This window comes from Anopheles marshallii, chromosome 2 (assembly GCF_943734725.1).
Source record: "Anopheles marshallii chromosome 2, idAnoMarsDA_429_01, whole genome shotgun sequence".
Classification (NCBI taxonomy): Eukaryota; Metazoa; Arthropoda; class Insecta; order Diptera; family Culicidae; genus Anopheles; species Anopheles marshallii.
This window is the reverse complement of record NC_071326.1, coordinates 35,229,780-35,360,204: the sequence shown is the minus strand read 5'-3', so window position 1 is coordinate 35,360,204 and position 130,425 is coordinate 35,229,780. Positions and strand designations below refer to the sequence as shown.

General features: G+C 43.8%; 9 protein-coding genes and 1 non-coding gene across 10 annotated transcripts; 6 read left to right on the top strand and 4 right to left on the bottom strand.

Annotated features, from left to right (window-relative positions):
- Positions 1–18,269: 18,269 nt before the first annotated feature.
- Positions 18,270–19,339, top strand: LOC128708239 (serine protease 27-like). The gene is made up of 2 exons (XM_053803198.1): positions 18,270–19,056; positions 19,134–19,339. The coding sequence occupies exons 1-2, from the start codon at positions 18,270–18,272 to the stop codon at positions 19,337–19,339; spliced, it is 993 nt and encodes a 330-aa protein (XP_053659173.1).
- A 20,141-nt stretch (positions 19,340–39,480) lies between these two features.
- Positions 39,481–39,552, top strand: Trnae-cuc (transfer RNA glutamic acid (anticodon CUC)). The gene has a single exon. It is a non-coding gene; the product is annotated as a tRNA-Glu (tRNA).
- A 2,399-nt stretch (positions 39,553–41,951) lies between these two features.
- LOC128719843 (elongator complex protein 1) lies at positions 41,952–46,045 on the bottom strand. The gene is made up of 3 exons (XM_053813481.1): positions 42,558–46,045; positions 42,087–42,487; positions 41,952–42,016 (listed from the first exon to the last, which is right to left on the bottom strand). Exons 1-3 carry the CDS (start codon positions 46,043–46,045, stop codon positions 41,952–41,954), a joined length of 3,954 nt encoding a protein of 1,317 aa, XP_053669456.1.
- Positions 46,046–46,685: 640 nt separating this feature from the next.
- On the top strand, positions 46,686–48,544 carry LOC128707917 (vacuolar protein sorting-associated protein 45). The gene is made up of 3 exons (XM_053802875.1): positions 46,686–46,778; positions 46,853–47,051; positions 47,112–48,544. Exons 1-3 carry the CDS (start codon positions 46,686–46,688, stop codon positions 48,542–48,544), a joined length of 1,725 nt encoding a protein of 574 aa, XP_053658850.1.
- An 806-nt stretch (positions 48,545–49,350) lies between these two features.
- Positions 49,351–50,652, bottom strand: LOC128707870 (metaxin-1 homolog). Its single transcript, XM_053802829.1, has 4 exons — positions 50,584–50,652; positions 50,050–50,493; positions 49,497–49,988; positions 49,351–49,425 (listed from the first exon to the last, which is right to left on the bottom strand). Exons 1-4 carry the CDS (start codon positions 50,650–50,652, stop codon positions 49,351–49,353), a joined length of 1,080 nt encoding a protein of 359 aa, XP_053658804.1.
- Positions 50,653–50,996: 344 nt separating this feature from the next.
- LOC128719547 (methyl-CpG-binding domain protein 3) lies at positions 50,997–52,616 on the top strand. The gene is made up of 4 exons (XM_053813174.1): positions 50,997–51,139; positions 51,533–51,829; positions 52,064–52,241; positions 52,305–52,616. The coding sequence occupies exons 1-4, from the start codon at positions 51,018–51,020 to the stop codon at positions 52,614–52,616; spliced, it is 909 nt and encodes a 302-aa protein (XP_053669149.1). The 5' UTR covers positions 50,997–51,017.
- A 1,153-nt stretch (positions 52,617–53,769) lies between these two features.
- Positions 53,770–58,820, top strand: LOC128707978 (nuclear pore complex protein DDB_G0274915). Its single transcript, XM_053802935.1, has 2 exons — positions 53,770–54,116; positions 54,200–58,820. Exons 1-2 carry the CDS (start codon positions 53,770–53,772, stop codon positions 58,818–58,820), a joined length of 4,968 nt encoding a protein of 1,655 aa, XP_053658910.1.
- A 1,082-nt stretch (positions 58,821–59,902) lies between these two features.
- On the bottom strand, positions 59,903–60,959 carry LOC128719727 (3-ketodihydrosphingosine reductase). The gene is made up of 2 exons (XM_053813356.1): positions 60,746–60,959; positions 59,903–60,672 (listed from the first exon to the last, which is right to left on the bottom strand). The coding sequence occupies exons 1-2, from the start codon at positions 60,957–60,959 to the stop codon at positions 59,903–59,905; spliced, it is 984 nt and encodes a 327-aa protein (XP_053669331.1).
- Positions 60,960–63,896: 2,937 nt separating this feature from the next.
- LOC128710482 (phosphofurin acidic cluster sorting protein 2) lies at positions 63,897–97,514 on the top strand. The gene is made up of 11 exons (XM_053805536.1): positions 63,897–64,006; positions 92,063–92,885; positions 92,975–93,287; positions 94,516–94,668; positions 95,399–95,927; positions 96,008–96,162; positions 96,233–96,492; positions 96,582–96,935; positions 97,014–97,101; positions 97,178–97,294; positions 97,384–97,514. The coding sequence occupies exons 1-11, from the start codon at positions 63,897–63,899 to the stop codon at positions 97,512–97,514; spliced, it is 3,033 nt and encodes a 1,010-aa protein (XP_053661511.1).
- Positions 97,515–102,680: 5,166 nt separating this feature from the next.
- LOC128707988 (UPF0692 protein CG33108) lies at positions 102,681–104,187 on the bottom strand. Its single transcript, XM_053802945.1, has 3 exons — positions 103,625–104,187; positions 102,975–103,071; positions 102,681–102,902 (listed from the first exon to the last, which is right to left on the bottom strand). Exons 1-3 carry the CDS (start codon positions 104,185–104,187, stop codon positions 102,681–102,683), a joined length of 882 nt encoding a protein of 293 aa, XP_053658920.1.
- Between the last annotated feature and the right edge of the window lie 26,238 nt (positions 104,188–130,425).

The following is a 130,425-nucleotide window of genomic DNA, read 5'->3' as shown; positions in this document are numbered from 1 at the left end:
GACGATTTCCCAATTTTCATCCAACGATTGGATCAACGCACCTGTCGATCAGTTTTCACCACACCACATCTTGCTAATGGAATTTCGAAAATTCTTACTTCTTTCTGTGATGTTCGCAACGCTGCCAGACACGGTGGAAAATGAAGTGGAAAACTAGCAGCAAAACCGCGGTGACCGAAAGTGGAAAACAAAAGTTGAAAATTGAATTCTCTACACTGGCGAACGCATTTTGGGCGCGAAATTCGACATTGAATTGTGATTTTCGTTCGATAGAAACAATAGAGTCTTAGCCGTTAAGGTCGCGTTGATGTGTTGCAAATGAACATCAAATTGGGGCCTGGCGAAACATGTGCCCAGTAAAAACCACAAGAGCTGATGATGGTTAAGAGGTGATAATGATTTAGCTCTATGTCTTAAGTTATATGATTGAAAAAATGTTTCATCATTTAAATTAAAAGAGTTTCAAGGATTTTCTTTTTAATTGGAGCTTTCAGTTTTTTATTTTGGAATTCAAAAACACCTTTTAAAAACCATAACTTGCTGCCCTTCTTATAAGCAATACTGTTTTGCTAACTGTTTTTCGTATCCGAAATCGAACGCCACGAACGCATCGAATCGTGTTGGGAAATGCAACATCTGGATCAAATAACGCACACCTGCACCTAATAGCATATTTATGACACACCAACGTAACGGACTGGCAATAATATCCCCGTTTCTGGCAGAATGCACCCAGCCACCGAGTAAGCTTGTGTCGCGCTTGAGCCTTACCGCCGTACCGTTTATTGCGTGTTGTTGGTGCAGAGATACCTGAGATACCACCATCCACCACCAAAACGCCACACAACAGTAAGCTTACACCCCGTTCGTTAATAATACCGTGCCGCTCCGGGTGTCAGGAACGATTAGAAGAGACCGGCCTTACCGGCCCCGGATGATGATGGGAAGGCGAGATTGTTTCGTTGAACAGCTTGCAGTGGCTTGCATGCAGCGGTGACACACTTTTATCGTTATTAATATTTTCGTTTCATGAAAACCTAAACCCCACCGTTTGTGTTGCTTTGTTCTCCGGCCGTTTCACTCGGACACAAAGAACGCAGAACAATGTTCTGGGGAGGGAAAAAAAATGCGGGATAAAGAATGTTAATGTAAACAACACACGGTGGGGTTAAGCCGTTGACTCAAATCCGCTCGAAATTTGAATGGTCTTTTTGTCAAGCAATAGACAAGCTCCCACGGTGCACGAACGCGACGCAACAGTACCGCTAATCACAGCAAGTCGTTCGGTAACGGCGCAAGGAATTCCTTTCGGCTGACGAACCAGCTCTAATAAAGAGGGTAAGTGATTGATTCATACACTGAGCATGTTTTGTGGAGTCTTTGTTCGAACACTGAGAACGTTTTTAAAATACTGCGATGAAATGTATTGTACGATTCGGTGCAAATAAAGCATGTTGACAAAGGATGATGAAGGAATCTTCATAACTTGATCATTATACTATAGAATTGTACAATATTGAACATTTAATCTCAAAATGAAACTTTATGGCAGAAAAATAAATTTACTTTCGATTAACGACTAAAACTTGCTCCAACTTAATAGAATTAACTAATGCTCATCATCTAATAATCTAATGTAATGGATTTTCGCCGTTTTTTCGACTGATCGCCCAAGAAAGCAGACCTATTGTAATGACTTTTTACATGTGTTGTATATGGTTGCTTAACAAATCCAAATTCTTGACAAGCTATATATTAGTGTAATAGACCAAACCGTGTAATTCTAAATAGAGCATTCACTCGAAAGCGACTATATAGTAACGGGAGAAAGCTAGTTCAAAATTGTATTAATTTAATAAATTAAAATACTTTGCTTTGATTAATCGATTTGATTCGATAAAAAAACAGTTCTAATAACTCTAATATACAGTACAATTGTCTACTCGGGTATCTTTCAAAATTAAAAACTCTATGGAAAGCAAGAATAACTCCTTCCCTGTGTACACCTTATCGATTGGCATTCGTATCGATTTTTGAAACGTCCAACTCCTCGTTTCATGATTGCGTGCATTATCGAAACACTATCAAAGCAAAACTTTCTACGCCCCATACATCATCATACGGTATTCGTATTACCGCCCGCAGGGTGGCTTTTGTACACAGCCATTTTTGTTGTAGTTTTGTTTCACGTTCCCTTTTACTGGAAAACTCACATCCCCCACAACCCCCAACCAGTGCTGCACATAAACACATGGCAACATGATGATTCAAATAGTTACCCTTGAACTTTCAACAGCACGATACGCGTCCTGAATAGCAACCACGAATAAACAGCTCATGCAAATGGAGCACAACGGACGCTCGATATCCATGCGGCAGTGTTTGTGTCAAAACTCGCGCAGCATAGGTCTTGCGGTGTTGCAAAACGAACGAAACTAAATGACACCTTCAATGCCAACCGGGTGAATAACGGACGAGCGGATGGGACCCTCTGTACCGTTTACTGCAGATCCGGAACCGCTTTGCCATCGACCCGATACCCGATCGGGCAGGTGATTGTGCAAAGCAAGAAAAACATTAAAACACATACAACCATATACCGGGTGCGACATCTTAAGAAGATAAGCGAGTTGCGTTGGCCCTTGCGGACCCGGAGCAGCTGATTGCCTCGAACGGGTCATTAGCAGAAGCCTGTTCCGCACGTTTCACCGGCTGTACACGGCGGTGCGCGCATTTTTACACCAATACTAACCCGAAACGTCAATGAACGGAAACGTCAACGAACGTCGGCATTGACATTGACAGTTAGTAGACAACGGAGTAGAAAACGAACACCCCAAAAAAAGGATGGTGTGAAGCAGAATCAATATTGTTGAATCGATTCAAACTTTCGGAGCAATAAATGTTTTTTTCAATGAACGTGTAGCTGACCGGGGGTAAGCGACAAAACCGCACGAAATGGTTTACAGTCCACGTACGGTGTTGAAACGGTGTCGAGCACGATCAAGCTCACCGTATCGCATTGTGCTACGTACGTCCCATCTGCTTTTACTCCTCCACGAGACACGGACGGCAGCGTGGCGAGTGAAAGTAGCCCAATTATTAATAATGCACCGTGGACATCCTCCACGGTGCAGGTACGGTGTGTCACAGGTAGCACGTTGTGGGGCACGTTCCATGGGGACTCATAAACGCGCCCTAAAGAGAAAGGACCACCAGCATGGGCAGTCACGTGAATCGATAGCACGTCCGGGCGTTTTAAGCACACACGAATGTCTTGAAGAAATGGCCCTGGTAGACACGTGTTGTGGGGGTGAGTCTATATTTACGAATTCCGTCACTTAAGGTTTGCCAACCACTATGCAACATTTATCGACCAGATTTTGAATGGAATGACCATACTCAAGCTGTACCAGTAACTTTGATTTTGTAGCATTGAAAAGTAGTCTTCCAGACCCTCGACTGGGTAAGTAAGTTCAAGGGGTAAGTCACTTAGATGAAGTCTTCCAGAAATTGTAGACTCGAAGTTGTGAATAAAAACCTCAAAAACGACTGTTTTGTCAATACCTTATCCTTTTGAAGCATGTTTCCTCCATGGCCGACCATGGTTGCCATGGTAACGACCTTCAACCATCAACGCCACCAAGCTACGATTCAAATTGAATTCTACCACGCTACGGGCACTGTTTAGTGACAAATTCTTTATATACGAGAAAAAAAAAACTCTACAAGATGTAGCGACCCATGTTAAGAATGGCTAAAATTTATACATTCTAACAAATTGTATACAAACAAACAATAAAGACGGTTACAGTATTTGTTTCCACAAATCATTCCGCGTGGAGATGTGTACAAACACCCAGAGATGGTCATAACGACACGTGTGAACTATTGCAAGGGAAATATGCATAATATCTTCCCGACTTAAAAAAAACCCCATCGTCTCGAAACAAAGCTACAGCAACGGACAAAGTGGTCGGCAAAAATGCACCCGCGCCTAAACGTGTCCGCTGCTCATGCAAATTAAAGCACAACTTCACACTCGCGCATTAGTCACAATCACACAATACGGACTGGCTGCGTTTGGTGATCGCCAATCCGGTTCGACCGTGTAGTGCAATGGTCAGCATGCGTTGTTTTGAATTAATAATCGATCAAAAAGCGCAACTCAACACGTAACATGTTCGAGCTGGCGTTAGGAAGCTCAGTAAATAGAACGATGTTGGAACTTGGAACGCTTTGTTGTAGATTAAATAGGGAATAACCAGATTTAGTTGTAACTAAAAGAAGCATACATTGTGCTTAACGATACTTAATCTCTTAACCTAGAACAGTATACCTTTAAGGGGTATTTTTGTCTCATTAGCGTTCCTATATAAGCTCAGATATTCACGATAAAGCGTAACGTTAATTCGATTTGATTCGCTCCATAAGTGGACAGAAACAAAAAGAGATCCATCATTAAAACTACCGGTCACTGTGCTTAACTCGGACGCAATCAGAGACCTGCCCCGTAATTAACACCGTCGGCATTTTGGTCGAGCAAAAAGCGCACGACGACGACCTCCAGCAACAAAACGGCCCAACACCTAACCCACCCTTGCCACGCGACGCACCGGCACCGGCCCAGCTGCATCGGAACCGCAAGCGCATCGGTACCGCATGCAATTGCACGCACAATTACACCCAATGACCCTGATTAGAAGCCGAAAGAAAGGATGAAAGAAGCAGGCATCGAGCGATCGCTGTTTGGCGATGTGCTGACGGTGGGGAAGAAATTGTTTACTTGGGTGGGAATTTTGTAGCGCAAAAAGCACTTTACCACCATGAGAAGTTGCCGTTGTTTTCTAGAATGCAACTGACCTTCAGATGCTTTTTTTATGTGCTAACTGCACACACACATATACAGCGAGATGCAACGCATCAAACGCAATTTGCAGTTGGCGCCATTCCTCGGCGATCACGTGACGCTCGTGTCGGCAGACGAGAGTCAGCGCACGCAACGCACCAATGGGAACTGTCTTTTTTCGGAGCTTTTGCGTTACCTCATTAACGCAATTGTTCACTGACTTTTGCTGACCGTGAACGACGAGAACATCTTCGACTCTGCGGTACGATCGCAGGTCATCGTTGTGCTAAAAGAGAGGCATCCACTGTGGTGGATGTACGATTAATTTGAATTGTTCGAGTGATGCGCCACATCTACGCAAAATGGGAAAGAATGTACGATGGAAAAAAAAACGGGGTGAGGCACTTTCCTGCGCTCTCGTTCATATTTCCACCCCTAACGAGCTGTAACCGTGTCGAAAGAGGTTAAGGTACGCTGGCTATACATACGCCGAACAGGTGAAAGGACGGTGGAACGGTGATGGAAGCAACATAAATGGCTGTTTAGTAAAGATTATGCGCACGGGTGGTAATGATGCCCGCAGTTCTATGGGCACAGGCTTTTTTTAGGGTAGTTACAGCGACTATCCATCTGCCGAACAAGACAAAACTCCGACCACGGGCTGGGTTCACTTAGTACCGGCACGAAAGCACCAACACAACCCATTACTACCAATAGCGCATTCGGCATGAATCGTCTTCGCCTTCGCCAGACCAGTTTGGAGGTCTGTGGGTCAATTTTTCAAATCGCTTAATTTTGAGGTCAGCGCACAAGCGGAGCACGGAATATCATTTCTTAATGCACATGCGGATGTGCGTATGACGCTGGATTTTCTTTTACGTCTTTCGTTTTTCTTTTGTTGCTCCGATCCGAGTGAAAAGAGAAGTTGAACACCTGGGATGCATATCATCGAAGAAAGTGGTCGCTAGGATGCCCGGTTGGACCGTAACCTGGTGTGCGTCACGGGGAATTAAAATGGTTTTATACCTCAAATTAGTGAGTGTGCCGGCACGTTACCGGCAGATGTGAGACGATCGTTTCCAACAGCAACACCACACGTCACAGCCGTTCGGCCGATAATGGCACTAACCTTTTCCGAGTGATTTATCATTCGCCTGTTATTCATCGACCGATTAAATGATGAGCCGCCGGCAATCGATCAGAACCGAATGGCCTGAAGCGCACGTTTGACGGTCAAATACAATCGACGATTTTTCTCCATTTGTCCGTACACCGTTGCTACGAAGGTAAACAAATAAATGTGACAAACCGTTCCGAAATAGATCACCATACGCAATTTGCTGGCGCGTATCGAATGGACAGGCACAATCGATGACATTGACGACTACGGTCGCATTCCAATCGTTCACAGGCGCGCTGCCTGCTAATGTGATTCGTCGCCCGGAAAGGTTCCGACACATTTCCCGCATATGAATCATCGCGTATTGCCACCGTTACAAACCGTCACCGAGACGGATGAACATGGCGGTGCATCGTTCGTCTTCTTTACGATCGTTTGCGCAATACGAGCGGTGGAATTAGAGTGCACTGAACGCTTCGATTGCATGTCGCCTAATTAGTTCTGCATGCAAACCGATCTCCATCGTTCGGCTTAGCTTGATTGGGTTGGATTGAAAGCTTCCGGTGTGTTCTATCAGGTGCTTTTCAATTACACAACTGTTCAACGATAAATAAACCATACCCCCCCCCCCCCCCCCCCCCACTGTAGCTTGTGATCACACCCCCAGAACCTTCTGATCACACTCGAGTTACCCGTCAGCGAAGCGTCAAATAACTCCACCATGCTGACTCAGTGTGCGATCAATCAATCGTTACGATCACTCGTTTCGTACGACACTTTTGCGCAACACTCAGCTCAATCGCGCTCATAATTGGGTTTGATATTTGCTCCGTAGTAGGGCTGCACCATTATGCATCGTTTACCTCAGCAAATCGTGTGGATTGAACGGTCGTTAGAGTGTTTTCTGCATGCTACGGTGTCTTTAAGTCGTAAGGAGATCGTCTTACCTGCAAAGAAATCAAAAGTGAAATTATGCATTAGAAACTCAATTGCAATGTGAATTGTAAAATGCGGCATGTTATAAAGTAATTTATTTTTAGATGATTCAAAAGTTTAATGTTTAAATTTAAGTGTTTGTTTGGTTGTTGACTAGTCAGTGTTATGAATAGCAATGAAGCAACTAATTTATTTCATATCTCGAATTTTAATTAATATAAGTATTTAATTGGCGCTCGAGTAGAGCCTTAAAAAATTGTTTATTTATGGATCGTTGATATGTTATTCTCTTAATTGTGGCTTGAAAACTTGACCTCAACCAGATCGGACACATGTCGCAAAAACATCTCCGTGTAAGATGAGACGGAATGGGTGATGACGTACTACACACATTTATACTCCAAACCTGTTTAGAGTGACATGTTGTCCTTACAAGTAGGATGAGAAAAAAATATGTCTCACTGATCTTCAAACTGTATTTTCGAAACATGAAATCTACGCAGAAAATCCCTTTCTAGCGCATAGATATAACGGTCCCGCTGACAGATTGACAACCCGGTATATCCGGTCAAATCCGGTCTCAATCAGCGGGACCAATCAAGCCTCAATCGGGCACAGTTTGACAAAACGACACGCAAATAGCGGCTCGATCGAAACGACCTTGCAGAACCAGATGTGCGAAGCATTCCTTCCCAGCCTTCCAAATGCATCATTACCGCTGAATTGCTGAATTAACCCACAAGCGCACGGTGGAGCTCGGCGTCGGTTCCTAAACCGGAAATAAAGGCCACTCTAAAAATAGTGCTTCAACTCCTTTATTCCTTTAGCCATGGCCGAGGGCTGCTACCACGAGGCAGACGTTATAGGAAAATTAAGAAGTTAACAAATTCGTACGAGGCGTGACACAAAGATACCAAACGTGGGACCGTCCGTTAGTGGAGATTGTGGTTTGATTAGGGAAAATTAGGTAACAAGCGTAATGGGAGTACGCATGACGATTGGGTCCGCTACCGCAACATGGGCAGAATGGTTCGCAAAGATCGTCTAGGCAGGATAAGTTGGAGGATACTCTTGTTTATTCAATTATTTAAAGTGTTTTGTACATATTGATATTATGTAAAAAAAAAAAAACATTGCATCATAAAAGTTCTCACACTGCTACCACGCTAATCGACACTTTCTATTAACTTTCGTTATGATCATTACGTTCACCATTGCACTCGGTACACATTTTTGTCTAAACATTCGCATTAGGTAACTTGAACGCTCTGCTTCCAAATCAACATTGTTTAATGCAATAAGGGAGGAATCTACCAAATCTGATCGGTGGAATAATAACACTGTCAGCGATAACGTCGGGGGCTGTACATGCCCGAATTGGAGAGCAACAAAAAAAACATGGAAGATAAATAAGACTAGACACAGTGTACGATCGCGTAGAGAGTTATGACGTGTTGGAGATGATTCTCACGCGATCACTACGCGCTTGATGGCTGAGCCTCGCTGAATAGCTTGCTGGTTATGAACATCTCTATTCATGATCGCATCCTAATCTGGTGCCTCTTCGCACTAATGGGAATATTTGCTTGAGGATGTCATCGCACTAAAATAGTGCAAATGAATCTTCCCACTAATATAAACTAATTCCAATAGAAACCTTGAGTTAAAGACAAAATTCTGATATTCCACATTTTAACGGATTATCTAACGCTAGAGAAAACGCCCCTTAACGGGAAGTTTCTGCACACTGTGCATACAGAACAAAATGTCTGACTCGCCTTTAATTAACTCACATGTGCTTTTCATTCTCCTTCACAGACGCACCATGGCCAGAATTTTCCACCAACTGTACCATAACGTAAACAAACCGTGTGGAGGAACTTCGGCTAGCGGATCACCTCTGCTTCAGACTTTCACTCACTGCTATTGATTCCGTTAGGCTTGCACCGAGAATGCACGTGGTAGACGAACGGGCCCACAGACTGCACAACAGCAGTTGAATCAACGGAAAGCAAACGATTGCTTCATCCACATACCGTCTCGCTATTCTGAGCTTTGTTTTCATATAAACACTGGCTAGCCCGAACCGCACAGACACCCGTCACTCACCGAAACCAGTGTGAGCACCACGCTCTAGCTTCGATTTCGCTGATTGCAGCTGTGCAACTGGCCAACACCACCGAACTGCATGCGTTCCGTCTGCCACCTCAAACACCTGTGTTACGAACGGTCGCGGTGGCTTCGTGCGGGGTGGGAAGTTCTTTCTGATCACGCTACCCAGCGCCACAGCCAAGGTGTGCAGATAAAACCACTCATGGATCGATAGAAAGATCGAAGCAACAGCACGGCGGTGCGCGCGTGTGCTTTGTCGGGCGTGGAAAATAAACAGGAAACAAACACGCGCGGTCTGCCCGGTTTGGTGGGCATCGGTAACCACTAAGCCCTCTCGAAACCCACTGCTGAAGGAAGGTGCTGGGTGCTCGCGCGACGGGCACCCTCCGGTTATGTGATGTGGCTGCGGTTCTTTTGCGCTGCTAGTGGCCGCGGTTCGTTGAACTGCCCTCCCCCCGAAACGTTGCTTAGTACAACGTGTAGTGTGCCTAATGTTTAGCACATTTTCCAGCCTTTTTGGTGAATGGCGGAAGAAATTCTTTTCAGCACTGACGTCGGTAACGAGACTGCCCGCTGGAGCCCTATTAGACACGGCGGTTTGCTTCTTTCTTGCGGTACACTAAACCAGTCACATGGATTTAATGAAGCGATCGAACCAATTTGGGAGAACCATAGGTAATGGTTTGGCTGTAAAAAAGTAATTTCCATTCCAATATGTCTGAAGTTGTTTGTTTTTAAAGGAAATGTTCTCCACCCTAAAGGCAGAGCGTTATTCAACAATTGAGAGCGCAATCATTATTTCGAACACTTTTACCTCACCTGCTAACTTTATAAAAATAAAACATTACTCAAGACGAGAATGGGACGAGACTGATCTGTATTTCAGTCACTTTTTGAAGTGTCCATAGTCAGGTAATATGGGACAAATATTCTTCATAAAAATATGATCTCCTTTTGGTGTAAAGAATGCACTGATCACCATCAAATGCCTTATCACTGTCCTGCTTCATTACATCCCTGAACGGTGAGAATCACGACACGTTATCACAAACGAATGGGGGAAACACTTTTCATGGTCACTATCAAAACTCCATAGCAGCCCGTTTTCTTCGGACGCATTCGAGAAGGTTATCCAGCAACCTTCCCATTTGACCACCATGATTTAACATTGACCAACTAAACGCTAATCTATCGACAGTACCTCACGATGAAACCATATCGGACTAATCACAGCATTAGCCCGTTTTGCACCAACTTCCAACGGCACACTCCAATCAATTGTCAACAAGAGCACACTGTAGGACATGCCTGTATGTCCACGACTGCAACGATGTAACACATTCCGTCTACACCTAGGTTCCCTAATCTTCTGCTGTGATGTTACTCATACACATCGCGTGCGCTTCTTATCACCCACATCCGCTCGGTCACCTCTCTGTCTGTTTGCCAGATGCGTTGTGCTGATACCGACACCGGCGCTCAATTGGACTTTTGGAGAACGCTACCTCACCGGGCAGCCTCACTGTAGCTAGTGTTCACCCTCACATACTGTACACCTTGCTTATCAGTGAGATAATTTTTGAAGTGCACCAACCCCCCAAACCACTCATCGCAGTTGAGAGCGAGATACGCGTATGACGCAATGAAACGATTGGTTCCACGCAGACGTTAGACTGTAAATAAAATCACGACAGATGACTTACAACCGATCATGTGGATGTCAGACAAATTCGCTATCGGTTCAAGTAACGTTACGAACTCACGGACCACCCAGCACTGGACGGCCTCCTGACCCGACTGTCAGGGTCTCAAAATTCGAACAGCCCAACGAATCCACCTTCGTTACGCATTCGACACCTTAACCTGCTTCTCGTGGGGAGGGAAGAATAGCGCCATGCACTGGCTACTGGAGAAAAAAACCCATCCAGAGGTCCCCAGGTATTTGGTAGCACCCCACAGCGACATGCAATCGTACTTGATTATACGGGAGATAGGCAGTCGTCCAACACATTCAATCGCCTGGCCATGCTTTTCCCAGGTTTTGTTTTGGGCCATCTGTCAGAAAATGCTTAATTCATTAACCCTACGGGAGAGGGTCTAGCCAGCGTGAGAACTGCTGGTGGCAGGGCAAATCAACACCTACTGCCAACGGAATCCAACCCACCTGACCAACGGAAGGTAATGCTTGTACAGTGAAATTTACGATATGATAAAAAAATCATGTTTTTAGGTACATCTGCATTACAAATTTTGTGTAATTATTCGTCTGTGCTACTGGAACTTCCCATACTGCAAGCGTACGATTGGTACGAACCATCTGTCATTCAACAGCAGCTTAATACTTCCTTATGATTTCCTTAGAGATGTTGAATTTACTGCACCACAGTTAATTCACATTGCATCCAAAGAGGTCAAGAACTAAAATAAAACTTTCAATTGAATAGTTCTCCGTAGCGAACAGACCATAAAACATTAATTTTAAAAATAATTCAAAAACACTTAACCATTATCTAAGTATTTTATCTCTCAGTCACAAATGATTCATCCTAAAAACGCTAGAATGGGATATAAATGAACGAATTTAATTAAACATTTCATAAGTCTTGTCTAATTCTCACACGTTTTTTGTCCAAACGGCTTAGACCTAACCAGTACGGAAACGTTCTCAACTTGATTGTTTGCTTTATAACACCAAAACACCAACAGCGCCAACCAGTGATCGTCCGTCTGTTGTCTACTGCATCTACTAGAAGTGCTCACTACCACCCTATGGTGAGAACATTTGACAGCGAGCAACGTGTGCGGGCGGAGTGAGAATTCTTACAGCGAGTAGGCTTTGTTCGGTACGGTTTTGCATCCACCAACAGTTTTCCCAACCATTCCCGGAGAACATCGAACGCAACAACAAGTGATATCCCCACACAAACGATTCGGAGCATGAAGAAACACCGAACCGAACCCCCGTGCCACTTCCGAACCACCAGTGACACAAAGACAATCCTCTCACGCCTTACCACGCGCCATTTGCAAACATTCCTGAGCCACGAATTGAGCGCGGTTTGGCGCTGGGAAAATGGCGCTGCGCAGTTCAAGGGTACAGGGCAAGCTAGCGACGCGCAGCTGAAGCTCGCCCGCAGCCCAGCAGCTTTGCGACACCGCTCGGCAGCGCAAATCGACGGTGTATCGATGGAATTATTATGATACGGGCGACGTGCCGTGCGCGCCCGTGCACTCGCTGGCGGTGTGATTACGAAACAAGCACGCGCAACGACTGGAAACGGTGGAGCTCCAAGCTAACCAGCTCCCATCGATTGTGCCGAATGCAGTGTGCGGAAAATCCAACGGGAAAACTGGCCATGTCCAGCGTTGCGTTGGGTTCCTTGGCAACATGGCATGGGGTTTGGTAAAAATGTGATGTGACCCGATTTGTCGCTCCAGTCTCGTGGAAACCGTTTACGTGTTGCGATGATCGTTGCGTCCCATGCGATAGCGGTTCCAGTTCCAGAGCGGGGAAAAAGTGGATCAGTTTTCCTGGTGGGCAAGTTCTGGGTTGTGCAAATGTTTCCAGGGAACCGGTTCCTAGCACCGCGGGCTATGATACTGAGGAATTTCTTGGTTCACGCTAGAGGATCAAACCGCGTTAAGCGGTTTAAATCGAACTAATTATTTTCTGTATCCATATCTTGCCACACTATTTTGAAAATGTTGTTTTATTACTCAATTTTTAGTAAATCTGTGATTATATGGAATATATGGTGTGATCTGCTTACATAACATTGATGTAGGTAAAGTTTTCCTGCCTTATCAATGAGATACTTCCAATTCCCAACCAAATTCTGCTTCTCCTCTAAGAAGTCACTGATCGGAAAATTTCGTACACTGCAGCTCCGACAGACAAAACAGACCGGAAATTGCAACTTTAATCGCCCCGGGATGACGCTATACTTTCCGGTCATGACGATCTTTAGCTAGCTCGTTGTGCATCCTACAGAGGATGACGTGAACCGCGAACGTTAGACGCAATCCAGCTGTGGAAAAATTATTACTCTACCTGCTTGACATTGGAACCATTTGCTGACGTTAGAAGGTAACTTCTTTCTGCCGCTTGCTAGCGGAGGAACGAATGACGCTTTCTTTCTCTCTTTCTCTTCCTTCTTACTAAATAGGTCAGTAAAGCTTTATGGTACAGCGCTGCAACTAGCAGTTGTTGCGACATATTTTCTTGGAGCTAATGGCCAGGTTTTTTTTGCAAAGAGTTAAAAAGCGAGGAAAGATATAAAAAAACATACTTATGGCTAAAAACCCTCAGAATTTTATGATGATAGCTTTTGCCCGGTGAAATAATTATGCAGCACAGTGTATAAAATAAGTGTTAAAAGAAATTAACGCTTGAACTACTAAGCTTTTTAAGCGTTTTTTTGTGGAAAAATTTACATTTTACACAAAATTTGAAAGACCAAAATTGTGGATTATGTTTTAAAACCTTTTTGAGTTCGTACTACAGAATAAAATGTGAAAATGAGCGTCCAAAAGTCCAGTAATTCTAGTGTTAAATAGTTCATATGTTCTTGGCTACGGTGTATGGTGTTTTTTTGAGGAATAATCATAGTTTGTGTCATATGCCCAAAATATTATAACATATCCAAATAAAAACGTATTTCACACTTTAAAAACACACACGCATTACTATGCTGTCAAATCGCTACTAAGGCGGAACAAGGTTGTTAACAACACGTCTTTTGTCATATTAAACGACGTCCCGAGTTGTTCACAGATCGTCCACAGCCTAGCTGCATTCGAATGATGCAACCGCGATGTTGCCTGATGACTTTGCTTTGCTGCGTCATGCAAAACTTTTCCTTACACATGTGGCACGTTACATGCCAGCCAATATCGGCGGCACAATAGTGTTTCTTCTTGCCAAGTTTTGCCTTGTCTTTTTTTCTTCTTCACATGTATTATCATCATCATCAACGAATGAATGCACTATCCTGTTCCACCAAAATTGAAGCTACCCAGCGTTAACGCTACCGGTACACGGGACAAAAATGACCATTCGACTACAAGGTGCATTTTCTTTTCGAGTTTTATACGTACGTAAGAGGGTAAAAGAAAAAACAATACGAGAAAACGGGAAACCCACAGTCGCAAAAAGGAAAACATTAATTACACAAAAATCGACACGAAAATAGCAGTTGATTAGTTGTATGGAGAGTGGCGGTGCCATTGTCACACATGAAAGGCGGAAGCGATCTCTATGGTAGAAGATGAATGTAAAAATGAAAGTCAATTTTTTTTGCCATTTTGAGCAAGCATATCAATCACTTTTGTATTAATTGTGACGTTATTATGTTTCGCGAACCGCTTAAAAATCTGCATCAATATTTAATCGGAAAACATCTAAAATAAGGGTTCGTCGCCACTGTTGGAGATTTCGTGTCAAGTCTCTTTCTTTTGTTTGACGTAAATGAACTCAATTTTGAAGTTTTGCTTTATATTTTCTATTTTTGGTTGTTGTTGTTGCAGAACAGTTGCAGAAAGGGGTTTGTAGGCAAAAATCTCTTAACGATTGGCAAGAAAATTTAAACAGCTTGTCCATTACTTCTTCCGTCTAGCTGCAGCCATCTGGCCATGCCATAACGAGCGTTGTTCTTCACGAGCTCCATATACATAAAATGAAGCAAGATTGTGCCACCGAGCACGGTTGTGTTCGGTTGACAGACAGACGCTCTTGGTAAATCCCTTGCTGGGGAGGGCACGCTGCCGGCACGCGTTTAATCGCAGCGAAACCAATTTGCTTACCCAATTCCCTCTTTCGTTGCTGCCGTGCCCAAACTGTTTGGGCGGCTATGTGAGGTAGCCCTTCTAAATTGAGCATACCAAAAAAAAAAAAAACATCACCCAACCGTTTATAACATTTCCATTACGATCAGAGGAGATCAACGTTTAAGCTTCGGGTAGTTAGACAATGCGCTCAATTTTTATTTAACCGTTTCTTGCATCTGGTAGAGTAGTGGGCATTTATTATGGAGTCGTTTGGCACAGCACACACCTCAATTGTCGATTTCTTCCATGCAAACATCTACCAGTTTCAGACATATCGGTCATTATGCGAACAAACAATGGCAATAGAAAACAAATCCCATTTAACTTAATAGCGAACAATTCGTTCCCTCCGAAACAATTACCATTTCTAAACTGCATTCATGAGTTAAAGTAAAAGTGATCGAACAGAGGACACACTTTCCGGACGTAACCCTCCTCAACAAGGCACACGTTGTATGTAGCACGGCGAGGGACTCCAAAAATTGGGACATTTCATACACCAAAGAAACACAACCGCCGCACACCTTCGTGCCGGAAGTATTAACACGAACGGAAGAAAAACCCCGTCCTGCATGACCCAGGAACCCCACAGCAAAGAAGGACACCCGCCACCGTTTGCTCTCAATTCGCATCCTTACAATCGATACTGGGCCGCACGGTAGGGAACGGGAAGGCCACGTGACAGTCATGATGGAATGGTAATTTCCACCCACCAGGCGAGTCCAAGACGCCCCCAAAAACAACAGAACGAAAAGCACATTCGAATGCAAACACGCAAACGCGATAAACGCGATGACATGACGCCTCCACCCCGTTGGGGGGGTGGAAACGTTTCGAACGCGGGACCGTATGCTTGTGCAAAACCACGCTGCACAGAAGGTTGATTATTTCATCATTTCGCTCAAGGCTATTGAAGGAGACAAGGTGGTGGAATGTAGAGTATTTTGACAAGTAAGAAGACGAAAAACTAGAAGGTGCATTTGACAGGGGAGGGTGCGTTTGACAGCCTGCATAATCCCTCAGAAAAGGTACACCGGCCATTTGAATTGCAACGGTGCTTCTCTGTTCGATTAAAATTAATCATTTCTATGTTTTTCTTATTGTACATTTACACAACATTTTGCGCTTGAATTGGAAGTAATGATAATAACTAATGAAGTATTAAAGAGAATGTCCGTTGGGGACGGTTTATATTGTTAAGGCTATTGGTGAATGCAAAGTTGCTACCAAGCAAAACTGTATCATTTACATCCAGAATAAATTGAGTAATGAAAAGGCATAAGTGAAACAGTTTTTGATGATGATTACATTTCATATCATTTTGTACAATCATTATCTATCGATATCGATTAGCCACAATCGTCCGTGAAATGTCCCTTTCCATTCGATCTTAAGAGAGCGGCATCTTAAGATAGTGGCACTCCCAAGGATGAACTCGTGCGCAGATTCAGTTATAACGAAATGAATACCTTCCGATTAATTGATGTTTTTTACACGAAAAGAACCACATGCACTTGGTACAGTAACATCCTTTCGTTCATATTTAGCACCGCCACAATTTGGTTTCAAGTCATACATTCGGCGAACCACACCAAAAATCTTGCTGACTACAATGCGTCTGGACATATAAATCAAGCATATACTGCAATATTCTTATTTTTTAATAGATAAGCTGATATCAATTACGTAGCAATGAAATGAGTGATATATTCTACAAATAATTATTAAATTTCCCCTTCTCAAATGATACACGTCCTATACGCTTGAACCGCTTTAACTGTAGTTATAAACGTATGACCCCACACCCACAAACGTCAAATTATTGGAAGAAGAATTTTGCGGAAAATCGTTAATATTCAACCTTGTCTCCTTCAATAGCCTTGATTTCGCTGAAAAATACACTTGACATGTGCGCGCGCTCTCTTGCTTCGGTGTATTAAACGTTCCCTCGCAAGAAGCGAAACAAAAACCGACTGCAAAACCCCGTTTATAGTACGACCCAGATCTAAAAGCTTTTATGTGCTGCGCCACGAGTTGCGTGTCTTGTTTCGGGGGGAGGATGTTACACAAAAACTGTGCTTGATTCTTTGTTTTTTTGTTGTGTCTATAACTCCACAAGAACTTCGCGGGTGTTACGGACGGTGTGTGCTTTCGGTGAAGGTCTAACCAAGAAAAAGGATTTCCTAATGCTCCCCCGAAAGTCCAATGAGTAATGGTGTCTTCGTTGGGAGGGGAGGAACTCAGTATCATGCGCCCACCCACCCACCAACTTGTGAGGAGATGCCCTTCGATCGCCATTGTACATTCACCAGTCAAATTCTCTAGCCAGCAAAAGACAACCCACTGTCAGATGCGATCAAAAAAGAGAAACCACACCATGCGCGAACAATGCCGAATCGAAACACAAGCAGTGAAGAAAATGTGGATGCACTTTATGATGAAAAACTGCAACTGACCAACCGCTTATGTCCATTTTGGTTCGCAAGGAAAAAAGAGCTCCATTCCATTCTACAGGACGTTCACAATTCACGTTCGCTCCCTTATCAGCAACCTGATTTTTAAGACCTGCCTTTACTACCTTTTAGAACCACAGGAAGGTGTTATCGAGTGGAACGTGTCTCGGCCAAAACTGCGCAAAACAGTACAGCATTAATCAAGGAAACACACGGCACTAATCACGGCCAGAAGATCTAGGCACGCACTTGCTGTGCGTAACACCGGGCCGGGCTGTGCGCTTTTCCATTCTAATCGCATTCTTTCGGCATGCTACCGATTCGGGGTAAAAACAACCCGATGAAGCCTATCGAGAAACCAACGTTTCGGTGTTTTATCAGAATCGTTTTGCGATACAACACGTGCCTGTTGCAAACGGCACACAATTCTACCGTTTACCAAATCAACTTACGCAACGCGTCAAAGGACAAAGCATGGAATGGGACCGAACGGCCGTGGGTTGGTTTGGTGTGGGCATATCGATATCAATGAGGAAAAACCATCCCAACCATCGTGCGGTAAGTGACGTGACACCAATCGCTGTAAGGGGCGTGCGCACTTACGCAATCGCAAATTTGTGCAAAAATGTCCGGTTCGCTTCCCGTTTGCGTGAAGCCGTGCTCGTTCAACCATTTTGCTCATCTCGGTCGTTCTGTGTCTGTGTCTCATGCCTAGCGTCGGCTAAACTTCAGTGGATGCAAGTGGAAAGCGAGCGAAGATATCTCTCGGGACACACCGAGACACAGTTGCCCGAGCACCGCCAATCCAACCGGAGACAACCGTAACGACCTTCGGTTCCTTGCAGCCCGGGTGACAATGATCGTTCTAAATTGGACCGAATTATCCTCAATCGAGCGATCGCGGCGGACCGCGTTCCAGTGTCCAGTATAAAACCTGTACTGATAGCGATCGGGCGCGGTTACTTGCGGCAAGATGTCCATCCGCACCGGACGGATACGCGTGTGTCTCTTACCGTCATCGGTAGCCCTGCTGTTGGCACTGGTACTACTCCTACCGGCGTCACCGACCGTGGCCTACCAGTGCTTGTGTGGTGAGCGGCGTGCACAGAACGAAACCATCTACCCGGACGTACCGATCGAACCGGGCGAATGGCCCTGGCACACACTCATCTACTACTGGGCCGGTTCGCGGCTTGATCCGCCGGCCAAGATCTGCGAGGGTGCGCTCATCGACGAGCGCTTTGTGCTGGCCGCCGCCCACTGCTTGACCGTGCGGGGCAGTACCGACGGTGAGCTGCTGCCGGCCGACCAGCTCGTAGTGCACGTCGGTGTCGTCTCGGTGCAGCAGGACAACGAGCGATCGCGACGGTTCCAGGTGCGCAACGTTACCGTGGAGGATGAGTCGGATCTGGCGCTGATCGAGCTGCAGCTGAGTGAACCTCGCACCGTCCCGAAGCTGTTGCCCGATGTGAGTCTCTCCAGCGAGGAAGGGAGTGGTGGTGGCGAGGAGCTGCCGCAAGATCCGGTGCCGACGGTCGACAGTGGCTGGAAGCCCATCCCGGTCTGTTTGGTGGATGCGCTCGATCTGACCTCACTGTACGGGACGGAAATGTACATACTCAACCAAAGCCAACGGAACCGGCTGGGAGGTTACGAACCGGTGCGCCTAGTACTGGACGAGTTCCTGCTATGCTCCGGATCGACGCTCGCCATGAAGTCACGGTCCATCAATGGAACGACCGTTTCCTTCACTATTAAAGGTACGGTGCGCTACCCGTCACAAAACATTGCTCCCCGGGCTCATATTGTGCACACTCTCCCTCTATATATATTTTAGATCTCAACCTACCCAGCAACGATCGGGGGACGGCACTCTACTTCAAGCATCAGGGCACGTGGAGTCTGCTCGGATTTACCGTGTCACGGGCCACCCGTCAATGGACGCCCGGTTCCGTCTGTCTGCCGAACGACATCATTTCCTTCGATTGTCTCTATCCGGCACTGGACTGGGTGATGGAAAACTTTGCCGACACCAACAGCTAGACCAACTGGACGCGCTCTATTGTGTCTGCGCTGGGAGGGGAACACCAACTCCGTCACACCGTACATTTCACAACCACCCAGTGAGACAATAAATAGCGATTGTGTCCGTACACCGTCTGGCCAAGGCATTTTCGATCGCCCAAAGATCTGCGCGCACTTCCGATCCGGGCACTAGCTATTTAGGTTGGAATTTCCCAACAGGGAACTTCTCCAACGCAAAGGGCAACGGGCCTTTCGACTCGTGACAGGGTTCGGTACGGTTGAAACCACTCGACGAGTACGAGTTTTCGCATTTTGGTTTTGTTCCGTTTCCGAATTGTGCTTCTCCAAAACGGAAATGCAAATTTCTCTTTCAATTATTTGACCGTCCATTGGTTCCCTTTTTCGTTATTCGAGCGCTCCGTCGGACGTCACAGTGAGGCATTTGGTGTGGCATGCTAGCTGTTTGGCAGCGTGTGCGTCAAGACTGGGCGAGATTTTAAAGCTGCCTTCTATTGGCACACCGTAGACGAACTGTTATTTTCATTGAAGGGACATTAAGAGGTGCCCCGGTGCGAGAAAGTAAAGATTGCAAACGTCTTAGTGCAGTTCGCACGATCAAGTAGGAAAGATATTTTTCGGAAAATGTTTGGAGATGAGTAAAGTAAACAACTCCACGAAGTTATCAGCAGTAAAGCTACTTAAAACGTTATCAACGTTAATGCTTTTGTTTAACTAAAAAAAATATATCTCTTTTGCGCGGTTAAGTCTGTAAAAGAATTCCAATCTTCGTAAACTCGCAGCCATCACAGCAACACCCGGAAGACAAACAAAAACGCCCCTGCTGTTAATGTGGGGCCATAAACCATCGATAATGGCAAAGGCAGACGACCCTTCAAGCCATCGGTTTCATTTCCGCAGTTTGTGCGTGTGTGTGTTTTTCCGGCTGTCCACATCATCAGAACCCAGCAGAAACAAAGCGCAAACATACCGGATTCCACCGGATGTAGTAAAGCTACCGAAAGTTGGCCTACGCACGGTGCGAGGCATTTGTTTTATTTTGTTTTAGCAAATTTTGCCACCCTGCCACGAAGCACGAAACGGTATGCGATATGATAACGCACGAACGTTTTGCGGTACGGGCGCACAAGAATAACGCACTTGTTGGACTTCTTATCGATAAGTGAGAACGTTCGCAAAACGGACAGAAAGTGGTTGGTGTTCTGTGTGTATTTTTGTCTGGGTGCTTCCGTGCAGTTTTATCTTCACACCGCACAAGACTGTATCGGTTCAGTCGGATGTTATGATCGAGGTTTTTTTTTGTTGTTATTGTTCTTATCGCCACGTTATCGTACGATATGCACTTTGCGTCGTGTGCGCAGGTTTTTTTTTACCCTCTTAATGCGTTTCCTGATGGATTTCCCACCGGGGGCATTAATAAATCAACCACGTAAAAACAGAACACATGAAGAAGCATTCGGAGTTTTTGGTTCGATGTCTTCCTCGCTGGTGGTGGTATTTTTTTGTTTGTTTGTTGCAATTCATTCATCCACTACCCATCTTCTTCACTTCCTGACAGACCTTTATTCGTCCAACCGTTACGTCGTTGAGGTTGTGACTCACCCAAAACGGCCTCATACCGTCTATCTTGCTATCTACGGCCTGTGTTAACCTTCCGCGTTTTGTATCAAACCCTCGCCTCAAAATGCTTTCGCTCTCTTTGATGCGTCTTGCTGAATTTTGCACACCCATTCATCATCTCGCAACCCGCACTTTAAAGGCTCGACCAAACAAAACCAAATAAGAAAAGCTCGCAAATATGCCTCGCTGCAATGTATGGTTTTGATGAGTGCTATGCGCCCGGAACGATCTGGCGCAAATAAAACAAGTGGCGTGCTACGCTTCGATGCATCAAGCGCCTTCCCATAAACGGCAGAAGGCTATTAAAAAGGTGCTGGAAAGAAACATTCTCACTTGTTCTCATCGAGTGACAAAGTAATAATGCGAATGCAAGGTGATTCCAGATTCTTTGAGGAGAAGTTTTGAATGTTTTAAAAATAATAACAGATTTATTTAACTTATCTGACTAATCAAATATGATCATGGTTTTTTTTTATTCATCGCAAACTTGTTGACTCATCGGACCAGAATTCCTAGAAGGTTTTGAAACGTTATATACATAATTCAACACACATGCCGGAAACAACGAAACAAAGCCGTGATTTAAATCATTTCAAATTAATGATTGGAGATTATAACCCAGAAATGAGGGTAGAATTAGATAAAAATCAATCCCATCCTTCTTGGAAGAGAGAACGCAGAGAGAAGAAACCTCCAAATTACTGACCCTGATTCCCTCGTTATTAATGACGACGATCAGTTCGCAAAGTTAAAATGTGTATAAAATCAAATAAAATGTTATAATTTATTTTATATACAACCAGATAGATACTTTACATTTACCGTGCTGACCAGAAAAGGTTCCGTACAATACAATTCAATATTGATAGGCAATTTTCACTCAGCAATAAAGCATCATTTATGGTACGCCACAATCAACACAGTGCGGGCTTTGCAAATATTACCCTAAAAGGAATGAAAATTGCCTTTTGGGCTTATGGCCTTCCAAACTGGAAACCAACCGCTGCTCGAGGACAAGTATAGTGTAAGTTCTAGAAGATTGATTTTAATCATGCACCATCCAAAGTAGCTGAAAATGTCCTTCAAATTTGTTCCGATCACAAGACCCCAAAATAATTCAATACCAAAAAGCGCATTATAACTGTGCGGTTTAAGTCTTTAAAAACTTAAGACAAATAACAAATGTTACATCTGCTTACAAACTTACCGAAATCTTTAGTTCTTCGACACCGTCGTCACAATTTGTTGGAGCAATAGCGCAGGTTCGTCACTTGTCGGTCCTCCGCTCGATGAAGTCTATTGATCGAATTATTGCTAGCGAATAATTCTTGAAATCTATACACCCTACAGACACTTTGATTTGTTACACACTGAACACACCTAACCTTTTGAAAAACTTTCAAAAAGCCTTCCTTTCTGTCTTAGATTTGGATTGTACCTAAACACCTAATGCTACCCTAAAAAAAATCAAATATTATTAATTTTAAATCGTTAAGCAAATCTTCTCTACAAACACTTGAAGTTTCACTCATTCACGCACGGTTGGAACTTTTCGTAGCTGTCGATCAAAACAACACGCTGTTGGGGGTTGTAAATGTCACCACTACCATCGTACGGCAACCGCAACAAACACCTAGGGTTTTTTTCCAGTTGTTTTACGATCATTCATGACGGTTCTGTCACCAGCCACATAACCTCGTACAGCCTCTGTCGCGTGATGTTTCTTTTATTTCTACGCTACCTTCCCGCAACAGAACAAGAGAGCTGAGCGTGTGAGCAAACGATAAAAAAAACAGATCGTACAAAAGGGAACGTCATAAAACAGGGTTGCTGGATTAAGAAAAATGCTAGCGGCTCTCACTCAAACACCGATCGCAGGATAATCGGGGAAACACACAACTGCACACGCACACAAACACGACACCGTACAAACATCCGTGTAACGCACCGTTTAGCATAAGGGTAGCTTTGAAGTGTGCACATACACCATCAGAACACTCGCGTTCGCGATCTTGCACCAGATCGATTGATCGCATCGATTCAACTCTTAGTTTCTTTCTCAACACAGCGTCCTGCATGGTACAACCACATGCTTCCAACTACAATGACGGTACAGCATATCTTGTGTAGGCACAGCAACCAACCAGAGCCAAAGGGGTGATGATTCACGAACGAGTTTGTTTGTGTTGACAGAGAGTCACAAAACCATCGACGCAATGTGCATGAGGTTTCATTAGTTTTTTCTCCATTCGCGTCCAGATCACTTTCGAAATACGACGATCGTACGTACTGTTGCTGTTATTGTCGTCCGTCGTCATCGTCCAAAAAACGTCATCGAAATGTCATCAATGGGCAAGCATGGGGTGGGCATAAACAGATTCCCCAGTGTCGCAGTTGCCATTGTCGTGGTGGTGGTGGTCCGTGGTCGTCATAGCCACCGTTTTGGGGTGAAACACACTGGAAAACGCACATTACTACCGCGTTTGTGCCGAGACACACGCAACAACACAACACTTCTTACACACCTCACCCGATGGGGAATACCGTTTGGCGCATTGGATTATTCGAGTGGGATGCGAGATTGCACTGCGAATACGCGTGTAATGTTTGTCAACGAATCGTTTGCTTAATCACTTCCTTCTTTCACCAATTTTAACTCTGTTCAATGTCAAACGGCTCGGGGAATTGTTTTGTATTCTATAGCATTTTTATACACCGCGTTTAATTGTTTTGAAGTTTCGAAAAGTTCATGAAAAATTGTTCAGATATCGATGAGTTTCGCGTAGTTTTTGTACACACCAAAAATAACCTTCACCACGACCGTAACACGTTCCGAGCATTGGTTCGTTTTGGCAGCGAATATGTCCAACTTTGCTAGGCAACGCGGTTACAAATCTCTCGCTGGTACAACACAACAAACACACGACATACGAACCCGTAGCACTACTAAACTAGCTCAGACGCGACCACTACCGACGTACGTCCGTCTCACAAGGTGGCAAAGTATCGAATGAATCCGCACTGAATGAATTGAAACAAGTGCAGCAAATGCGTGAGCCGCCCGTACGGAATGGGAGAGGTTCCGATTGTTTTCCTCTTGTGTGCAGGCCTGTCAAACTCACTTTCAAATCGAAAGAAAGCTCACTTATGTTTGTAAATTATTTACTTTACGGTTCGCTACTTTTTATCAAAATGCGTGTTAATAATAAAATATTATTTTAATCCATTCTTGTTCTATACAGAAATAGAATTAATCAAACAAATTAAGAGAAAAAAGTAACTACTTTACCACCATAATTAAGACAAGTAAGCAATAAATTAATTGGTTAGTAAGTATGAGCCAAAGACACTAAGATATGTTTTGAATGTACTGTATATTTTCAATTATTGCTAATTAAAATGTTGTTTAAACATATCACTTACTTGTAAAATACAGCCAAGCCGGCATATTGTATTGATAATAATTCCTTTCTTATGCGAATTCTGAATTGGTTGGAAGTAAACAAAACAAATAGTTACCATTTCCATGATCATCACCAAGAAGGAGTGATATTATTCGATTTTTCATTTTCATTTGTATAATATTTGGAAAAGTTATGAATTAGTAACATTTCATTCTTTTAATACCAGACTTCCAGATCCGAAAAAACAATCGGAAATATAATGGATTCGTTGGATTATTTATTATTAGTACTTCCGTTTATTTTTGGTTCAAGTTGTAACGGAAAATTACATAACTACCTGCACGCAGTGATCAATATAATCACTATCTAATACTTCAGCCAGCTGTTCTCAAAATAAACTAAATTGTTGGGAATTAGATTTTATTCTAAAAAACAAGTTATAATATCAGAGAATCAAAATACAGACTACAGAATATAACCCGGCTCGGTGCCATCGTATATGCAAATAGCTTAAATTAAAGTTAGTGATGCAGTCAACTGAGAACACACAACTAATGTAAATTAACGTTTTGCAATATAACTTGTTATTAGACATCAAAACCGATAACTAAAACACCACATGAACAAACTATAATTAGCCAAGTATAATGCCATTTTACACACAAAACAAAATTAAGAAAGGCACAGCCCAGTGGTGTATTGAACCGACACGACAGGACCGAGGAAAAATCCCATCCGGATCGTTTCCCCCGTAGCTAGGACTGATTAACGGTCTACGAGCTCAAGTAAGTCGATACGAGATCAAATATGCATTAAACAAAATAATACTACGTTTACCACGACTATTGCATATACTACTACTCCTACTGAAACATGTCTAAATTCTTTTGTAACGGTGTAAATCGTAAAATAACTTTCAGGGATCTAGCCACACGACAAATTAATCCGACAGGCCGTTAAAAGACTGCCAAGTTTGACATACCTGTTATAAGCGCATTTAGCAAAAGGAGATAAATAGTGAGAGAGAAGAGAGAAGTAGGAACCTTCCAAGCTTCAGCTAATGGAAAAACGTCGCCGATTTTATGTTGGTGAGCTTTATGGAGAGCGCAATTATGCATCGCGGACCATCAACATAGAATAACCGGCGGGAGCTCCTACGGAACGAATCAAAATTTACACGAAATCAATAACTTAGTCGCTACTTCTAGGGAAGCAAAGAACAATGATTTAAACCGGATCACAAATGTAAAACGTGAACCAAAATATGGAAAACGTTAGATTCAAATGATAATTTTAAACATATTTTCAATTACAGTTAAACTATATCCAATTATACTAAAACATGTGCTCTGCTTAACGCATTGTTGGACTAGACATAATACTACCTAAAGAACCTACTTGCTAAGTTTCGTGTCCTTGTATACGATTAAAACCAATTTTTGTTAATATTCCAGCGTCAAACATACAAACTTATTCGTGAGCCGAAATATATCATAGGGATTTGAAACAAAAACATACCAAATACCATTTTCTAGCAACAATTTCGCGTATTTCTTCCTGGACGATCTTCACCAGCTTGTGTAAAACCATTCCTCTTATTAGTTCACTCATTATCCACTTTCGATCGAATGGGGTAGAAGAAGGAGCAGATTATTTTTGCTTGTTTACTCAAACCACCACCTTTGCCAAAACGAATTGGTGCTTCTCTCGCAGATCATCCCTCCGCCGGGGCGAGTTTTGGGCTTGGAAGAGCATCAGCAGCAACATTACTATGTTTTCCCTCCGAATTCGTTTCACTTTTTCCCGCTACATTGCCTCCCACCAGAGAGAGTTAGATTGGTGTGGAGCTACAGCCACAGTGATTCGGAGATGCGGTGCATCGTCTTCAAGCCGATCGGGCACAACTGACCCGATTAAACTACGCGCGGTCAACTCGTTAAATGAATGCGCAAGCATTAAACGCCTAAAACCCTGGTGTGCGAGTGTTGGACGAAGGCACCGACCAGAAACTGAGCCGAATTCCTTGCAGAAGCACAGTGCACAGTGACAGAGAAAGAGTGCGACAGGGAAGAAGATATGAAGAGGGTCAACGATTAAGATGCAACCACACGGCTTGCAGCTACCGGTCGGGAAAACCTGCGAGGAAACGGTGGAAACAGGAAGGAACAAATGTATCATTCATGACGTAAGTAAAAGTACGAATTTTCACCAACAAACTCAACCAGGAAGCGCTGGCTGTGGACATTCGAAATTCGGATGCTCGCCCCAATAAGCAGGAACCTGGGGCTGCTCGAGTGCTCATGCGCATGTGGTTGGAACTTGTAAAGTTGTAAACATTAATTGTCCTCTGCCGTTGGGCGTGTATGCATCTTCGTCTGGTTTTGGGCGATTTCGATATTTGAGACCGCCAGTGCCACACTAGGAGAAGATGAGCCAATAAAATTGATCTGCCTCAGTGAGCCCATGTGGTTGATGCTCACTCTCGATTCCCGAATGTTGTATTATATTACTCCACAGATACACGCACACAGCCACACGTGTAGTTCACGTGGTGAAGTTGAGCTACATTTTTTTCTTCAGCAACCTTTCGTCACATCTTATCGTAGCGTCGGCATATGGTGAAACAGTTTTAACCGGCTGTGGTCGAATTTAAATTGATTACTTTCCCCGTTTATTGGTACTAGATTGGTAGTGTAACGTGTTTTAAACTTCCCTTCGTCGCTGTAGTCTGGTTGCGGTTTCCAAAACATTAATTTGTACCATCCTGTGCCATAAGTTCGAATTAGTATCATAAAAATGGATCAGGTTGTGCGATTAGAAAACTCTACACTTTAATGGACTGCCAGACTGTAGCGCGATCATTTGCCCCAAAAATATGGCGCCACTGCCGCTGCCGTAATTCGACACTTGTTATTTTATATTCAAATATTTTATATTCCTATACGATCGTACAGTGTTAGTAAGGGATATACACTCATATTAATTTTAGATAGTGTGTAGTTTTAAAATTTCAAATTGATAAACGGCTTCTTAGCCCGTTATATAAGGTTAAGCTTATGTAGATCACATCAAGGGGTTTCTAAAGGTTTTTTAATGTAATATAAATTATTATCTTTAAACATTCAAAAATTTCAAGATCGTTGGAATATCTGATAAAACAATAACGAATTAAAGGCAAATATGTAGGATTTTTTCCTCAAAATAATGTATTGCAAAATCCAGCAATTCACATAATTTATACAAAAGTTTTTAATGGCATAAACATGACGTTACTTTAGAAAACTTCGTTTAGAAAACAATAAAGAGTAAGGAAATTCTCCGCCGCGAAGGATTAACATCCTTTTTGCAGAAGTTCATCTATATTGTCGCATGATCACAAAACGACACAACGACACCTTCTCAATTACTTGCATAACACATTCTGCTGCGATTTCATTAACGCACCCAAAAATAACAATAACAGCTTGCAAAAATTTCTTTTATTTGCGAAAATGGCGTGTAAATTTCGTCGCAATTTTCCAACGCACGATAGCCGGTAGCGTCAATTTACACGACCATTTAGAAAGGAAGGGAAACCACCATTCGCCAAAACGCACCGCCTAAATGTGTCCGATTAAAGTCACCGCACCGAAGGACACGCGGCGGCCAGTACCACGCTTTCGAAGTGAAAAATTGAAAGCGTCGCCGGATGGAAGGAAGAAAAGTGTAAGGAAACTAACACTTGTTTCCATTGCTGCCACCCCGTTCGCTATGTCCGGTTTGACGATCGATTCCTTAACGCTCTATTTCCCACCGTGCCGGAGCAGCTCGGCATGGCACGGTGATCTCGTGTTGTCCAGGCGTTGGCCATTTACAGGGCGAGAGGCAAGGTTTAGGATTTTCCTTTCCGTGTTTTGCTCTCTCTTGCTCTTTCCTTTCTTCGCACTCTGGACAATGTTTGGTGATCGCGCCTTACTATCAAACTGATTTCATATGATTAGAAACTGTGAACTGCGAACGTAGCTGGCGGTTTAAATGGATTGAAACATTTTTTTTTTGTCGAGCATGTCGCTGCTTAAGGGAAAAGAAATGCCAAAGAGTGTACAAAAAATAGTGAATGTTTTGAAGCACCTTCATTCACATTGTAAACATCTTTGGACGGGATTTGTTTAGCAGAAAGGTATGCAGAAGTATTATTGTATGGAATGAAAATGGATAGAATTATTAAGCTTAAAAAATGTGAGGCAAACGGCGGAGCTTATATATTATTTATTATTTAGAATGTTTTACGTGCTTCCAAAAAAATTAAAGTATGTTTTGAACATAAAATAACTCTTACTGTAAAACAAATGAAGTTCAAATGAGTTTTAAGCTATTTACTTGGTGTTTCTAGTTTTCCTGTATCAATTTTGTTTGCATTTTGTACTTCTGTTCTGTTTTATCTTCAGTTTTTGGAATTTATTTTATATTTGTATTAATTTATTTGAAACATCATTAAGAAACGTAATCACACTAGAAATAAGGACTTTTAACAAAACCACGAATAAACTTCAAGCTATGATCTAGAAAGATCACTATACACCAGTGAAAGCTGACCAATTCACACATACCGAACGAAACGGGCAAAAGGAAAGCCATGGGGAGTAGATAAGCAAGCGCGAGATTCGAGCGATAGATAATGCACGACGGTAAAGGAGATCGCGAAATGATTTAAAGCTGCAAGTCGTTCACCAATAAAGCAAACATTGCTAGGTGACCATGGAAACCGCGGATCGTCCTCCATCTATCTCGCCCAACGCACATCTGTACATACTTTGATAGTCATGCAAGCATGCCATGCTCATGCGCTTCTGCATGAGGTGAAAACTGTTGGAGAAAATGGTTGAAAATTTGAAACGTGTGGATGCTGCGCGTTTGCAAAATATCAACAAAGATTAAAGAAACCTAGTTCAATTAAATAGAATATACTAAGCATCGAAAGAATTTCTCTACAACATGTCACAAACATCTAAGCTTAATAAAGAAAATAGTTTCATTACATAATAAGCAACAAGATGATGTTATTGTAAATGTGAAAAGGTATGTTTGAACTTTCGAAATTTCACGAGCTATGATCAAATGAATATAAAAACTTCAGCCAACGCGAATAAACCTCCTCTAAACTAGAGGTGATCGTCTCCGAACCGGTGAACCATGCAATAATGTTTTATGGAATATGTAAATGCTGATTAGAGCAATTTGTTCGACAAATTGGTTTCCGCGTAGGGCGAGTGTAGGATGAATTCCGAAAACCAAACATCGGCAATTTAAATGCGGCTACATGGTTAAAAATAACCGGTCCGTTTGTTACAGTCGATTAGTGCGTATGTATTTTTCTTTAATTTAACAACACATTTAATAGCTACGGCTAGAGGGAAATTAGGGAAAACTATATTTGTGTAGTGGATTGTTTCACCATGAAGCTAAAATAAACACAAACCCGATACATGTGTATTTTCATTAACGAATTATGCATTTTCTCGACGTATGCACTACTTTATTCTTGCACAATTCAATTACGTGGGGCAGTGATCGTGATGAATTCCCACACCTCGACAAAACTCACTGTCGAAGAAAAATTCCATTTCCATAATATTGGAAACACCACCTTAAAAGCAACGGAGCGCACAACCCGGGGGGGGGGGGGGGGGGGGGGGGAAAGGATTTGGCTAGAGCATTTGCTGCTTCTTTGCCACTTCATGATGAAACGACCCATTGGCGCCATCGGTACCCAAATTTGTTCCCACTTACACTTACGGCATCGCCGGGCAGTGTAGTGTGGCTTTTCGATCGATCGATCCACTTTTTCGTTCGCGTTGTTTTGTGGCCGGTGTGAACCACATTGCCCAGCGCTCGGTGCAATAATTTAATAACCTTCTTTCCACAAATAATGTGTCTGCGCATGCGTATGAGGGAAAAAAAAGTTGGACAAGAGAGAAATACATCGAATAGAATACAGTTATGCGTGGTGAAGTAACTAGAAGGTGTGGTGGGAGAATTAGTTTTTCATGGAAGTTTATGTACATAAAAAAAAATATAATATTGTACCTGTACCAAAAGAAGCTGTAGCATAGTTTCATCATTTAAATTAAGTACTGTTAGGTCTATTTCATATTTGCACATTTTATTCCCGCTGGAACACTAAGAGATTTTAATTTAATTTTAAAATAAATTTTAACTTTTTAGTACACATGCAGCTTGGACGTTGGAATCCTTAAATTTGATGGGAGAAATACGGAATGGTGTATTATGAGCTTAGAAAACATAACTTAACTTGCATAAGGTTTTTAATTGAATAATATAAATAAGATACATTTCAATACAATTTTTTTTCGGTTTAGATTAGTTTAATAAAATTCAATATGAGTTATTAACTGGAGTGACAGAACGTGGTGAAGTAGGAGAATATATTGTTGTATTTTTAAAATATGTCTACTATTGTGTTATTATTTTTAACCAACGAATTTAAAACGTAAATCTTGAATTGTTAGTGGCAAAAATGTATATTTGATATTTATTGTAGTTTAACTTTAAATGTAGTTTATCGAACGGCCATATTAGAAGTAATATTGGAAAAAACAAAATGATTTGTTTCAAGGTAATTAAAGTTTGTCCTCGATTTTGAAAGAATTCTATTTTAATATGCTTTGCCTCGTTCGGGTAAGTTTTATGCTCTCGTTTATAATAAAATAGATTTTATAAAATTAGTATAACAGTACGGAGCAAAAGCTTTATTTATCGATATTTCAATTGAATTTTTAAAACTCCTTGAAGGTAATTCATCTCTATCCCATTAAATCCTCTTAAAATGTGCCAAAGCACTTCTTCACCGGTGCCAATTCCATCAGTCTATAAACACACAAACACGCAACAGGTTTGAACTGCTCATCAATAAGTTTCTGACGCCGGAAGATCAGCTTTGACCATATACTTCCCCCCTGGCTTCATCTAAGCCTGGCCGTTGGAGAGGCGGGGGGCCTTATTTAAAGGAGGGCAAACCCACAGCGGACGCCGTGGGAAGCACCACAAGACACATTCGGGCTGCAGAGGGTTCAAATTTTTTAATGATAGGTCCTCCGCATGGATTGTATGTATGCGTGGTACAGGTTCACCATGGGGAAGGCGATTTTTGTGTGCATAATTAAGGAGAGAAATTGGCTAAACGACCTCTGCATTGCTTCCTCGCGGAAGGCAATGAGCACCCGAATGAGGAAAATGAAATCTCCAATCTGCAATTCTTGTTCCACGTCCCGCAATACCTTGACCTAACAGGCACACCGGCTCGAGAGATCATGCTGCGATCATGTATGTTTTCACCGTCAAATGGGGAAAAAAAATCCCTCCAAACGGCACATATGGTGTATCAAATGTGAAGAAGCTCGACTGGGTATTTAAAGGTTTTTTTTTCTATTTTGCTTTTTGCTGCTATCATTACCATCTTCACGGTGAAAGAATTTGCGAAAATTTGCCTACCCAAAAGGGTGCATAAAGACGCACCGGAACACTTTCCGTTAGGGTGATTAGCACCTCATAGTCTTTGGAGAGATGGCCATCGTTGAACCATTATTGTTTTATTGAATTTACTTAAAAAGAATACATTTGGAATGGAAGTTGCGATTGTTTGATGCTGAAAGCTGACAGGTAATTAAGAAGTGCCTTTTTGGGCGTTTGAAATTTGAAGGCTCCACTCCACTTATCTTTTATAATTACAAATTGAACAAATAAATGCGCCAAGGGAGAAATGAATAAAACCCACCATTCGTCACTATCCTTTCTGCCGATGCTGATGCCAGCTTTATTTCACCCTCTGCATGATAACGCATACAATTTCACACTTTTCCCGCTTTTCCTTTCCTCGGTGCTTGTGCATCGTTGCACAGGAATGCGAGCAAAAGGAAATCAAAAAACCAAACGCAACTGAATTAATCTATGCCACCCACCCGTCACGCCTCATTCACGCGGTCAAACGGTCGCGTATTGAAGCGCATCGAGTGAAACGCACGCAGCGGCAGCGCAACATAATTTTGGGCTCGGTACGCATCGGGAAACTGCATCCTGAGCGTGGACCCGGTGGACAGTGAGGGCGTTCCGCGTCGCTTTCTGTCGATGTAACGTCAATTAAAACACTTTAATCCAATCGATGCAGGCGGCTCGTGTGGTGAAAATGGGATGAAAAATGTTTGCTCTAATGTGTGGCGGTGTCGTCCGCCAGCTGCATCTTCGGCAAACACGGATGCATGGGCGGTATGGGAGAAAGTTTGAAGAATGGACGGTGGATGCTACCCTTTCCGGAGGGTTGCTGTGAAAATGCGATGAAATTTAGAAACCTTTGATTTGATAAGTGCATCGCTAATCGCAAGTCGGCTTGACATGTGGTAGAAAAATGTATTTTCTATTTCGTATTATAGAGCGTAAGGTTTATGGCAAGGAAACCCTTGAAGAGGACGTTTAAAGCATGTCAGTCGCTTTCAACTGCAAAAGATGAAAGTTCCTTTTCCTATTCAGACACTATTCAGGATAATAAATATGGATTACGTTATATGTGTGCTAAATCAATACTTTGGCGGTAGACGATCTTTACAATGATGAGGCTTACGAGCTATACGATGAACTCAGTATAGCACAGCGTATTAGGTTCGCCAGGTTCCGGTGGGTTGGCCATGTCATTTGAATGACACCGGACGACCCAGCTCGTAAGGTTCAAAGGTCGCTCACATGGATAGAGGAGGTGTGGCAGGAACAGACCGTGAACAAGTATGAGGAGATAATTCGTTAGTAAGTAAGATCTTTTCATCATCCTGAAGACAGTACGCATTATCGTCCTCTTCATTATTTTGTTTTGTTTTGTGATTTTGTTTCTACATAAGTAGTTAACGCTACTGTTGCGCGTTATTGGCGACATTACGATACGTTGACTGTTACATTTCCGACGTGAAGATTAGTAGGACAATACCTACAATACTACATATAGGACCAACCTTAATACTACTAACTCTGAGTCTGCAAGCCTAGGCGACAGACCGTTGGGATTAGAAATGACGCTACAACTGCTTCGAGGCCTTGGGCTACTGTAGGAGTCCGCTAAACCACTCATGGCCGAGTTTCCTCGCCTGGCACAACATCATCCCAACATTTCTTGCTGTACAAGTGTGTACAAGTGCATTCGTAGGTTAAGGGAAGGAAATGTCCCCCACCCTCATAGCTATAAGTTGTTTTGTCGTTAAAATTTAAGATAATAAGAATAGTTTATAACATGCCTGTAACATCCTAAAGTGACCATCGAGCAACGATAGATAAGCTAAAAACGACAAAATAAAGAAGAAATTGAATTGAAGAAATTGAACGCAACAAAAAATGAAGACAAAATATGATGAGACAAAAACAAAATATGAGATGACAAAATATGAGTCTTGAGATGAGATCGAAATGCAATATTTTTAGTGATGGAATTCAAATCAATCAACAGCCACATGGGTGATATCAGAAACATCACAAAACCTTCACAGTAGGCACACTACAGCTTTAACATACGCCCACATGGAATAACCCATCGGCTCAATGTCCGGTCGGCTAGAGGGCCACAAATCGCTCAATCCAAAGGTTAGTATTCGGTGCGTTTTGACTCTTTAAAATGACGCTCCATCCTGCTGTAGTTGATTGTAATTACGATATTATTTTTTTTGATTCCCAGAAAAGTTGTCCTTCATACAGGGAAGCACAGGCATAATATAGATATACACTTCGGTATTCATTTTGACAAAAATCATGAATCACTTGCCGTATTTTCGTTCCGTTGAACGGCACCATGCCACACATAATGATACTGGCCGGACATTTAAATTGATATTTAAAGTTGGTTTCTTCGAAATGCCTTTCTTTTGCGCACAAATGGTGACCGATGACATCGCAATCGTTCCATATTATCTTTTAGTGTCGAGGAAAACAGTGAGCAATCTCAAAAGTGAATAAAAAAGTGGGCGAGCCGCAATCTCAAAACCATGTTTTTTAGTATACATTGGGAAGTAATAATTATGTTTAACTATGAATATAAATAAATTTCGATCAGAATTAGACATTTTCGCCACAGGTTTACCTAATCTTTCTTTGACTTAGTTTACCCTTAGCTAGATACAGGTACTCCTGCGTAAAGAGGGGATTGGTCCGGATGGGGTTTTGGATCGGTCCTGTCGTGTGAAGACCGGCGCCGCTACCAATACACCATCGGCCCCTCCCTTAGATGCCGCGGTTTATCTCATATGAGGGTTTATTACTTCTTGCCTATGGATACTATGGAATGTAAATATCTCTATAATATCTATCTATCTTGTTTATGCAATGAATGATGTAAAAAAAAAAATAAGAAATACATATTAAATCATCTTCAAAATAATATCAATCTTGTTTTATACCACATAGCTAAAGCTAAATCAAAATCTAAACCCTAATTCTAAATTAATACAATTCTCCTTGCATCCGGAATGTTCTGTATCTGAAATATCCGCATCTTGCCTCCTCTATCAGTTATTATTGATCAATTCACGCACACCTTCTTACAAAAAGCATAATGATTATAACTAACTTTTCAATTTAAGAAATAGCAAAAACCATTTACCGTACTTCCGCCCTTGGCCACACCATGCCAAGGCACGAATAAAATCAACTTAACCAATTTTCTCCTGGATGAGACCTCCAAAAAAAATAAAATAAATAAACAAACCCCCTCGAATTTCTATTTACTTTGACCCGTCCGTCAAAAGCACGCGCGCACACCACCTTCGGAACCGCACTCAACAGGTGCATGCAAAATGGTGTCTCACAAAAGGGTTGAGCTTCGATCGAGCTCCGACCGGCCGTGTTTCCTTTTCTGGCCTCCATTGGGCAGCACAATTAAACCATGGCCGTGTCGGGCAGTGTCTTGGATGGTTTTTTTTTTCCATCTCTTACGACCTTTCCATGTGCTGCCAGAAGGGAAGGGAAAGTTTTCCATCCTTGTGGCGGACGATGATGTGGATGAGCTGGCCCCAAAAAGGAAAAAAAAAACCCCAACCATCAACACCATCCAGCAGCATCCTCATCATAATCGCTGAACTTTGCACTCAACCTGCTCAAGTACAATCGATACGAATCTATTCGCGGAGCTGCTCAATTCGGCCACATAGGGCGTGGAGTTGAGAAAAGAAGCGATGGGGGGGAAGAAGGGTAGCCAAAAAAAAAATAGAAGGAAGGAAGTAGATATAAAAATCTACCACCGATCGAGGCCATGGGAATTGATGGGCCAGAAGAAGCGTTTGTGTGTTTGTGTGGTCCATATATTGCGGCGCAATACAGTTTGGTGGAAAATTCCTCGCTCACACCTTGGAATTGGGTTACACGTGATTTTGGTTCGTTTTGAGCAACTATTTTGCCTTGGATAGCTGAGCGAAATTGTGCATCTTCCGTTCACGATCACCATACTGAGATGTTTTGATGTGGCTCATCTCCACAACCAAGTGATCGTTATGAGTAAGCTGGTGACAGTGAGCTAAGTAGAGGCTAAAAAGGGATCTTTTCGCATCTTTTGAACCAATCAACACCGTCATAACAGTAATGCAGAAAGTCTTACAAATGACTCATAATCGTTATGGCAAAATAAATTTTAAAGTATGCAATATTTTCCCTGAATAATAGAAAGAAAAGAAGTCCAAAGAAGTTAAAAATCGCTCAAAAAAACACTTTAACTATTCATTGGTAATGTACGTTCGATGTATTGTCTTCTGCAAAATACCAAAAATAAAACATTAATTTCAATCAACTCGGCAGCTTCACTGCCTCTCTCTGCTCAGTTGTGATTTCTTACCCATTGCTCCACCGCACAAAAGAATACAACTCAAAAATGACTTACGCGCTCCTATCACCACTCTCCACAACTTCACCAACCAAGAAGTTTGATTTCGTTCGATCGCAAAGCCATGAGAAGATTAGCGAAAGACTTCACCTAAATACCGCACACAACCGGCCTGGCTGACGCCGCCACCGGCGTGGTAATAACAGTGGAAGCGTTACCGAGCAATTATAACTGTACTATCGTGTGTACCAAACGCCACGGACTGGCCCGGGCCTAACCATTTTCGGCACAAATTCCGGCCCCCTCATGGGACCGGGGGGGCCCGGCAGGGCGTGCTGGGTGCTTCGATAATAAAATAATAAAGAAACACTATGCATGGGCCGAGGTACGCGCGTGAGGTACCCGTGAAGCCCAAAAGATAAAACTAACAATAAACACACGCGTTACCACTCGATTGGCAAACGATCACGATCGGTGGCGTTTGAAGGAGCGTGAAATTTTATCAATAGAAAACCAGCAGAGCAGTAGCAGAAGCAGCAAACAAACAATAGCAAACTCCACTCCGGAATGGATTGTTTTAGAGGAAATTTCACATTTTGGTGCTTTAGCTGAGTTCTGGAAAATAAAAACAGAAAAGAAACGCTGCAAAGTAAAGACAACGTGTAACCTAATCATTAGAAATTGCGATCTTCAGGCAATCTTTGAGATGGAGTCGGGTTTTCTCACGGAAGGACCTTTATCAAATCCCATCCATATTGTTTCCCTATAAGCCTGCCGCGGACAAATGGAAGTCAAGGTAATTAACAAATAGCTGACCCAAGACCTTAGAAAGGTTGTAGTGTTCGCACAAGGACGAAGATTGAAAATTTCCACTAGCTTAGTTATTAGAGGAAGCTGGTGTAACTTTAAATTATTTCACGAAACAATTAGTTATCTTAATGTTTCAACTGTTGAGAAACGATTTATAACATGTCCCCAGTCGAGGAATTAGTTAAATTGATATTCAATCATTCTTCTAATTCTCCTTCTGTTAACTGTTCGCTGTGTGAGCACATCGTGCAGCAATGCACAAGATTTCCAAGCAGTTTGACCCATGATAACAGTCCTTCGTCCGTGGCTAGACACACTTTACGATTGTGAAGTCTCTTTAAGGAAAAATTATTTAATAAAACAGTTCTGTCCATTTTTGGTGGGACATGGTACATGGTGACATTTAACCCAGACTGAAATTATTTGGATAATTCAATTCGTAGACTAGTTCCACCATTAGCTAAGGCACTGGCAGCATTTTTAGAAGAAGACGGTGATGCCGTTGTTTTCGCACGTAACCGAAGCTGTCGATCAGCAGATCAGCAGATTTTCTTGATCTGCCGCTGGAGCTTTTTAGTCTAGATGTATCTTCTCCTTCCCCACGGTCATTGGTGTAACGCATAGTATTTTCGCTTTTCTCCATCTAGAAACACGGGGTCAAACATCCTTTCACTTCCCGAACTCTACAAAACAATATTTGAACCAGCATTGGAGAAAGTGCCCAAAGTTCCTAGTGTCCCAGAGACTGTAAAATTTAACAATTGTGCTTCTCAACGCTAACTAAAAAGTATACGCCAGCTTCCGACTGATTTCATGTCACGGGGTCTGTGAATGTTCTCCAATAATTCCAGCTACGATCTTCACGACGAATTTGTCCTTATGGAGCAGTTTCCTCATGATATAGATATTTTATGGAGGATAAAACAAAGATCGTAGACCTAATTTATGCAACAAACTATGTTCTACAAACTATGCTTGACATTATGGCACATCAAGTAATGCCCGAATGTATGTTCGTAAAGCTAAGAAAAAGCTTACTAGGTCATGCCCAAGATGCTTTACCTTCATACAATCGGCCACAGTTTTAACATATTGACCGACTGCTTCATTAATCTAGACGTTCTAAAACACTATGGCCATCCAATTAGTTTCGCTAGGCCTGATAGCACAGCTGTTGGGCATTAGTAAAATCCCACCCTAGGGTACGTACACAATGCTGCTGCTGCTGTTAATGGTTGCTAGAGTTAATCTTTATGTTTTCTTTATTAAATTAACGGCCTTTTCCTCTTGAAATTTGCAAACGCAAATCGGTGTGCGGCCGATAGCGCAGATGTGCGAATTATGTTGCACGGGTAAACGGTTAAAACTTTTCGACCAACATCGGACCGAACCTTATCGCTGGCTATCCGTTCTGTTCCCGGCCCCGCACTGCAGCGTTGGTGTTTTGGGAAGTTTTAGCATCATTAGAAAACAAATGATTTCCCCGTTACATGTGGGCACAATCGGTCGCTCACAAACCTCCCCGCCGCATTTACGCATCGTATTAAGGGCGCATTATCATAATCCGTTGAGTTAAATCATTTCTCAATATTCTCATTACTGTGTTGGGAACGTTCCCCTCCCGTGTTCGTGTGCCGGTTAGCATGTGTAAACGGTTCACGTTTGTGGTATGCCAATACGCAAATTGTTACAAATTGTAATCAATTATAGGGTTAGCTCCATCTTTAAAGCGTTGCAATAATTACAACCTAGCAAGAGGATAACGCTTGATGATTTAGTTTACCAAAAATCGTACGTTTTGCAACACACATCGATCGAAATATTACCTTCCTATTCCATGCGCAAACTCGATGAAATTATTGATCTTCGTCTTTCGCAAAACAACTCGTTATTAGCTCAGCGAGTGGAAAAGCCTCACACGGCTCCGACGGCAGCCAGGACAAATTAATCTTCGCTCATTCCAAACATTCCAACCGATTTCACATAAGTGCAATTAATGATAATTTTGAGCACACCGTCCAGCAGCAGAACAACGTCCATTTGCTTTACTGTTCGACGTACGAAAGAGAACAAAGCGAAAAAAAAAATAGCCGACTTTGCACAATCACATAATCAAAACCATCGCCTACGCATACGATCGCTCGCAGCTGGGGTGTTGCCAAAATTAGAGGTATCAAACAGCACACAACCGAAAATGCATTCGCAGCGCAGTAAGTAAACCCCCCGCACGAACATGATGTGGAGGCGATGCAACATGAGTCGTTTGTCGTTTTGTGTTGTGTACAATGGAAAGAATAATTTGCTTTTGGAAATTTGCCGCTCATCGTTTTGCTTGCAATCCACTGAAACTGCAATCCGTGTGTGGTTTGTTATGTGCGTGGAAAGTGGCATTTTCTTTTAATTTTCCACTAAAAATAGCATGCAGCTCATGATGGGCTGGTCATGCCGAGGCCCACTCTCGACCATCCCATATTGTCTAGTGGTTAGGATATCCGGCTCTCACCCGGAAGGCCCGGGTTCGATTCCCGGTATGGGAACAAAAATGCCTTTTTTATGCTCCCACATGGCCATCAGAAATGTGTACAGATTAATGCTTTGAGATCACATTTAAATTCAAACGGCTATTTACTCATCGTTTTTATCATTAAAACCTGTTGCAGGACCTTGCATTAATATTTTCCACCTTCCTTCTTAACTCCACAATGGGTACCATAATCCTGCGCTCCATCGCTAACGAACAGATCAATTAACAATCTAATTGCAAGCTTTGAATAATACCCACGTGCCCACCTCAATCAAACGGCACAATCAACCGGAGCGCAGCTGCAGTTTTATTGGCCTCTTTGCGAGTTTTGCAACAGGCACACAGGCGATCTTCCCGAAATGGTAACCACCTGCAAGGGCTGTAAAGCAAATCTAGCGATCTAAAACAATTCAATGTCAAATATGACGAACCTTGCACAAAACGGCGGAAGAGTTTCTTGCTGTGGTGATTTTAGGTTTGAAAGGTTGGCTACAGCGCACAATAAGATGGATGGTCACGGTACGGCGACGACGACCAAGCTGTGCGCGTAGAACACAACAATTCGAAACGATTAATTTAACTCGATGATGTTTCTGCTGCATCAATACCCCAGACTGCGTGTTTTGTTAATGGTGGTTTGGTGGTTTATCTATTCAACTTAAACAGTAGCTACAGAAACAATGGAGAGTAATAATTGTTTTGGAATGTTAGTAGCTAGGTTGTTTAGAGTTCAAATTGCAAATTGCAACTCATTGTCAGCATAAGACGGGTTACGATTTTGGCAACGAGGTAAGGATACTGGTTGCGTACTATTTTCTATCCACCTTCAAGGGGTTGAAGATGTCATGACCTTGTTCCAGGAAAACACAAAAAAAATATCCATTGATAAAGGCACCAACATTGACAATATTTTTTTTTAATGCGCAATTCTATTCTATTTACTATAACTATTAATGCGAAAGAAATAGGCTCGTAAGTCACAGATTTGAGTGGACATTAAGTGAAAGTAATGGAGATTATCAGTTACAAATACCTCGTGCCACGTGCAAATACCTAGTGTGAAAATGGTGGAGAGTTGAATCTAAAACTGGGATCAGATTTGGGAACTCAAAAGTGTTGGGAGATGCGAATGAGATTAATGCCTCTGAAAGGATGTTTAAACCGAATAAAATTAATGCATCCATGAAGAATCGTGCTTTTAAAGATTCATAAATCTCTTAAATGGGGCGAGCCGGTTGTGTATTGGTAGTGGCGCCGGTCTTTACTCAAACAGGACCGGTAAAACATCCCATTCAGGAAAGACTAACCCAACTACCAGCAGTTAATTGTAAATCTGGGAACTACGCCCGAGTGAGAGTCATCCGTGTTTGCATTAAAATAAAAAAAATCTAAACTCTAATAACAAATGATGTGGAAAAATGGGAAATATAATTTTCCGGGAATGTGAATTATACACATGTACCATGAACTTAATAGCAGCGATTTGAAGAAATAAAGTTATAACGGGTATACTCCCACTTTTTGATAAACTTACCATGCGCATGCACATCTGCAATCGCTTAACAGGCAACACTTTACGCACGAATAGATAAACGAAATACCCTGACTATATCACTTGAATTAGTAACTTCTAGCCCAGTATATTTAAATTGATTAAAATGTGCTCATCTCCATTACTTATGCGCATACAATCAGATCAAAGAGATTCAATAAAAACGTGAAAGATCACCCATGTGAACGAAACATTCGCATTCGTCCGAACACCCAAAGCAAACGCAACCGCAACGGGATTTTTTTTCCTCGTCTGCCTCCAATTAGCTTCAAGCTGGGTTGAGTGAATTTCGGCGCAGTATGGATGAATTTCGCTCTTCTTACGTCGTTCGGTAGCATCGAATGTGCTCCAGTTTTGAGTACCAATTTTGTCCCACTCCTCTACTTTTTGGCCTGCAGATCAAAATGCACCTCCCTTTCCTTTTCTACCCTCAAAACACGGTTTGATACCCGTACGCGCCGTAAGAAACGTCTCGTATTGTGTATAAACGATGCACAAATTGAAATGAAAACATCATGTCTTACCATGGCCTCACGTACAGGGGCCCGCAGATTTACATTCCTCTTGTACACTCACCTGATCACCAGTGTGCCGTAATGCAAACGTACGAAACAATCGATCGATTTGGATGAATTGAAATGCCGCATCGATTCGTAACTTGGATAACTGTTATCATGTTTTCTGCTGCACAACGCTTCAATTGCAACATCACGTCATTTCGGTTGTGTTTTCATGCTGCTTGCCTATATTCTCATAGTTTTTAACATTTGATTCTTTTAAGTTTATTTAGTTTGAAACTAACTTCCTTATGTTTCGGCACCGCCATTACCGTGCATAAATCAACAGAAACGCAATTGCTTCTATTTTAAGATATCCCATTGCCAGGCAATGGACTGTACTTCTGGTTTGTAGCGCTGATGAGGTTCTGAAAAAAGAAAATTTAGAAAACATAAATCAAAACGGTTATTTTAAACGTCGATTAAGCAGTAGCATACTTATCAAAGCATAACGTTGGGCATCCTGAGCACGCACAAGATCCGATGGTGTTAGGATCGGTGCAGACATATCCCCAACCATGGCCGTTTCAGCTCCACTGCTCGGCGGCAATCCGGGTACGATCATTTCTGGCACCCAAACAGTATCCAGTGAATAGCGAATCAATTGAAACAGCGCACCATAATCGCGCTGAAGTTTCTGTGCTTCGTCATCGTAGGAAAGTTCCAGTGCAACCTGACAAATGGACCGAACGTGTCGTTGCCGTTCGACACCGCAAACACGAACGACCAGCGTGTGCAACGCGTCGATCAAAGCGATATCCTCAAACGGGTTGCCTTCCTTTAGGTTGAGCAGTTTCCGTTCATGTTTGCGTCGGTTTTTACTCGAACGGTGGGATTTACTAAAATAACGAAAGAGGATTGTTAAAAAATCCCTTGTACTAAAAGTGTACTAAAGACATCATTACTTACCCCGAACGACCAGAAGTTCCGGTATGACGTGAAGAAGCAATAGTGGAGCTATCCGAGTACAGATCGCAGTCACCGCAGTCCACATCAGCATCGCCATGATCCTCACCAGCTGCGGCAGATGTTAGCTTCCGGGAACGTTCTTCCCGCACCGTCACCAATCGCTCTTTCTGGCGCAAGAACTGTTCATTTTCAGCGCAAAGTGTCTCATCCAGTGTGGCCAAATATTCGCCCAAACAACTCCGAACTTTCGCCTGCAGGTCGGGTTCGTTTGCCAACAAGAGTGCTCTTTCGTACCGATGATCCTTCACCAGGCAATCGATCGCTAGTCGTGTATCCTTTAAATGATCGTAAGCGATCGTAGCTGCCGCATCGTACTCTCCAGCTTCCAATAATGCCGGGACGAGCGATCGCAAAACCGCTTCCGCCGGCATGGAACCGGCAGTGGAAAGACGTACCACACGACACCAATCCAGGGCATGGCGCGCGGAAGAGATCGCCTGCTGTAGATCACCGGCCCGTTCGTACATTAAACTAGCGTCCGCGTGTTTACTTCCTTTGCGGAGGAAATCGCCGTAAAGAGCACACACTCGACGATAATATTCCTTGTTGGTACTATTTTTGTAACATCGTAGTGCGACCGAATATAGCTGATGGGTAGCCGTCAATTCCAACGCCTCCTGGAACCGTTCCTCTTCCGACTCGTAGCGAGCAATATGTTCCAACGCACGATCGTAACGCTTCAGGTGGCAATCGATGCGATACTTGCGATAATACTCATCCATACGCTTCAGTTCGTTCAGGAAGGGAAGATACTCTTTCGGATCCTTCTGTGACTTGGTGGCCACGAACAGGACGAGCCCAAAATCGTACATTCCAAGCGCCTCATCGTACAGCACGTTTACCTCGACCAAGTAAAGCAGATAGCGTAACGCTTCTTCGGCCGGTTCGGACGTGGGTTGGTGTTGCTTCAGTGTCCAGATCAGTGCAAGCGCTTTTTCCAGCTGTCCTTGTTTCACGTGGCAGGTAATTTTCGGCAGCGTTAACACTGTCGGATCCGCATTCATGGCCGCTAGCAGACGTTCACAGCAAAAACGCACCTTTTCTTGCGTTGAATAATCGACCGGCAGGGTCGATCCCAAACCATTCCTCTCGCGATAGTTACTTTCGTACTTTTGACATGCGTCCTGATTGGCTAGATCCGATATGAACAGATTCAACCAGTTAACATTTGTTATCTGCAACAAAAAGTGGCTCGTGAGATGTTCCAAAAAGCGTGAAGGATCGTGATCAACGAGCAGATTCAAATCGATCCGCTCTTTGCGCATAATATCGAACGCTTCGTAGTACTCGAGCGCATCGAGATGTTTCGCGATCAGGCATAGGGACAGTACTCGAGGATTGATCACTTCCAAGTTACCGCGAGGCAGTTGAAACACGGTTCGTGAAGCTTTTGGCACAACGGTTACCAGCTTGGAGCCACGCTCAACTCGTCGCTCACCGATGATCGGATCGCGATCATTCGCTGCAACGACGGCACTACCATGAGCGATGAATTTTAGCTCGGCAATAGTCGTGCAAAGCAGATAGTTTTCCGTAAGCAGAGCTGAGGTTATATCGGAAGCCAGCAAGGTACCATCGCGGTACAGATGCCGTCTGTTTTGTGCCAGTGCATAAACTGTTCGCTCTGGATTGTAGCGGTCAACATACAGCTGTTCGCAAAATACTGGCAGAACGCTATGGAACCGGTTTTGTGTATCTTGTGTTTTAGTTAATACGTCCAATTGTAGCACACGACCGGATAGCAGCTCTACGAGTATATTGTCCTTCCCGCATGCTTCTATGCAACCGATTGCGTCATCGTTTTCTATCTCTTTCGGCCATATTTGCCTTAAGTTTGGCTCATCTGTAGCCGGCATCATACTATAAACACAGCAGCGCATTTCACTGTGATCCATGACCAGATAATTCGGGTTTAACCACAGATTATGTAGTGTTCTAGATTTGCCTTCATCGGACACCTTCAGTTTAGTGGCGGCGATCTTCAGCAAAACGGTAACTCCGGACAAAACGAACCTTCCCGTATCCTTCGTGTGAATCGTGTCGTACAAAGTGATTTCGCCTACTGCATCGATGGTAAAGAATGCATTTGGACTTACGTCCTGTCCTATCGCGTCCGACCGTCCCGATGTACGAATAAATCCGACCGCATTAATAGAATGCTCTTGTTCCAGTGTGTAGCCACACATCGGTGGCGGTATGATGGCATTTCGGAACGAAGTAAGCAGCAATCGTTTTCCATCGATAACCGCCACCATCGCTTGATCATCTTCCGAAAGGCCCACGGAACGGTCAACGCGAAATTCGAACCGAATACTCTCGTACCGACCCGATGATAACACGTGCAATGTTTTGCCGGCAGAATGTCGCGGGTCCCACTGAATGCTGGAAATAAAAGCACCTGCCGTGTATGACAAGTCTTGCTTCAGATACCAGTGATAGTTCCCGATCACGTACAGGAACACGTTGCTGGTTCCTTTTTCCTTATCTTCCCAGTGCACAGCTAACACGTCCGAATCTGGACTCCAGTGAAGGGAACGCACTTTCTCTCCGGCTCGAGGATCTAATGTGAGTGGTATTTCCCGATGGCGCAAACCATTCTTTTCGAACAGTGCTATAACGTACCCCGTCCTCAGATCTTGCGGGATCGCAATCCATTGGCCTGAAGGACGCCAGGCTAGCGAGCCCTGCAATCCGTAGCACTTCTCCGACGTGAACTGTAAGGCACCTTCCTTATTGAACACCTTGAATGCTCGCTGACCGAACGGTGCTAAATAGCTGACGGCAAAGTATTCTCCATCCGCTCGCCAGCTTATATTCACCGAATCATCCAGCTGCTCGTTCTCCTGGCCAGTGGTCGCATCGTTTTTGGGTATGGATTTATTAGCAGTAGCAGCAGCTTTTCCTTCCGAACCATGGAATTGAGTTTCCTTCTTACCCCAACCCACACTCATAAACTGTCGATCGCCGAACGTATCATCCTTTAGCTGTACTTCATTGATCGGTTCGTACTCACTACCGATCATGGTGACCACGTTTAGCTCACCGTCTACAAACACCACCAACTCTTGATCCGGACTCCATTGCATCGCTTTAATGCCATGCTTGCAGTGGGTCACTTCCTCCACCTGTCCACTCGACAACTTGTACGACCAGACATTCCCGCGGGATGATGCACAGCAAAGCTCATCCGTCAGGGCGAGATGTTCAATCGCTATAATGACGTCGTGTCCATCAATTTGGGAAAGTAATGGTTCGCAGAAGGGACGTTCCGTGTCCAAATGCAGCGGACAACAGTACACACCACTGTCCCGGACGAAGTAAAACTTTTGTTCCGTATTCTGATCGACGGTAAAACCGGCCTGGACAGCAAGTGGCTCATTTTCCGATAGGTCGTAACTTTTATGCGATACACGATAAAGATTCCTCATTGTGCGACCGTTTTCACGATTATATGCTCATCGAAATGTTAACACTATTCTGCAAAGAAAGGAAACTGTTTTAGTAATGTTTTCCAAGAGCACGTTTCCATTTGGTACCTTGTGTTTACAAATAGTTTCAGTACGTTGCGGCAAATTGACAGGACCGAATTGCCTTCAGGAACGGTTTGTTACGGTAGTTTACAGTGATGGATGAATGATTAAGCAACTCCGAGATACAATTGCAATTTAATTCTAAACAGCAGGAGCAGGTTTTTAATTACTGCAATTTATCAACAATTATCACGATATTACTATGTAATAATAGCTTATTTGATCTGTTCAGCATCGCTAAGGTATACCGACATCGACATGTAAGATTTAAATCAAACCCCTCCGGAAACGTCTCATCAGTCTGGTATGGGGCGATCAGTCAACGTCAAAACAGAGCTGTATCACCAGCAAAATTAGGACTGATAATGGAAGCAGGAAAATTAAACGAGAAAAAGTCAATAATAGCACTGGTGTAAGGAAGGTACCAGCTGGAAGCGAAACATTTACCGTTTGCGTGCGTGGATAAATTCAAGATCCACGCTTGAGTACAGTTTCTGCCTGTTGCAAGGCTCCAAAGAAAGAAAACTGTGTTAAAAAGATGAACGTAATTCGTGCGATACAGATGTACATTGACAAAATGATCTCGGATGCCGGACCAGGCATGAAAATACTCATGATGGACCGGGAGACGGTAAGCAGCACTAGAAGTAGCACTAATAGACAATTGACTAATTTGCATCGTAACCTTACCCCCGTACCAACCAGATAAGTATCGTGTCAATGGCCTTTGCCCAGTCGGAGATGTTGCAAAAGGAAGTGTTCCTGTTCGAACGACTCGATTCGATGCGTTCCAATGAAAAGCTGAAGTATCTGAAATGCATCGTATTTGTACGCCCCACGAAGGATAACATCTTCTTGCTGCAGCAGGAACTTCAAAGTCCAAAGTTTGGCTCCTATTACATATGTATGCGTGTTGTAACTTTCCCCCCCATACGTACGTTATTCATACATGTTTTCGGAACAGATTTCAGCAACATTATCCCACGGACGGACATAAAAACTCTTGCCGAAAGTGACGAAGGAGAATCCGTGCAAGATTTTAAGGAGATTTACGCCGATTATCTGCCGGCCAATCCGAACCTCTTCTCGCTGCACATCCCAACATGTCTGCAGGCGCTAAACTGGAACCCAGAAGCACTAGAGCGCTCCACGCAGGGTTTGGTCAGCGTCCTACTATCGTTCAAGTTTCGTCCGGCTATTCGCTATCGGTCCGGCTCAACCGCAGCCCAAACGCTCGCTAAAAAGGTGCACGAAACGATCAATAAGGAGACGGCACTCTTTAGCTTTCGGCCACCGGAAGACGGTGCTGCACCACCGCTCCTGCTCATACTGGATCGACGAGATGACCCGATCACGCCTCTACTTAACCAGTGGACGTATCAGGCAATGGTCCACGAGTTACTCACAATCAATAAGCAGCGAGTGGACCTGTCGAGAGTTGCAGGTGTACCGAAGGACCTGAAGGAGGTGGTCCTCTCGACGGAGCAGGATGAATTCTACGCTAACAACTTGTATGCAAATTTTGGCGAGATTGCCACCACGATCAAAGTGCTGATGGACGAGTTCCAGAAGAAGGCTAACGATCAGCGCAAGATCGAAAGCATTGCCGATATGAAGAACTTTGTCGAAACGTACCCTCAGTTCCGGAAGATGTCCGGCACGGTTACGAAGCACCTCGTGCTAATCAGCGAACTATCGGTACAGGTCGGCCAGCAGCAGCTGTTCGAGGTTTCCGAACTGGAGCAGGAAATAGCCTGCCGGGCTGATCATTCGACCCAGCTGCAACGGGTAAAGCGGCTCGTATCGGAAGGCAAGATCAGTACCGCCAACGCACTGCGTCTCGTGTTACTGTACGCGATGCGTTACGAACGGCACGCAAACTGTGACACGTCCGGTTTGCTCAAGTTACTGCAGGATCGTGGCGGCCGGCCACACATTGCGCCCCGGATGCTCGAATACATTAGTACCGTGGCACGGCAGGAGCTGTTCAACACGGTCAAGATAACCGATGCAGTGAAGCTGACACGTAATCTAATTAAGGAGCTGAAGGGTGTCGAAAACGTGTACGCCCAGCACGAGTGTGTGCTGAAGGGAACGCTCGAGGAGATCATCAAGGGACGTCCGCTCGATGCGCAGTATCCAATAATGGGCAACGAGGTACCGTTCCGGAGACCACCTGCGGAAGTGATCGTATTCATCGTCGGTGGTGCAACGTACGAGGAAGCACTCGCAGTTCACCGATACAATCAGGAAGGCTACCGGATCGTGCTCGGTGGCACAACGATCCATAACTCGGAATCGTTCATCGAGGAAGTGCTTGCCGCTACGGTTGGAGTGCCATTTAAACATTCGCGCTCGCTGCAACAATTCCACCATGCACCGGCTGGGACGGCTTAGAGGTAAATGGGTGCTGCTTCCTTTTAATACTAGCAAACAAGATTACATAGATCGTATTTAACCTATCATCGTTGACGCTAGTGCTTAGTGAATCTGTTGAGATGAGTCATTCATATGAATTTTCAGTGAGGAGTCATACAAATCACGGGTCGATTCTCCAAACTTCAAGAAACTATGAGGATTCACGAATCTTTCTGGATGTTTAAATTTTGGGAACATATGGATCCTGGAGGATTGTTAACTGTTTGAGAACACACGAATCTTTGAGGATTCATGCATCTTCACAATAGAGATTCAGATTCATTCATTTAGTTAAAAGAGTCTTTCAGATTCCTGAATCTGAATCAGATTCACCCAACACTAGTTAACACCATTCCTTACACATCATTCTGATTGTTGGTATGTATACTACTTCCCGGCAGGCTTTGGTGTGTGCGCGTGCGTAAGATGTGTATGTATAAGTAGTATCTTGGCTCGCTTATTTATTCGTCCGAGGAAAGCCGTATCTAGATAAAGTGAAATAACATAACTGTGACATAAGGTTTAAAACAAATAAATTCTACACCGCATTTAAGTGTAACGAACATGCTCTTTATGGTGATTTTTCTTCACACTTTCAGCAAACCGCTCTCAATTTGGTAATTGTTTCAAACTACTGCTGCTATAAGTCGTTGAAAACGATCTAAGTAACCCGGGGTAAAATGCTACTTAGACCGTTGTAAGCATTCGGTTGAAGCGATTCTATCCCGAAGCCGTAGCAACGAGCACATAACAATGGCAGTGGGAACCATAATGGACACTACTACCTAATTATCATCATCGTCATAGTCGCCCGGATCATCGTAATGTATGAAATTACCATGATTTCCTTCACTAGGGAGCTAGAGACGAAAAGAAGCATTTCGAATTAAAAAATGTAAATACACCATAACTAACAGTCCATTTTACGTACCGTCAAAATACCATTCAGCACGGCAAATCCTACCATTGCAACTGCCGCAACCAAACCGGATAAAATGTAGCGTTTCCGCCTTTCCTTCGGCCCATCGTCCGGATCTTGCTGCTGACCGGTATGAAACTTGGTATCGTTCTCACTCTTCTTCTCCGATCGTTCACCAGAGGATGATGAAGAACTGCCATCATTTGGCGTTTCCGTGCCGGAACCTTTCTGTTGACTACCATTGCTGCTTTTCGATGCAGTAAAACTGTTGTATCCTTCCTTTGCAAAGTACGTTGTCGTTATTCGTTCCACGTATTGCATCAGCTTCGGACACTGTCGGATGTGGTTCTGGAGCACGTTGTTTGGTAGGGTGAGCTTTAGTAAAACCGATAGATAACCATAAATTATGGCATCCACTTCCGTGGGGCTGTCACCGACAAACCAGCGGTTATCATCGAGCTTTGTTGCAATCCAGTTTAGGCAGGTTTTAGCATTATGTTGGAACTACAATGGCCCACAAGATTTATAAGTGGCGAATAGAATTGATAAACTTGCATCATCTTACCTCAGACACGTCGTGAAATTCGATCGAATCTTCTAACGAAAATCCTGCCAACGATTGCGTGATATCGTTCGTCCGCTGCACATACTTTCTGGGGCAATAAAAATTGAATGGAATTGGAATGCGTTTCGCATACACCGTGCGGGTGGTGTCCACGTTCTTTGGATCTCCCCACAGCATGTACATAAAGCAGGGATGCAAATGATCCTGGACATACTGCATATGACCGTTAATACGGGTAGCATGCTGGGTTACATCTCCCTCGCCGGCGGTCTTGTTTGCCATCGGTGGCCCTATACCGGTAGCGGACAGATGTTCCACTATTCGTCCATATCCGGCAACCTTCTTCCCGTCCGCTATCATGTACGGTAGCATACCATTCGGTGAGCTGAATGGATTCCCATTGAAGTTGACCGTTATTTTCGCACCGCAAAATTTCAGATATGCCTGCAAAGAGAAAACCACGACATACCGACGCAAGTGTTCGATTATGTTTCGTAAGCAACTTTCGGTTGGAATGAGTACGGTAGTGCTTACCAACAGCCGGTTACATTCGTAATCGATCGATGGAAGTCCCCATTCGCCGCGATAAACAAATATTTCCATCCTGAGGATAAAATCCCGCTCGAACCACAATATGCTTTTCGGTTGCCAGTCTTGATTTTATGTACTCACGTTTTTTTAACATGCAGAAATGTGTGTTTACGCGTTGTGCAACTCTCATCCTCCGGTGAACCGTTCCCAGAGGGCGATCGGTTCTTTGCTGTCAAACAGCTGTCAAACGAAACGAAACGAAGCGAAGCAGCGCGAAGAGAAAGAAGAAAGTTCTGCTCCGAGCCAAACAAACAAACAACGCTAGCTGTGTTCCGCTGGTGGTATTTTGTACAGAAAATACAGTACTTCGTTCACAATCCGTGATAATCTAAGACGTGTTTCGGAGGTTTGAAAACCATTCACCATTCAAAAGAACCATGAACGTGTCCATCGAACGGAAGCGAAACGATTGCGTTGCCCTACCGAAGGGATGGCAACGGGAAGAGGTACTTCGCAAGACAGGCCTTTCGGCTGGAAAAGTGGATGTGTATTACTACAGGTAAGACAATGTGCCGTACCGTTCAAACCGTTTGAATCGCGTGCAGTTACGGGTTAGTTTGCATTGGTTGTTCAAAATTAAGTTGCTTAATTGGCACTCGCGGTGTATCGTCGCTGATTGAAGGTGGATTTAAAGTGCTGGTTCACTCGAAGTAATCGGTTTGGAATTGGGCTCTTCCTCGAGAAAACATTCCTAACTACCGACACACTGGCTTGCTTTCAACCTATTTCTACCAAATTATAAACGAATTGGCAAGAACCAAAATTTCAAGTTAGCAAAAGGGAACTCACCATTGGAATCGCGCTCCCGTGCTATCTATTTATGCTACAACTTTCGTCCAAACTCCCCCGTTCCCCTTAACAACCTCCCACTGCATACATTCCGCACTGGAAGTCCATCTGGGAAGAGAATCGAAAGTAAACCACAACTTGCCCGCGCACTCGGCGATACGATCGATCTGTCCACGTTCGATTATCAGGCTGGACGTATTATTGCACCGCCCTCGGTGGCCGCAGCACAGCTACTGAACACACACCAGGTTCCGGGGTATCATCTGCTACAGCATCCAAATAGCAGCGCCCTGCGCAGGAAGTTGCCCCCATCAGTACCAATCGGTGGAAGCAATTCACTTAATGCAACACCGATCAGCCCCGGTTGTGGTGTGAAACCACCATCTCAGTACGATTACAGGTAGTTGCCATTAGTAGGAGTTCGCGGAAAAAAGACCATGGCCATTGGGGAACTTAGTCCTTAAACTTCGCATTCTAAATGATGAATTTTGGTTTGAATGTTTTCTTTCTTGTAGGATTAGCGTTGTTACTACGCATGCTTTTTATCTGTTGTGAGCGGGATTAAATGGTTTTTGGCGGTTTGGATTCTTTTGGAGATACTAATTATTTGCTTTTCTTTGCACGTATTGTCCAGTCGAGCGATGCGAGCGGACACCTCGCTTATTCCACCGATCAGACAGACGGCTTCGATCTTCAAGCAACCGGTAACGGTCGTAAGATCACAGGAACCCGACAATACCAAAGTGAAACGCGAACTCCAGCACGGCAATCAGGTGAAACCGAAGCAGCTGTTCTGGGAAAAACGTTTAGAGGTATGCTTACAACCTTGTGCGTTCCACACATTTGACCATTGAAATGTATGTATTTCTCGACAGAATCTTGGATCAAGCAATACACACAATGAAGAAATCGGTTCAATCGAACTGCCGAAACGATTGCGACCAATAGGGCCGGGTATACGTGAAACGACGGTTCTGCAGTCTTTAGCCACCGCCCTACACCACAACTCGCTCCCCGTAACTGGCCAGACGGCATCTAAAACGTCCCTGAACACGAATGCCGGCGTGTTCATTAATCCGCATCAACCGCTCATGACGAACGTGACCATCACCGAGGAGGATGTTAAGCGACAGGAAGAGCGCGTACAGTACGCCCGATTACGGCTACAGGAAGCGCTGCGTGCCTAAGCTTTTCCGCACACAGCCTTAGGAGAGAGCGAGTACTGACATCCTCGATCGGAACAGCGGCAACCCTAAACAACATCAACCGGTCGCTTACTACCTACACACTATTTTAACTGCTAGACGTGATTCTTACCTTTTACTTATTCGTACAACGCCCGCATGATGGAAATACACAAACACTTGAAACTTTTCAAACAAAGATATCCACCGGGGTTTTCCTTTGCGGTCTCTCGATTCCATCCCTTCAGGAACGTTATAATCGGGCGTTTGCTACCTCGGGAGGGAATTCTTGGCATGGACTGTTGGTTTTAGTATATTACATTAGTTAAGTAAGGCTCTGTACCATCTGATAATTCAACACAATCGATATATATGCGAATAAGCTAGTTTTCAGATGGCCTGCTCAACCGCTTCCTTCTACAGCCAATTCTAGCCTTGGAGAATAAGTTTTGTATGTTGGTTAATGATATAATTTTAGTTTGCATAATATCATTCAACGTGATTTATATCCTAATCTACATTAAAATATAAAAAACTTACATTTTTCCATAATTTCGTTCGCTTTTCATCACTTTGAATTTTCCGCACTATGGGCTTTGGTCGAAAAACCCGTACGCATACGAAGTAAGCTGACAGCTGTCACAGCACAGCGTGTCAAAAGTGAGGGCCAAGTGTCAATAGCGAGTCATAACTTTTGCGATTTTCTACCAAAATAGTTAGAGCAGCCACCACTTGCAAGCATAATTTCCAGTGGCGGGGACAAGTTACGACCAGTGCCAGGATTAATCAAAGCGACAAAGTGAAAAGGACACGGTCGGTCATTATCGAAACTATTCTGTGCGTATCTGTGCCCTTCTCATACGCATCGATTGGAGGGAAGCATCCAAGCTACGGACCTCCCGCCGTAAAACGTCAAGCAAGTTTGCGCAAAAGGTGTGTGTACGTGCGTGTGTGTTTGCGTGCGTATGTGCGTTCCGTTTGTGATCCGTTTTTGGAACAAGGAAGCATGTACCGCGCGGTAGTCTAGTGCATCAACAAAAGTGCATTTCCTTTTGTCAAGTAAGCCCCCAGCGGTTTGCAGCACCACAAACGCGATAGGTCGTTTGTGTCGTGTGCGTGTTTTGAAGGTTAAGACGCGAGCGTGTGCGGCGGGACGATGTTCGATCGATCGATGGAGCGAGAAAGATCGGGTACGCGTCAGGCGGAAGCACGCAGCAGCACGATGAAATCCGTCCCACCGTCATCGTCATCCGCGAGCAGGAATCAAAGTACACCGTCAAGGTTGAGTTCCTTTGCGGGCAGTGCGATGGGTTTGGATCGGACGCTCAGTACACCACCGGTCGCTGAATCGACGCACATCGGCAGCACCAGCTTCAGTTCTGCCTGGAACGGTACCAGCATCGGTGGACAGTCCAAACGGAGGCCCACCTCACCTTTACTGAACAACCGCACACTGTTCAAAAGCAGTGGGAATCTGACGGGAATTGGCCGTGTTAACTCACGGTAAGTAAAGGGCGAATGTTTTTGGCGGAGCTTGACAAATTGAACGTTTTGAATGCATTTGTTTGTTGCCTCCTTTCTTTTAGCGTTCTGACTGATGCGCAAAGTCCCGGTTTGGTGAATCGATTGGTGCGCTATTACGATCGGAGCCAGTCACAAACGATGAATCGTTCCCAGTCTCTATCGAGCGTGTACAACAAACCGGGACAGTTTCCTTTGGTGCAGTTGCGCAAGCAGGAGCTGCGGTACGCGAACAGCAGTTCGTCCCGGCGGAATGGAAACTTCAGTATGGTCCGCATAGCGCCACCGGAACGTTCCCTCTTTCACACGAACAAGCGCAGCAGCATTTTTCGCAGCGGTTCGTTGCTCCTACCGAGCACAAACGAGTCAGCCAGCGAAACGTCTTTGTTCAGCGGTTTGGGGTCTGCCCGGAATGGACCCACCGGGGGAGGTGGCGGTGAAGAGGCGGACGTTGAAAATCGCGTAATCACACCGTGTGCCGAGCTGGAAGCGACACCGACCCGAAGCGTACTCGATGCGTTGAAGGAAATATCGCGGAAGCGCATTAACAGCGAGGAACTGGACGCGGATCGTATCAAGAAGCAGTGCCAGGAGCTGTCGGAGCTTGATGCGGCCGGCAGTGGGCCTCCATCGTCGACGGCAGCCGTTGCCATTGGAACGCACGGGATGGCAACGAAGCGAACCCGCGAACAGGCGACGGAAAGTAGCCCTTCGTCACCGTCAGAACTGGGACCCGGACTGGGTGGTGTGGCCCGTCTACCAAGCTCAGGTGGCGAACAACAGTCGCAAAAGAAGCGGCTTTGCATAAAAAACAATGACATTCTCAGTTCGCTCAGCTCCAGTTTGGTGACGATGAACACACCGAAGCGAATCATGGTACCACGGGCGGAGCGACGCTTTATCGCGAATCATGCCACTTCGATGAGCATGTCCAGCCCGACAATGGGAACAATGCCAACATCCTCTTCCACCATGGTCGGGCCTGCCACACCAGAGAAGTTCTCCAACTTGGCACTAAACACACCGGAATCGCTAAGGCGAAGCGAAAGTCCAAGGGCACCCAATGGTCACCCAAGCCGGACCAGCTCGAATCTTGACCATTGGAAGCAACCGGTTCGCGGTGCAAGCAACGAACCGATGGAGCAGGCACCTACGCAGCACCGTGCCCCACCAAAGATAACACTCTTTAACCGACCGTACGAAACAGCGATATCAACCTCGTCGGCGGATAAATCTGGCTCACCTTCTGCTAGAGGCAACAGCCGTATAATAGCTAGCGATGGCGAGGAGGATGAACACGGTGAAGGCAGCGGAAAGGTGCAGTTTGTGAAGCCGAAGGAAAAATCACCCAACGATATAACCCTGTCCGGATTGGGTACGAGCGGGTTTAGTTCTTCGCGCGATCCGCTCAAGAAACCGGCCCCATCGAAGCTAACCGTGATGTTGAAGTGTTTAAGCGGCGATCTGGACGACTATGAAGAGGAAGAGGAACAGCAACAACCACCGCAACCACGCTTATCGCAAGCACTTACACAATCGCGCACCGGGTTCAGTATAGGTCGGCCTACTTCCGCCAAGGATACCGTAGATGCGATGCCCAAGGAACTTCCAACGATCGTTGCCCCGAAGCCCGCAAACGTGACTGTAGCGGATACGGTGGTCACTCCCGTTAGTTCACCGTCGCCTCCTTCGTCACGAACAGTCACAAACGGATTATCGGCTTTGATAAACAATCCCATCAAAGATACCGGGCTTGGTAAGATAGCTTCACCTGCATCCAAGGAGCCCAGCACTGAAACGACTGCTGCGAAACCAAGCGAAAAGAAAACTCCCGAAATAAATGTCGCTCAACAATCGGAAGCTGCAAAATCGTCAACGTTTACGTTCGGGTCTGGCGGTGCGACATTGGCTACCATTCCTTCAACGCCACCCAAAACGATCGCAAGTACTGGATTTACCTTACCGATTAAACCCACCACAACTACTGCCGCCGAACAGAGCAGTACTGTTGCCACGGCAACCACATTTACGTTTGGAACATCGGTACAATCGTCTGCCGCTCCATCAAGCAGCAGTCCATTCGCTGCTTTAAGCACCTCGAATTTGATTTCCTTCTCACCGGCTACGGCTGGAAAGCTTCCCACACCCGTACTTCAGTTTGGTGGCAGTCCGGTAACATCATCCACGGTCACCACCACAGCGACGCCAACCAGTACGCCAACATTCTCCTTCACGGGTGGAGCATCTAAAACAGCGACCCCAGCCTCAATAACAACAACAACCACATCTCCACAGATAGCCTCGAGTGCCAGTTTGCCCACCTTCGGAGCTGGTTCCACGTTCGGTGGCTTTAAACTTCCCGTTTCTCCCACGGTAGCGTCCTCATCATCTGGTCAGCCTCAAACCAATACCAACAGCACCACAACAGCGACGATGTCAGCAGCAACAGCCGTGCCTCCTGTGTTGAACTTCGGTTTCAGCGGTGCTGCCAGCAACAAACCCGCAACAACATCGGCAACAATCCCAACGTTCGGTGCCGGATCCTTGCTTACCAGCACGGCGGTCAGTACGGTGGGCTCTGCGATCACGATCACATCTGTTGTTCCGGTTGCTGGAAGTGGGGCATTCACGTTTGGAAGTGGCAATACCGCAACAAATGCTGCCCCTATCAGTGCGTTTACGTTTGGCACAGCAGCAGCAGCAACAGCAGCGAAGGCCAGCCCTACGGCGACCGGTACAAAAAGTGCTGTTTCTTCCTCCTTGGCGCCTGCAACAACATTCCCAACGTTCGGTTCACTGGCCGGAACTACAGGACAGGCACCAGCGACAACAACATCAAATACCAGCGGAACTATTACAAACCAGACGCCATCGCAACCATTCATGTTCGGTGGCGTGAAACCGACGCCCGCAACAACAGCAAACATATTTGGGGCTGCCACAACCACCACCAGCAGCGCACCATCCGATGGCAGTAATAGCGGTGGTAAGACAAACCTATTCGCTTCCGCAGCTTCACAACCACAACCGAACGCCACACCGTCCATGTTCGGGGCGGTTGTTGCTGGACAAGCGTCCACTGCTGGAAACACAGCGACGGGAACTTCCATTTTCGGTGGTGCTATTGGTACAACAGGAACTGGAACCGCTGGAGGTGCACCATCTCCGTTCACGTTCGGTGCCAACAAAGCGGTCACCGGAACACCTGCACCGACGAATGGTGCTCCCAACAATGCTCTCGCCGCTACTGGCTCCATCTTTGGCAATGCTGCTTCAATAAGTTCTCCAGCAGGCATACCAGCTCCCACAGGTGGAATTTTCACATTTGGTTCGACGAAACCAACGGCAGCACCAGGCACGACGCAACAAAGTATAGCTACACCACCCCAACAACAACAACAACAACATCAACAGCAGCCGAATGCGCCTGCAACACTACCAAATTCCCAAGTTATACCCACGTTCGGTGCTGGTTCTGGTACGGCCACGAACGCAACACCATTCACTTTTGGTGCGGTAGCAAATAAGACGCCTGCGGGTACTACGCCCGGATCCGGAATGTTTGGCACCATGTCAAACAACACCGCTGGAACGGTCGGTGGTAACACCTCTACTTCTGCCGTGCCCACATTTGGTGCGGGCGCTATGAACGGTACTGGCCCAGTTCCGACGTTCGGTGGTGGTTCCATCTTTGGCAATACACAGCGCCCGGGTACTGCTACTCCAAGCGCCCAAAATCAAGTGGCCGGTTCCATCTTTGGAGCAACACAACCGAACGGACCTCAGAGTGTATCGAACAATGCAGCGGCAGCTCCGGCACCAACGGCTTCATCCGGAGGTTTGTTTACCTTTGGTGCGACCAACAGCGCTGCATCCAGTAATAACAACACCTCATCCGGCACGTTTGGTGCAACCGGTGTAACCGGCAGTACCTTCGGTGGCTTTAATGCTACCGGTGGAGGTCTTGCGAATGGTATCGGCACCACCAATCAGACGACGACACCCAACAAACCGTTCACGTTCGGTGCGACCAACACCAATGCCGGTGGTACGATGCAACAAAACAATCTAAACCCGCAACAACAGGCAACACCCAGTGCACCGGGCGGTTTCAACTTTAACCTTGGTTCGAATGCGGCCAAACCGTTTAACTTCACCGGTGGGATCGGTAGCGTCAACACGAACGGAAATGTATCGTCTCCACCAATGTTCGGGTCACCGGTAGCAACGGGTGGCAACACGAACCCAGCCGGCAATGCGTCACCCTTCACATTCGGCGCAATGGTAAATGGGGGGAATTCATCCACCGGCAACAATACGTCGGCCACCCCGGGACCATTCACGTTCGGTGCATCGGTAGGACAGCAGGGCCCGGGTGCAGGTGGTGGTGTAACGTCACCGTTCAATTTCTCTGCCGGTAATGTAGCGGCCGTTGCACCGCAACCACAGCAACAACCGGGCGCAGCGTTTAACTTTGGCGGTCAGCAGCAGCAGCAGCAGCAGCAGCCGTTCGGGATGGTGGGCGGTGTTACGCCAGCATTTGGTGCACCACCTGCCTTTGGTGGTCCGGGTGTGGTGCCCGGTGGTGGAGTTATGCCAACGTTCAGCATCGGTACGAACTCGACACCTAATGGACCGACGGTTGGCCAGCGGCGAATAAAGGTGGCGACGAGGCGCGTTAAGTGACCGTAACAAGGGTACGTTGTTGAGCACACGTTGTTAAGGGTTTACCGTGGGTAAGTAAAGAGCAAGGGCGAACCCCCGAGGGGAGGCTAGTTAGTTTTTTTTTACCGTGTAACGTTTCGGAATGCCTCGCTGTGCCTGCCTGCCTTAATCCAGAACCACGCACTCTGTTTACTAACTTCTCACACTATTAAGTTCCGGCATATCGCGGTGACGTTCTTTGAGCAAAAACCAACAAATAGTCCCTTTCTTGTTGGTGTATGGTTTGCATTGCTTTAGTACTCACGATACTTGAATTACCAAATAAATCCACGGTTGGCCGTCGTTTCAAGTCGTTTATTCGATGATACGAACAAAGGTTGCTAAAGCTCGTCCCCATTCAATTGGTCAAAAATTGCAGGGTGGTAGGAAACGTGCGTGTGTGTATATGGAACAGGAAACGACTTTGTATAAAAAGGAAGGAAAATTTAATAAAATTACAACCACAACCTCCAGTTACGGACCGGAATTAACAAACCTATACAGTAAAGTGAAATGTATATGCGTTTTGTATTTTTCTGTATCTTCTTTAGATTTAAATATCTATTAAACCATTAAGAAGACGGGTTACGATTGTTGAGACGCAACGGGGGGAAATAACGGAAGGTTAATAGGAATGAAAGTGTAATAAAACAGATGGTGTAATTATATAAGAAAACCAGAACAAAAGAAATTAAATAACCTTTTTTGCGGTAATAGTAAATTTTGAATTTTTAACATCACGCAATACTGTTTATGGTTTTATTACGATGAATTTAGTAAGAACTCGTTTACATAAATCAATCCTTTTAGAGCTTTACTTTCCTAAACTGCTGTGAATGTTGTGCATGCAGTTTTAAACAGTCTCTTTCTAAATTTGTGTTATCAAAATTTAAGATTAATGCACAACGATTTTGTGTTTTGGACATTACACACATTACAGTCCCTAAAGGATGTGCAATATAGTAGCTAACTGTTTTGTTTTATCGGGTTTTTGGTGGATTCAGTTGCATTTAATTTGATCGCCATCGCATTTTCACTCGCCGCCATTCATTGCCTTTGGTCATTCATGTACGTTGTCGCTGTTTGGCACAGTTCTTTATAATCCGCTGGAAGTTCCACTGCAGTGCCAGCCCGATTAGCCGCAGCGGTCCCAACAGGTAAAACTGCACAAAGCACAACAATGGTCCACGCCACGGTGCCATTCCGACGCACAGAATGCTCAGCACCCAGCTTTCCAGTCCCATAATGGAGAAAAACGAACCCTTCAGTGCGTCTTGCACGATCCGCTTGCCGACGTGCTCCGGTTTTGCTAGTCCGCCCGATCCGGAAATAATTTTCGTTTCCTCCGGCTTGGAACGATTTTCTGCCTCAAACCCGGGTGTATCGGTATCGGCCGGAAGGGCAAGCGTCACACTAACACCACGATGCCGTGCTTCCATTGCGATCGTTTCGGCTAATCCACGAAGGGCAAACTTGGAGGCAGCGTACGCGCCGTAACCATAAATTCCCATCAGCGCTGCCTGGGACGCAGTAATCACGATGATTCCGTCCCCGGCTTCTTTCATTTTTGGCAAAACGTAGCGGGTCGGGAAGTAGGTAGCGAAATAGTTCACATCCATCAGTTTCCGGGCGTCCTCGATCGAGGTGTCCTCGACTGTACCGCAAATGGCCATACCGGCACAGTTGATAAGCATGTAGATCGGTCCGACCGCTCGCTCCAACTCTTCCAGTGTGTTCTTCACCGCATCGTAACTCTTGGAAAGATCCACCGAACGGAATTGTATCAGTTGCGTGTCACGGATGCGTCTCTTTTCGAGCTCTTCTTTCGCTTTTTCTGAAAATAACAAACAAGGCAATGCTTATTCAATTATTTCCGCTGCGGGGAGATACAATTAGACGTTGCTTACCCAAAAGGGACACGTTGCGTGCGATGATAGTAACATGCGCCCCTAATCGTACGCACTCGATCGCTGCCCACAGCCCGATCCCACTGGAACCGCCCGTAACGACCACATGTTTGCCCTTAATCAGTCGGGACTTTCGTGTGAGAAAGTAGAAAATTAACCCGTGTACCAGCACAATGCCGGCAATGGTCAGAATGATTTCGGTGGAATGGTTCATTCCGTGCTCAAATCGACTGCTGGAACGCCGGAGTCTACAAAAACAGAAAGAAATAGTTGAAATGGGTTTATAAAATAGAAAAGATATGATATCAGGGACCACTCCTTACCTCAACCGTATTCGATTGATGTTTATTTGGACCAGTAAGTCGATTGACAGAAGATTGGTTAAAAATGCCGATAAGAGATAAAGCGCTGACCGTACTTAACAGAATCCACGTAGAAGTGAATTGTAAGAACGAAAGATAGACACGATAGTTAAAATTTGTTTGTGTGAAGGAATTATGCTTTAATTATTGAATTCTTTTTTTCGAGCGATGCCGGAATTGTAAAGTAAACAAAACATCGTTACTACACTGTAATCTTGACCGAACTACACCGTTGTAATGCCAAGGTTCGTACACTGTTTCTAAAATTGAAACTTTTATTTTAATTTAACCTTAATTAGCAAATTAAATCGCGTGAAACTGATCATTAAAATACATATCATCACTTCACTTTTATCAAGTACTGCAATTATGGTGTTTTCTTTTGATTTAAATCATCTTGTGCGAGCAAAGGACAAGATCACATAGCAAAGGTGGGGAGTATGTCACATTGGACTGGCTATCTGTCAAATCGTTACGGGGCGAAAATATTCGTGCTTCTCGCTTTTGATCGTGTAGTGTTCTCGCTCTCTCTTTGCGCAACTATGGGCATATGAAATATATTTGGATTTTATTCCACAGTTTTTTAACAGCACAATACAATTCTTACACCTGATAAAAGTGCATTTTTCATAGATTATAATCAATTTAAAAAATAAAGGATATATTGTACGAGCTTTATACCTCATATATGCAGAATTTTCATTAATAACCAGGTGCAAAAAGTAACAGTACAAAATTGAGGGCGAAAAGCGTGCAACACGCGCTCACCGTGCGATTGGTTGCCTTTTTGTTCGCCTCGAATGAACGCTGTATTGTGTCGATTGTGTTCCCGTTTTCTTCCTCCCGTGAAGAAGTGCAAATCGACTTGCGGTGTGCGTGTGTATCGTGTGTGCCGTTTGTCCTGTACAATTGTGCTATGTAAGTGCAATTCTGCAAAACGAAGCTAATGGCGTAGGAGAACCTGTCTGTCTATTGCGGGTAGTTGCAAACAGTCGAGCGTCGTGCGTGCAGAAGCATTCAAGACCGCGCACACAGAATCCGCGAAAAACCACCGGGAGCGCCCCGAAGGCAAAACTCACGAGACACGGGAGTCAGTTTTGGGCGTTGGACATCCGGCCAGATCTTTGTCCGCCGGGAGGTGTGTGTGTGCTGGTTGTTGGTTGGAAAAGTGTTTGCTGTAAGAAAAATCATTCTGGCTCGGGTGACTTCAGTATATCTGGGGTCTTTGACAGTAATTTTGGCCGCGTTGTTACCTTCGGAGCAGAGCCAGGTGTGAGTCTTCTCGATTAAAAGGCGCGTGTGTATGTGTGTTTATCTCGCAGATTCCGACCTGCGGTATATTATTTTTTATTCGTTGCCTCCAATTCCCACCGGCAAGAACAGACAGATGAGGCACAACAAAGAGGAACAGGCGTTGTTTAGCGTGCTGACCGAGAGTGTGGCCCTGTTGCATATCCCGATGTGATAAGTTGCACCACATGAAAACCCCCCCGTGAAAGTACGCCAAGTGTATAAGGGGAGGATTTTAGTCAGTGTGATAAGCGTATTGGAAAGATAAAAAAGGGTCTGAGAACGCACACAATTATGCCCCAAAACAGCATTGTGGCTGGTTGTTTAATCTCTTCTGCTTACTTTTTCCGCAAATCCTCACACTTCTCTCTGCTGTTGCGCTTGTGTGTGATGGCCATTGACGGGTGAAATTGAAAACAATTCCTTTCGGTGTACGGCCTACTGTGACGTGACGGTAGAGAGATGTTGCTTCTTCTCTCATCCATCTTCCATTCATTGATCATCAATTGGGCGTGTTTGTTTGTGTGTGTTTGTGTGGATATGTTCGAATGCTTCCCGCGAGCATAGTTTATGCGCGCGCTTGTGTACGTGTGTGTGTGAGTTTCTTTGTTGTGTTGTTGTTGTCGTTGCGCGAGAAGCGGCTTTGCTGTCGCTGCTCCTCCCAAATTCCACCCCCTGAGCCTCAGTGTGTGTGTGGGTGTGCCGTAATACGTGTGCTATAGGAAAGGGTTTTTGCATAAAGATAAAGCGGAAGAAAATATAAACAAAAATAAAAAGGCAACCGGAAAGTGAAAGCGAAACCGGAAGTAGCCGTGTCTGCAAAAGTGTTTTTTTTTTTTTGCTTGAAAGTGACAGTGTGCGCGGGAAAGAGAAAGGGAAACCGACTTGACGATGATTGATAAAGATGTTAAAAAATCCTAATCATAGGATGTGAGGATTTCTTTGTTGTTATTGGTGATTGTGTCTCGTTCGCTCTGCCTTCGATCAAGCAAAGAAACAGGAATCCATGTCCTTAGTGTGTGGCGTGTATGTGTCCCCGTTCGTGCCCGACCGAGAATGTGCGAGCGAACGAGAGGCCTTTTTTCCCAGATTTTCCCCCAAACCACTTCAAACTTCCGGCAGGTGGTGAGCGATTCCGAGCGAGTGACCGATTGAGAGCCGGTTGCCATAGTTCCCGCGCGCCATGCTGTTCGCGCCGAACCTTCCTGGTGAGCCGACAATCACCGTCCGGCATCCTAGTGCGATGGTGCAGTCCTGAAAGGATTGCCTTGGGTTTTAGTGCAAAAATTTCAGCTCTGTTTTGTGGGTCGTCTAATCATCTCCCCAATTGTGTAATTATCAGAAAACGTCCCGAAGGTGAAAAATTTTCCCCGTCATACAAAACGCCCCTCTATTGAGGGGGGGCTAATGTTCTAAGTGTATGTATGTGTGTGCTGAGAAGAATTAAAGGGTGAATTGGAAAACGTGACGTATCATCGCACAGAAAACAATCGCACGCGATGGCCGACAAAGTAACGAAATTCGAACGGATGGCCATGACCAAACCCGTCCCGATGAAATTGTTCGCTGCCTGGGAAGTGGACCGGACACCATCGAACTGCATTCCAAGGTAAGGGAAAGTGCCGTAGTATCGGGGGTGGGATGCAATACGCATCTGGGCAAGGCAGGCTCGCAAATCGCATACCAAATGGCGTCTTCGGATGGAAAATGCACGCGCGGAACATGTCTACACGAAAGCGTTTTCGCCTCTTTAGAACCAACGGAAGTTCGCTCTCTCTCTCTCTTCCTATCACTTGCGCTGGCTCTCTTTCCTTCCCTGAAGCAAAGCAGAACTGCAGCGACTCAAAACTGCAAGTGTTTGGGTGTGTATGCAATTGCGCCACCCTCCATGACCAGCAGCTTTCTATCGACACTGTTTTATTGTAATGTTACTAATCTTTCTCTCAAGAAACCGGGTTGCATCTTGGTATGGTCAGTTTATGCTCTCATTCGTGCTCCCTCTCTCTCTTTCTATGCTCCAGAGGTGAGATTGCTCTCTAGGGGGGAACATTTTCCCGGTTTGAAGATGGAGTGCAAAAAAAAAAGAACGAGGAAATCAGTTTCCATCTCAACCTGAACCGCTTCTCCATGGTTTGCTTGGTCCGGGGGGGGGGCTAGTAATAATGCGCTGTAATTATATTGCGTAGCAGCAGCACCCTGAACATGAAAGTTGTTTGATGAGTAAGAGGATTAACAGTGTAGCCCAAAGATGCTAATTTCATCTGAAAGTCCTTGCCTGAGGTAATGTGTGGTATGCATTGTTCCATTTGCTCTCTTTCTATCTCTCTCTCTTCATCTCCCTCTCTAAAGTATAAGAATAATTGTGAATGATTTAGAATTAGCTTTTCACTTTGATACTGCTGGTTTGCCGGTGGAAAATCCCGGAAAAAGTTGGTATGATCGAACGGGAGTGTTGCTGCTTTCCCGTAAGCTTGGCATTTCATCGCACACGGTGAGATCACTTCCACATCACGCAGAATGTGCGATGGTTCCCAGTCGAATAGCAGTAATAATAACAATGACCATAACCACTACCCCCTTTCGATCCGTTCTGTTCTATTCTGGTTCATTATGAGTACGGCGTTCGTGCAACTGCCCCCATAATCATCACATGGGGCATTGTCGTTGTCGGCAATATGTCGTTGACCCAGATACGGCGATTTTCACTTTTGATATTCTGTGCCGCAACAAGCAACGAAAGTCAAGCCAAGCGTACTAAATAATGTTCTGAGCAAGAATAGAACGGAACGGGATGAATGTCTCTAGTGTTCTTCAAGCAAAAAAAAAGGACACCCATAACACACGCTCCCTCCATTCATTCCCCCTCACTCCCTCATTCATCGTGACGATGATTATTACACACAATCTCTGCCGTGCTCTCGAGGGCCGGGGCCAGTAAAGAAGCGACGAGACGTGTGCATGGTTTTCCACTCTTAATCTTCATTTCTTTCTGAAGGCGCTCTACTGTCCGCCACCCTTACACTGATGGTTCATAGTTCAACAGTGAGGAATGGGGTTTTCCACGAATTGGTGAATTTTCTTTTTCATTAGGAGGAAAATGAGTTTCCTGGAAAATGGGGAATGACAGCCCTTTCAAAAAGGTTGCCTGACTTTCGCAAACCGGCGGATTACCCGGTGACTAGTGTGCCTTTGTTTCCCGGTTCCGATGCTGTTGACCTCAATCAACAAGACTGCTAACCGACGAATGCCGGGGAAAATATTTAGGTCCTGGCTTGGTCAACGTTGAAACTGCCGTGGCACTTTTGGAAGTTTAGCCCAACAGAACAAGTGTCATAAATTGGGTTTGGTACTCTTCCATGAAACATTATCGCTGTGTTGCTGTCTTGTCATTTTTTTTTGGGTTTTAAAACTGTGTGGCAAAGGTGAGCTAAAGTTATATTTTAATAGTTTTTACCTTCTATTTTGAATCCATAGCGTTTTTATAAGTAGCAAACCTATTCGTTTGAATGGTAATATGTGCAATTTAAGTAAAGGAAATGAATTAAAGTATCGAACACTGTGGCATTTATTCTAACGAACTGAAACTAACTGACATTTCAGACAAACAAGGTCATATGGAACTATATTTGGATTTGTTTTTCTTATTTAGACTTAACCTTGATGGAATTATTCTTTTTTTGGGAGATACGCAGTTCGGCCAGGTCCGTTCTTTATCGGTATTCAACGCTAATAGTGTTTTTAGCATGCAGCTGGGTATGATTGTCTTGATTTATTTGACACATTGAGCCGAAAACCGTTCAAAGATTAATAATGTTCAAGAATCGTCACATGATGCAAGTGGCACTTCTCAAGATCTTTTAGGCATTAAGTTTAGAGTCAGAACGATCAGAAAAAATCATGCGGCAAAGTGAAACCATGCCTCAGCATAAAAATTTCCTGAAGAATATTCTTCCATAAGAAGAATTTCTTGAAGAAGAATATAAAAAAAATATCACGCAATATTCCAATATTTTTCAAATTTTTGATTCGATTATCACAGTGCGGATTGCATGAGTTAATCTTTTGTCAAACAATAAATCTACAACACAATTAAACATCCTAAAATCCTGCCGTTTAATCATCCTACGATTAAACCATGTGTAGTGCAGCTAATGGCCATATATCCTAGACGATCCTTTCCGTCATGCTCAATGTCGCGATTGCCTGCAATGTTTTCCCCGACCAAGACCTCCTACCATAAAGCTGTATGCGGTTATTCTTGTCGCATGTCTTGTTCTGGGGGTATATAAAGCTCTCCCTAAAGGATTATTACTCCCTAACGGAAGGTACTTAAGACATAATTTCCAAGGAATTAGAAGAAAAAAAGAACTCCGCACGATCCATACGATCCATTCGATGTTCGGTACGATTAAGCCAAACATCGGACGGCGGTGCACGAATCCTAAAATATTTTATTGCAGAGAAGAAAACACACTATTTATAAAAATCTGCCAATGGTCGTGGACCAGCGTGGTTGCGTTTCGTGCCATTTGGAACGACGGCGCTATTCGTCGCCCTTTCTCGTTGCGATGTTTTATAGCCGTTTCATGACGTTTGTCAGCAAATTAATGTGTTGCTTTCCTGTGGAAAGTGTTATTTAATTTTTAATTCTAATTCGTTCGCTTGCTTGCGTGTTTTGTTGGAAAGGTTGCTGGATGATAGCGGGCTGGGCCTTGCCAGTGAGCAGGCGGTGAATTGGGGCTAAAATCTACAGATTTCTGCCCATTGTACCAACGACTTGGCTGTGTCGCTTTCATCTTTTCATCAAAAGCCCGGTAATAGAACGCAGCCATAACGATGAGGAGATTATATGGCATTGCGGAAAGATGTGATAAAAATACTGTATAAACAAGCCCCAAATTCCCGAACCACGCTCGCGTGCGTGGAGATGCGTACCGTGGTAATTTATTATAATTTTAATTGCATCATTCTCTGCCGTTGCGTTCCTGCGTAGTTGAGTTTGATGGTGTGTTTATAGTTGTACGAGCTGCTGCTGCTGCCAGTTCTTTCTCGTAGAGTTCTTTTTGTGTTTCCAATCCCTACTCCGGTTTGCTCACCGGTACGGTAGTGAACTGGGAGTTAAAACCGTTGGACCCTTTTTTTTTTCGTTGGACCTCTAGAAGACGGCCAGCAGACGGAAAAGCATAAAGCAACGTAAAATATAAACACCATGAAGATTATGCTCGGGACGGGAAAAGTTCAAGTTCGTGTTGCACCCACGTATTCGACCGCCATCAGAGTGGGGGCAATAAACCACGTCTATGACACGTCACGGGTTGTAGACGCTAAAAGTTCGTCCGACCAACTACAACAATCCGCACCAGATGAGTATCGCCCCGGTTTTTCGGTTTCGAGGGGAGAACATCGAGCATTAATCTCGGCGAGAAAAAGACCAGGGTCCCGGTCGCTCCGGTCCGCGATTGGCTTCCGTGTGGGATGCGCTGAAGGTGAAGATTATTGCTTTGTTTGCTTTCGATACAGTTTCGTGAGGTTCGGTTCCCTTTCTGCTTCTCACGCTCCGTAGGGTTTTTCGGCTAATCGACCAGCCTGCAACATAAATCGTACCTTAAAAAAAAACTACCCATCGCATACCGTGGGTTGGTTCTTACCGTCTGAAGAATGGGCGAACAAGAAATGTGTTTAAAATTAAGGATGATGAATCGTTCCCCGTTCGGTTGATGTGTGTCGCATGGCGGTGTTGATGCTGATATGCTACCGCGCAACGAAGTTCTTGTGCCGGCAGCGAATGAAAATTTTTATTAGAATAAGTCCAGGAAATTCCAAGCCCTTTGGCTTGGCGTTCTGTTCGTCATCCGTAGCCCGAAACCGAACGAACCGCCGAAGCGGACAGCAAATGTGTTTGATTAATGCGTTATGCTGAGATTGACAAAGGGTTAATACAGTTCATTTCCACCCCCCCCCCCCCGGAGGGGCGACACTCTGATAATGGAAGATGCATGTTCACGAAGACAGTTTGGCTTAGTTGTTTGCGTAATTAAACGTTAATTATAGCAACATTTCTGAACGCGTCCATCGCCACACGGTCACGAACGGTTGGTTGTTTGCTTTCGGAAACAAATTGTGCCGCTTATTAGGTAGCGTAACTTTTGCGAACTTCAACTCATTTGAATTAACCCACAAAGGAGACGGTTTTGACAGTGCAGGGTGGCGTTTTTTTCGCCCGCTCGGTCAATGTTAGATCGATGTCAATGTAAAACTCCAACGGCCATCCAGTGGCGTGCCAGCAAGAAAACCTTTGCGGGGTTCGTTCATGTAATGCGGCACCGTTGGACAGCACGACGACAGCATGGTGCAGGAAGGTGAATGGTCGAGCATGACCCTTACCCTCCATTCTCGAATGCCCGGTTCCAGCTTGTTATGATCAATATTGGAAGCATAATTGGACATCACGGGCGGTCTGTCGTAAGGAGCGAAAGCTGTGTGGGGATGTGCAATGGATAAAATTAATAATATCGGATAGTTCGCCTGCAAGTTCTGGTGGTGTTCCAATTACTTTGCCTTCTGCACTTCATTTGCTGTTCTACAGTCGGTCGCTGTGCTGAAATGCAGCGTAAAGGGCTCTTTAAAGCTATAACAATTAACTTGGATAGACACTGCAGTAACTGATAATAGTCAAGTACTTACGAACTATTCAGGCTATTCTGGCAAGAAAAAATCCCCACGAAATGTATTTGCAGCGAGTGCCTCATTTTTACAGTTGTGCCATCGTAAAATGTTTTGTTACGAACGTTAATATGTAATGACCTCAGTTTAAGCCTCTTTAAGGTGTAGTACACTCAGCAAGATTCAATAATTAGTTGTTTTTGTTTTTAGAAAAAAAGTAGCTGCAGTGTTTACTTACTCGTAAACCTTATCTTAATAATAATGTCAAGCTATTTCCGCCGGAAGTGCATCTGGCGTAATGGCCGTAGGAGTTGCCCAATATATTAATTTGTGTTTCCTGAAAAATTAATCATATATTTCATGTTTTTCGAATCTCAAATCGTATTCAAACTGTCAAGCTGTCAGAATATACTACTCTCTTAAGGTTAGGTCTCTTGCGCTTTAAATGTTTTTATGTAAAAATAATTTTGGAACAAAAAAAACATCTCTCAAGATGATCTTCCTGGAACATTGGAATCTTCTTGGAGCATAAAAAACGCGATCATTAAATTATGGTAAGTTTCTCGAATTTATCGAAAAACCTTCAAATACTAATACGCGAACAGCCCAAACAAGGTGCGATCCTAACGATGCCTGGCGAGTCTTGAAAAGGTCACTAGTTCCGCACCGTTCGTAACGATCTGCGAACAACCGGCGGCCATGCCGTTGGCACGGCACATTTTATTGCGTTACCGTGTGGATTTTGGCATTTAGCTCTGCCACCGGGACACGATGTGCAGCGTGCGAGGCCTGCGAGATGAATCTGACGTGGCCGCAGATGTGAGGAAGAGACACACACACACACACACATGCACCCCGCACGGTTGACATTATTTGGCGCTAATAAAGCAAGGTGATGATATGCCGGTGGCGACCATGACCACCGCACGGTCATCATGTTTGGATTGGTTCCATCACGAAGCATCACGGTTAGTTGCAAATGCTTAAACTATCCTTTCGGAGGGTTTCATACTCTCTGCACATCTCTCTGCCAGAACCGAATCAGGTTTAGAAACAACCTCACGGTTGGCGCTCTTGTTTTGTGTCCCACCCCCCGGGGGGGGGGGGGGGGGGGGGGGGGGGGGGGGGAGGACGTAATTTCAACATTCGCTGCAATTGTTGTGCCGCTTGCATTGCGCGGGGAGACTAAAAACGCGACAACGCAAACCGTTACACAACCCGTGCCAATGCTCGTGCAAAATTTTCGTCCTAGCAGAAAATAAACACCAATGTGCTTTACAAAACCGGCACACGCTGTGCCAGCCCGAGGGTTGGGGTGCTCCAACATTGCACAAAGCTCCAAAGGAAAGGAAGCCGGAAAATCAGAATATTAAAGTCGTTTTTCTTGGCACTGCGCTAATGTGCCGGGGGTAGGTCTTGTAACCCGGGCCCCGGCGTTGGCCCAATGTTGGAGCGAATGGTGGTGGTGTTGGTGCCCCGGTGATAGAATGGGATATCCGCAAGGAAGCGAAACCGGAAGCACCCGGTTTCCTTACGACATTCGTCGCGTTTGCGTTTTTTTTTTTGGTTTTGTTTTGTTTTGCCCCTCTCCCTTCGTGTCGCTGGCGGTGCAATCTCTGGCCTGCGATAGTGGAAAAGTGTAACCGGGCCTCTCCCAGTTCTGTTGACAGGTCTGTTTTTTATTATGCTTCTTCGACCTTAACCGGTCGTACGCCGCTGAACCGAACCGCTGCAGGCCGCTTTTAACGGGGGCACGCGACTCGAAGCGACGTGTAGCTTGTGTCGCACCCAAGTCCTGGTTTGGGGGTAGCAGGTGCAGGAGACTACCAAACAAGTCCAGTAGTTTGATTTTATGCAAAAAAAAAAAAATGGCGACAGAATAGTTGGAAAAGGAATTCGTTCGGTGTTAGACAAGAAAGAGAGAAAGAGAAAGAGCACATGTGGGACAAGGTGTGTTAGGGTTTTGGTGAGGAGAAATCGATTTTCTACCTTGTTGTGTCAAAAAATTAGAATCCAGAAGCTTGGTGAAATTTTGGCCAGGGACAAAATCCTTTGCTTTGTATTGAAGTAAAGTTCATCACACATCCTCTAACGCTTTATTTGTCCAGCAGGTGACCAACTTCTAGTAGTGGTCCACTAACGTCTAATAAGCGTGTGTATTCTGTTTACCATCTTAGAGACACTCTCCGTTGAGCAAGAATAAGCGCTACGGGTCAATAATTGGTCACCTTGGCCTTCCGTGTCAATCACCGATCTCAAGCTCTCCCGCTGATTGAAAGGAACACAAACAACTATGCGATGAAGCGGCCAAGCACGCGACTGCACCCTGCTGGCGATCTTCCTTGATCTTGTTTTGTTTTTGTGTGTGTGTGTTTTATTTTTTTTTTGCTTATTAATAGCACCAACTCCACTCCCATGTGCATCTGACGCTGGGTCTGTGAATCGTCACTCATCGAAAAACATGCTGCCCTCTGTTACAAATGTTCACGATTCCGACCCTCACAGTGACTCACCAAAATTGGAACAATGATCTCGCTCAATGCTGAAGGTGCGTTCGACCTTCCCGACCTACTGTAAGCCCCAAATACACCGCGTGTGCCTGTGCGGAACCGGTTTTGGCATGGACGTACGGTCGGCTGCTGTTTCGGCTTCACGGAAGCTTCCGTCTCAGCTTCCGCCGTTGTTTGCAGAACATGAGGAGGATGTCGAGTTGGTGCAATTCATTATGCAATAACATGCGGCAAATCATGAGATCCATATTTCTGATGTATGAATCTTTACGAGTCGACGGTTCTTCTCACCTTTGTGCCTCGGTTTCGGTCGCCAGCACATTGGACCCGATGGCATGGAGTGGTTTTTTTTTTCCCACACAAACGTTAATTCCATTTCCCTTGTTGTTGGGCGACCTTGCTCCTACTGAATGTGTGCGGCTGGAGAGAAATAATGGCGAAAGAAAGATGACCGATCTGCAATCTTATCATCTAGGTTAGCTTTAGATAAGAGCTTTGCTGCTGATAAACAATCTACTTGTGGAGTTGGTTTGGCTTGGTTTTTGTTGTTGTTGTTTGCTGTTGACTTACGAGCGTTACGAGTGACAGGAATGTTTTACTTCAGGTGACCTATTATTTCACTTTATCTGTGAAGTGTTTGCCCCAGCGTACTGCAAGATACCTCCACGGTGGTGGCGTATCATCAACTGAGCGTATTGCAAATTGTTCCTGCTCCAGTGGTTTTCGATCGGATGCAGTGATCCGCGAATTTCCAATTTCGATCACTGGCTCCGCTGGTGCACAAGGAAATAAAGGTGCTTACGGCCACTCTCATGAAGGCATAGTTACTGTTTAGTCGCCAAACCAAGGGTTTTGTAGCGTTCGTGTCCCATCGAAGGGTAAGCGAAGGTAGTAGTGATTCGAAAGATGGGAAAGAATTCCAAAACTTGCTCACCTCACAAGTCAAGCAAGGCAGTGGAGGTGGTTTTGTATTTTCTTTTTCGCATCCATTACGGAAAATAGGCAACGGCGGACGGAGGACAAAACCAAACGCTCAATGTTGGGTGGGCTTTCCTCATTAAGGTATAACGGGGGGAACATTTTTCCCCGTCCCCGATGGGCTTCAAGGTTTGTGTTTGGACTTTGAATGAGAATGACTCCGGCGTCGGGTGATGCCCATCGGCACAAATTTCGGTGCGCGGGCGACCTGATCGTCCTGGCCGGAAACAACGAAGACGACGCGATACGGTGTGCTTTGTTCGACAAAGTGCCGTGCCCGTACACACTTTGCTGGATCGTCTTAAAATCCCTGAGCCGTTCGTTTACCGCTCGTTTACGGTTCGGTGCGTCCACGGGGTTCGGCTACATCTCGCCTGCTCCCCGGCTGGCTGCTTAGCGTTCTAAGTACGGAGGGGCAAGGTTTTTTTTTGCTTACATTGGACGATCGGTAAGACGATCTGCAGCTTGAAGGTAATGAATTGTTGTTTGTTTTAGTACGAACCGATACCGTGCAGGTCCCGCAAAAACCTCAAATTTCATAACACAAACACACCGCACCGCGGGCTGCTGTAAGCCGGCACCGGTGATCCTACTTGTTGTTGCCTGTTTGCGTTCGATTGTTTGGCAGTATTGACGGTGGAATTTATGGACGCGGCTCGTTTCGTTCGGCGAGGCGGTTCGAAGCATTCGCAACGGGTTACGGTGACGATGCCGGTCGTGTGTGTAGACCTTGGCGCGTTGAGTGCGCGTTGGTTCCTTCTCCAGCCGCGCACCGATCGCTTCGATGCGTTGCAGCGGAGGAATTGTAAACATGTAAACAAATATGCCCGTTACGTCGATGCCACTCTGGTGAGGCCATACTTGAACCGTGGCTGGAAGCACCTCCTAGGTGTGCGGTAAAGTGCCTGGCGACTCTTGTGGGCATGTGTACGGCAGGCGGTACGAAGCGTGAACCATAGCGATTAGAACTTTAGCATTCTATTCCGTCTCGGCCACAGTGGATGCGTGAAGCTTGAAGGACAACGTACGGCCAAAAGGTCTGTTGGATCGAATTGTAGCTGCTGGTGTATCCTTACCGGTTGATATCGTGCGCATTTAACAAAGCATTCGCCGACTAGCACCACCAACCAACGCTCCGGAGTGGTCTATTTCCGGGATTGCGAAGTTTGCACACGTCATACGTTGCCTTGGCGGTGGCACGGCGGTCCGTGCGTGCAGCTGGTGCTTCATTGTGCGAGCCCGTTCGCCACCACCGATCGCCCACCAAGATCTCGGCTTCCGCTTTGAAGACGCCAGAGAGAAGTGGAGTGCCCGCTGGTGGCGACAGGTGCCGGCGTATGTTCTAATTTTACTTAGACCAGCAATTTGCTTCTTCATCGATGGATGGACGTGCATTGGAGTATTGGAGCAGCTAGTGCACCAGGAGCAGGCCGGTGCGCGCGTTGAATTATTTACGGGCCCGCACTACATACATTGTGCCTTGGTGTTTGGATCTCGCTCTCTCGCTTGCTGCAAACCGAAACCACCGTTGGCGGTAAGGAAACCTCCGTACGCGGGGCTCTTGAACCACCACGAATACACACCAGATATTGCGCACCTTTTGCCACTACAGCTACAGGTTTCATTAACGCAAAGGGGAATATGTGGTGTGGTGCCGTTTTGCGATGGGTTTCATGTTGGCGTATTCTATTGCTCGGCCTCTAACTGGTCTAACCGCTCGTACGCCTAACCTTTGCCGTGGGCAGGTATTCTACACTGCACCGGAGTTTTGGGTTTCATGTAGACCATGCCGCGTGTCTGATGCAATTTGCCACTGAATGAGTTTCTAATTGTTTGCTGCTGGCGTCAGAAATTGCTAACCACTAACGTGCTCCGGGTGGAACGGAACTGTGGCAGAAATTTATCGCGCAAGGTTAGCAATGTTTGTCGATTTTCAACGGGTTGGTATTATTATTTTTTTTTTGGAAAACTTATTATAGAATACATAAACTTTTGGTGTAGTAGACCGAAGATTGTGATTCAATTCCCATCTGAACTATGATTCCCTTGTAGCAAAGACCTGGTTGCTCAGTAAAAACGAGTTATTTCTGATAATGCTTAACATGTTCTATTTCTGGGTTTTCTGGAGTTAGTTTATAGTGTAGGTCGGAGAGGCGATCAAGATGGTCAGAAGAATGATCAAGATGGGTCCTCCTATGTGTGAAATCATCATAGTAACCCACTCATCTCACCTGGTCATGTCATTAGAATGACACCAATCGATCCAGGCCGTCCGTAGTCTTTAAGTCATCCTGTGGCTGCACGAAGAAGTTTTACTGGATAGTCCCAAATTAACATAGATTGACGTTGATAGGTCTGTTGGCTGATCAGAAGGATTGAGATATGCGATTGATTGACTTCGCCGGTAAGAGAAGAGAAGAGAGTCGGTCCCTTGGAAGAGGAACGGATCCGGATAGGACATTTATAAAGGTCCTTTCGTGTGTAGATCAATGTCGTTACCACTATACCACCGTAAGACTTCGATAATAAAGTCTAAAAGACTTATATGAATGACAGAACCTAGTAGATCGTCATACCAAAAAGAATTCGTTCATTCGCTGGCTTGACATTAGCTAAATTAGAAGTACACTCAGGAAGAACCATTCAAAATACAGTATTTTTAATGCTAGACGTTCCTAGCAGTACTTTTACTTGTAAAAGTACCAGCCACATGAGGAGGTGATTCAACCTCTTGCCACTCGCAAAAAGAAGAACATTCAACTGGGGTTGTGTATGGCTTCATGTTCAGCCGAACGTGAAAGGGTCCTGTGTGCGCCATGGACATACGCGACCGTCAGCCGGAAGAATGTCACTGTGGATAGAACGTTATTAAAACTGTGGCCTAGAACGTCCGACGGCGGACCATGGTAACCCGACGCCAGGGGTTTGCTTCATGCGAAAAGAATTTTGCAATAAAAGTTGCAAACAAAACGAACGAGAATATTACTTCCATTCGAAAATGGTCCAATGAGCCAAGTGCTGTCGCCATGTGTGGTTCTCATCTCCCCTTTTTCGGTGTGCTGTTTTTTTTTTGTCGTGCGCGTCATCTAGCCTTTCGTCCTGTTCGGAGGCGCACCATGTTGTGCACGGTCCAGTCGCAAACATCGTCGGCACCGGCAGAACAAATTTGCCACAAAACAAAGCTATAAATATGTAGTTGTTGTACGTAACTCCCCACGTACCGCGGCCGCACGGGGATGTTGTAGGAAGTGAACGATGGTAATGTGAGTGGTCTTCCATGCCCTGCGTCAAGAAGGGATCTCGTACATCGTAAGACGCACCTTTCATGCGCCACCTTCATCTTTATGCTGGTACACTACCGCTTTATGAATACGGCAACGCAGAAGCGAGGCGTATAAATATTTCAATCGTGCCAGGAATGTGGTTCTGTCATTACGTCTGCACCTTGCACTCGTCACGGTCGCCGTGATACGGAGAAGCGATATTGATTTGCGTTGTAAGGCCGCGAAGGACGGGAAAGAAAAAGCTCCCGGTAACTTTTGTTATGTGTCCCCAGGAAAAAAAAAAACATGTTATCAAACGAGACACAGTAAACAACACACACACACACACATGGTAAACAAAGTTCCCAGTGCTGTTGTGCGTGTACGGTTTGTACAATGTTTTGTTTTTCCACCCACAAAAAAAAAAAACAATAGACTGTGTCTGTGGCAAGAAGCGTTGTTTGTGAACGTCCGGGATGGATTGCTGGACTCTTGGCGCGCAGGTGTACGCCGGTTTCTTGTTTGATTTTTACCGATAAAAAGGAAATGCGAGTGTATTTCGTACGTCAACAGCACCATTCGTGGCTCCCTTTATGGATATGCTGGACGCAAGCGCCACTCCATGGCCCTGCTCGGGTATTACTTTCACTGTTGGTGGTAGTCACGTCCCACGTTTGGTCAAACGGTGCTGCACTGAGAATGTTGTAAAACTTCACCTAAAGGAAGACACGATTTCGGCAGTTCGGAAGTCCTTTTTGAATGAAGCGTTGCATAAATTGATTACGAACCAATTCCTGCCCAAACGGTTTCCGATAATTTCTGAAATCACCTTTAACGCTCATTGACAATTCATGACCGCGCGCGGAGGTCTAAAAGGTGTCGGTTGCGCTCGTGCCGCAATTTGATTTACTTTACAGAACGTACCAACATCGTTAGCCCCAAACCTGCTGATCATTGTGCATCATTGGGAAAAAACATTCCGTTTCGCCGCTGCTCTCACTGGCGTTTTTATGCTCCCAAACGGGCACCCACTATATTTGGAATATGCTGGTGTCTGTACTGCATAAATAATGAGTCACCACTAGCTTGGGTCGTTGGTCCACCTCCATCTTTACACCCGACCACCTCGTTAGTGCATGTAGTTTGTGCTGGAGTGAAGTGATCGATAAGTGTGGAAGCGCACCCCAAATGGATGGATAGGATGGTTTTCTTTCAGGGGTCCTTTTTTACTGCTGTTTGTTCGACTTCTCCCTCCTTCTCTCTCTCTCTCTCTCTCTCTCTCTCTCTCTCTCTCTCGCAACCGAAAAGGGTTCGACCCAAATCAGTTTCAATCATGGGTGCGGTTTTGTTGGGACGTCCATTAGAGTTTGGGTTTTCGGTGGAGTTTGCCGGTGTATCCTTGTTGGCTGTTTAAGTTATTGAAATGTTAGGCGAGAGTTTTTTTCTTTTGGATGGTGAATGATTTGTAATTGAGGTTTCTCGCCAAAGAAACAAAAAAAAAACGTAATTATTCTTCCAGTTTGTTTGTTTGTATTATGCACACGAATAGCACAGGGTGCCTCAACAGCAAGAACCATTTCTAGTTTAATAAATAATAATAATTAATCTGATAACAATAATCTTCCAAATCTATTTAGCATTATATAATTATTAGCATATCTTTCGCCTAAAATAACATATGACAATTACGACCATTAATAAACAATTAATAAACGACATAATTGGATCCACTTGAAGGGAATTATCTAACGAAAATTTGAAGCTCCGAACGGTGACCAGAATGCTGGAACCGTTGTATTGCAACGGTGTGGGCGATCTGTACAGCTAATGGGCGCTCTCGAGTGGAGATACCATCTGAGTGGAGCTTACAAACATCTCTGAAGTTGTGGACATGACGAGGGTGTGGAGTTTTCAGCAAGTAACTCATACAAAGCTTGCAAAGATTAAACATTGCTGGAAACGAACTTACCAACTTTCGTGTAAACCGGTGTGAGAAGTCTGGAATTTAAACTCACCAGTGGGGTTAGTACCTCAACTCCTTGAATTACTAGGAAATGTAACATCTGAGATGGAATTTGACAAATAATCGAGTAGATATTTGCAAGTGCATTGGGTATTCTTAAGTTATTCAATCATCGTTCTACTGTATATTCCGGAAGGAAATCTTTTGAATTGCTGTTGAACCATACGATCCTAGTGGAGCAATTGTTTGTAGAATTTCCATGAAAAATATCACGTAACGGTCGAATCTATTTGTTCAATCTATTAATGGCCGGAATCATACTCTAAGCCAGTTCCAGGCTTATCAGCTTACAGCTCGCCATACAAATAACATGCCAAGTTAAGCTTAGGAAAAAAAATTAGATTGGTTTTCCAATGAATACAGCTAACCCAAGCTCGACAAATGTCAAAACAAAGAATTTTACTAGCAGGTCCGAATCAGGTTAGACCATGTTTCTCGTGTGCGAAAAATGTAAACATAATTTTTTTTATCGAAAACAATTGCAAATGGATTATTTTAATAATCAGACTTGTATATTATTTCAAATGAATTGAATTTAAAATTAATTTTCTAAACTTTAGTTGATTTTTCTCAAATTGTAGTTTACAAAAATGATTCCTTGTGTTATTGTTTATGTCAAAATGCTATGTCCTTTACGAATCTGTACAGAATTATACAGCCCGGTACCTGGATTTAAGATACAGGCTTAAAGCTTAAGCTTTCTAACTTAGGGTATGATCTGCCCCAATTTTTGGAACAATCACTCATTAATTGCATGTCCTAGTTCGTAAAATAAGAAATTTATTGAACAATTTTTACATTACATAATATAATTATGTAATAGAAAGATTAAGAAAGTTAAACTTGAAACATAAAAATTGCCTTAACAGTCACCCTGTCTACAGTTTGATCTGTAAATTATTTCCTGTTCACCGGTGTCGTGCACCTTTTAATCAAACATGCCGGCCGGCGATTCTATTCCGATTAACACAGAACACGTTCGTTCGAGTGTCGGACTGGACAAATTATACCCGATTCTCGAGTTTTTGGGTCGGTGCGCATGTCAATTTGCTATTGCGCGCCTTTCATGTCTTCCCCCATTGCTTATTGACTTATTGATGGGTGTTTCTGTTCCACACCCAATTCATTGCCACTCGGCAGTGTTTAACTTCCTGCCTGCATCTGCCACGATGCTACCAATGCCTAGCCCAGTCAACGCAACCGAAGTTCCTCGGTGTGTTGCATCACCTTTTACGCGCTGGCTGTGAAAAGCCGTCACACTCCCCGGGGCCGGAGCATTGTTTACCTTTTACCGTCGTATTGTTTCACATAGTTTTCGCGCCTTCCGGTACAGCCGCTCATCTGCCATCCCAGGCGTAAACGCTCTGGCGCTTGGGTGCAGCAATAGCAGCAGCAGCAACAGCCGGCTGTCAGTCAACCGGTGAGTGGCCGCATTTTCCACTGCCTGACTCTTTCACCCGTGACGTGCTTTGGTTGGTTGGGAAAATGATTCGCTACGAGGAGGTTGTGTTATTACTTGCGCTACGACCCTATCCGACAAGCAGCGACTTGATTAGAAGTTGGTAAAAGAGATATAAAAACTTCCTTCCGAAAGAATAGCAAATCAACTGAATTGCGTTTTGATAACGCTCGTTCACGACGCCGGTTGTTCATTCGCGCAGCAAAGCGGTCTTTCTTATCGTACAACCCTATCAGCTTTGATTTTCCAACCGACTGGTTCCAGCCGGTAATCGATCAGATCTCCATCCCTGCATGTGTAAAGACGGTACGAACAAAACACAACCATGCACCGAACTCCTCCAGCCATGTTGTGCAGGCCACTGCATCGGGACTGTATAGTAGTAAACGACGCCGGCTGTTGTCGGACGGTCTTGTATTCGCCTGTGTTTTACCGACGTCATATCGCGCGTTCCATGCCGGGGTGGTGGCCGCCAGCGTCAGCTGTAAGACATGATTGTAATGGGGTGTTAAACAGGGGCGTGTTTTATACCGAGTGTGTAACGCTAATAGTTAGCACCATTACTATTTGCGTTCGATTTTGCCGCTTCGATCAGCACCCGGGAGCATCCTTGCCTGGTACCGGTGAAACGGCAGGCATACTAATGGGAAAATTAATCGACCAAATAAACGCATTGATGATAATGATTGCTTGGGAAAAGCAAAGCAGCAAAAAACAAAAAGTCCGCTTGAACTTGTTTTCGCGGAACGGATTCGGGTTTTCTTGGACATTTGCTCAGACCACTCTACTAAGTCATCGTTGAAGATTGAGATTTTAAGGTGGTTTGTTTTTTTTTTTTACCGGTCGAATTTCCGATGAATCTCTGGCGTGGGACGAAAATAGCCGGTAAAAACCCATCATCGGGACACGGTGGTTCGGGTGGAATTCCCATGCCACCGAGAGTGGTCTAACCGCGCGGGGTGGTCGCCGGGTGGTGCTAAAAGCAAATATTGCTTTTACATTCCATTCGGTAACACGAAGCGGGTCGGTAGGTCGCAATTTTCCCTGGGCGTGAGAATATTTTCCCGGACCGGTCGGTGAGATACTGCACCGTGCAGTGGCTGTGGACATTCCCGAAAACGGTTGTCTCAGTTTTTAATTACTGTGACACACAGGTACATGGAGGCGCGTGGGATTAAGTTGGGCGGTTTTATTTAAGATGAGTGCGAGAAAGATGAGTGAGTCTTTCCTTTGTACCGAGCGCGTTGACTCATGGATGTAAATTCTTGCGTGCGTGTTTCGATTTCGATCGGTTGCTAACCGAAGGGAAGGTGTAACAGATTGAAACAATGTATCTGAGAACCTCCCACGGTGTTTTGGGGGAGAGGTGAATCATGATACGGGCAAACATCGCATTACCGATGAGACACTGCCGGTATCTAGCCGTGACAATGAAAATCTCTCAAATCCCTCCCCAAACACACACACACACACGTACATGCAGCTCATTGCCAATGAATCAGTGAAATTAAATGGCCATTGACAGAAAAGCGAAAACTAAAAAAAAAAACTGAAATCCATTCGCGCGAAATGCAGCGTCGCTTCAGCATCTACAAACGGACACCGCCGGTGGGTGAAAGTTAATTTCATCCGCACAACGTTATCTCGGACCGTACTGGCGCGCGCTGCACACTGTACTGCGCCGTTGAGCTAAATTGCCCCATTCGCGATCGTGCTTGATATCCGGTGCTTGGGATCTGCTCGATTTACGACAGATTTTGCACGGGTTTTACACATTCGGTCTCTCCGCACGACTGCCCTCCCGGCTTTGCTCCCGAGGTCGCGCGTTTGTTGATGCGTTTGCGTTGGGAATAAATTTGCCTTGAAGAGAGCGGTCGACTGTATACCGACCGGCCGGGCCCAACCCCCCATGTTGGTGTGGTGGCGATCATTGAAATAGTGATGGCGTGTGTGTGTGTGGATGGTGAACATTTTGTGCGTGTGGGTTGAAAGTTATGGTTGGGAATGCGTGGAGTGTGTACGCGAGACCCTTAAACGCGTGAAATGGTACCGGTCTTTTTTTTTTGAGACCGGTAGGAACTGTAGCTGCTGCTGCCCGGTTGTATGTGCTCGTGTGTGTGGGAAGTGAGTTTTTTTTTTCTTCAACCAGGTTTGGTGAAATTGACGATGATTGTAATTCCAATGTGTAACAAACTGTCCGGATCAAACATATTTGATAGTTGAGCGTGTTGTGCTACTCAAAAGCTTGGATGATTAATTTTCCGACCGAATTTTTTGGGTCTACAGTTCTTAGTATAAATATACGATCATTCGTTTTTTTAGGAATAAATGAAAAAGTTAAAGAGATCCTATGTATCAACATGTAAATTGTTGATGTTTGAATGGTTATTTATTCAAAATTTTAATAAAATGTGTTCTTGAATGAACATCATACATTAAAATGCATGAAACTTTCCAAACAATGGACAAAGACTTCGGTTTATAGCAGTATAGTTCCATGACTCACAATTCTAGTCAGACTGGATTTTTTTGGATTTTGCCGCAGAGTCGTGAATGCTGGGAGCATATCGAACAGTAGCAGAGTAGAAAATGTTTGTTTTTGTGTAGGACTTTGATGATTTGTTGTTCAAAAGCCAAAGTGATACATTTTTTATTTCGTTTAATTGCTCACGAATGTATCGCTTTAAATGTAAGTTGTTCACAACATTACGAACGTAATGAACTTGAGATTGGTATGGAAACTCAGAAGATGTTTGACAACATGATAGTATTATTCTTATTTCGGTCAGTGTACTCTTATCGAGATATTTCCTATGTACAGAGTGCAACGCGTTTACATAACGCATGGCAGTTCAAGCATGAATGCAGTAAGAGAAAGAGTATATTTTCGGAAAGAGCTTAATCTATTCAACATGTGGAGCCACTTGCTATGGAAGAGTGATATTCCACACATGTTTGCAATGAGGTTGTTTCATTTTACGGCATCCAGTTTGATAGCTTCCACGTCCGATGTGATGCTGACCAAAAAATAATTCCCGCAACAGACACGATTTCCAACGCTTAGCTCTGATGTCATTCGTTCAGAATGGCAAGTTCCATACGTCCATATGCTTCCGTTTCTCACACCTGAACAAACAGATGCCATATCTATTATGATTGCCACTATTCTGTGTTAATTTGTTCATCATTTGCAAAGAATTATCATCACGTTGGAGTATGAAACGTTGTTCTGGTGCAACTTAATTTGCCTTCTATGGTACCGCAAACATAACGCCCGCCAAAGCTTGAAGATAACACCAATGCCCACTAATAAACGCTATGTTTCACACAAACTTATTGCAACGCGAATTCGTCCGGCTGGAAGCGAAGGTGCTACACCGGGGCCGTCCGTCCACTGTTTGCCGAACAAATGTATCATCAACAACGAAACAACGATGTGCAGACCGGATGTGTTTAGATAGATTTAAATGATTCGCTAATTGATGAACGCCGAACAGATGACGCATGTGTGTCGTGTTTGCATGGCGGCAAACACAGCCGGACGGAGAGGAGAATTTCCCTCCATCGGATATGTCGTACTTGAAAGTGAAACTCACCCAGCTGGCCCCGCTGCTGGGCGGCGAGTTGTTGTTATTGTCACGGGAATTTAATATCCAACCGCTCGTCACGGCTCATAACGTTCTGCTGCTGCTGCGTAGAAAGATGTTCTGTATAGTTGTAAGCGAGCTCCGATTGCATACGCATGCCAACCACGCGCGTCGTACTTCTGCGTCAACAAACAAACCACTCCACGAGTGGCTAACCGCACACGTCGTTCCCCATCAACGTCAGCAGCAGCCGTGATGTTCTGACCTGACCGCCTCCTACTTGCCGGTATGGTTATCTCGCCGACTCTCCAGTTCATCCCGATGATTTCGAACCGTTCCACCGGACTACCATTGCCACCCTGTTGGTGAATAAAAACTGTAGCAAAAAAATAAAGAGGGTGAAATATGTCCAGAATCGCGAGATGCGACTGTCCTGGAACCTTGGACCAACAGTTTTACCCATCGTTATGTCCCCGCCGGGATGAGGGAATATATTGTTAATTCCGTGCGACATCGGTTTGGAGGAAGCGATTAATGATTTGGCCAACGTGACAGGTCGCAACCGTTTAATCTTCGTCTGTCACATTCGGGCGTTCCGATCGATGGACGGGCGCGTCCGTAATGAAGCGCACGTACCGTGAAGTGTTTTGGAATGCGTAGGTTTTGTTGATTTGTTGATGTAAGGTTAACATACAACGTCGAATTCACGCCGACACCTTGGAGAATGGGTGCAGCGGCGTCATTCACTGGTTGCTCTCGTCGGTTGATTTACACGGTGCATTTCCCCAAAGGAACCAAAAGTGAGTAAGAGTTCAACGCTCCAAAACCTGACTGGTTGGTTTTGTGCCATTTGGATTCAAAATCCCAAAATGGATAAATTATCCACCAGGGATAACATTTTGGGATCGCCCTGATGCACCATGTCCATGGTGCGGGCAATGTGATGTCATGTACTTTGATGGTTGGGAATTTTGTAGCATAGGCCAAAATTGCCGGACACCTCAATTAATCATTGGATGCAGCCTGCGCGATCGTCACACCGAAAGGATGGTTTAACCAGCTGCAGCCAACCTTCGACGAGAAATTTGAAAATATAGTGGAACGTTTAAAGCCTGAGAGGCGAATGAAGCTGCCCAGCTCAAAGTCTCTATAAAAACAATAAACAACAACAATGTTTAAAGCCTTTGAGAATTGATGAGATTGCGCAAAAAAATAAAAAATGGTGCATAACCCGTCGGATCGATCTTGGTCGGTAAGTATACCATCAACGATGGTTTGGAACGGTTGGAGTACAATGGACCGTTTGCTACCAACACGTTCTAGCGATACGTTTTACATGGCTGAAATCATGCTGTACGAAAAACGCTGTACGCACGTGCCCCGGTTTGGAAGACCCGATATAAGGTGAACCCGAAGATAACCCTCTCCCCGGCCGCAGCAAACGGAGCGAATGTGTTACACAAACAAACATCGTCAGTTCTTCACGCGTCCGTCGACATAACACGGTTTGAGGAAGTGAACCAAGCGATAGTAGCGCTGGTGGCTGCATGTGAGATAAGAAGGTGCAACCGAAAACAACAACAAAAAAAAAACAACCTCAACGAAACCTATCTTAAAAGCATTAGCCTTCCATTTCACAGTGCCTTTGATTCATGGCCCCGCTCCTTAGGGCCACGCTGCTCGGCTCCTGGCGCGCTCGCAACTGGTACCGTGCAATTTTCACGCATCTTTCTTCCCGATGCCTTCCAACACTATCGGGTGCGCCCACCCGCCACTGATGCCGAGCATGGTCGAACATTCCGGTGCTGTAATCGATTTTTTTTTCTTCTTCTGTTACTAAGCGAACCGATGCGAGCAAAGTGCTTTGGGTGAGAAAAGAAGAAGCTCGGCCCCGAACAGTCAGCCCCAGCATTCGGATGCTTTCACTTGCATGTTGCTGCACGGCGGAGATCGGCGTGCGGGGTTTGAAATTATCACACCCCGACCGCCGAGGTTCCGATACAGCCACGGTGCAGAAGCCGTTTGAAGAGAAGGTGGTGGAAATCTCAAACCATAATAACCACAAAAAACCCCCCCGAAAGATACATGCATCGATCGGTTGCAAATGCGTAACAGCTCGTAATATTAAATGTATTATTTATTACACAACGAACTGCTACTGTGCGGTGGTACCGAAATGTTGCACACAGAATGTCGAAGCGATGATTATGCTCCGGTAGACGAGATTGGGATGCAGACACCATCAACCGGTGAGGTCGTTGCGATTCTTTGCGAACACTTTCCGAGCGACAGAGAATGTCTCCGGCGTAGAAGGAACCGAACGGGAGGGCGTCAAACAGGAAGGCAAAGGAGAGGACCTCGATGATTGAGATTGAATGATTAGCTGTGAGAGCTGTGGTGGAATAGCAATGAGGCAACACCAATCTATGCTTGGCCTACTTTTGGCTACGGCTACGGGTTTCTTTGCTTGGTTCTGTGGCCTTCCGAGGTGGAGATGCCTTTGGACATTTCCGTGGCACAAAAGTGGAGCAAAGAACTGTAAAGTACTGTCGTTTCGAGCGGAATTGTTGTTTGCGGTGGGCGAGAAGAGCGCCCGTCAAGTTGATCGGTGGTTCGGCCAATTGCTCGTCCCTCGGCGGACCATCCATCCGCGGAAATTGGGCAAAAAAGCTATCTCTGTGTGTGCGTGCTAGAATGATGAATGAGTTGATAAATACTTCCATCCTCACCACGGTCTGTTCTCTGATGGCCGCTGAAGGTTAGCCGGTGGGCAATCTGGTCTGTATCCGTTTATGTTTCCGTACCGCGTGAAGAGGGTACCTTGGGCGAGAAAAGACCTCCGCAGTAGTCGAAGGGCAACCGGATAATCGCATTCATCCAGAATCATCTCGTCCGATTTACGTATCGAAATAAAAAATGATAGATTGATGAGTCTGGATATTTTCCCCCTTTGGAAGGAATAGCACAGAACACTGCCCTCCACTTCTTCGACATGTGCTTTAAGCAGTTGTGGGCAAGTTTTCGATATCCCCATCCTTTATTACGGCGATGATCTGTTTCGGTGTGTTGGCAATAACCGCCGTATGTCCCCATCCAACGGCCTGTGACGTGCGTCTTCTCACGATGGTTGGTGCTTTGAACCGTTTTGACAGATTCGCTAAAGTGGTTACGCCACACGAATTTCCTTGTTGTGTTCCACTGCCGCCAACAGCCGGATTGGCACGGCGGAGGAACGTGAGTTTGCTGGTTGTTGGAAGGGAATTCCGTACGGAAATGAACTTCAGCTTGCAGGATGAATAAATTATTCATCAACAACTGCGTCTCCTGTCTGTGACCGGCTTGTTCTCTGGCCGGCACCTTCGTCGATGGTGGTTTGCCGGCCGTACATGAGTCGTAGCAGCCGTTTGGCTCTCCGGTGCGGATAAATTGTAGAGTTAACTTTCCGATTGTTCTGGCCTGACCTTGCTGATGCATACTGTGGCAGGTTGTTATCTGAAACGGGCTGATTTATGGAGGGGTTTTTTTCTGTTGTTCGTTGGCATCTTTTGCATCTTCCCGCTGGGCATTTCGATTTTGTATGACCATTATTGTGAACATGCTTGCGCTATTCCTGCGGTATTCAACCGTAACTTAACGTTAGTAATAATAAAAGAAGAGAAACAGCAACATCTTCAAGTCGTTATTTTACAATGCACAAACCGTAGTTTGTCGCAGCATCATTTAATTCATTGTATGCCTTCTCTCCATTATTTCACAACCGATACAAAATTAAACGCAATAACACTCCCTAATTGTAATCACCTAGCAAATGTGGTGTGTTACATTGTCCTTTTGAAATGTTTTTAGGTTTAGATTATGCAACTGAATATTGTTAATATTTGATCGTTTGCGTTTATCTGGCGTTCTGCTAAGTGCGCAATAATTACTATCAATCATTCGTTCCCGCATTCGATCACATATCAGCTCGTGCGCATTAGCATTTGAATATGGAGCGTACGTTTTTCCGTTGACAAATAAGTGAAAAAAAAGTTGCTCGTAACAGATCGTCCAGATTTGGTTCCCTTTTTGCTAAGAAAGCGTCAAAAGCACGCGCCTCATGACAGTCTCCAACCAATGAATGCGATACGCGTTTTGCGTCCAAATCAATTGATAATCGATAAAGATAACCATAAATACGTTGTCGAATGGTTTGGCATACATAATAACGTGCGCGTTAGGTTGAAAAGTGCCGACCCAAGCACACAATTCGTATGGTCTTATTCGACAACGACACATTTGATTGATTGACGGGCCTTACTAATATCCATATGGCACGGGCGTCGCATAATTAAAGGTAGTAATTTGAATTGGGTTGAGTAGAATAATGTACTATTCCCCACCACCCCCCCTATACGAAGCGCAAAGTGGCTGCTCTACACATACGTTTCGCTGTGTAACGTAAATAACTCACCATTCGCGTACGCAGACGCGCAGGAGACCGACCGTTTGTTTACATCTCCTTGAGTTTTCTTGACTGGCATGATGCTGGGGCATGATTTTCACTACCACCGGGGCGGTCATCGGGGGGTTTTTTTTTTGTTTGGTCACCGTGTTTCCAACATTCCTCTCATTCTGCGCTTTCAAACCAAGGACCGTAAATGTTACCGTTTCTAACATTAACACACCACGCACCAAAGAAACCAAGCAGCTGCACAGGAACTGATCGTGCCAGGGTTCTTTTCGGGGACATTATAGGATAAAAATAAATCTCGCCAAAGTGAACGCGACGTACGGCGCGGAAACAACGACCCGGTGCAGCGTAATGCAGGGTGTTGCTCTTTGCAATCGGTACGGTGCAATGTTGCTTTGTTGGCGTAAAGGTTACGGGTTGAAGGTGCGTGCGACTCGGTTCTCGTGGTGTTGTTAAATGGGAAACATTTTGGGGCAAGGTCGGTCGTAATATAGCGGTGATCTTCACATCCGTCAAACGGGCATTTGGCAGGTTGGTAGTTTTAGAACAACAAGTACCATGACGGAAACGCACTCAAGTGCGATCGATGGGTGGGAAGATTTGAGACTTTGTTGATGATGTTTTCTGGATGCGACCGAAACCTTCATCTTTTGATTGATGGTAAGGACTCGTTTCGATAGCATAACGACGGTTGGGATCTTTACGACGTAAGGAACTCTTCTGGAATCCCGACCCAAACTAAACTAGGGATGTTACACGACCTTTAACAAACGTCACATACAGGGAGATTATTGGTTCTAAGAGTCAAGAATGTCCACCAGGAAGTTGTGATCGCTTGTCTTCTCTTTAAACTCATAATAGTTTCCTCCGACATCAAATACAGCAGTGATTCTGAAATGGAAGCGTCGAGGATCATCTTGCCAATCCATATTGCTGAATAATCTGATGGTATAGATTTCGGTGGTTTACGGCTTTCCTGCGTACTACTAGAGGTTCTTAGAGGATCGTGCAAGATCGTTGGAAACCCTCGGATTAGATTTTGGATCAAACATGTACACAGACAACAACATTAATATGTGAGATAGGCGCTAAGGTGCTGGCTGCCAACTGGTCTTTCTACACGCTGTGGAACTATCTTAACTTGAAGCACCTTTCGCTGTAGTTAAAGCTGTGATAATGTAAAGCTTCTATGGTCCCTGTAATCACATACGCCCCTGTGACAAGGATTCTGACCACAGCCTTAAACATCTCTGCGATATTTTTTTTTTTGGCTCGGTATGTGTTGAAGGATATAGGAGCAGTCACTGCATTACATACACTGATCTACCAATTCAATGACCTCTGTATTGTGTAGCGAATTGAACTCAACAGGCAGTTTGAGCTAAAAATCTCATAAATGTAATAAACAACAACTTTGGGTAAATAGGATAAGGATGATCGCGTCAACTAATCATGATACTAAAAAGACACCGAGAGCCCTCCAGCCTATAATGTCCTTAGGTCTCGTATATATCAATAGACGAGAGGTTCAGATTTGGGAACTCGAATTTACGAAAATTGATAGATAGAATAGCGTCAAACCATACGCTACAAATAATTATATGTTTTGTGTTACAAAAAAATGTTGTTGAAACTACAAACTTATATACTTAAGAAGCCTTTGCTCTTTATATTTTATTACAGACAGATGTTGTAAAACAGATTGTTTGATAAACACATTCGGTTAAAGATGCTGTAGAAGTTGTCTTACTGTCAGTACTGCAAATGCAACGTAAATAATGTCACTGTCTGGCTTCTGTTGCGCCGGGGCACACCTGTTTCCTATTGCGCCCGCAAAGCCCTATCACAATGTTGCCGACCTTTAAGGCTATTCCCGTTGAAAGCGTCGTTTATCTTGGCCCATGTGTGAAAGTGCAGAAATAAATCGGTACGACAATAAACAACCACCAAACTGCAGGCTGCCGGGTGTGGGTGGCTAACGGGGGAAAGGACAGCAGAATGTTGATCTCGTGACGCTACTACCGCCACCATCGAACTTGTGACTTTATTTTCATCTCACGATTCAAATGCTTATTATGTCAACAAGCACAAGATAAATCGAACCTTTGAATGGTCTATCGCTGTAGGAGGTAAATTTACTATAAAAGCAACAACCGCAGCAACGCAAACACAAACAAATGTTAAAGTTGTACATTTACTTGTACAAGTAAATACCAGCTGTAAAAAAGGTGATGCAAAAGTAGCACAACATAAATACACGGTTTTTGTTTGACCGCACCAAACAGTAGCTCGTGGCAAGTATTTGGCCAAGACAAAATAGCATCACACTAATGAACATGTCAATGTGGCTGCGTGTGTGTGTGTGTGTGTGTGTGGCGGCGATTGGGCTGTGCGAGTGTGGATTTTGTGGTTTCGTGTTTGCGCAATGATTTGGTGTAATTAAGTTTACTGCGGACAATTAATTTGCTTACGTTTCGGAAGCATTGCTTTCGCGTACTGCAGGCCGGCGCCTCTACCGCCCAAACAGCACCCATCGCTCGGTAACGGTGCCAGATTATTTAGGGATGACACCACACACGTCACGACCGTTGGGTGGATGGTGCAGACGGTGGGACAGTAATTTTCGTGGCCCATTGGTTAATTTGGCAGAAGAGCGGACGTACGGTTCGTGCACCGGTTTACTACTGACAGGTCGAGACGGACAGGTGCGTATAGCCGGTAACAGGGGTGGGTAAGCTATATGTGCTAATAAGGGCAGACGTGCCAGCAAGGGTGAAAGTAAGGTTAGGTGGTTAGTAGAAATAATTGTTCACCAAGCGCAAAAGCACTCATCGGTCGAGGGTCTCGTTTCTGGTTTCCTGCGCTTAATACGTAAGACATTAGATTTTTTTTTCAGTTCAGAGTGCGACTTTTGGAGGTATCATTGCTCTGTTCAGGATGTCTTTATATGGGAGTTAAAAACGAGCTATGCGCTATAGTTTGATCAATTTTCTCGACAACAACTGACGTCTTCAGCAACGAGCTAAGAGCAAGAGCTTTTAAATTGAAATACCTTCTCTTGGTAAAGATGTTCACAACCATGTTCAAATGGTTACACTTCTGGTGTGAGGCCATTCTACGCTGCTGGTGGGATAGCCAATAGCCCGTGATATGTAATTAATATTCACATTCATGCTCGGTTGAGCCCTGTCAACAATGATGCATTTATTGTCGTTTGCTCCCTGATCGGACCTGATGCACGGTACCATGGTGAAGCAATACACACATTACACCACTTCCGCTGGCGGTGGTGTGTCTTCCGGTTTTGCAGCATGCAGTCCAAAGAAATTGGCCAGTTCCCCGATGTACGAAAGACAAAAAGGTGTCGTGTTCACCGTTTAGCATTGCCCTGCGTCTACGTCACGTACCGTGCAAACACTTGACATGGTCCGTCCCACACAAAGAACCGACGGACGTGATTTGTTGTGTGGTGTGTGTATATGCTTCTTTTTCCCTTCATATTGCTAATGTCCATCGTCAGCGTTGGAACACCTGCGAATGAAAAAAAAGGTGCAGGCAAAAGCCAATGAACACAAAAACCGGGTGGCGATGTTCTACGCTTTAATAGGGATCGGTAGCATTTGGATGTATCATGTCCAGGCTATCAGCAGGGGTATATGACGATAAACTGATGGGGTAAAGATAAGGTGGATTCGGAACTTTCGGTGACCTTTTTCTGGTCGTGCGAATTTGGGAACAAAGTCACCAACAGCAACCGTGCGGTTGGTGTGCTCCAGTGAGTTTCATAATACGAAGAAGGTGTGTTCTTTTGGTGAATGGGAGTTAATTCTCTAAGGATTAAGGCGATCTGCAGGACGACTTGGGCTAGTTGTATCGAAGATATTACAATTTGTCACGTACATTTTGGATCCGCTACAATGAATGTATCCGTCATTACGGTGGACGGCGAATGTGGACGGAATTCTGTTAGTAGACAAATGATAATTTCACCTCAACGATATCACAAAACAATAGACAACGTTAAAAGAAATTCTCAGAATCACCAAACCAAAAAAAAAAACAAATATTGAATGATGGACAATTAGTTATCTTGGTGTTTTATCTTGGCCCGTTCGCAGGAAATCTGGATTAACGCATTATCTTATCCGTTTCCATTCGTATCACAAATGTCGCCTAAACATACGAACGATACACAGTGTCGTTAATCCACACACGATACGACCAACCACATGCACCATGCATATTCGGCGACGGTGATACAGTGCGCCACCGTGTGGAGTCCGGGAATTGTTTGTCCTAGGTGCTCATAAATTATGCACTAAATCGACTTTCATTTCGTCGATTGGTCATTAGGCACACGCGCCCTCCGGCAACACCGGAACGGTGTGACAAAGGAGCACAAAAAACACACGGCATGGTAAATGTGTCACGATTCCCATGCGTCACGAATGGGTCTGCTTCACGTGACGAAGGGAAATTTCTGTTCTATAATTCTCGTTTCATCGGTCGCAGTACTTCTGCCTAAAAAAAGGATTCCGTTTTATAGATGGCATGGTTATGAAACACTTAATGGAAACACTACAAACGATGGTGTTCATGTTTATTGTTGCATGCATAATGTTAGATACGAATGTACGACATTTTTACCGTACTCTTATTTAGAATTACTTTAGCAATGGATTTTTTTTTAAATGTCACTGATTGATTTATTTTTTCTACTTCGCTTTTTCAGATTATGCTCGTTAAAAATTACCCGCCTGTCCCTGCTCACTCCCCTGCCGTCCGATCTGACGTCACTGTCACTGGCGGTTCGGATGCAAAGCTCAAAGCGAACACTCCGTTCACACGAAATTCCCGTGCCACAATCGTTGAGCAGCGGATACAGCAGCAGCACAGGAAGTGGAACAATCGGTGCTGGCGGCACCGGTGGATCAGCCGGTGGTGGTGGTTCTCTCGCCAGCGTTGGTCAGCTACATTCACCGCCACTGCTCGAAACGGAGCTAGATCTGCACTTTAGCTTACAGTATCCACATTTCATTAAGCGCGACGGTAACCGATTGCTGATATTGCTGCAGCGGCGCAAAAAGTACAAAACACGAACCATTCTCGGCTACAAAACGCTGGCCGAGGGTGTCATCCGGATGGATGCCGTGCTGCAGAAGTCGATGGACATGACGGTGGAGCTGAATGGGTCGGGAAAGGCGGGCCGGGCCGGTCTAACGATAGCAACGTTGCGCGCCACCCAGGTCACATCGATTCCCGTCGATCAGGATAACAAGAACAACAACAGCCTGCTGGTGACGGATCGCGTGAACGAGTACTCGGACGAGGACGAGGAGCAAGAGTTTAGCTCGGGCGATGAGAACGACGAAGGGCTGTCGGGGTACGCGGCCAAGCGCAACTACGCCGGTAAGCGCGACTCGTACAAAAAGTTCGAATCGGGCGAACAGGACGGTGAACAGGAGGACGGTAATATGTTACCCTCCAACCAGGCCGATAGCGATAGTGATTTTGACAACCTGGGCAAGGAAAAATCACGGGGGAAAATGAGTCGGGTGAGTGATGATATGGGTTAAACAGTCATTGGCAATCTAGTTGCAAAAGGAAAGTGCTGCTAAAAAGGTTTTTTCATGTCTTCTTTTAGCAACGAAACTTCAAACAACGCATCATTTCACTGCTCAAGCGCTTCAAGGTGCCGGAAGAGCTGGAAGGTGATGTCCGGGAGCGTGGTCCGGCACTGCGCGGTAAACGCGACCTGGACGCACTGTTCCAGGAGCTGGAATCACTGTCGTGCGGCGAAGGGGACGATTCCGGGCAGGACATGGACAGTCTTTCCATCGGCTCGACGCCGAAGCCATCGTTAAGGCCATTCTTTGAGAACACGGGCAAACCGGTTCTCACGCAGCAGCATTCCTCGATACAGCTAAGCTCGATGCAGAAGGGTAGTGGTAACAAAGGTAAACGAATGGCATCCTTTCCACACACTGCTCGCCATTGGACCGAATAACTGTGGCCAATTTTGTTGTGCGTTTTGGAGCAAGTTGTTTCTAATTGCGCGATGCCTTATCCCTGTTTGCGCATTTTCATCCAATACCATCTGTTTTAGTTTATTCCTTTGCCGCATAATGATTCCCGCCAAAAAGCTACATCACGATACTAGTGATGGTACCGTGCTAGATTTAGTTTCAACTACGCTGCATATCGCTTGTATTTTTTGCAGTCATAATTTACTTCATTCTTAAATGCATCGTTTTTAGTTAGCTGGCGAATTATGCTAGAAATGATAATTCTAGTGATACATTTATTATTACAGCTTCTAATTCACATCATTTTACTGCCTTCTTTTCAAGTGTCATTTAGAAAATCTTTAGCGCTATAACGACCTGCTAGTAATTTTGATTGGTTTGCCATTGGAAAAATGACATACATAGCGGTAAAATAATTCGAACAATGATTAGTTCTGACAATTATAAAATGTATTTTCTAGAAAATACAAAAAAAAATGTATTCTTAGATTCGTTCATAACTAATTTTTCTGCCATTTCGACTGGAAATCAAACGACTGAGGATGGAATTTCACCTCAATCACTGCCTTGTTATTTTAATTTTTTAAACTAATTTTTAGAAAGCACCAAATTTTAAATGTTTTCTAAAATTGAAAATTTCTCTAAATTATTTTAAAAAACATTTCGATGGATCCGGTCACTGTGACACTTTTCTAGTTCTGGTCCTTCTAGTATTTATAGTTGTTTGCTATTTATGTGTAATGAACCGCGTTCCGGTGTTGTAGTAAATTTAGTTTAATATTGTATGGCACAAACCCGCTCGCCGGAGATTTATCAGTTTTCGAAGGTCCGTTTTAACAGCTGAATTAAAACGTTTTGTCGCTCTTAGACCCACTGTTTTTGAAAAAGTTGACATTCCATTTAAGATTCATCACTACTTTAACCAGGACGTGTTTATTGCATGGCTATTGCGTTTCTTACGATTTGTGTCATTTTTCCTTAATTTGTTTGCGTGTTTCGTTTCATCAATCCATTTTGCGCCCGCCCCATCTTGTATGTTTGCAAAATACTACCCCTCCGGTAATAAGGTGTTGGACAATATGTGCTTACTAGCCGTTTAAGTTGGTACTTTCGATTTGTTTTATTTGTTTTCTTTCATTATCTTTTACGTTCCTTTCAGATTTTATGCCAGAAAAGAAACCCAATTTAGAGAAGCGTGACTCGCTCGCCGAAAAGAAAAGCAATTCAATAACAATTGCCAATAATCTTATTAATAGTATGAACGGCAACAGTATTAATAACAATCAGACTAGCAATTACAGTAACATCCAAGGTTTGTAGCTTTCAACAACAACCAAAACCAATCGTTGTGGTTCACGTACTCTTTCTATCGTCTTTATTCACACTCTTATTCTCTCTATCCCTTCACTGTGCTACCCTTTACTTCTTCATATATTTTACCCTCCCCGTTGTGTGCACAATCACTCTGTTACTTCCGTCAACTCACCGCACCGGGTTTGTTCGTACGTAGATGCATCCCTACAGTCTCACGAATAATGTTCCTAAGCTAGAGAGCTGCATAAACGTTTCACCATGTATCTGTTTACCTTCCTACACTGACAAGCAAGTACCTTTTCATGCTCGCCAACGCAAAGCATTTACTGCATCGTTTTCCCGATTCGTGGTTTTCTCGCGGCATAAGTTTAGTGTTGTTAAGTTTTTGTTTGTTTGTTTTGGAGTTAATTAATCGACTACTGCTAATGATTAACTGTGCCTTGATTTGCTCGTTTCAGCTCGGAAACGTTTACATTTTGCAAGCATTTACCGTTTATTATGATTTCTGTTTCGTTCCTATGACACGATAATGGTCCTTTGCCTTTGTTAAATTTTTCTTCCTTTCAATTTTCTTACGCTATACCGAATCGTTCGATATCACTCTCACTGATTTCACAACCTTCTTTAAAAATTCAATTGTAGCATTAAAATAATTTCCTACGTAAATCTGTCCATTAGCTGCCACTGTTGAATGTTTATACAAATGCGTATTTGATGTTCTTCCCCAGACCGATCCGGGGAATGGAAAAACGATAGTTCCGGTAATGAGGGTGGTGCTGGCAATACGGACCCAGAAGCGCTCAGTTCGGATCCACAAAACACTGGCAGTCCGCCGAAGGAGAAGGAAACGGCAGTCGAGAAGAAGAATCGTCTGTTCCGTACCAGCAGCAGCACTCCAAACAGTGCCAAAAAGCAGAAACAAGTGCTCAGCTTCCAGATGGATCAGCAACAGCAGCAACAACAGCAACAGCAACACCACCAACAGCAGAAACCTTCGCCGCTAGAAACGTGTCTGTCGCCGACGAATGTTGAACCGCGGCGGTCATTACTCGAACAGCTGCAGCGTACGTTTACCACGGAAGAATCGTTGCTACCAGAGGTGGTCACGATCGTAGGTCCACCGGAAGCCTGCACCGTATCGCCGACACCGCGCTTAGCTTCGCTCATATCGTCCACGTTTCGGCCTACATTTTTACCCAACAATACCGCTGAGGTGAAGGCAATTACGCAGGCGCTTATGAACAAAATTCAGAAATAGTAAGACCCGTTTGCTTGTTCGTATGTATGTGGCTAATAGATATTGGTTAATGGTTACCTCTTTTTTTACATTTTTGCAGCTGTAATTCAACAGCAAAACCACCAACAACTGTGAAAGTAGTTCTAGTCGGAGGCGATTGGTTGCAGGGCGCCGTTTTGCGTCATTATGTGGAATTGTTGGGCATTCGGCCACCCGATTGGGTGAATCATATCAGATTTTACATTGTTCCTTTAGGTGAGCGACAATTGAAGGTCCTTAACTAGTAAACAGATTATTAATTCCGTCTAATCACGCGTTAACGCAGGATCATGCGCGGTGGCTCGTTACATCGGGATGATTGATTCGAGCTATATGAGCATGTTCGGCACGGAGAGTTGGCAGCAGATCTGTGATCGTACTGCTAACCTTGAGAGCGCACAATCGAAGAATGAATCAGCCGAGTTTATCAACCGAATACAGCGATATCTGATATCGGGAGGACCGTGCACGCAAGTTCCTATTGCCGAAGCGATGGTCAACTATCGCGATGAAGACTCTTGTCAAATATTTGTACCATTTGTTAGTGTAAGTGGCAGCAAAGAACTTCCGTGTGGTAAATGTACACATTGTGCAATTAAACACAAAAATCCCCACGCTCTTTTTACACCTTGCAGGACGTTAGAATTGGCTGTTTAGAAGGGCCCCAGGTGTCTCTTGATCTCGATGAATCGTTAACGTACGTTTCGCAAGGCAGCGCCGACAGAATGCTGTCGAGTTCGCCACCCCAGAGCGGTCGCACGTCACCGCCAACATCGCAAACACCGGTCGCGGTTGCACAGCTGCAGCAAAAGGAGCAACAGCAGCAACAAGCGTCATCATCTTCCTCGCAGATGCAAGAGTCGCTCGAGCTGCAGGTGGACTATTGGCCGCTGGCACGGCCAAATTTCGATCCGAAAGAAAAACCACTTGGCAAGGGCCAGGATCCGTCGGGGAAAAACAGTATTAAGAGCACTTTCCGACATCTGCAGGTATATGCACAAACCAATAGGTTGGAATGTTTCATTGTTGGTTCTTGAATGCTTACACTTTTTGATATCATATAACAGGTATGGCGACTACCGCAAGCTCCTAGCTTTGGCGAGTTTACAAATGGCTTAACACTAAGCTTTGCTACCAAGGAGAAAAAACAGAAAAGTATGTATTTTTTTCTAAGAAAAGGCTACACGAACAATTGTCACGCTTGTTTAATCATGTTTTATTATTTTTGTAGTAATGAGATTGGGAAAAAAGAAGGAAAAAGATCGTGATGCTGAGAAGGAACAGTGCGTTGAAGGAGTGGCCCGTTTGATCTGTTCACCGAAACAATCGCATCCTGTTCCGTTGCGAGGTAAATCGCTTTGTGTTGCATGAACAATTCTTATTAGTAGCTAACCTTTCGCTTCTCTTTCGGTCGTTTCACGATTGAATCTGTTCCAGTGTACATCGATGGTACGGAGTGGACGGGTGTGAAATTTTTCCAACTATCTTCCCAGTGGCAAACGCACATTAAGAACTTCCCCATAGCGTTAGTCGGTGCCCCACTGGCTCCGGCCGAAATGCTAACCTAGTCAGTTTCATCCTCCGTTTTGACGGAGCTAATACCCACTCCTACATCACCAGCAACACCATCACCGTCGTTTTTAGGTTCCTCACCCTCCGCCCATCCGACCCGCGCCGGCCTCATAGCTTTCGGACCGCTGCTACCGACGGGTTGTCAACCGTCAATCGTCTCTAAACTGCCACCTTTACCACGATCCGCCGGCTGTGACCCACCAGTGAATTCGTCGTTCCCGTCATCAACAGCCGGTACTGCGGGTCATGGTCACACCAGCGGCAGTACCACGGGTACATCGCGTCTCTTGAGACCACGAAGCTGGGCAGCGGTCAGTCGATCGCGCGGCGATTAAACGAGCTGCGAGCGTACCCATATATCCAGCAGGTTGTGTATCGCAATTGTGGAGTTTGTGTATATTATAGTAGTAGCTAACTGATTTGTATTTCCTGCGATAAGATTTCGTTGATGATTTTCGCTTTTGGTATGGAGGTGCACACGTTCGTTTGCCCCAGTTGCGTCAGTATTGCAAACGCGCATCAGTGTATACCATAAATTATAGTCGGTACTACTTTTCTTTCCACGGTATCTCATTCCTCATTAGAAATGAGTACAAATGTACCAATGAGAGAGAATTATTTGTTTTTATTGTGTTTGATTTTGTGATAAAAAAATTGATTTGAGTGAGATACAATACATTTCACAACAACTACTGCTACTCACACGGCGCATATCATTATGGTGTTTAGCGTTACAATGTGTGCGGGGGCGCGCGCCCTCCGCTTTACTGCGTGGCGTTTTGTTGGTAATGCTTCAGCAGAAAGCGCGGGGAGATAGCGAAAAAAACTAGTCTTTAGAAGCAAAACCAGCAAAACTAAGAACAGTTAGCGATTAATCGAAGTGTGAAACGTGTCGTCAAATTTCTCGCACAACAGAAAGCTTTTGTGACAACGCGTTTGCATTTACCGTCATGAATTGTATCACTATAAAAAAGGAAGCTGCTTTTGAGGTTTTCGTTCTGTCAGGGGCGAGTACAGTGATGCAAAGACGATAGGTTTGCAGGTGAGCTGAATTAGACCCATTTCATCAACCAGCAGACTGTCAGCATTGGGTCCCATATTTAATCATCACACAAGTGTATTGTATAGAAGAAGGATGAAATGTTTTGTTTAACATCCAATACCAACATCCAATACTAGGCGCAAGTTGCTTTTGTTAGGCAATAAAGAAACCCCACAACTGTACAAGTAGTTGACAAGTCAGATATGATTGGAATTATTTATTATTAACGAAACGTCTGTAAATCGGTAAGGGGTGAATGACATCATCACGGCAAAAACCCCCCGATTCATAAACAACTCCCAGTTTGAAGGGAATTACATTTGGCCGAATTTTTAGACAACCGTTTAGAGACTGCTTGACTTTGTCATAGAGGTTTAGTACGTAATGGCTTACTGTATGGATGAGGTGTCTATCTAAAATTGTAAAAAATTGTTCAGTAGCAAAAAGGGCGAAGGATGATTGTAGAAAGAAAGGCGGTACGTGTTTGTTGTTGTTGAACGCAAACAAAAAACCGTACCGACAGGCACAATTACAACTCATGTAATGCCGCTGTGTAATATTGCAATAATTAATGAGAATGCTGGCCGTTGTGGAGGCAATACCAGCACGTAGATAAAACTAGCGATTAAACAAGAACCATGTCACATCCGCTTAGCTTCAGTTTGGGTCGGGGCGATGTTAATGGATTTTGTAAGATAGCACTTACGGATGAAAATTTTTGTTTTAATTATTATTTGCATCATATTTCTCCACGTGCGATGTGGAAATAGGTGAGCGGGAAAAGGCTTTCTTTAGCCCCGTAATGCCATCATTATCGCGTTAGATAAACTCAATGTGCTCATAAAATCAAACTCTTAAGAACCTATAGAAACACAAACCCGCATTCTATTACGTAAAGTTACAAGTAAAACCATCGTTGTTATTCGTAAGCGCAGACGTAATTTCACACGACACTCACATCACGGATGGAAAGGTTGATCGCGTGATCCGCATCAATAGGCCAATTTCCTGAATGTAGCAAGTTAAAGTAAATATTAATATCAGAATTAAATGAAATACAGTTTAACCATGAAACTGAACGTCTATTTATTCTGTGTAAGAGTAGCAGCAACAGTAGCAGCAGCTCGTAAGTAGCTCAAAGGACGGATTGTGTATTGTGTGCAAACTTCATTGTGCATTCAGTAAATGTCGTAGTATAGAAAACAAAAGCAACAGTAATTGAGAACAGTCATTTTACGCAGTAGAAAGGTGGTTGTTGTAAAATATTTTATACGATATTAAGTGAAGTTGCAGGAGTAGTAGTAGTAGTAGTACTAGAGAGAGAGAGAGAGAGAAACAGAGAGAGGAAAAAAAAGCAGTGAAAAGAAGTGATTGAGTGACAGAGAAGGAAGTATTGTACGTATAAAAAAGTAAGAAAAAAGCGCAACGACACAAGAAAACATACAAAACCAACACGTACATACAACGGACGGTGCAGGATATTCGTCGTAATGATAATAATTGAAGCATTTAGAACAATCGATACACAACACGAAAGAATTGAAATTGATGCTCGTGATATTGACGGGGTACCCGTGAAAATCCTTGCGGTGAGGTAAAATGTTTCTAGCTCCCGGGATAAGGCGAAGCTGCACTAACGATGGAAATGTGGATTTACAGCAGAAACGTGCTAGCGCCCTTCCCGAGGCTTCTTACTACCACATTGCGCGTAAACACAACTCTCAGCTCTCCCCCACAAAACTGCACTGACACATATCCCTTGAATGAAAGGACTTACACGCACGCGCACGCTGTCCAACGCAGTGTGAAGCGGTGGTGCGCGAAGATAAACCCAAGACAAACGAACGAAGCGTTTGTCCGTTACTTATGGCTGTGGAAAACTAATGCGGGAGTTTACTAAGGGAGAGAAAAAAAACGTGTGAGAGAAAAAGAAAACACAATCCATAACCATAAACAATGTACTACATCAAATCATAAAATTGCCATTTCATAGCAAAAGCAACATAAACAGGCTCTAGACAGTGTAATTTAGCTAAACAGCGGGACATGAGCTGTAATGAGTGTAAGTGAAGGTTGCAACACAAATACTGCTACTCTTATTAGCTCTCATCTTTCTGTCGGTGTAGATCATGCAGGTAGATTATGCCAACGTTAGTACAAGGTACGATGAATGTAATACGCATCCTTTTTGGGGTTTTATTAGCATGGCAAACGCGCATACACGCACGCATCCTGGCACGTACGTAGAGGTTTAGGTTTTTGTTGTTCCCGTCTGTCCAGTGAGTTTTCCACGCTCCTCGCTAGGTAGTGTGCTAGGACAATTGTTCGTTACTGTCATCAACACTGTGTTATGCAGCTTTTCAGGCTGTTCGGTATGATAACACACTAACGCTAGTGCAATGCTACACGCATGTCTCCTATACACATAACTATCGCCATTTTTGATCGAGGGCGGCTTAGAATGATCGTTATTTGATGTGTAAAGTCGTATTAGGCGCATACTACCGACTTGGGTTTACTTTGCTGTAGGCTTTGCTCCGTTATCCGGTTAACGTCATGCTTACCAACTTTCGTCCCTCGTAGCAGTGTGTGTTTACCTGGCCGATAGCATTAGTGCTAAAGGCTTCGTGAGTAGGCGCCATGTTGTGGAGCAATATGTAGCACAATTTGTTCAAATCGGTTCGCATGTTTTGCACACTCACACTAGAACTACCATTCTTAAAAAGGGATACTTTGTAAACAAGTTTGAAGGACTAGTTCATGTTTTACTGGAGCTCGTTTAATAAAAGTCATGCAGGAAGAAGTGTTTAAACAAAATTAATGAGATTAAATTGAAGTCCGGTAGTTCTAGTGGTAACTAGTCCTTTTCTGGTCCTTCTCTTGTGAAGTAGACGAAAACAACAAAACAGCTATTGGTTTTATAATGTTCCTTTTATTTTCATCCGTGCGGTATGTTTTATATAAAAAAAAAAACAACTCAAAATATCGTTTTGTAAACAGATGTACTCCTCGTACAAGTCAAAAGGACGTGTGCGCTTTTTCTTTCCACTGTAGCAAATGTACTCTACACACAGTTTTCGCCTCATTCCTCGTTCTCTCCTCAGTGGGCCAGATGTCCACCGTGCTGCTCGCGAGTGTTATTAGTCTATCCCTGAATGCATCACACAGCACACACGAACACACTTATCTATATGTATTGACATGGCATTGAATCAATATGTAAACCCCATCATACCCGAATGGCAAGCAGCTCATATACACGTAATAAAGCAACCGACAAGCATACAAACGAACAAAAAAAAACATATTAATCATACATACCCATTATTATGCCGCAAACATTACTCAAATCATAACCGCCCTCCACCCCCGCCACCCTCCTCATTACCGTGATTGGGAGGAAAAAACAATAAGCGCAATAAATGTGAAACTAGTGAAAACTAAATACAGTAAAAGAACGTTATGCTGTTGGTTGCGTATTTGCAAGGATGGAGCACATTTGAAAGAATCCTTTACACAAAACCGGTTTATGATAGGATAGGGATCATCATCTTCGGTGGAGAAGTATGAACGCCCGGACAGAAATGGGGGAGGGGTTTGCATTTTTTTGCACCCACTCCGTTTGCTGGCGGCTGTTAGTGGATCGTGCCAGCAGGATTCCTGAGCGGTAGCGCTAAAGTCGACAGCGGTTCGAACTAGTATGCCCGGTGGGGTGGCATCATCATTCCCCATCCCCAGCCCAAGGGACGATAAATCAGAAACACAAAGCAGAGAGATAGAGAGAGAGAATGTGAATGAGAGGGAAAAGAAAGAAGGGCAACAAATATCTCAATACTGTTTTATGCATGTTTTAAAATAAATTATATACATATACATATATATAGCCAAAAAACGGAAACCCGAAAATAAAGCTATGAGTAAAATAAAGATAAATAAAGTTCAATAAATAGTTGCATCTCTCCCCGGTGAACGTAGTAAATAAATATCTTCTAGCATCGTTGGGAAGAACTGAAGGGCCTAACATATGAAGCGGAGGTGATGCTGGGGACACATCTGTTGGAAACTAGCTGACGGGGATGTAATTGGATAGGTGGGGGAAAGTCTCTTCATCCCCTTTGCTTCAAAGTACGATCTCATGCTTTGCCTTGTAGTGTTCGATCATGATGAATTTACATCGCAATCCATTGCATCCACCCATGCCGCCCTCGGGCAGGATGAAGGTTTCGTTGGGATGCCCTACCGGTTGGCAGAACTCGACTAGATTACCATTGCTCCGGGAAAGGTCCCGCAGTGACCATATGGCGAGGTTTTTCGTTTTTCCATGGCGTGCAAACACGTAGAACTGAAATCGAGAGTACGGAGTGTTTTATTGAATGTTTTATGAGCGGCAGGAGGTTCGAGGATATGTACTTACGTCGTCAAATTGATCGATGAGATACCCGACCACGAGTGCCCAATGGGCACGGTGTCCTTTGTTCAGGCAGGGTGTATGGTTCTTGTCCGGGTCGTAGCTGTGGTTCGTAACGGTTAAGGAAAGGATTTTCTTTTATACAAAATGATGTTGGCTTCAAACCGACAGCAGCAGAAGCACAAAGCTTTGATCCTTAATAACCACGAAAGTTTAAAGATTAATTATTTAAGAGCACATTACAGAGTTGATACATCAGCTTAAAGATGCATCTTTAAAGAACTCGCATGGTTCTTTAAAGATGCATCTTGCATCACCTCCAATGGTCTTCAATTAATTAATGAATCTTTACTCTGAATGAATAACTCTGAACATCTACAGTAAAGAGTCAAAAAGATTTGGTTGGTGGTTCATGTTCGCATTCGGGAATTATGTAAATTTATCTTCAGAAATGCAGCAATCTTTGGCAAGGCTCGAATATTTCGAAAGATTGATTGATTAGGAGAACTTTAAACAGTTAACCCATGATTCGAGTGACTCATCACAGGAGATGCATATGAATGACTCTTCTAAGAGATCAATCAATCGCAACGCTACAAAGCGCATCTGATATAATTAAGTAAAAAATGGGTTGTGTCTTTTTGAAAAAAGGATACGGTACGAGAAACATTGCTCCGAGGCGTAGCTTGACCTGGATGTTCGGATCATCCATCCAACCACCGACCAGCGTGTGGGTGACGGGTTTATACTCGACCAGATGGCGGTTTTCCTCCAGCACCTGTTCGAACAGTTCGTTCAGCTGGCGCGCACTAAACATTTCACCGTTGTTCGAGTAGCCGCGGGCAACGGCCAGTTCCAGCAATGCCGTCGCTGACGGTGCCCCATCGAAGATCATGCTTAGGGCTGTTAATCCACAGGTGGGTCCATTCTGCAGTATCGGTTCCACGTTCTGTACGCGCAGCTCGCGTGGCGGTGCGTACTGGCAAACGCGGTTCAGGAAGCAGGCCTTCTGTATCTCGGGATACTGTGTCGCCCAGACACATTCACCGGACGAAAGAATCACATTATGGTTCGGTTTACCGATACGGTTGCTGCTGTTATTGAGCACATCCAGGTTGAGTTCGGACAGGGGCGTCTTGGGCTGGGTGGGCGGTGGTGGCGCAGGTGATGGTGGTGGTGGCGGTGGCGATGGAGGAGGCGAAGGAGTGCTGTTCGACATTTAGTAGCTAAGTGGCACGCTCCGGGCACCCGCAGGAAGGTTTTGTTGCACGGGTAGACAGAGTGAAACGGGTGCGTTTGAAGGAGAGCTAGGAAAAGGACGGGCGTGTGGCGATATCCCTTTGTTGTGGTAACGCCAGTACGCGCCAAAAAAGGGATGGAAAATAAGGGACAACGGCGGTGTGTTGTGCGCTGTGGGGCAGTTTTATTTTCAGTTTAACCGAGCGCGGAATAGAAGAATTGAGAATGCAAACACAGTTAGAACGGGTACAAACGGGTGGGGAAACAATCACACAGAACATGGGGACGGGGCGTGTAGGTTTTGGAGTTACGGAACAAAACGGGAAAGCAAATGGAGCAGGAACACGGAGTTGGGACATTCGGTTGGACCGTGGAGCACTATTCTCACCTTATGGCCGTTCGCAAAAAAAAGTAGAACAGAAGAACAGCTACAGTGCCAGCGAAACAGCTGCGAGCTGGGGAAAATAAACGGAAAGAAACAAAGAATTGTCAAAAATAGATTTCGTTCTTCGAAAAAAATGGTAAACAAACGATGAACTAAGGTGACGAAAGCTGGACATTCGGCGAGACATTCGGTGGATAAAGTAGAGGGTTTTCATTTTAACATTTTGCTACTTTTTGTACAATATCATTCGGTATATTATACCGTAATATATCATATTGTATTATGAACATTTCTGTGTGAGATCGTATGAGTTGTGAGATTACTTTTATTGTTTCACAGAGTGGGCGAAAAGTTGAAGCAGGTTGAAACTTATTTGTAATATTTCAGTGAAAGATTTCACATTTGAAAAGAAACATTTCACATGGAAGGAACACGTGCAAAACCGTTGTACGTGAAGTATCTAACTTCTTTATTTATTTGTTTCATTTATTAACATTCTTCTTTGCGCAGGTTCTAAAATGGTGACAAAGCACTACTATTTTAACAAGTGGGCAAAGTTTTTTGTTTCGGTGGTTGATAACATCTATGAAAACAAACTATTCATTCCTAAACTTAACGTAAAACTGTTTCTTCTAGAGAGAAGTTGCATCCAAAACAATAAACGCTGGAAAGATTAGGGTTAGCTAAGTGCCATTTTGAACGGATGGGTCAAAAGGACTAGTAAAGCATGCGACCGGATATTTCGAACATAGAGAATAACGTTCTTAACGTGACGTTCGTAACACAATTCTTAAATCGATACTCCTGCTACTATTTCTACATTAAACAGTCCAACAAACAACTGCATAACTCCTGTAGCCATACAACCAAGCAAACCTGCGGACACAATTCTCGCATTGGTAAAGCGGGAACTTTAAATGCAATGAATTACTAAAGTAAAACAAACCCATAAAAAACGCACAACGCGGATGATTACTAGCCCAAAGGAATGGAACAAAAGTTCCGTCGCGAGAATAACACACAATGAACAAAAAAAGAAACAACCAAAACAAAACTGAAACACACTCATCCCTCTTCATGCGCCAATAACATAAAAGCACACCCCGTAGGATGCAACATTCATCTCACCTGTGACACGGTGTACGGTTGATGGTACCTCCCGGGCAACAAACTAACTCAGCCGCCACTGTTCAGCGGAACGTAAAATCGAACCGGTCACTTAGCCTTCCATTCGCTTGGGCAGACTTTTCCGCCCACGTTTTTTTTCATTGCGGTTGTGCTTTCGACGAGAGTACACGAAACCGGCCCGGGGTGGCAAATGTCGTTCGGCATAACGGTCACGCGCAAAGTTGCATGCTCGCCATTGCGTGTGTGTACATCCCCGATGACCTCGGGGGCTGTTTCGACTGGGCGAAAAGGTGACGGAATTTGGTATCCGGCACCGAAAGTTTCAGAATCAGAACCTGGCAAAGTTTATCGCAGTACTGCACCACCTTCTCAGGTTTGGGGGAAAAAAGCACACTGTGACAAAAAAGGGTTCTAAGGCCGTTAGCCTTAAACAAGAAGGCTGGGAAAAAACCTAAACGAACGAACCAAAACCACAGCCCTCAGACAACGGTACGGGTGAATAGATTTTGTGCGTTCGTTAGAGATGGCACCCTCTCTCCCTCTCTTGTGTCCCTGTACCATGTCCCCAACATGTACCGTGTACCCGTTCTTTCTGTTTTTTTTACACCACCCAAAACATCCACCGTGACTGCAGAAAGTCTAACAATGGCTGGAAGCTGACGGGTTTGGCGAGGAAATGGCGGCAAGCGCCGGAATAGCAAAGTGTCGCCGGCGGACATTAGAAAACGCAGGTGCAGCAAACGGTAAACAATCGGAAGGTGCCCATTTTGCAGTTGACTTCTACGGTTATGGCCTTTTATTGGGATGCCGGGGATCGGCCTTCGGTTGAAGTGTTCATCGGAATGGCGCTTGAGCGTAAAGCATCGACAAAAAGCGACAAAGAAAAAATAAAAGCTGGTCAGCCAACGGGACAGTCTCGAGACTGTGGATCGCCCGAAACGGATGAGAAGAAAGTCGATCAGCTCCAGCAGTCCTCCCCGGTGAGTACCGTTGCGGCCAAGTTACTGTGTGCACGCTCCGTTGTGTGGGATATACCTTTCGGAGCAGGGCCTTGCTGCGCTTACCGGTGCCATGATGAAGAAATAAAACGAGAGACAACAACAAAAAACAAGCGGTCCACCAACACCGTTGGACATTGGAGTTTGTTTCTGTTTCGCTTTGTTCCGTTTGTCATTCTTTGTTAGCAGTTGTTTCGCGACATTTTGCGCTGCCCCGGGAACGGTCGAAAGTTCGCTCCGTTCGCATTTGTTTTTTCGTTCAGTTTTGGGAAGCGCACCGAGACGGCCATCGTGGAAAAACTTCACCCAGGGACGGTTGCGACTGGCTGCAGTTCATCGATAACACCGGCGACATGATTCGGCGGCCGATAGGGGGCATGTCGAGTTTCGGCGATTACCCCGCGTCGGTGGTCTCGAACTCGAAATGCTCGAACGAATTCTTGAAGCACACACACACACACTTTTCACAACGGCCGCGGCACACCAGGTGTGCCGCAGCCAGGTGGATTGTGTTTCGGCGCTTATGAACTTCCGTAATTGAGGCTTTAAGCTAGCTTACCGGGACATTTTGGATTTAATAGTGGCCGGCCGTGTGAGCTGGCGTTCGGTGCATTGGGGTCGTTGTGCGTGCCGGGTGTTTTGGGTAGATTTTGTTACGTCCATGTAAGCGAGCTATCACTACTGAGCGGTTAATGCGCGTTGTTTATAGAAAGGTTGAATTAAGTTTTTTAATACGAATCAATTTATGCAGCTTCGATTTCGACTTAATGGCGTAAGCTGCTCAGGTCGTATATTTCTGTAGTCCACTTGGGACACGAGACGTGTGCTACGCTTATGGAGGACGCGAATGCTTTTGTTATGATCGTGGGATTTTAGTGGGTCTGGCCTATCATTGGCGTTGTTAAAATGGCGGGATTTGGAGGGACTAGATTTCCTGCTGATAGCGATGGCCGTATCTATATGATGGCTACAATTGTAGGGGAAAATGCACGACCAATTGTTTTTAAATAATCAGTAGCCACAATACTTCGCAGTAAGGAAGGTTGCTTTTCAAGAGTATTTCTAGTAATTGTAGATGTATTGATTGTAGTAAGTAATTGCACCTTTCGTGACCAAGCGGTATGATAATTAGTATAATAACAAATCAGATCAACTGCTTATTTTAAATGAATAATAAACAATGGATTAGTAAAATACAATGAGAATGAGAATGCATTATCCGATCGAACGATTGAGCGATCCGACAGATCACAACGACACGCTTCTGTTAATGGGGTCGATCACGCTCTAAGCCAGTTTTTTGTATGCGTTTTGACGTTTCTAGGCTTATCCGCTTACAGCTCGCCATACAAATGGCAAGCCAAGTTAAGCCTAGGAAAGAAGGATTAAATTGGTTTATCAATGAAAGTACCCAAGTACCCAAAACCCAAACTCGACAAATGTCAAAACAAAGAATTTTGCTAGCTGGTCTGAGCCAGGCTAAGCCATGTTTCCCGTGTGCGAAAAAGGTAAACAAATTTTTTTTAACGAAAACAACTAAAAAAAGACGAAATAAAGACTTGTATATTATTTCATTGCATTGAAATTAAAATTAAATTACTAAACTTAAATTGATTTTCCTCAAATTGTAGTTTACAAAAATGATCCCTTGTGTCATTCTTTATGTCAAAATGCTATGTCCTTTACGAATCTGTACTTAATGATACAGCCCGGTACCTGTATTATTAGGCAGATACAGGCTTAAAGCTTAAGCTTTCTAACTTTTGGGATGATCTACCCCAATGTTGGTAAGTATGTAGTGATTATTTATAAAAAAATACCATTTTTTTCCTCAACAGACACTAACACATACAATAATTAAGAATATCAATATTAAGAAGAGTAAGAATATCGATTTTTTCAATATGGTTATTCTTCTTTACACAGACACTCCAACATTTCTGGAGAAATGGAACGTTGGAACGCTCGATTTTCAACTGCACTTTACGGGAACTAGGCTGTTTTGTTTATTCAAATATATACAGTCTTATAGTCTAATCTTTAATCTACATATGGTGGTAGGGGAAAAAATTTAACCAAACACAGAGTATTGCAAGAAGTCGTTGATTAATCGGGCATCAACATTGTCAAAGAGAATCTTAGCAATAAAAATAGCTTGTGCATGTGTGAGGTGTGATTTAACATCTACAATTCCCAGCATTTTACAATGGATAGAGTAGGGAGGCATCAATACATTAGAATTTCGAAACAATGATCCAATTGCTATTTAAGTGAACTTAGCGAAGAGTGCTTAGCGAAGAGATCACATATGCTTTTGTTCGGTGCAAACATTCTCATTGCTATGAAACATGGAGGATGGTAGCTTTTACTGACCATGACCGCACATTAACGAAGCGTCAAAATTAACTGGGTTGATAGACTATTGCTTCTACATTCAGGTTTCACGCTAGAAGGCCGAAGATATTATAGATGTCTCTGATCTGCTACATCGGGCAAACAAACAGTGAAAGTTTGATGGATGTTTAAGTAGGACTTTCTAATGCATTTGCTTGAATAAACTGATTTGTCTGACAAGCTACCTGTTTAGAAAATATTAAATTAGTTCATTTGTCAAAACAAATGCTTTATTGTTAAGCATTTTTTTTATCGTAAACACTGTTAAACACGGTGTTGTGATATATGTAAGAAGGAATAGTTTATTATTGCCTAATGTCCGTTTTGCTCGGAACTTCACAAAATACTCCTCTCCTGATAATTTCTTCTCCTTCTTCCAGTCGTCCAGGGCTGTCCAACCCAATCTTTACATATGATTATTCCAAGTGTAGTCTAAACCTTGAAAATAACCTTCCTTTTTCAATTTCTTCCTAATCGTTGGATCCACGTATCATTTGCCAGAAGGAAAAAAAATATTATACAATCGACCCTCACTGGGTTTATTTCAGTTTGGTTATTCGATGGTTGGCAGCTCAATAGTTGGGTTGCACTACCATCCAACGAGGCTGCCATTTTCAATAAATCTGGCCTACTAAGCATGAACTTTTTTCTACGTAAATACTTCGTGTTCGGTTCGTGTGAACCTCGTGTGCTTATTGGGTAAATTTCTCGATTTTGATAAATGTCAAACAACCCAAACATCGAGTGCGTTCTCATTAGTTGGCACGCATTCATATCCAACCCAGGGAGGTTGGATTATAATTTTAATTTCTGTGTAAGCTACATTTTCCATTCTTATTTATCATTTTTCGACGAATTTTTTTGTAGCAAATCTATTTGAAATATCTCCTTAATTACCAAGAAAGCTTAATGGAGACGCATGGTCGTTCACGTTGTGTCATAGGTTTGCGCTTTTTAGGAAAATCTTCTTACTTGTTGCCATGCCAACCACCAACGAAACGATTGCGAAAAGCATTAAATTATTGCAGAAATATGTTTGTCGACAACTTGTCATAGTATTGGGTTAGCGGAATTGTGGTTTATTATTCCGTTGGACGTCCTTTCGGGGGGGCCATGGGAGCTACGCTACATCACACCATCATGAGATCTCATAGACACCGTAAACTTGTACGAAACATGAAAGCTTCCCCCCCATTCGTAAGGTGGCTGATTTGATGAGGTGAATAAAATGTTTGATTGTTCCCATATCCACTTGTGCGTACTTGTGGGAGTATGCTTGAAAAGGGAATAAATAAGGCACAAAGATGCACAGACGCACACTATCGTCCCACGCTAACAAGATCAAAGGCAAATGAAGAAAAATAAACAGAATTGACTTGAAGCAATGTAAAGCTAAACCCACCCCGGCCAAATCACCACCACCCAGGTTCGGTTGAAGCGCCGTTTGTTGAGAAGTTGAATTTTTAAAATCCGCCCATACACAGTTTGTTCTTGAGCGTTCATTGCATTGTTGGTGGGAGTGAGTTTTTTGTTTTTGGTTTTCTTGCTTCCGCCTTCGCTCGTTTATTTCCGGATCACGGTTCGGTTCGGTGTTGAAGCTGCAATAAATAAACTGATAGGGCATCTATGCCCAAAGCTCGTGCTCGTAGCGCGTTGCGTCCACTTGTGCGCTTGCACATCGAACGTTAAGCAGCAAAAAAAGGAAGCAGAGGCCAGGAAATAATAAAAAACACACACACACATTCCCCAGCACCCAATACATTTTATGATGTTCCGAAAAATCCGATCGTTACAGTCACTTCCTCCGTCGATATAACGCCCCAACACTAACGATAACTGTCGCCTGTTTCATCCTGTGCCCGTTAGCGCACACAAGTATTGAACGTTTTATTGATGGCAATGTGTGATATAAAACTCCCAGAAGTCACCATACCGTCACCGGCATCCATTCCCTTGTCCCCCTCCCCGACTCGTACCATGGTGACCGTGGCGTAATCTTGTGAGCAAACAATTCGTTCCCATTGCGGAATGACGCTGTTGCCGCCTGCTGTATGCTTGGTGCCCGTCCAGTGGTGGTTGTACGACTGAACGCCGGCCCTCTTACCGTGCCTCGTGAGTGTTTGCTCGTGAGCAGAACGTTGTGACTTCCTGGTTTACGATGGAGACGCCCGGTACTTCGTAGCTTCGGGTGCACGCGTAGCGGGATGGCCGCACGTGGGGATGGCGTGGTTAGGAAGTAATGTGTGCCATCGGTAGATAGCATTTGCCGGAAGCTAGGGCAAACAATCGATTGCTGTAAATGTTTGATTTTGGAATTCAAACATCACGCACCAGCAGATAACAAACGTGGCGGCCGGGCATGGTGGGCATGGATGAGAACGTGAAAGGAAAGACATAATCCGATATTACTGTCGTACGCGTGCAACCAGCGTGCAATGTGTGGTGGTATCGGGGATCACGGTGCGATTGTTTGTATGCGGTGTATTGCTAGCCGTGCTGGGACGGTCAGCGCGGCCAGCAGATTATGTTAGACGATGAGGGACCAAAGGTACTTTATCGCACGACGACGCTGACGATCAATAAAGTGTAAAAGCCAATGTACGCCCACCTACGGACAATTGCAGCATAAAAGTGTTTATGATTTCTTGCGCACGGCGACGAGCAAACGCTCCTGGGGGTCAATTTCGGGACTGATTCGATGGTTCAGTAGGTGCAATTGACAGAAGCAGCATAACAAGGACATGGCTTAGTTCAAGGAGGAGTAACAATGCAAATAATATTATCGATTGTTCCATTGAAAAATGACTTTGAGGAATAGAAATTCTGGAAGATGAAAGTACAATCTAGAGCTACATGTTGATTGTGCTTGGAATTTCCATTTTCCTTTCATCGAGTGCACTTGCTTTCATTGTGTATGATCATTTTGTTTGGTTTGATTGTTTTCTAATAAGAACTTGACATTTTTCAACCCATTGAGCTTCTTGGAGAAGAATACATTATACATTATACAAATGATTTTACAATTGGTTTTGTTTTAAATTCATTGCAATTACATTTAATCATGTCTATATCATAATATATAATGCTATCACATCCTTTTATCTAAACCATCATTATGGTCAGTGATTTCCACTAATGAGACATGATTGCGGATATTCAATCGATTGTTCTTCTTCATGGAATGTGCTACAAAGCGTGTGTATAACCTACCACACACAGGCGTTTTCAAGAAGTTTGTCATCATTTTGCTAAACACAATTGTATTAATTAACAAAGCCACAATTCTCCGAATTGTTACGCTGTAATTATTATGCTGCAATAATGGCAGGAGAATGTTGCAACGTAATAGAGTGTTTGTTGTTTTGAACTAAATCAAGAAAAGCATCAAATGGTGTGCATATGAAGGAATTTAACAATGCATCAAATCTTTTTTGTCTACAATGGGTAAAGACCTCTTTGATGTAATCATGATTTGATATGTCCGAAGCGTCTAATATAGTCTAAACAAAAATTGTAAATGACCTTCCAAGAGTCATAGTTGAAATGTGTATGCAAAAGATGTAGATAAACGCATAAAACGTTGAGAAAATTTATGAAAACCAGAAACATTGTTCATAAATCCAGGACTGAACATAGCTGGTTTTGAAATGCCCGTTGAGAATCTTGATTTAATACGGTAGACTGAAGAGTGATTGCTGCAATGTTCACATTTCTTAAATATTTCAATCGTTTAAATTAAGATTAGGGATTTTTTTTGGACCAGTAGACTGGATTTTCTTAAATAAGCACCAATTTCGGGGAAGATAATGAGCGAACGAGTTGCATGATCGTATTGAGTAATTGTTCAACATGTTGTTTACATATAAATTACATTATATCGAATCTCTTAAGTAGATATAGCTGCGTAGTCGTACGCAGGATTGACTATTCGACTACGGGTCAGTCAAAGTCAAAGAAAACGAGAATTGGCAGTGATAGACCTCTTGAGGTTGTTGTGCCGATAAAGAAGAAGAGCTTTGCTGAATTACAGAACAGCCATAGCGGCCATATATAGATTCTTTGTTTTCTCATCTTCTTTTGCGGCACAAAACCCTCACAGGGCTACGATTACCATTTGAGGCTTTCATTGCTTTCGCAGCTGAATACTCAGCCCTTCTTACGGTGGATTAGTATGGTTGAGAATAATTAGGATATCGAATTTTAATCTTTGTAAGTGCCTGTCGTTTATTGGGAAAAAGAAAATTTGCAATCAATTTGTTTAATAGTAAAAAATACATTAATCATCATCAGAAATACTAGGAAGCTCATCAGAGGTATCGTTCTGCTCTAAAATTGCATTGTCCTCTGCACCATTCATGTAGGCAAAAATGTGACAAAAAGGAGTATCATATGCACGGGAAAATTCGGTAGTAACGATTAAATTTCTTCCCACACTTGTTTCAAGCACTAAATCTACTAAAAATGCAAAAAGCTCGTTTTCATTATAAAGGGATTTCAGCAGGTAACTAGCTAATCTCACATAACACAACCACAGCCGTGCTCATATATTGTTTAAAATTGAAGAAAAAAAATGATGAGAGGCAAAATGATGCAGTACAGCTTACTTACTGGTATTCACGCCCCGCCAAAGGGCATTCGTGGGAAAAGGGTAAGTAGTTTAGGTACGCAAGTGAAAATGTGCACAACGGATTATGCTTTTATTGACTTTCCACGAAACATCGCTACGGTTATGAAGCCAACTGGCATTTCACCACAAGCCACCATCATGCCACCGTGAAAGATTAAGCTACCATCAGTGAGGTGCTGCAGAACATGCCGTAGAATTGCTGCGAGCGTTGACTTCTAACTGGTTTCGAACCAATACGCAATGCGAACGTATCGGTATACGGAGTTCACAGTAAACCAAACAAATTATGTCGGTGGAATTGCCGTTTCTATTATTATGAGCATACAAACTCAATCTTTTTTTTATACTTTACTTTTAACACTTAAAAATGATGGTTTAATTATTTGCTGTTGGTGAAATGATTCCATTGGTTCATTCGTTAAACTCATTAGTTCAATGCATGAATGAATGTTGAAAAATTAATTAGTCAACAGAATCATGCTTCGAACTTTTTTAATGGAGATTGTCATCGGTGTAGTACCGGTTTGAGCACTTGAATTCATCTGGTTTCAACCTACAGTAATTTTATTTGCTGCACATTTACGCGGTACGTGTCGTGCTGGTTGTGGTCGTGGTTGATACCTTTTGGAAAAAAAAAACTTTACCCTCAAAATACCCGCTAAGGCATTTTCGGCTGTACAGCAACACTGAGCACCAGATTGGGATGAGCAATGTTTCCAGGAAAAAAAAGACATTTAACCGCACAGCATACTCGCATACACTTGCATTATGTATCGAAGCGCATGTCATCTAAGACCAGCGCCGTACGGTACATGGAAAGCGCAGCAGCATCATGCCAAGGCAGGGAGCTGCATGAATAAAGGGGCAAACCCTGGAAAAACAGTAGTTGTAGCGAGACTGCAGCGATCGGATCGTCGCAGAGTTGTAGATCAACCTATATGGTTCAAAACCACACGGGAAGCTGTTAAACAGCGTTCCGAAATAGTTAGCAACACTGCTATACCCTCGAGATAACTTTTTGACTTTGACGCGCTGGTCCGAGTTGTTGGTTCGGTCCGGTTTTTCCTGGCTGTAGGCGAAATTGTTCCTTTTATACGGAAGGTACGACTAGCGTTTATGTGGTAGTGTGTTTGAGCCATGGTGTACAGCAGCTGCTTCATTTTGTATCGCTAATGTTCGTGGTTTTACGGCATATCCGACTGAATGTTTATTGTTAAAAAAAACAAGCTTCAAAAAATAAGTTCATCTTCTGTTTACATTTTCATCAGAAAAATCGGTGGATGGCATGCAGATTGCTTGTTGACTGACTTCGTTCTACAAGAAGTTAATTAATGTTTTATTGACATGATAATAATTGATCGATCTCTGACTTGGACGTTGGATTAAGATATTTGAGATATTGAAGCTCTTAATAGTTTAACACCTTCCTCAGAAAACGACTTTACATCGATTTAGTTGGGGACTTAGAATCAGAAAAAAAAATTGATAGAAACATAATTTCCTCTTTGTAAAATGAAGCAGTTATTGCCCTTCAAATTTGAGCTGTTGGATTCTAAGATCATTTGAAGTACGTGTAATGTAATGGTGAATGCCACATTATGTACTTGCTGTCCCGGGAGCAACTGGTGGGCAAATACCCCAGGAGAAGTTTGATAAATTACTGTCATTGGGGCAGATCATACTCTAAGTTAGAAAGCTTAAGCTTTTAACCTGTACCTGTCAAATAATACAAGTACCGGGCTGTATCATTATGAGCCGATTCGTGAAGGACAAGGGATCTGTTGCGCCTATGAGTATGCAACAATGTAATATCGTGTACATATGTTAGTGTAGTCTAGGTATATAATAGGTCTTAGTGTAAGTAGTATTGTAAAAATTGTAGGTGAATACAAATAATTTCAGTCTTAACTTAAACCCCCGACGGAAAGGTCACAATAAAGATCCGAAAGAACGGCGAGCTATCGAGTAGGATCATTTTTGCGGAATTATAATTTGAGAAAAACGGATAAAAGCTCATAAATTTGATTTTAAATTCAATTCATTTAAAAAAAACATAAGTCTGATAATTAAAATAATGTGTTTACAGTTGTTTTCGATAAAAAAATTGTGTTTACATTTTTCCCACACGGGAAACATTCCTAACCTGGCTCAGGCCAGCTAGCAACAATTTTTTGTTTTGACATTTGTCGAGCTTGGGTTAGCTGTTTTCATTGGAAAATTGGTTTTCCAGGCTTAACTTGGTTTGCCATTTGTTTCGCGAGCTGTAAGAAGATACGCCTGGAAACGTCAAAACGCATACCAAAAAACTGGTTTAGAGTATGATTCCGGCCATTGTCTGGTATACCATATACATTTAAGACTTCTTAAAGTCACAGAGAAGTCTAATGAACGATCGTATCATCTTGTTTCAGACATAGCCATTACGTCTAATCCTTTGGGTTTTTTGAGTCTTCAACTGATGGAAACGTCGAGAAATTAGGAACATGGTGATTAAAAACCATCATTTGAGCTTGAGACAGATTGCTAATCTGTCGTTTGATCGTTGGAAATTCAAATTGCCGACGACGACGTTCATCGCTGCCAAGATGAAAAGTTTTCTATTATTTATACTACAAATTGCATAACCGCTGGACTAGTGTTAAGATAAATTATTTCCAACCAGCATCTTTCAGAAAGGTGTGAATCGAGACGTGTGCATTGTGCTTCTCATTTGTCATTATAGATCTGGGAGGTACCAGAATGCGTGATACGACATTTGTGAAATACAGGGAACTCCAGATCCAGAACCACATTATTCCTCGCTCTCTGCAGCTTGATTGATAGCGGTGTGAGTTTTGGAATGCTTGCTGACCATGCGTTGGCATGTGGCAGTGAGTTTTTCGCTCACTTGTTTCAAACCACCACTGGTGGAGGGCAAAAAGTCATTAACAATTTTCAGCGTGATCCAAATGTCGATCCTTCCTTCCTAGTGACGTTGACCTGAGACAGCACCGATCGGGGATGCATCTTACCGTCAACGCCGGTGTCTTGTTGTTGACAATGGATCGGCGTGCTTGGAACGGTGTCTATTTCACTCGATGGCAACCATACCGTTGCGCGTACTGCTTTTGCTGACCGCACCAATCGACAAACCTCTTATGCAGTGTACGGAACCGTCGGATATCCGGTGACCCGTGCACCGTACGCGGTCAGGTTGCTGAAGCGAGATACGTTTGTGTTAGCTGTTTTTTTTTCTTCTTCTTTGTGCACACAGTTCTAACGCCAAGCGCAAAGCCAAAGCCTTTGACAGGTGACAAGCGGTGGTAAAGCTATGGACTGGCTTTTTATGCCGGGTCGGTGCAATGTGACGAGATGCAATGACCGGGTACGATGGCGATTGCTTGTCAATCGATCGGGTACCACCGGTGGACTGCGTCCTTGAGTGTCCGTCTGCCAGGTTCGGAGGAATGTGTGTTACCAGTCCCCGGTTTGGAGTGACAGCCCTGCATGGCCGTGATGGGACATCGGGCGTGTTGATGTGATGCATGTGCAATCGTGTACGCAAAGGCCCAGCGTACCGGCGTGGCTAAACGGGAAGCGTAGCGTAGTGGCTGTGAGTGATGAGAAATTGAAACTGGAGCGTGGCATAAAAGAATAGTGACTGGATGGTCCAGTGTGGGTAGGGAACGGTGTCCGGTATGGCTTTTAGTGTCCGTGGATTTGTCAGGTTTGAGGTTTCGTTGAGTGATAGCTGCTTTGAATTCTATTCTGAATAATTCCAGGCAAATGTCTACCTTGCGGGTCGCAAGCGGGTCACTTTTTTGTGCTATTATTTAGCCTTTTGTTGAAAATTTAACAATTTCGACAAGTATTACGAAACCATGAACATAAAATGTAACGTCAACGTGAAATTATTAAAACGTAAAAATCGTAAAACGTTTGTGATGTTGTGGAAAAAAAATTATATGATGTCTCGAGTATAAGCAAGGATAAATAAACAATTAATAATGGTTTTGAATCGTTTCCAGTTGGCTTTTTTGGAATGATAATTTTTTCATTAAAACTCCGCCAAGCGAGATGGTGTTTTTTTTAAAACAATTCTTGAACAACTACTGTCAATGCAATTTGACACACCTGAATGTCAGGGAAGTAGCAGTTAGTTCCGATAGAGGGCGATAGCGATCGCGATCAAAGTATACGAATGATTTCGAGCCGAAGGGCCTCTTTTTGATCGGACTATTACATTAAGCAGAAATAAATTTAAATAAGTGTTATGAATACCGTGGCTTGTCCAAATTGTGGTATAAAATATCGACCGAATATCCGATAAATGCTAATCTACGAAAAGTTTCAGTTATTGACTATTGGAACGAGTTCTGCATATTGATTCTATAGAAAAAAGTAGTTTGTTTTGCTGTGAATAACTGTTTAGTTCCATACCATTCCAGTTGTTTATATAACTAATTCGATTTTGATGTTTCATTGAGAGACTAAAAATTTCTTTAGCATATGTAGAGCGCTCTTGTCGAAAGTACTTCAATGTGCTATGATGAAACTAAATTTTGTATTTTCAAAGGATGATAAAATTATATAAAGAAATACATCAATTTTAAAACCATATTTACCAATATTGAATTATAACCCTCAAATAAAATCAAAATTTATAGCAATGCAGAAAATATATAAACAAACGATACAGCAACATAAACACACTAATTAAATAAGAAAAATATGTAATAAATGAAATTGAACTTGGAATTGAATATAATATGTAGATAGCTTTCGATTTGCAGGGATTTCGTGTTCAAGTGGTATAGTTGGACGAACTTCTTGGTTCCTTACAAATTGAACTAGACTGTTTTATGAGTTACTAGTATCGTGTATAGTTCAACGGACTTTACATATTACTGAACATATTAATACATGTACATAATAGGTTTTGAGATAGATTTGGAAGCTTTATCACTCTCTGCATCTTGCTCAAAATGAAATTTATTCTGTAAAGAAGAACTCTTAGGAAAAATAAAAACATGATTAACGATTTCTTTTAAATTTTGCGGCATCAAACGATCGTAACACATATTCTAGTTCAACTTGGGCAGAATCTAGAAGTGGCCCTAACTGTACCATCTCATTGAACTCGTTGTAGCCTTTATTTGGATTCTTTTCAAGTCGAACTAGAACATGTCGATATCGATCCTTAATTGCTCGTACCTTCTGGAACTTTCGATCAATTCTCATCGCTTTAATGCGAGCTAATGTAAAAATCGATTTCAGATTGCATAAGTTCAAAGGTGTAAAAGTAGGATGCCAAAAATCCAAAATTAACTTCAACATTTGACATTTGCACTCGAACGTTCTGCGTTAACACTAACCTTCACACTGATAGCGCTACTGTACTAAATCATTTGTAACTCGTTGCAGACCCCGTTTCCCATGTCCGTAATGTGGGAATGAATGAACAAAAAAGAAAAGCATCCAAAATGATCGAAGTGTCTCGCACCATACAGTGCCGCCACCCCTTTCCGGCAACAAACTACACACAAAGCGGAACGGAGCGGTAACCTTTGAGTGGATAGGGAGAAGGCCTATCAAACAAGCCCGAAAACAAGCTCATTTTACGGTCCATTAAAATGAGCTTGTAATAACAAATCTTCAATAAACATGAACATTGTTTACGACTCGTACGGCAAAAAGGGGCCACTGCTGGAAGCTTTCCATCATTGAAACGCGAGTGACTGACACCGCTCACGTTACAACTTTGGGTGTCGAATGTTGGGCCGTGCGGCAGGTTCCGTGTTGCGGTACAAACCTCCAGTGTGGCAAGCTGGCCGTGCGAATGCGAATGCCACGGGTAAAACGGTGATATCTTAATCTCGTATCCCAAAATTCTAGCCATCGACAGTGCGAGATTCGGGCCGGGTGATGGGTGATCGTTCGTGCACCGTGACCGTTTGGTGGTAAAATTAATTTCCTCCAGGAGACACCGTTTGCGTGTGAGTGCAGGCCCCACCCGGAATGGTTTCGATTTGCCGACGCCTCCCGAAACAATCCACTACAATCTGTGGTTTCGGTTGCGCTTTGCATCGGGTGTTGGAAGCGGGCCGGGCACGGAATAGCGAGAAGCAAATTGACAGTAACCGGGGCAGTCAAGATGCTGCCGGTCGCCGGGCACTAGCTATGGATCCGGGGAAAAGTTTACAACCATCCTTGCGGCTTCCATCGTTTTATTCGCATCAGTTTCGGGATGCTTGTCAGTGGGATCGTACAAGCAAACACCCAGAACCCCCCGAGCTCCTGCCCCCGTAACCAGCAGTGGGTTTCTTTGTTGGCGGTTTTTGGTAGTGACTTTGGGCGTGAGTTTCGCCCTACCGTAAAGCGGATGGCTGAGGAGTGAGCGGTTGTTGAGTGGCTTCTGGTTCTGTCTTGGCCGGGGTTTTGTCGTACGGTTGCTCTTTACGGTTAAACCACGAAACGAGCGTAAGAAGGCTGCAGCAGTAATGGTATCAGGGTCCTTTTTTGGCCCAACCCATCCTAGACGACCCCATCCCACCCAACAACTTCCCGACTTCCCGACCAAGGTAGCACACTGTGGTTAAGGTTAACGCAGTATAAACCTTTGGCTAAACTTTTCCCTGATTAAATGGTTTATTAGTTTTGAAGTTTTACTCCCCAAAATCTGCGGTCTGTTGTATGGCTGTATGTGTGTGCAGCATGAGTGTTGGTTCCTGGTTCCCAAAAATCCTGCCCAAATGTGCAACCCTGCGTGTTACGAAACTTGCACGAGATGGGCCACGGGATTACTATCGACTGGTTTCCCGAGTAAACAATCTACGACCGGCGGAGACTGTCAAGTTGCGCCAAACGTTAAGAAATGCATCAGGGATGAAAAGGTGTATCGAGGGCGGGCCGGCTCTAACGTGGCTAACGCGTGATACATGTGTAGTATAAATATATCTTTATCGCAAAACCATAGTTTGAGCGAATGCTGCTTTTGCCCCTTGCTGTTACTTGCCATATTTAACTCAATTCATCTTGCTGTTGGTGATGTTGTGTGTGTGTGTATGTATTTTTTATCTTCTTTTCTCAGCATACTACCTACCAAGCGGATAGTGTGCACCGTACACATTCGTAGTGAGAAAATCCACCCAGGGAAAATCCACGAACCAACCACCGGGAACGGTTTTGCGATAAGGATAAAGTACCGTACCGGGGGCTTGTATTTTCTTTTGGCCCGGTTTGTTGTGGCCCCGGACGCGATTTCAGAAACCCCCTCCCCCTCCACGTGCTGCTGGTGTGCACGGGGGCGTTGTGTTTATTTTAAAGTTTATTAAATTTATGAGCGATCAAAGATAGGGCGCATAAAGTTTATATTTGCAATGCATTAAGGACGAAATTTATTGGCAACCAGGGGGACGCCCGTACCGTTGGACAAGGGCCCGTGAGACACCAGTAAGTGGATAACGGGCGCCAATGGATGCTGGATGCTTTCCCAACCACAGCAGGCGCCGGATTGTTGTGGCCGGTTTTACAGGTTCGGGTTTTCGGGGGAAGGTCTGGGATCAACGTTTAACGTCGGTACATTGGGGGTGCCGGGGTAAAGTATGAGCTGAAATTTTCTCGCCGTGTAATGTGAAGATTGTCCATAAACCTCCGTTCCGTTTTGGGGTCGCTTTTTGTACACCGTTGAACACTCGACTGTGAGCGGATTGTGTGCAATCTGTACTCTGGAGGGCGATTTGTTGATAGGTGGTTAAGCTAATGTGACGTCTTCTAGGAGTAATTTGGAGCTGCTTAAAACCCCCCAGTGCTTGTTGTACGGCATATTGGATTGGACGCATAAAATGGCGTATGTGACAGCGGGAAAGAGTTGATACGCTGGTAGGTGAGTATATGGGGAAGTAAACGATTTATTCCACTGGTCCATTGCTTCATTCGGCGGTACTTTGATGCTCATCGATCGAGCATATTCTTGTCATTGCTGCTTCAGCAAATTTGCGCAATCATTTTAGGTGCGATTCGATATGGATGAAAAATGATCTTCACGCACCAAATCGCTTTGCTAAACGTTCTCTAAATAATCTGGTGCCTTAACCTTCCGGCTCATGCTGGGGTGACAAAAGTGCATCACTGCTAAAATAGTAAACGGATACTAAAATAGTATATGGCTACTAAACTAGTACAAACCTAGTATACGGGGTAATACTAAATTAGCGTATAAATACTCAAATAATGTATGACTACTAAAATAGAGCAAACTTAGTCTACGGGGAATACCCAATTGCATGTAGTACATGGTCACATTTTCACATGTGTTTTTATGTTCTTTGCATATCGTATACAGATTCAGCAAACTCGTGGGAACTGTATACAGTTCCTAGTATACTTACTGCTAGACGAGAATGGTATACTGCTTACTACTTGCGCAACTAAACTGTGACTAACAAATAATAAAGAAAGTAACAGAAGTTATTTATAGTAAAAGCAGTCCAATAATTAGCGTAACTAGAGGGTCACGTTTTCAACGCATTTCATCGAAAAAGTCTAGGCGAAAAAGTCTCCGAGACCATTGTCACCGTCTAATTGCACGCTCAAGGTAAAATGCATTAAAACGATTATCAATCGATCTTTCATCTGACCGTGCATTTACACGGTGACAATTGTCTCGGAGACTTTTTCGATGAAATGCGATGAAAAGTTCATATATAAAAAACGGCTTCCCATTTACATCGCGTGTATGAAGTGGCTCTGGCTGGTGTTCTGTTGTCATTTGTTCATAAATACAAGTTTTATCCACAAAAACAAGTCATTTTAAGCTTAAAATAAAGTTAATATTAACTGCATACATAAAAAAATAAACACCCACAAGTGGCATGTCCAAATGATAAACAAATGAGCGCAGAAATGTCTCGGAGAAAGGAACTTTTTTGCTGGATTGAGCAAATTCAAAATGTCTCGCAGAAAAAGTCTCCCAGACAGTTGTCACCGTCTAATTGCACGGTGAATTGTAATTACCAACCTACGTCAGCTTTAGTATAAGATCTTGTTCTTTCTGGAATAAAGATTTTACCACGTAGCCGATTAATTATTGCTAAGGGGCAACCGCCCTTCCGGAATATCCCACCGGGTCGCCTGGTGTAAAATATGTTGTTTTATAGCATTAGTTCTCTATAATTACAAACAATCGTTTAATTTGGTATCACAGCGATAATAATGTTCAAACATCACTGGACATCATTTTCCTTGGAACTATTCATTCTAGAAATACAAACATATTAACGTGTTTGATTCCATCCGTAGAATGCACCTTTACCCGTATGGAAGTAATTACTTACAGCGTCGAATTTCCATTCCGTTGCCACACAGCGCAAGAAACGGACACTAATGATCAAAGCACACCTGTTCCACAGGCGAGCTGGCCAAATTTTGTGGGTGGGAAACGCGTGCTGTTATCGGTGAAATGGAAAATTCGGAACGGTTGGTCCAACGGTTGCGGTGTACAGACATTGGGTCGCGTATGCACTGAGTAAAATAATAGCTTAACAGAAGTGGTCACACAATCGTAATGCGGGAATAGAGAAGACAAATGTTATAAAAAAAAAATCCGTGGCAATAGTTACTGTTTGACGATGATGGTTGTGGCTATCTGAAGCCTATTTGAACGTTCCTTTCATCTCCTTTTCATACAAAAAAGCCCAAACGAAAAAAAGAGAATGGAACAGATTTAGAGAGTGATTCGTGTCCTTTTTGTGTCCCGATATGAGTGGGAGGAAAAAATTACATCCACCGGTTGTAACCGGTACCTAATCCGCACAAAAAACCCCTTTTTGACGGCCCATTTTGCTATCATGCTCCGCCAGATAAGGGTATCCCTTGTGTGGTTCGCGGTTATGTGGGTGCTACCGAAAGAAGCTAGTCTGAGCCCAGTGGTCGAGAATTAGTCTTTTTTCTTTTAATTAAAATGGGTGATGTGTTTTTTTTTGCTCTGTTTTCCATTCCTCGAAATAGAAATTAAAATACTATCCTTTCGCTACGAAAGGGATATTGTCAAGTGAGGGCTTCAAAAGCTTTCCAACGCCTACCGTGATGATGCGGTGAAGCTATAGTACTGTTGGCTGTGGTTTTGGATGAAAGGTGCCACATTTGGAGAAACCGTGATAGGCCACTTTTCCGTGTGGGCTAATGTCCATCGTACGCTTGTTGCGTGATGCTGAAGGGGAGCAGAACAATCTACATGAGAATTAGCGCGAAGCACAGGTGTCGCCTGTTTGCATGCAACGGTGCATTACTGCAGCAGAATGGTCGCTTTTTAATACTCTTTGTTCGTCGCGGCTCTGTTCAATGATACGGCCTTTGTTGCGAAAAGCTTAATCAAAAAGCGCTGCTATTGTTGCGTAATTTAATGGAAATGAAGCCTGGGATTGGAATGATATTCCAAAACATTCCACTGAATTCATTTTTGAATGGGTTCCTGCCAGAGCCACGTGGTCGTGGAACACGTGTACAGGTATCTCATCAGATAGAGTTCTGTTCTGCGCAAAGATTTTTACTTAATGAAAACAAAATGTTTTATTTATTTTTGTTGTTCAGTATGTACGAACAAAAAGCTGTAATTTACAGTTTTTAAAAGTTTCTTTTTTGATTTTTGAGTGAAGAGCGGCGGATTATCCATCATAATGCTTCCATTAGAAATGGTACCGTGGCAATAGCTGCATGTGTGGATTTTTGGTTTCTTCTGCCCCATGCGCATGGGCCCCTATGCATCCTAAATTACGCGATAGTACCATTGTCTAGCGTCCTCACGACGATACAGCTGTCAACCACGGGGCCACTTGTTTGTGGCAGTAACTAACGCTGCTACCGGTTGGTTAACCTTCTTTCAGACAAGAAAATCTATCCCAGGGACGGTGAAAGAGCATCTACCGGTTCAATTACCGCAACCGACGTGCGTGCACTGCGTGGAGATTTGGCTGGTGCAGAATGCGTCCCAGAGCATCATGCAATTTGCATGCAACGCGTGTGTGTGCGGCGTTATAATGCACGGCGTTGCTGACTACACCGGGGCACAAGACACGGATACGGATATCGGTTTCGGTTTAGCCTTACCTTGGCAGCTCGTTACCCGGTACTGAGGGCTGAGCTTTCAATCGGCACCGGTGTCCGCTAACCGTACGTACGGGAAACATCACGTACGAGAAGAGCAATTAAATTTCAGCTTCGAAAACGCAAATCGAAACGAGCTTTACCATTTGATGGCATTTACCTTCAACAGATCCATCCATGGATCACGGGTCGGGTCGGCAAAAGGATCGGGCTTGCACATCGAGTTGGAACTATTTCCCAAGCATACGGTGTGCAGTCTTTGTCGTTTCGAGGAAATGGTGGGCACCATGGGCAGATTCATTTGCAAGACGTTGTAAGTTTTGTGGCAACACTGAATGCTTGAGTTCTCTGTTTTGTCTAGAAACAACCTATCTATATAGTACGGAACTTCCAGCGGTATTCAATATGCAAGCCAAGGGAATAGATTATTAAGATAGATTATTTAGGGAAAGTAAAAAAACAGCCATAAGGTTAGAAGTGACGCCGTAATGCTAGGTATAGCAAAAAGTGGATAGAACTGGATTTTTATTGAATTTCTATTAAGTACACTGGGGTATTCACTGATGTCAAACAGAGAATGTTTTGGACAACGGGTATAAACCTCTTAATATAATCTAAATCTATAATATAAATATAATCACAAGGTAATGTGGTTCTCACTCACGATACAATGGCTGGAAAGACAATAGAGATGGTAACATTTGTAATTGCTTAATGCCGAGCATCTGTTTTTAGGGAATGATCAAAGCCATGGTTGCTAAGAATAAACACATTCGTTGTATATGCTTTATCAGTTGTTATTTTGTTAGCACGATTTTATTTCTTAATTTAAGTTCGTTAGGTACAATAAATAACATTGTTATCGTATCATGGACTAAGGAATACTCAGAAGTGTGTACTGTATCGTGACAATTAATATTACGGGAAAGAAGGATTGAATGGACCCATCAATGTACGAAGCTGAGTACTCTGTTAATTTCATGTCCCGATCAATCACAATTACCAACAATATAATCAATCGTCATTACTCGGTAGTGGTATTATCTTTTCGATATCATTTGACTTATTACCATCTGTTTTTTTATAGTCTGATGAATCACCAGTTACATGCTACATTTTGCATACAAAACTTTCGAGTATAGTAGAGTTCTGAAAGTGTTTGATGAAGGTAATAATCCACAAAGAGACTAATTGTAATTTTATGGTGAAATAAATGCCTTCTGGATGCCTTAGTTTCCGGCGTTATTTAAACTCAGTAGTTTTTACATTTAGGTGATATATTACCAATGAATGACGATCCAATTGCTTGCTAAGATGCAAGGGAAATGTATCGCTTTTGCAGAGGACTATTTAAAAAACACGACGAATTTGCGGACCTGCTATGCTATAGTATCATTATAAAACTGACGTATGGAAAGACAGATTAAAACCAGGTCAGCTTCTTAGTTAAGTTAAGTTAAGCAAAGAGTTAAGTTTAGAGTAAAGAATTATTAAAATATTAAATATTACAATGGAAGATATAGTGTTCATGTTCTGTAATGAGTCCATGTTTCTATAACTGTAAAAACTCGTAACAAAGCTAATATGAACTAAAGTTCTTTTCTTGGTAACTTTTTAACTTGAATTAGCTCCTGAAATGCAAAAATCATTGGCGTTGGTTTTTTTTTTTTTTTGAATATTAGACGACACCATATATATATAGAAAAGTTCAATTTTGAACAAACAGTAGGCAATGCTGGTTTCGTGTCTTAGTCGTGTTTTCGCAACTCCGTTGCTGTCCGAATGCGGCTTCTTTTGGACTCGAGTGACGGATGGCGTTGTAATCATAAACCTAAAATAGTTGGGAAATTTTGGACAAATGGAAATTGTTGATGAGAAAATCGTGTTGGATACAACGCTGCATAACAGTCGCAATTATTCTTGTGGTTATGATTAAACATTACAATACGTGGCCAGCGTTTAGAAGACAGTCATATTGTTTCGCCTGCCCAATTAATTCGCTACGCTTGGTACATGTTGTTTCAATTCATTTTCACTAACATTAGTCTCGAGAATACCTCCAACTCGGACACTGTTTGCACGTTACATCACATTCAAAAATCTGTCATAATCTGTGAAATTACCACGAACAATAATCTTTTGCCTTTAATTGATGTGTGCTACCATCACACAAAAATCAGTTCCCCTGAATGATGTCCGATTGTTGGCAATGTGAACAAGGCATCGACCCATTAGGAATTCACTCATTCATGAATGGGGATGTAGGGGTACGGTGGGAAGTGATTGAAAACTGTGCACGGAAAAAAATAAATTCCCATCATCATCATCATCATCATCATCATTATTGCGCCCAATGGCCGCAAATGTGCATTATTGGTTCGTTTATTTCCGTGTCCCATTTTTGCGCCTCGTTTGAATGCAAGAATGGGATGAAGAAATTGGGGAAAATTTTTTTTTGTACCGAGAGCTTATCGTTTGTTGTAGGCGATGGTAAATATTGCGAACGGTCGTGGCCCAAACTTGAGTGCAACAGTTGCCAGAGTGAGCGGAAGGTCAGCAGCAAAAGCATTACCATGGCGCACGGTTACGAAAGCATGCGCCGTTGAAAGGGTGAGGGTGGTGGGGCATTTCATTAATTCATTTAAATTATTGAAAATCCGAACGAGATTGAGTGCTTCTGCTCCAGGTGTTGGTGTACGGGCCGAATTGAATTCTAGTGAAAATATATAGTTAAAATGGTTTCGCATTGCACACCAGTTAATGAATGAAGCGTTACCAATTCAAGCACGGACGGGACGGGGACACGTCGTACATGTGAATGATTAAAAAAGAAGCGTAACGGTGCGCGGGAAATTAAAATATCCTCCCAAATGGAAATGCTTGGTAGTGGACAACACGCGAAGCGAAACACCGCGCTAGGTGAGGTAACCCCCAATAAAAGGGTCATAAATTAGTGGATCGATAAATTTAAATTCCAATTCCATCGCGCGAACGACCAACAAACATATTGCAACCCGAGAAACCCCAAAACGGTCCCAAATGGTGACATGGATAAATACACGTATTAATTGCTGCAAAGGTTGTCGTACATTACATTGGCACCGGACACACATTTCACAACGTTGTACCGAGCGCCATTTGCCAAAAAAAAAGCCAAACTTTGGCAAACAGAAAATTAGCCCCTGTAACATAAGTCACGTGGTTTAAGCTGGAAAAATAATGTATGGTGGAAAATGACATTTTAGCACCATACGGTCTCGCTCATTCATTTGCTTAAGAGGATGTTGCGGATTGCGCTTCTGTCCAATGTAATCCATCGCTGCTCAACCATCGCCAAAACAGGTAAAAACAAACACGGTTCTTCACCAACAGTATCAATGGGTTTATGTTTTCCATCGAGAAAAATAAACACATTCGTTAACGTTTTTTTTTCTCGTTTCCAATTGCACTTGACCGTTGACTCTACGTCCATCACGTCACGGGCATCCTTAATGCAATCCCTTCGGACCCGAAGGAAGTTGTGATGGTGGTGGTGTACCGATGGTGGGTTAAAATCACGCATGAGGAAAATTTATTTAACGACTGTTTCGGCACCAACCCCATTACCTCCCCTCGTTTCCCACTTTTTCGCACGCCGCTCCCTCCTTTTCCACCCCTCTACAGTGCATATTTTGCACTTTTCGTCATTCTTTGGTGTCGGTTCGCAGTGGACTACGTTTGAGATTGGATTTTACCAACCACGAAACGATGCACGAGTGAACGAACTCACTCCGGTCCGGTAACGGCATAATGTTTCTGGCTGGTAACGAGCATTCAAGGGGGAGCGATGATGGTGAAACATTTCCATCTCTTTGGTTGATAAAAAAACCCCTGCATCGTGAAAAATCGCTCGGAAAAAGAGAAGGTTTATTGCAGAACAAAGCCAAAAAACACCATCCACATATTGAAGTCAATAATTGAGTTCATCCCGCATTTTAAAACCGGGTGAAAGTTGGTTCCCGCACACCGTTGGCACCGTGCGTGCGTTCTTTTGTTAATTTTTCACGCGTGACACGCTGCCCACCCTTACCTGCCTTCCATTTAGCCAGTTGCGCCCTTTAATTCCTCGACTTTAAATTCTCGAACCGTATCTTGTGTTACGCGAGAGTTTTTGCATTCCGGTTCGTGGTGTTTGGCCATCTCTATCGCACGCTTACCTTTTCTCTTTTTAATTCCATTGTTTTCGTTGGTCATGCAATGAAATGTCAATTATTTTAAAGAGGGTGAAAATTTTTATTGCACAAGCTTGTTATTTTATAATCGTTTGCTTCTGGTTTATGCATTCGTACGGTACACATTCGGGGCAGAGATTAAGTGTTCGAATGTTGGAATGCAATTTACATTTTTCGTCTGACCGGTGCTAGTAAGTGGATAGATTTTTTCGCTTCCCGCGAGCGTTTTTTGGGATGAAGTAATAATTAGTGTTAAATTAATTGATAAGCTTATTAGTTTGTTACTAGCCTTATTTATCGCATTTTTTTAAAGATTCCATGGTCTTGCGGTAAAACTATCCAGGAATAATATTACTACGTACTAATAATATTATCATGTAAAATATTATTGTAAATATTACAACTTGAAAGAAATTCGAATTCGGCTCTAAATATATCTTTTGCCAAATTGCACTGTTAACACTTTTCAGCTTTTCAATAAAACTTTCGAACCAGAGGAAATTTCTTGCATGGTCCTTATAGATTATTGTAGTATTGTTCCGATGAAATACCTTTTGTATCGGTCAATTTTAACATTTTTGATCCAACTAGTGATAATAGAGGTGCAAATTAAGTGTTGCTTACGAGGACAACTCATAGTACATGATATTTTTTTCAATCCCACCAAAAGAACAATAGAACCTTCCTCGTTGCTTGTTCTGGTTTGGATCTTTCGTTTCGATTCGTGTTTGATTCAGTTTTTTAGGCATGAAAACTTCATCATTCGTTTCAGTAAAAACTCTTTTCCCTTCCATGTACAAAAGGTTTCGCAGAAGGATATTTATTGTAACGTGGCTTTTTTTGTGTGTAAGTTAGAGAGGTATTCTAACGATATATCGAAGTTTGAAATCCGTTTTTCATGAAGCCTGTTGAACCGTTGCGGTGTTGAAATAATTCAAATTAAAGTTGAATTCAAATTTTTTTGTTTTATGACAGCTCTTGTTCACTAATTTTGTTTATGTAAAAATGTTTAGGGACTTAGTAAAACATTGGTTTTGTTTTATTTTTACCTCATCAATTCATCAATTGTTGCTCAATTTCACATACCAATTATTAAATCGTCTTTATAGAATGTTTCAAAGTATACTAAAATTACTTAAAACTTTGATAATGTTATCGGTTTCTACATTATCTCCATTATTGAATGTGTGTCTATGGTAGGAGTAGCATTAAAACAGTCTAAACATTTATACTTAGAGGTTTGTGCACGATACGTTTTTGTTTTCACGCGAACACACATTTCCTTGCACCTTCGTTTCACTGTTGCTCGCAATGCTTTAAGATGAAGATCTCCCGTCCCACAGGGAAAAAAGGGAAACGAGCCTTGCCCTAGATTCATCCGGTTAATTCCAGA

Bases quoted from the DNA above. Each gene is read 5' to 3' on its own strand.
- LOC128708239 (XM_053803198.1), top strand. From the start codon at position 18,270: ATGTCCATCCGCACCGGACGGATACGCGTGTGTCTCTTACCGTCATCG. The intron at 19,057-19,133 runs GTACGGTGCGCT...TATATATTTTAG, and splicing joins CGTTTCCTTCACTATTAAAG to ATCTCAACCTACCCAGCAAC.
- LOC128719843 (XM_053813481.1), bottom strand. From the start codon at position 46,045: ATGAGGAATCTTTATCGTGTATCGCATAAAAGTTACGACCTATCGGAA. The intron at 42,488-42,557 runs GTAAGTAATGAT...TCGTTATTTTAG, and splicing joins GGAACTTCTGGTCGTTCGGG to TAAATCCCACCGTTCGAGTA. The intron at 42,017-42,086 runs GTATGCTACTGC...TTCTTTTTTCAG, and splicing joins CCAACGTTATGCTTTGATAA to AACCTCATCAGCGCTACAAA.
- LOC128707917 (XM_053802875.1), top strand. From the start codon at position 46,686: ATGAACGTAATTCGTGCGATACAGATGTACATTGACAAAATGATCTCG. The intron at 46,779-46,852 runs GTAAGCAGCACT...CGTACCAACCAG, and splicing joins TCATGATGGACCGGGAGACG to ATAAGTATCGTGTCAATGGC. The intron at 47,052-47,111 runs GTATGCGTGTTG...TTTTCGGAACAG, and splicing joins GTTTGGCTCCTATTACATAT to ATTTCAGCAACATTATCCCA.
- LOC128707870 (XM_053802829.1), bottom strand. From the start codon at position 50,652: ATGGAAATATTTGTTTATCGCGGCGAATGGGGACTTCCATCGATCGAT. The intron at 50,494-50,583 runs GTAAGCACTACC...TTCTCTTTGCAG, and splicing joins ACGAATGTAACCGGCTGTTG to GCATATCTGAAATTTTGCGG. The intron at 49,989-50,049 runs GTAAGATGATGC...GGGCCATTGTAG, and splicing joins AATTTCACGACGTGTCTGAG to TTCCAACATAATGCTAAAAC.
- LOC128719547 (XM_053813174.1), top strand. From the start codon at position 51,018: ATGAACGTGTCCATCGAACGGAAGCGAAACGATTGCGTTGCCCTACCG. The intron at 51,830-52,063 runs GTAGTTGCCATT...CGTATTGTCCAG, and splicing joins CCATCTCAGTACGATTACAG to TCGAGCGATGCGAGCGGACA. The intron at 52,242-52,304 runs GTATGCTTACAA...ATTTCTCGACAG, and splicing joins TCTGGGAAAAACGTTTAGAG to AATCTTGGATCAAGCAATAC.
- LOC128707978 (XM_053802935.1), top strand. From the start codon at position 53,770: ATGTTCGATCGATCGATGGAGCGAGAAAGATCGGGTACGCGTCAGGCG. The intron at 54,117-54,199 runs GTAAGTAAAGGG...CCTTTCTTTTAG, and splicing joins ATTGGCCGTGTTAACTCACG to CGTTCTGACTGATGCGCAAA.
- LOC128719727 (XM_053813356.1), bottom strand. From the start codon at position 60,959: ATGAACCATTCCACCGAAATCATTCTGACCATTGCCGGCATTGTGCTG. The intron at 60,673-60,745 runs GTAAGCAACGTC...TGTTATTTTCAG, and splicing joins ACGCAACGTGTCCCTTTTGG to AAAAAGCGAAAGAAGAGCTC.
- LOC128710482 (XM_053805536.1), top strand. From the start codon at position 63,897: ATGGCCGACAAAGTAACGAAATTCGAACGGATGGCCATGACCAAACCC. The intron at 96,493-96,581 runs GTAAGTGGCAGC...TACACCTTGCAG, and splicing joins TATTTGTACCATTTGTTAGT to GACGTTAGAATTGGCTGTTT. The intron at 97,102-97,177 runs GTATGTATTTTT...TTATTTTTGTAG, and splicing joins CAAGGAGAAAAAACAGAAAA to TAATGAGATTGGGAAAAAAG.
- LOC128707988 (XM_053802945.1), bottom strand. From the start codon at position 104,187: ATGTCGAACAGCACTCCTTCGCCTCCTCCATCGCCACCGCCACCACCA. The intron at 103,072-103,624 runs GTATCCTTTTTT...TACGAACCACAG, and splicing joins GGAGCAATGTTTCTCGTACC to CTACGACCCGGACAAGAACC. The intron at 102,903-102,974 runs GTAAGTACATAT...TCTCGATTTCAG, and splicing joins TCATCGATCAATTTGACGAC to TTCTACGTGTTTGCACGCCA.